This window comes from Myotis yumanensis, unplaced genomic scaffold (assembly GCF_028538775.1).
Source record: "Myotis yumanensis isolate MYYU_CA2020_CCGP unplaced genomic scaffold, mMyoYum1.0.hap1 SCAF_24, whole genome shotgun sequence".
In the NCBI taxonomy this organism is placed as follows: Eukaryota; Metazoa; Chordata; class Mammalia; order Chiroptera; family Vespertilionidae; genus Myotis; species Myotis yumanensis.
Window position 1 is genome coordinate 9,437,553 of NW_027223775.1, and position 144,179 is coordinate 9,581,731.

Below are 144,179 nucleotides of genomic sequence, written 5' to 3' on the forward strand. Positions count from 1 at the left end.
GTTCACCTCCTCTGTGTCTCGTAACGACTCAAGTTGGAAGTCTGCAGCACGAAGCATCGAACCGTGACCTCCCGGTTCGAAAGTCGACGCTCAGCCACTGAGCCAGGCCGGCGGGACATCACGCAGTCTGCTCTGGGGGTGTCCACGGAATTCCACGGAATTCCACAAAATTCCACGGGGATTCCGGAGGCCCCAGCGAGGGCTCCTCCCACGAAGCCACGGCACCTGTGTTCCCACCAACCAGAGGAGTCTCAGCTGGAGGAGACGCGAGGAATACGAATGAACGTGGACAAAATCGGAGGGCACTGGCCAGGGCCCTCACGCTCTGCATCTGACCTTTATCCTGAGATACCGCCACGGGCGTCCGTGGGAGGCTCGGTCGGCCGCAGGCACCTGAATTCTGCAACCAGATGGCGCTGCCACAGGGAATGTCATCTGGGACTGTGGCCTGGCCCGGGTTTCCGGGAACCTCCCGATGTGCAAAACAACGAAGCCGTAAAATTAGGGAAGGTGCTTTCAGGCTATCGGGTGAGTTTTGTGTCCGTGTATTGGGTTTGGGGAAAAGCTCAGGGCTGGGCATACGTTAACTGAATGCATTTGTTTTCCGCTGCTAAAAAAAGACATTTTAATTTCTCTCTCTCTCTCTCTCTCTCTCTCCTCTCCAGCATTCTCTTTGAGTCTTTCTTATTACCCATCTATTAAATTACATCATATATATCTATATATATCTATATCTATACTATCTATCTATCTATCTATCTATCTATATATAGATAGATAGATAGATATGAATGATGTCCCAAAATTCACGCAAGAAGTAATTTTGATGAAAAACACAGGTTTATAATTAAAAATTATAAATTTTTAATTGATTCATAAAGGACACAGTCTAGGGTTATGTATGGAATAGAACATGGGGTCAATGGCCTCCCCGGCTTTGCTGGCACAGACGCAAAGCTGTGGCCTTCATGGGTCTTCCTTGTCCCTGCTCCTGGGCCGTCATTGGTACTTGGTGATGCTTATCCAATCGAAGGGATTGACATCCAAGGGCAACAGATATTAGAATCTGATTCAATCATCCAAGTCAAATTAGGCTTTTATTTTTTGTTGTTGTTGTTGTTAATGCTCACGCCAAATTCAAATCTTGCGTGAATTTTGGGACACCCTTTATACACACACACACACACACACACACACACACACTAGCAGGCTTGATGCATGAAATTCGTGCAAGGGGCTTGGCCCTCGCAGCCCTAGCAGCCAGGAGGGCGGGCCTTCACAGTCCCTCGCAGCCTCAGCCGGCCCTCGCAACCCTGGCTGCGTCCGGAGGGTCGTCCGGAAGGACACCCGGAAGGTCGTCCGGCTGTCCGGTCTAATCAGCACATTAGCTCTTGATGAAATAGGATTTTTATTGATGTCAGAGAGGGAGGAAGACGGAGAGAGATAGAAGCATCTGTGATGAGAGAGAATCATCTATCGGCTGCCTCCCGCACGCCCCCTACTGGGGATCGAGCCCGCAACCCGGGCGTGTGCCCTGACCGGGAATCGAAGGAACCGTGACCTCCTGGTTCATGGGTTCACGCTCAACCACGGAGCCACGCCGGCCGGGCTCAATTACACTTTTTTTAAAACTCAAACTCCTGGTTTCTCCTATTACACATACATTCTCCCCCTCCCCCCAACCCCTTAGCAGAAATCCAATTGTAGCAGCAGAAATTGCATTTTGTTTATGGGAACGAGGGCATTGCGAGAGGGGCGGCTGATGGATTCCTGCCGGCACGTGGACTGTTTCAATCATGCAGCCCTAATCACCGTCCCCGCGACGCGGCCCCACCGCTTTCCCGGCCGTTAATTCCCCCGGCTCGAGGCTGGCACCACCGATGGGGCCAGAAACCTTTCGCCCTCATCAACGCTCCGCATCCGACGCCTCAACAGCGCCTTGCGCTGACCTTGAAGCCCGGGAATGCGGGAAGGAAGTCACGTGGAAACAAAGGTTCAAAAAACAAAAAGATTTTTTTTTGGGGGGGAGGGGTCCAGTTTGTATGTCAACCTCTGGATCGAAAAGATGCTGAGAGCTTCCCCATGGGGCGGACATCGAGGGTCAAGATTTAGGGTCAGCCCTAACCGGTTTGGCTCAGTGGATAGAGCATCGGCCTGCGGCCTCAAGGGTCCCGGGTTCGAATCTGGTCAAGGGCATGTACCTTGGTTGCGGGCACATCCCCAGTGGGGGGTGTGCAGGAGGCAGCTGATCGATGTTTCTCCCTCATTGATGTTTCTAGCTCTCTATCCTTCTCCCTTCCTCTCTGTAAAAAAAAATCAATAAAATATATTTAAAAAAAAAAAAGATTTAGGGTCAGTGGATAGAGCATCAGCCTGCGGACTGAAGGGTCCCGGGTTCGATTCCGGTCAAGGGCACACGCCCGGGTTGCAGGCTCGATCCCCAGTAGAGGGCAGTGCAGGAGGCAGCCGGTCCATGATTCTCTCTCATCATGGATGTTTCTCTCTCTCTTTCCCTCTCCCTTCCTCTCTGAAATCAATAAAATATATCTATTATAATGAAAGCCTAATATGGCCAAACCAGTGTGGCTCAGTGGATAGAGCGTCGGCCTGCGGACTGAAGGGTCCCAGGTTCGATTCCGGTCAGGGGCATGTACCTAGGTTGCAGGCACATCCCCAGTAGGGAATATGCAGGAGGCAGCTGATTGATGCTTCTCTCTCATCGATGTTTCCCTCTCCCTTCCTCTCTGTAAAAAAAACCAATAAAGTATATATATATTTTTTAAAAAGTCTAATATGCAAATTGACTGAATGGCGGAATGACCGGTCACTATGACGCGCACTGACCACCAGGGGGCGGACTCTCAGTTCAGGAGCTGCCCCCATCCCACAGACCCCAGGCTAGCCAAGGCGGGTGCCACTGGGGGCCCCCCGATCGGCCCTGATCGCCGGCAAGGCCTGGGGACTCGACCTGTGCATGAATTTGGTGCACTGGGGCTCTCGCATCTATATCAGTGGTTCTCAACCTTCCTAACGCCGCAACCCTTTCATACAGTTCCTCATGCTGTGGGGACCCCCAATTTCATTGTTACAAATGGAACATCATGAAAGCATAGTGATTCATCCCCAAAACAATATGTAATTATATATGTTTTTCGATGGTCTTAGGGGTCCCCAAAGGGGTCGAGACCCACAGGTTGAGAACCGCTGATCTATATAATAGAAGAATATGCAAATTAGCCAGGACCCTGTCATGTCACAACCAAACAGCAGGGACCTCAGGCCGCGCTCCTCGCCCGGCGGGGCTTGTCGGGAAACCGACCGGGGATGGAGCCCGCACCCGGGGCCTGTGCCCAGACCGGGAATCGAACCAGGACCTCCTGGTTCATAGCTCGATGCTTAACCACTGAGCCACACCCGCTGGGCACCAGGATGGCCTTTGAAAGCGATGGCCTCCCTCCCTGTGTGTCCACTAGGCGTCTCCCCACACGATACACAGATATGTCGACAACCCCGTGCAGACTCCCATGACGCCCAGAAATAATCGTCGTGAACGACCTTCCGATCTGGTGATCAATGCACAGATGATATCTCTGGAATCAATGACACCAGGGCTGCCTGAGGCAAGACTGCTGGTGAGAACCAGCGATACAGACCATGGCAATCTCACCCTTCGGTTCGTTTCAGACGCAGTGACACGGCGTCCGTGGGATAATTGCTACACGGAACAGCTGCGTGCCGCCAATCGCCGGGGAGGAATGGGCTGCTCTCTGTCTTGGCTACTGTTTTGATTGATTTTTTAAAATCTTTTTTGTTCAGATTATCACAGACGTCCCTCCTTTTTCCCCCCATGGCTCCCCTCCACCCGGTTCCCACCCCACCCCAGGCCCTCGCCGCCCCGCTGTCCGCGTCCACGGGTACCGCACACGTGGAGGTACGATCTTTGTCCCATCTCTTCCCGCACCCCCACACCCCCTTCCCCCCGAGAACTGTCAGTCCGCTCCATTTCCACGCCCGTTTCTATTCCGTTCACCAGTTTATCCTGTTCATCCGATGTTTTATTCATTTGATTTTTATTTATTTTTTATTTTTTTTAAAAAGTATATATTTTATTGATTTTTTACAGAGAGGAATCGAGAGTTAGAAACATCGATAAGAGAGAAACATCGATCAGCTGCCTCCCGCACGCCCCGCACTGGGGAATGTGCCCGCAACCAAGGTACATGCCCTTGACCGGATTCAAACCCGGGACCCTTCAGTCCGCAGGCTGACGCTCTATCCACTGAGCCACACCGGTCAGGGCTCATCTGACTTTTAGATTCACGTGTTGATAGATACGTATTGGCTGGCTACTATTTTTTGGACGTGATTCAGCAAACCAGCGCTTCCCCTGTCGGCGGGCCGGCCCCAACCTCACCTTCCTTTCCCCACCTGTGAGCCCTGTCAGGACCCGGGATAGAAAACCATCTTGTCATTGAAAGGCACGTTGAAGGGCGAATGTATAAGAAGAAGGAAAAAAACCACACACACACACAGCCGGGCTCATTAGCACGAAAGAACGCTCCATCGTTCCATTACAATTAGGCGGCCGCGCTGAACGACTTGACACATATTTATGCCAATTAATTTCAATCAGGGGAAGCGGGTGGCGACGCCCAGCTACCAGGCCGCTTGTCGGAGGCCGTTAGCGGCGATGTCCACGCAGAACTGGTGGCCGGTGGGTTGTCCTCGTCCACTGTCGGTTCTGCTGGGCGGGCCTCTCGCTGAGACGGCCCTTAAAGATCTGCCGAGGACTCTAAGGAGCCGTGACACCCGTACGATTTCTGTTGTTGTTGTTGTTGAGAAAAAATAACCTGTGAGAATTCGGGAGCCCGAGGGGAGCCGTCTTCATTCCCTCTCTTTCATCTCCTCGCGGGGAGGGCGTGTGCAATGTCAAGGCCAGAAGAAGCCCAATACTTTCAGGTTTTTAAAAATGTCTTTTTATTGATTTCAGAGAGGAAGGGAGAGGCAGGGAGCGAGGGAAACATCGATGACGGCGAGAGAGAATCACGGGTCGGCTGCCGCCTGCACGCCCCCTACTGGAGACCGAGCCTGCAACCCGGGCCTGTGCCCTTGACGGGGAATCGAACCCGGGACCCTTCAGGCCACAGGCTGACGCTCTATCCGCTGAGCCAAACCAGCCAGGGCTTATAACTTTTTTGTTGTTGTTCTTGTAACTCCCATTGGACCCAGTGACCCCACTTCTAGGAATATATCCCAAGAAACTAGAAACACCAATGAGAAAGGACGTATGCACCCCTATGTTCATAGCAGCACCATTGACAATCGCTAAGATCTGGAAACAGCCCAAGGGCCCATCAGCAGACGAGAGGATTAGAAAACTGTGGTGCATCTACACAATGGAATACTATGCAGCCCTGAAAAAGGAAGAACTCATACCATTTGCAACAGCATGGAGGGACCTGGAGAGCATGATGCTGAGTGAGATAAGCCAGTCGGAGAAAGATAAATATCCCATGATCTCACTCATATGTGGAATCTAATAAACAACATAAACGGATGAACAAAAATAGAGCCAGAGAAAAAAAAACCATCTTAGAATATAATAATAGAAGTACTCCTGTTATTTGCAGATTTTTAGTATTTCCTACCACTTTTGTGATATTATACTATGTTAGTACAGTTTGGGTAATATTATTATATTTAAAATATTTTTTTTCTTGAAATATTAATGTTTATTGCAAGCAATACTTTTATATTTAAAATCGTTTTTCTTGTAATATTCATGTTTATTACATGTAATATTATATATAAAATAACTTTTCTTGAACTGTTTATTGCATGTAATACATTTAAAATAATTTTCTTGAAATATTAATGTTTAAGCATGTAATATTATACTTAAAATCGCTTTTCTTGAAATATTAATGTTTATTGCATGTCATATTATATTTAAAATCATTTTTCTTGAAATATTAATGTTTATTGCATGTAATATTTATATTTAAAATTGTTTTTCTTGAGATATTAATGTTTATTGCATGTAATATTATTATACTTAAAATCGCTTTTCTTGAAATATTAATGTTTATTGCACATATTATTATATTTAAAATCATTTTTCTTGAAATATTAATGTTTATTGCATGTAATATTATATTTAAAATCATTGTACTTGAAATATTAATGTTTATTGCATGTAATATTATATTTAAAATCATTGTACTTGAAATATTAATGTTTATTGCATGTCATATTATATTTAAAATCATTTTTCTTGAAATATTAATGTTTATTGCATGTCATATTATGTTTAAAATCATTTTTCTTGAAATATTAATGTTTATTGCATGTAATATTATTATATTTTAAATCGTTTTTCTTGAAATATTATTGTTTATTGCATGTAATATTATTATACTTAAAATCGCTTTTCTTGAAATATTAATGTTTATTGCATGTCATATTATGTTTAAAATCATTTTTCTTGAAATATTAATGTTTACTGCATATATTATACTTCAAATCGTTTTTCTTGAAATATTAACGTTGATTGCATGTAAATGGCTAATTATGTTGTATCTGGTAATAGATTTATCTTATATGTGGTAAAAAATAACTAAGTAAATAAAATAAAATAGTGAAAGAAAAGAAAGAAGCTGTAGGAGGGACGGCCTATCTGCGATATTCGCTGAGTCAGAGATGGCGAGCCCCCACGTGGACCGAGAGGCACCTGGAATCGATAAAAGTGCCCGCGTTCAAGAGACAGCTCCAAAGTGGACGCAACAGGACTCAATAAAAATCAAATGGAGAGCCGAGAGAGAGAGAGAGAGAGAGAGAGAGAGGGTGACTCCGCTGTTTGGAGGCCAAACGAATTAAAAGATGGAGATGCAATCAGCCCAGAGAAAGAGCAGGCAGGGCTGCGTGTATTCCCCCCCCCGAACACACCCTCGCGGAAAGGGAGGTGAATTGATTCTGTTCGCGCCGGGCCGAGTTTAAGCGTCCAGCGTGGGATTTACAACACGGACGGCAGCTTCAGGCAGAAGGGAGGCGGTGGCGAGAGGAGGCTGGCGTCGTTTCTAAGAGGAAGTAGTTCCAGGCGGGACAGAGGATAAAACGAGAAAAGAGGCCCTGGCCGGTGTGGCTCAGTGGATAGCGCGTCGGCCTGGGGACCCAAGGGTCCCGGGTTCGATTCCCGTCAAGGGCACGAGCCTCGGTTGCAGGCTCCTCCCCGGCCCGGGCCCTGGTCGGAGCGTGTGCAGGAGGCAAACCACTGATGTGCTTCTCTCACATCGATGTTTCTCTCTGCCTCTCCCTCTCTCTCCCTAAAAATCAATGGGTTATAAAAACAGAGAGAGAGAGAGAGAGAGAGAAGGAGAGAGAGAGAAGGAGAGAGAGAGAAGAGATCATCATACATTTACAAAGTGTCCCCCCTGGTATTTTCAGACAAAACTAGAGGCCCGGTGCACGAATTCGTGCACCAGTGGGGTCCCTCGGCCTGGCCTGCAGGGATCGGGGTGAAACCGGCTCTCCGACATCCCCCGAGGGGTCCCGGATTGCAAGAGGGCGCAGGCCAGGCCGAGGGACCCCACTGGTTCACGATCGGGGCCGGGGAGGGACGCGGGAGGTTGGCCAGCTGGGGAGGGACCGCGGGAGGGATCCAGGGTGTGTCCAGCCCGTCTGGCTCAGTCCTGATCGGCCGGACACCAGCAGCAAGCTAACCTACCAGTCGGAGCGTCTGCCCCCTGGTGGTCAGTGGACATCATAGCAGCTGGTTGACCCGTTGACTGTCTGCCCCCTGGTGGTCAGTGCACGTCATAGCGAGCGGTTGAGCGGCCTTAGCATATCATTAGCATATTATGCTTTGATTGGTTGAACGGATGACCGGACGACCAGACAACCGGACGCCTAGCATATTAGGCGTTTATTCTATAGGATAGCCGACTGATATATGACCATTTCCAACCCAAAGCCTGGGCCAGAGCTGATACACTTCTCTGAAGGCCTCCAACTATGGGTCTTTGCTTCATGGAATTAAACAAAACAAGGCAGCCCTAACTGGTGTGGCTCAGTGGATAGAGCGCCGGCCTGCGGACTCAAGGGTCCCAGGTTCGATTCCGGTCAAGGGCATGTGCCTTGGTTGCGGGCACATCCCCAGTAGGGGGCGTGCAGGAGGCAGCTGATCGATGTTTCTCTCTCATCGATGTTTCTAACTCTCTATCCCTCTCCCTTCCTCTCTATAAAAAATCAATAAAATATATTTTTTTAAAAATAAACAAAACAAGGCACAAGCATCGAAGGGTTGAAGGCCAAAGATTGCCAACAATCTGCCTCAAAACCAAGGGAGTGACTGGAAATTTCCAGCCCACCCCCAACCCCCCACACCCCAGGCCCTCACGCACCCCCCATGGTCTGCGTCCATGAGCCATGCACACATGCATACAAGGTCCTCAGTAGGTGACTTCTCCCCCCCCACCACCCTCCCCCGCCTTCCCTCTGAGATTCCACACCCTGCTCCATTGCCGGAAGCCGGTCCATCCTTGCTGCTTGACACAGTCGCTGCAGGAAAGAAACATCTGCACAGCATATTTTTCAAGGGACCTGGCGTATATGGCATCCTGTTCTTAATATGTTTGCTCCCCTTCTTAGCGCTATGTGTTTCAACCAAGGTCACCTCTCTGAGAAAGGCTGTTTCCTCAGGTGGGGATTTTTCCCTGGGGTTAGGGAGGGGATACAACCCCTTAACTAAGTGCAGGGCGGGTAGTTAATCACTTTAACTAGGAACAATCACGCTTAAGCTACATAATCTTTACTCCCTGGAACGGAGATAAGAAATGCCCTAACCTTTGCAATAGAAATTGACAGGATTAACATCGGCTGGTATAAATACAGATGTAACACAAGACAATAAACATCAGATCCTGATGAGATCCTAACCAGAACTTGGCTGGAGTTCCTGGCTGGAGATCCTGGCTAGGCCGCTCATCAACTGAACCCTGCTGTCTCCGTGTCATTCCTTCTTCGCCGGCTCCGTCCACACCTTTGGGGACCCCTGGACCTGCTGCGGCTGGACCCCAACACTGAGGAGCACGCTGCGGTTCAACCTCAAGCAGGGCCCCATGGCTTCGGCACTGAGGTACGTCTCCAAGTTCAAGTCCTTTGCGATCTTGTTCTTCACCCCGATACTGCTGCTGCCACTCCTCATTCTGGTGCCCACCACGTTTGCCAGGTGTGCCTACGCCATCATCCTCATGGCCACTTACTGGTGCACAGAAGTCATCCCTCTGCCCGTCACCGCCCTGTTGCCTGCCTTGCTTTTCCCACTCCTCAAGGTTCTGGATTCCAGTCAGGTGTGTGCCCAGTACATGAAGGACACCAACATGCTGATCCTGGGAGGCCTCCTCGTGGCCGTGGCCGTGGACCGCTGGAACCTGCACAAGAGGATCGCCCTGCGCGCACTCCTCTGGGTGGGGACCCAGCCTCACAGCTGATGCTGGGCTTCATGGGTGCCACCGCCTTCCTCTCCATGTGGATCAGCAACGTGGCCGCCATGGCCATGATGGTGCCCATCCTGGAGGCCGTGCTGCAGCAGATTCGGGCCACGAGCACAGCCGGCGAGGAAGACCTGGGCGAACTGGAGCTGGCGGACGTTGACAAGACCGGGGAGCTGCCAGGGAGCCAGGTGATTTTCGTAGGCCCTGCTAGGAGACCACAGAAGAACTGTGACAGGAAGAACATCTGCAAGGCCATGGCACTGTGCGTGCGCTACGGGGCCAGCATCGGAGGGACTGCCACCCTGACCGGGTCGGGACCCAACGTGGTGCTCTTGGGCCAGATGCACGAGCTGTTTCCTGAGAGCAAAGACACCGTGAACTTCCTGTCCTGGTTTGCATTTGCCTTCCCCAACATGCTGACCATGCGGCTGCTCTCCTGGTTCTGGCTCCAGTGTGTTTTTATGGGATTCAATTTTAAAAAGGTTTGGGGCTGCGGCCTGGAGAAAAAGAGCAGCGAGGACGCTGCCCAGGAGGTGTTGCAGGAGGAATACAGGAAGCTGGGACCCTTAAAACACATAGCGCTAAGAGGGGGAACAAACATATTAAGAACAGTCCTGCTCTGTTTCCTCCTGCTGGTCACCCTGTGGTTCTCCCAGGACCCAGGCTTCATGCCTGGCTGGACGGAGGGCGAGACAAAGTGTGTCACCGACGCCACCGTGGCCATCTTCGTGGCCGTCTTACTATTCATTGTGCCTTCGCAGAAGCCCAAGTTCAACTTCTGCAGCCAGACCGAGGAAGAAAGAAAGGCTCTGTTTTATCGGCCTGCACTGCTGGGTTGGAAGGTGGCCCAGGAGAAAGTTCCCTGGGGCATCGTGCTGCTGCTGGGGGGCGGGTTCGCTCTGGCTAAAGGATGCGAGGCCTCGGGGCTGTCTGAATGGATGGGGAAGCAGATAGAGCCCTTGCACGTTCTGCCCCCAGCAGCCATCTCCTTGGTCGTGTCCTTGCTCATTGCTGTCCTCACTGAGTCTACAAGCAACGTGGCCACCACCACCCCTGCCCATCTTCGCCTCCATGTCACGTCCCATTGGCCTCAACCCGCTGTACGTCATGCTCCCCTGCACCCCGAGTGCGTCCTTTGCCTTCATGATGCCTGTGGCCACCCCGCCTAACGCCATCGTGTTTGCCGGCGGACACCTCAAGGTTTCTGACATGGTGAAAACAGGAACAGTGGCGAAGGTCATTGGCATCTTATGTCTGTTTCTGGCGATCGACATCTGGGGACGGGTCATGTTTGACCTGGACAGTTTTCCGGACTGGGCTAATGTGACTCATATTGAGACTTAGGAAGAGCCTCAAGAGCATGACACAGCCCCGCCTTCCTGAGGACTCCCGAAGCTTAAGCGTGATTGTTGGTAGTTAAAGTGATTAACTACCCGCCTGGCACTTAGTTAAGGGGTTGTATCCCCTCCCTAACCTCAGGGGAAAATCCCTACCTGGGGAAACAACCTTTCTCAGAGAGGTGACCTCGGTTAAAACACATAGCGCTAAGAGGGGAGCAAACATATTAAGAACAGTATGCCATATACGCCAGGTCCCTTGAAACATATGCTGTGCAGATGTTTCTTTCCTGCAGCGACTGTGTCAAGCAGCAAGGATGGACCGGCTTCCGGCACCTCCATGTCCCTGGATCCGCTCCCTTCATCAGTTTATTTGGTTCATTAGCTTTCCACGCGTGAGTGAGATCATGGGATACGTGTCTTTCTCCGACCGGCTGATTCCGCTCAGCGTCACGCTCTGCACGTCCCTCCGCGCTGTCTGGAAGGGCAAGAGTTCGTCCTTTTTCAGGGCTGCGTAGTATTCCACGGTGTACACGCGCCACAGCTGTCTCACCCGCTCGGCTACAGGTGGGCTCTCGGGCTTGTTTACAGATCGTAGCTCTTGTAGGTTGTGTTGCATGTAGAACTTCTTCGTTCTCTCGGCGAAAGGGCTGCTCGCTCGCGGCAAACTCCAAGCCAGGTCCAATGCAGACGGATAAACCATCCCCTAGGAAGGAGGAATGAATCGGGCTCCAGGCCCAATCTGTTCCGTCAGCTGCTGCCCCTGGCTTTGGTTTTTTTCCAGGCCTCCAATGAGTTGGGGAATGAGGGATTGCACTCGCGAGTCACAAATCCGACCAAGCGCATTGCTCTGCCCGCGATGCCACTGTCGCCCTCAAATAAATGCTCCCTGGCTCGCTCACAGCCTGTGGTGAATGTGCAGACACCCAGAAAAGTCATTTCTCAACCCGTTTGCGAGCTGTAGAACTGATTCTTTACGGGGAAGAGAAAACATTTTGCAGGTCCTCACTTGGACCACGTTCAGAGCTGCTGGCTTCATTTCTTTTTACTTTTATTATTTTTATAAAAAGTATATTTTTATGGATTTCAGAGAGGAAGGGAGCGGGGGAGAGAAAGAGAAACATCCATGATGGGCGAGAATCATGGATCGGCTGCCTCCTGCACGCCCCCTACTGGGGACCGAGCCCACAACCCAGGCATGTGCCCTTGACCGGGAATCGAACCCGGGACCCTTCACTCCGCAGGCCGACGCTCTACCCACTGAGCCACACCAACTAGGGCTCCTTTCGCTTTTATTGATAAAACCTGTGTGAAATAGACTAGTGGCCCGGTGCACGGATTCGTGCGCATTGAAAGGAAATCAATTAGAAGAAATATCTGAATATCGCTATCCGCCCTTTCTCTATAATAGAACTGTCAACCAAATTCACCATCGACAATGACAGATCGAAACACACGCGTGCGGCTGGCGCCAGCGAGAGCTTTATATGTATCGCGCATGCGCGAGTCAACGTTTATATTTAATTTTTTATTTTTTTCCAATCTTTAATTTCTTTATTGATTAAGGTATTACATATGTGTCCTCCTCCCCCCGTTAACCCCAAAACCCCCCTCCAAGTTTATTTTTAAGTTGCCAGTGCACGTCATATGTACTGGCTGGACGGACCGTCGGTCGGATGGTCGGACGGTCGGTCGGACGGACGGTCGGACAGTCGGTTGGACGGACCGTCTGTCACTTAGCCTTTTATATATATATAGAGATTGTAACACTGACCACTGGTTCTGATATTGTTGTAATTTAGCTAGTGATGATTAACAGGAAAGGAACAAAGAAGGAGGGGGTGGGCAGACACTGTAGAGTTGCTATTCCGGCAGCTTCACCAGGAAGCAGCAATATTGCGCTGCCCAGGGGACACCCCACCCCCCACCCCAGTCCATTCCCAGCAAAACAGTGGAGGGAGGGGTCCAACAAAGGGAAGACAGATGCCTGCCAGCGATTGGCGCCAGCAAGAGCTTTGTATGTATCACGCATGCACGAGTCAACGTTTATTTTTATTTTTTTCCAATCTTTAATTTCTTTATTGGTAAGGTATTACATATGTGTCCTCATCCCCCCATTAACCTCCAACCCCCCCCCCCCCCCAACATTTATTTTTAAATTGCCAGTGCACATCATATGTACTGGCCAGACGGCCGGTCAGTCGGATGGTCGGTCGGACAGACGGTCGGACAGTCGGTCGGTCGGACGGACGGTCGGTCACTTAGCCTTTTATATATATACAGAGATTGTAACACTGACCACTGGTTCTGATATTGTTGTAATTCAGCGAGTGATGATTAACAGGAAAGGAACAAAGAAGGTGGGGTGGGCAGACATTGTAGACTTGCTATTCCGGCAGCTTCACCAGGAAGCAGCAATATTGCGCTGCCCAGGGGACACCCCACCCCCCACCCCAGTCCATTCCCAGCAAAACAGCGGAGGGAGGGGTCCGATGAAGGGGAGACGGACGCCTTCCCAGTAAAGTTGGGGGTGCCACAGGGAAGGTAATTGGCCGTCAGTCACCCCGGGGGGGACAGGAACCATTGGCCAGAAGGGGCGTGGCCACGGCCGGCGTGCAGACATGTGGGGAGACCTCGCAGACAAACAGCCAGGGACACCCCCAGCAGAGAGGACGGCCGAATTCCACGCTGTCGCCAAGAGCTTCAAACACGGGCGGGCGGTGCTCACCGCCTTTGGCCTTCGCGGCGTCCGCGTTGGCGTGGCTGCCCGGCCGCCAGCTGAACAGTCGGCCAGGGACGTGGAGACAGGGCCAGCGCGAGGCCATCGAGCCATCTGTCATCTCGCCGGGGACGAACCTCTGCATCTTCAGAAGCGACGTCTTCCGTTTCTAGAGAACGCGTGCGGGGAGCAGGGGCCGCGTCATTCTGCAGAGAAATGTGTGTTTTCAGAGCCTGGTGGGCGATGAGCTGACGTGGGATCCTGGCTCGCTGCGGAGACACACGCGGCTGAGGGGTGAAGGTCGGGAGTCCTGGCTCGTCTCTCTAAGTCGACGCCGCGGCCACCGTGGCCCGTCAGGGGCGTCCGCACGCAGCATCTGAGATCAGGGAAGATGGGCCTACGCGTCCTGGGCCGTTGCCGAACCGTGAGTGACGGCCAATGGGATCCCCAACCTCTAGTGTATCGTCTTTTATCTAAAAATATATTTGTATGGTCCTGGCCGGTGTGGCTCAGTGGGTGGAGCGCCGGCCTGCGGACTGAAGGGTCCCGGGTTCGATTCCAGTCGAGGGCGTGGGCCTGGGTTGCGGTATTGATCCCCAGTAGGGGGCATGCAGGAGGCGGCTGGTGCATGATTCTCTCTCATCATGGATGTTTCTATCTCTCTCTCTCCCTCTCCCTTCCTTTCTGAAATCAATAAAACAAAATATATATTTAAATTTAAAAAATTATTCCTAGCTATTTTGGCTCAGTGGATAGGACATCAGCCTGTGGACTGAAGGGTCCCGGATTCGATTCCCGGTCAAGGGCACATGCCTGGGTTGTGGGCTCGATCCCCAGTTGGGGGCGTGCAGGAGGCGGCCGGTCCATGATTCTCTCTCATCCTTGATGTCTCTCTCTCTCTCTCTCCCTCTTCCTCTCTGACATCAATAAAAATCTATATATTTTTCAAAATCTATGCATTTACCATTTTTTTTTTTAAATCGAGTGATTAATGCTTAAATCTGAGCCCACAGCCGCCGGCTTGCGTCCTGTTTCCCGTATCCATTTCCGCTTCTGAAACAGGACGGACCCCTCTCCCCGTGACGGCGACACAGACGCACCCCCTAACTCCCTCGGCCTCAGCCGCACGGGGATGAATAAGTGTCAGCGACGCTCACCCGACGTGGATCCCAGCCCCTCCCATCAGCACGGCCCCGGGGGCACCCCGCCTCACCTCCAGGCTGCAGACACCTCAGCTGCTCTCCAGACGGTACCGGGAGGGCAGGGCCCCTGATTCCGCCGCTAATGGGGGGCTGGCCCGAGACCTCGTTCCCGCGGCAGTCTCTGACCCCGAGCATCTCCCGCGTCTCATCGAAACGCCAGGCACGCCCGTCCCTGACTGTCAGAAACTGCTCAGGGGGTCCCCCCGGGTTTAACTGGCAGATCAGGGCTTGGCGTTCACGGACTGTTTGCAACCCCGACTTTTAAAAGCACAAGAAGCAAGCAGCTCCCACATCAGCGGTTCTCAACCTTCCTGAGGCCACGACCCTTGAATACAGCTCCTCGTGTTGTGGGGACCCCCAAACATAAAATTATTTCCGTGGCTACATCATCACTGTAATTTTGCTACTATTATGAATCGTCATGGAAATATCTGATATGCAGGATGGATTTTCATTGTTACAAATTGAACATAATTAAAGCACAGTGATTAATCACAAAAACAATATGTAATTATAGATATGTTTTCTGATGGTCTCAGGCGACCCCTGTGAAAGGGTCGTTCGAACCCAAAGGGGTCGCGACCCACAGGTTGAGAACCGCTGTCCTACATTAACCGGGACCGTTCAACACGACGGCCGTGGTACCTTTTTTTATTTTATTTTTATTTTTAAAATATATTTTTTATTGATGTCAGAGAGGAAGAGAGAAGGAGAGAGAGAGAAACATCGACAATGAGAGAGAATCATGGACCGGCTGCCTCCTGCACGCCCCCTACTGGGGATCGAGCCTGCAACCCGGGCATGTGCCCTGACCGGGAATCGAACCCTGACCTCCTGGTTCCTAGGTCGATGCAAAACCACTGAGCCACACCGGCCGAGCAGAACAATGATTTTATAACTAATTTTAAACTCTTCTAACTTCCCGGCTCCAATTTCCTGGGGAGCAAAGCAGTGGTTTCACCTGAGTCCAGGTCCAATTAAAATGTTTACAGAATCATGAACATAAAAGACATATAGCTATGCTTTAGGGGTCCTCAAACTTTTTAAACAGGGGGCCAGTTCACTGTCCCTCAGACCGTTGGAGGGCCGGACTATAGTTTAAAAAACAACTATGAACAAATTCCTATGCACACTGCACATATCTTATTTTGAAGTAAGAAAACAAAACGGGAACAAATACAATATTTGTATTTGCATGTGGCCCGCGGGCCGTAGTTTGAGGACCCCTGCTTTAAGCTAAAGGCATCCTATGTAATAAAAGCTTAATATGCTAAGGGTCCGGTCATCCAGTCATCCGTTCTACCAATCAAAGTGTAATATGCTAATGATACGCTAAGGCTGCTCAACCGCTCGCTATGACGTACACTGACCACCAGGGGGCGGACAGTCAACCAGTCGCTATGACATGCACTGACCACCAGGGGGCAGACAGTCGACCAGTCGCTATGACGTGCACTGACCACCAGGGGGCGGACAGTCGACCAGTCGCTATGACGTGCACTGACCACCAGGGGGCGGACAGTCGACCAGTCGCTATGACGTGCACTGACCACCAGGGGGCGGACAGTCGACCAGTCGCTATGACGTGCACTGACCACCAGGGGGCGGACAGTCGACCAGTCGCTATGACGTGCACTGACCACCAGGGGGCAGATGCTCCGACCGGTAGGTGAGCTTGCTGCTGGGGTCCGGCCAATCGGGACTGAGTGAGATGGGCCGGACACGCCCTGGAGCCCTCCCGCGGTCCCTCCCCGGCTGGCCAACCTCCCGCATCCCTCCCCGGCCCCGATCGTGCACCGGTGGGGTCCCTCGGCCTGGCCTGAGCCCTCTCGCCATCCGGGCTGAGGGACCACAACCCCCTCCCCCCACACGTGCATGAATTTCGTGCACCGGGCCTCTAGTGTTGCATATAAACGTAAAACATTGGTCCTAGCCGGGTTGCTCAGTGGATAGAGCACTGGCCTGTGGACTAAAGGATCCCAGGTTCGATTCCCAGTCAAGGCCACATACCTGGGTTGCAGGTTTGATCCCCAGTAGGGGGCGTGCGGGAGGCAGCCAATCAGTGATTCTCTCTCATCATTGATGTTTCTCTCTCTCTCTCCCTCTCCCTTCCTCTCTGGGGAAAAAAAAAGTAAAACACTGAAACTCTACTTCATCACCGTGTTGGCACCCATGTGGGCGTCACCTTCACCCCCAAATGTTCATGTCTTTTACCTCTGATTTTAAAACACATGAAGGCACTTTATGAGGCCACTGATAGATGAGTGGATAGAGGAGATGGGGTACATACACACGATGGAATACTACTCAGCCGTGAAAAAGAATGGAATCGTGCCATTTGCAACAACATGGATGGAGCTAGAGGGTAGTATGCTAAGTACTAGAGGCCCGGTGCACGAAATTCGTGCAAAGGGGTTCGGCCCTCACAGCCCCAGCTGCCTCAGCCCTCACAGCCCTGGCTTCGTCTGGAAGGTCATCTGGACGGTCGTCCGGACGGTCGTTCTGATGCTCAGTCTAATTAGCATAGTAGCTCTTTATTATATAGTCCTGGAGACCCAGTGCATGAAATTTGTGCACAGGGGTGGGGGGTGTCCCTCAGCCTGGCCTACACCCTCTCCAATCTGGAACCCCTCGGGGATGTTGCCCCACCCCTGTGTGACTGGGCCTAAACCGGCAGTCGGACATCCTTCTCACCATCTGGGACTGTCGGTTCCTAACCACTCACCTGCCTGATCACCCCTCACCGCCTTCTGCCTGCTGGCCTGCTTGTCCCCTAACTGCTCCCCCCTGCTGGCCTGATCGCCCCCTAACTGCTCTCCCCTGCTGGCCTGATCGCCCCTAAATGCCTCTGCCTCAACCCCGACACCTTGGCTTTGTTCAGAAAGAAATTAGGTATCTGGAAGATGTCCAGTCGATCTGGTCTATTTGCATATCACCCTTTTATTAGTATAGATAATAAGGCCGACAGATGAAGACCAGTGTCGTATCTTTCACTTACACGTGGGACCTAAAAGCAGCAAATATGGTGGCTGGAGCATCAGCCCACGCACCGAGGGACTGCAGGTTCGATTTCCCCATAGAGACGCATACGTGGGTTGTGGGTTCGAACCCCCAGCCCCGGCTGGGGTACGCGCAGACGCACCGTCTCTCCCCACTGATACCGGCAGCGAATGTTCTAGCAGCCGAGGGCCGCGTCCTTCGTCCCGGACTGACCTGCTTGGTGTGCCCAACGGGAAATCTCTCGCTTTCGGAGAACGAGAAAAACGGGTTTATCTGCGCGACGCGGATTCATTGACGCCGTTATTCGGTGTCTGGTAAGTTCATGTTCAAGAAAAAAACACTGATTTTTATTAAAATGTTCTATTGTTTTATGTTCTCGACGCTCCTTTATCTCAGCCCTTTGCACTCAGCACGTCTCTATCGCAACAAACCCACGTTTCTGTGAAAACGGAAGCTTTTGGTTTGTTTGCGGCCACGGACACGCAAACCTTGTGTATGTGGCCCGTGTGCGCCTGTGCGTGTGACACGCCTGCCCTCGGGACTCCGCAAGCGTCCCTTGAGCTGGAACTTGCGTGCGGCGCACACGCCACACGCGTGATGAAGCATGTCATATGGAGAAAGGACAGCACAGACCACAGCATCCTTCGTGGCCAAGGGGGACTTTATTTGAACGCCCAGCGAGTTACCATGACAACAGGGCTGGGCGGACCCTCACCGGGATGCACGTGTGTTACACGGAACTCTCTTCCGACGCCAGCGAGACGCGGTCCCCGTGTCTGTTCCCCCCTCCTGCCTGGACCCTGCCATCAGGCGGCCCCCAGTCCGCTTCCCGGCTGGCTCCTCCATCGCCCCGGCTTTGGTCTTCCCGTCGTACTGACCTCGTCGACGAATGAATCCCTGTGCGTGTGTCACCGTCGAAATGCTGGGAATAAAAGGGGTAAAAACAGCCCGGCCGGCGTGGCTCCGTGGTTGAACGTCAACCTCTGATGGAACCAGGAGGTCCCGGGTTCGATTCCCGGTCAAGGGCACAGGACCGGGTTGCAGGCTCAATCCCCAGTAGGGGGCGTGCAGGAGGCAGCCGGTCCGTGATCTCCTGTCCTCATTGATGTTTCTCTCTCTCTCTCTTTCTCTCTCTCTCTCCCTCCATCTCCCTCGTAGGAAATCAACACACCACATACTATACAGGTGACGGATTATCAATCAATTCTACCCCCGAAACCTGCACAATTTTATTGCCCCACGCCCCCCCAATACATTCGGTAATTTTTTCTTTAGAAAAGAAAGCAAGGTGAGGTCTCTCTTGAGCCAAATAATTCCATTTTCCTGTGGGATGTTCCCAGCAAAAACCTACAGACGGCGAAAGGCCGGGCAAACCCAGCCGAGTTCCGAGTAACCTGGGACGCGCTGGCGAGCTATGCGGTTCTGAGGCTGCGCTCTCTGAACGCCAACGGTGAACGGAACACGTATCCTTCATTTTCTCCCGACGGCGCACAGATCGAACGGGTCCTCCCTCACGTCAGTACCACGTACGTTCGCATCATGTAACTACATGCTTCGCGTTACGTCGCCCTCCGGCACACGGTTCCACATCACGTGTCCCAGCGTCCACCGCCGTCGAGGATCGGGAACGTGGACGGGACACGATCACCTTGAAGACGGATTCTCACCAGGGCGTGGTGGGTGCCCGGCGATGTCCCGATCGAGGGCTGCGCCTTCGAGGCGAGAATCTGCCGACGTCCGTGACGCTGGGGTCGCCACAGGGCTCCGGGCCTTACACGCCTCCTCCTCCTCGTGCCGCCACGAACCCACGCGTGCTGAAGCCTGCGTGGCGTGTGCTCGATAATACTGATCATCGCTGCCTCCCCCGCAGGACACGGCCGCTCACCAGCGGCCACTCTCGGTCGAGCGGACGGGCAGGCCTTCCTTCGTGGTCGGGTCGTGTGGCCAGAGCCTGGCTGGACGCCTTTCGAATGGCCTTCTCCAGGCCACGGCGCCTGATCAGACGGTGGGAGAAGTGACGCCGGTGCTGCGGCCACACACACCCTCTGCAGGTGGATGGGTCCCCTTTGCACCGTCCCGGCGTCCGTGTGCACACGGCAGGGGGACACGCTCCTGGTCCCCCCTCGTGCGTGGACACGAGCGCCACGGCTACCATATGTCCTGTGATGCACGGGCAGCCGTGACGTCCCCCCCACGGCATCACCAGGGGGCCCTCGATGGTGCGTTTGGGGGGTCAGCTAGAGCGTGCACCCCGGTCTGCCTGTCACAGTGAGGGGTGTGGCAGGGTGCCTCCCGGGCTCCCCCCCACGGCTCCGGGCCGCGTCCTCAGTCCTGCTCCCCCCGGGGACACTGGCAGGACAGGCCGGGGGACGAGGAGCAGCACATCTGCAGCCACGGCTTCCACAGGATGCGGCCCACGGACAGCTGGTTGGGGACGGGGACCACGGTGCGGGCGTGGCGCTCCGCCGCCTCCTGCATGGCCTCCAGGATCTCCCAGAAGCGCGGCTCGGCCCCGGGCGTCACCGGGCGCCTCTCCCTGGGGTCCCGGGACAGGTCGAAGAGCAGCGGCGGGTGGTGGCGGGTGACGAAATGGCCGTGGCAGAAGCACACGTGGGTGGGGAAGCAGCCGTTGGCGCCCTCAGGCGCGAAGTTGGGCGTGAAGAGGAAGGCCTTCCAGACGGAGGAGCCTGGGTGGACAAGGGCAGAAGGTGCGGTCACCAGGGAGGGCCGGGAGGGTCAGCACCAAGCAGGACACACAGAACCCCGCGGCCCTGAGCATAGGCAGGGGAGCGCTCGGCATTCGGGCGCGGGCGAAGCGTGCGGCGAAAAGAGGAAGCAGCATGGCTCAGAAAGAGAGAACCAGTCCCAGGTCCCGGGTTCGAGTCCCGGTCAAGGGCACATGTCCGGGTTGTACCCTCGATCCCCAGTAGGGGGCGTGCAGGAGGCGGCCGATCCATGATGCTCTCTCATCATGGATGTTTCTCTCTTTCTCCCTCTCTCCCTCCCCCTGTCTAAAATCAGTAAAAAAATATTTTTTTAAAAAAGGAAACTGAAACCTGTCTTTTTTCTAAGTTGACAACTTTTGTCATTTTCTTCTATTTAAAATATTTTATTTATGTATTTACTTTTGCCTAATCCTCCCCGGAGGATATTTTTTCTATTGCTAGAGAGAGTGGGAGGACTGGAGCCGGACGGGAGGGGGGGGAGGAGGAGACAGAGAGAGAGAGAGAGAGAGAGAGAGAGACATCGATGGGTTGCCTCCCACACGAGCCCCGACCAGGGCCCAGGCCAGGGAGGAACCTGCAACCGAGGTGCGTGCCCTTGATTGGATTCGAACCCGGGACCCTTCAGTCCACAGGCCGATGCACTATCCACTGAGCAACACCAGTGAGAGCACTGTCACTCCAGCCCCATACACGTTCCAGCCGGGACGTGACCAGCGGGCACGCGGCACATTCATGGTGACGGGTGACGAACGGATTAAAAGCTCGTGGTTCCGCCCCCTCCTGCCCTCCGGGGTTTTAAACACACAGCCTGGGTTCCTGCTGAAATGAGACGGGAGGAACAGCGAGGCTCCCAGCTGGCACGGACCACTGCAGGCACACACACACATGCACACACACATGCACACACACATGCACACACACATGTACACACATGCACACATACACACATACTTGAATGCACAGGTGCACACACATGCACACACGCACATGTGTACACACACCTCACACACGCACATGTGAATATGCATGCACATGCGTACGCACGTGTACACACCTGCACAAGTGTACACACAGCACAGGGATGCATGTGTACACACATATGTACATACAAACACACACTGTTGAATATGCAGGTGCACACACATGCACACGGCTTGCACATGCACATGCAAATATGTGCACACACACATATGCACATGCATGTGCCCACAGTTGAATACACAGGTGTGTGCACACATGCACATGTGTGTACATAGCTTGTACGTGCACATGTGAACACAGCACGAGATGCACACAGCTGCACACATGTCTGCATGCACAGAAATGCACACATGTACCCAGATGCACACCTGTTTACATGCATGTACACATGTGCACAAGGATGCACATACACGCATGTGCAACCACACACACGCACACGTAGCCATCGAGAACAATCTCACACACACAGCACCTCACTCAGCATCTCCTCAGCCTTGAGGGCGCCCCAACGTGTCCGATCCACACATGCAGGAGTGCAGCGAACAGAAGTGATCTTTGGGGTGAAGGAGACACCCTGACACAGCGGTTCTCAACCTTCTGGCCCTTTCAATACAGTTCCTCACGTGGTGACCCAACCATAACATTATTTTCGTGGCTACTTCATCACTGTCATGTTGCTACCGTTATGAATCGTCATGTAAATATCGGATCTGCAGGATGGTCTTAGGCGACCCCTGTGAAAGGGTCGTTCGACCGCCAAAGGGGTCGCGACCCACAGGTTGAGAACCGGTGCTGGGAGACTGTGGCCAGACCTGCAGCAGGCCACCCATTCAGTGAACATCGCCGAGCGGGAACGGCCCGGTCTGGCTGTCTCAGCTGCACGAAGGCCCCGCACACCCCAGTCGGGGGCACGCACGGAGCCCGGAGCAGGGCGGTCACAGTGTGCTGTCCATATGAGCTCTGGGTGCCAGGCAATCCCCACACACGGACATTATAGACGGAGATGCCTCGACGGTGAAGGGGTTAATTTCCTGTGTCCCCCACCACCTCCTGACGCTCTGGGGAGCTGACTGCTCCTCCGACAGCCCCTGACAGAGTTCTCACACGTGCTTTTGGGTCTGAAAACTAGCAGATAAACACACACAAAAAATAAATTAAAACCACCACCACCACCACAGAGAACGAATGTGCGTGGGCCGACGGCCGCTCAGGGCAGACGCTGATGTCCTAGCTCACGTTCTCCTTACTGATTTTTTAAAAAATTGGTTTCAGCCCTGACTGGTGTGGCTCAGTGGATAGAGCGTCGGTCTGCGGACTGAAGGGTCCCGGGTTCGATTCCGGTCAAGGGCATGTACTTTGGTTGTGGGCACATCCCCAGTAGGGGGCGTGCAGGAGGCAGCCGGTCAGTGATTCTCTCTCCTCATGGATGTTTCTCTCTCTATCTCCCTCTCCCTTCCTCTCTGAAGTCAATAACGATACGTGTTTTACAAAAAGGAAGTGGGTAGCATTAGGATTCTTATCAGCTCCTCTCTCTCCCCCTTTCCTGCGACCCTGCAGACACTTAGATGCATCCTGGGCCGCGGTGGGTCGGGGTCAGCCAGGCCACGGCGGTAACGGGCGGAACGGCAGGACGGGCCGCCCTTGAGCTCTGGCTCACACACCGCACACCACCAGGGCGCTCCGTGCTTGGCATGCGAGCCCAGCCTTCGCCGCTTCAAAGGCGGAGAGAGTGCAGGCGCCCGGAACAAATTCACTTTCAGGGCCCGCATTTCCCAGTTGCCTGTGACAGCCGCGTGCACGGACGCCGCTATTACCGACTTAGGGCCGCGCTGCCCGGACGGACGTGACGAGGAAGGGAGATTGACGGCCAGGCCAGTGGGAGTCTCGGGCTCCCTCGCCGCCCGGGAGGGGCGGGCGCTGGCCACGTCGGACGCGCGTGGAATGGAAATCACTGTTTCCGAAGCACCGTCTGGGAGCTAGATACAGGTGTTTGCCTTTTTCGCCTTCTAGTTTGGATTATTTTTAATTTCACTTAATTTAATTATTTTTAAAAATTGATTTCAGAGAGAAAGGAAGAGGGAGAGACAGAGCTAGAAACATCCATGATGAGAGAGAATCATGGACCGGCTGCCTCCTGCTTGCCCCCCAATGGGGATCGAGCCCGCAATCCGGGCATGTGCCCTTGACCGGGAATCGAACCCGGGACCCTTCAGTCTGCAGGCCGATGCTCTATCCACTGAGCAACACTGGCCAGGGCTCTAGTTTGGATTTTTAAAAACCTTTGTAAAAAGAGGCAGATTGCCACCAAAAACCTTGTGTGTGTAGATGCATCACCCATGCACAGAGACAACAGAGGGATTAGGGCCTGGGGTGGGGGCAGGGAACGGGCTGGAGGGGGTAGATGGGGCGGGAAAGGGGACACAGGTAATACTTTCAATAATAAAGATTAATAATGAATGAATGAATGAAGTATTTTTTAAAAGGCAGACTGGGCCCTAACCGGTGTGGCTCAGTGGATAGAGCATCGAACTGAGGGGTCCCGGGTTAGATTCCGGTCAAGAGCATGGACCTTGGTTGCAGGCACATCCCCAGTTGGGGGGGTGTGCAGGAGGCAACTGATCGATGTTTCTCTCTCATCGATGTGTCTAACTCTCTATCCCTCTCCCTTCCTCTCTGTAAAAAATCAATAAAATATATTTAAAAAAAAATAAAAAGGCGGACTGTTCATTCTCTGTTCTGGGTCTCCGGGCCCCTGGGCTCGCTATGATGTGCACTGACCACCAGGGGGCAGATGCTCCGACTGGTAGGTGAGCTTGCTGCTGGGGTCCAGCTGATACGGACTGAGCGAGACGGGCTGGACACGCCCTGGAGGCCTCCCTCCCGCAGCCCCTCCCCGGCCCCAATCAAGCACCTGCACCCTCTCGCAATCCGGGACCCCTTGGGGGATGTCGGAGAGCCGGTTTCAGCCCGATCCCCGAGGCCAGGCCGAGGGACCCCCCCCCGGTGCACGAATTCGTGCACTGGGCCTCTGGTATGAACCATGAAATGGCAATCCACACATTATCCATCAACAATTGAATCTAAACACCAAAATAAACAAAACAAGAAATCTTATGAACAAGATAAACAGCTGAATAAAATAGAACCAGCAACAAAACATAAAAGCCTAATTTTACTGGGTTGATTGAATCAGATTCTAATATCAGTTGCCTTTGGATGTCAATCCCTTAGATTGGATCAGCATCACCAAGTACCAATGACGGCCCAGGAGCAGGGACAAGGAAGCCCAATGAAGACCATGGCTTTGCGTCTGTGCCAGCAAAGCCCTGGAGGCCATTGACCCGCTGTGCTATTCCATACATAACCCTAGACTGTGTCCTTTATGAATCAATAAAAAATTTACAATTTTTAATGATAAACCTGTTTTTTCTATCAAAATTACTTCTTGCGTGAATTTTGGGACGCCCTTTAGAAGGGAAGAGAGAGAACCAACATCATATCCTACCCGGGTGGCCCAGTTGATTGGCAGGTTGCCCCTCGTACAGCAAAAGGTTGGGGGTTCGAGTCTAGGCCGGGTACATGCCTGGGTTTGATCCTGGGTGTGGGTGGGTGCGAGAGGCAACCAATCGATGTTTCTCTCTCTCTCTCTCTCTCTCTCTCTCCCTCTCCCTCTCCCTTCCTCTCTGCAAACATATCCTCAGGGGAGGATTCAAAACGAAATAAATAAAAAGGAAACAAAACAAAATTTTAAAAAAACACCCCACTCCGTTGGTTTTCATGTGGTTTATTTTCAGTAGCAAACGCGCTCTGTCAAGGACAAGGAACCAAAGATAAACTGTCTTTGTTTTTTTGTGTGTGTGTTTTTCCCCCTTGAGAGCTGAATGCTTTTATAAAAAAAAAAACAAAAACGAAATGAAAAACACCTAGGTTTCCGTCGGCCCTTAAACCTGTTCCCCGCACCGAGGATCCTTAGAGATTACGGTAACTCGGTGTGAATGGCTTGGCCACATCCGCTCCTCGTGGGTCACTGGGATTTACACGCCCCTGGATACGTGGGTTCCGCTGCTCGACTTAACCAGGGAGATTTACTGGGGATGCTGGAGGGCTGCGTGATGTACACACAGAGATCACACCAGCTGGACCCGACAAAGTATTTTATTCTTTTTAAAGGGTTTAAATATATATATTTTGATTGATTTCAGAGAGCAAGGGAGAGGGAGAGAGAGAAACATCCGTGATGAGAGAGAAACATCGATCAGCTGCCTCCTGCACGCCCCCCACTGGGGATGTGCCCGCAACCCAGGTACATGCCCTTGACCGGAATCGAACCCGGGACCCTTCAGTCCACAGGCCGATGCTCCATCCACTGAGCCACACCAGCCAGGGCTGAATAACCATTTTGTAGAATAAATTCTGTGAGGTACATAGTGCTTTTTCTCTAGTGTTTTTTTAAGTGATTTTTTTTTTTTTTTAAATCACAAGAAAAACAGTTTCTAACCGATTTGAATTGGAAAAGAGGCAGGATCTCGGAGGCCCCGTGGGCTCAGCATCAGAACGGCCGCATCCCCTGGGAGTTCTGTCCGACCAGATGGTTCGTGGGCCCACATGGGAATGTGAGCGAGCATCTCCTGGCAACATTCACCTGCTTAAAATCCTGCAACCGTTTCTGGACCCAAGAATCTACTTACCTTTCCAGGTAAACTTTATCTGTAAAATCATGTTGACATCCCTCTCGCAATCCGGGAGCACTGGCTCCCAACCGCTCACCTGCCTGCCTGATCGCCCCTAACCACTCTGCCTGCCAGCCTGATCGCTCCCTAACTGCTCTCCCCTACCGGCCTGATCCCCCTAACTGCCCTCCCCTGCCGGCCTGATCGCCCCTAACTGCTCTCTCCTGCTGGCCTGATCGCCCCTAACTGCTCTCCCCTGCCGGCCTGATCGCCCCTAACTGCTCTCCCCTACTGGCCTGATCCCCCTAACTGCCCTCCCCTGCCAGCCTGATCGCCCCTAACTGCTCTCTCCTGCTGGCCTGATCGCCCCTAACTGCTCTCTCCTGCTGGCCTGATCGCCCCTAACTGCTCTCCCCTGCCGGCCTGATCGCTCCCTAACTGCTCTCCCCTGCCGGCCTGATCGCCCCTAACTGCTCTCCCCTGCCGGCCTGATGGTCCCTCACTGCTCTCCCCTGCCGGCCTGATCGCCCCTCACTGCTCTCCCCTGCTAGCCTGATCCCCCTAACTGCCTCCTGCATGCCTCCTACTGGGGATCAAGCCCACACGCGAGCATGTGCCCTGAGTGGGAATCCAACCGTGACCTCCTGGTTCATAGGTCGACATGCAACCACTAAGGCACACTGGCCAGGCTCTAAGGAAGGATTTTGAGCTCAAGCAGCATCTCCCTCACCCCTAAGAATTTTGGAAAGCGTTCCGGCATGCAGTCCGGGGATAACTGACCGCCTCCTCGCAAAGTGGCCCTGAGATGTCAGCCGCCTCGCCCAACGACCGCGTCTTCTCTGCGTCCTCTAGCGGACAGGTAACGCTGGGCAAACAAGACTCGCCTGTTCCGTAGGCACCTCTGCACTCTCAGCTCCTCCCACGGCTCACGGCACAACACGGGCTACGGCGTGAGCAGCCTGCAAACCCAGCAGCTCTCGTACCCGCTGCTGCACCGGCCCCAGGGAGGTGTGCAGGTCGGACTTCCAGTTCCCTCTTCAGAAGCTAAGAAAACCGCCCGTGTGGTTCGCCAACACGTGCCCACCCGGGCACAGGGGGATGGGAAGGAGCAGCCGCTCAGTCAACGCCGGTGGAACGCATAAATGCGGGCGACGCTCCATCACCAACCACAGAGCCATAGGTGACGCCAGGACAGCAGCCACGGCTCCTGAGTGTCAGAGACACCCCGACACCTAATGAGAGGCAATTCAGAACATCAAGGGCGGCTGCCACCCTTTAGCTCGATACACGACTCCAGCCTTGAGCCACCGTGACTTTGTGAATCCTCACCGAGGATACGTTTTCATTGATGTTTAGAGAGAGAGTGGAAGGGAGAGGGAGAGACAGAGACAGAGAGAGAGAGAGAGAGAGAGAGAGAGAGAGAGAAGCATCGATGTGAGAGAGACACATCCATTGGTTGCCTCCCACGTGTGCCCCAACCAGGGCCGGGGATCGAGCCTGCAACCGAGGGACGTGCCCTTGAATGGAATCGAACCCGGGACCCTTCAGTCTGCAGGCCGACGCTCTATCCACTGAGCCACACTGGCCAGGGCAGACGTACTGTGATTCCTACTCTTTGGTCGCTGGTTTGAGGCACGAGATCCTCAGAAATTGCCCAAATGCCTGTTCAAGGAGCAGACTTTATCTCGGGAGCAGCTGCCGATCAGAATCTGGGTCTTGTTTGTCACACTTGGTCCTATTTTTTCCCTCTTCCTGCCTGTTTCCTCGTTCCTCCCCCACGTCAGCTGCCTCGCCAGCCCCTGACCACGTATGTTCCTTCCAGCTTCTTGAAACGCCAGAGCGGCACGGAAACTCAGTTCTCTACAACTCTCACAGAACTGGGTGCCATGCAAGGACAGCCTTCCTTCAGTAGATGGCTCGGCCCTAAATGTTCCCTTTCCTCTAAAATAAGACACAGGCCCGGCCGGCCTGGCTCAGGGGCTGAGCATCGACCTAATAACCAGGAGGTCACAGTTCGATTCCTGGTCAGGGCACATACCCGGGTTGCAGGCTCCATCCCCAGTAGGGGGCGTGCAGGAGGCAGCTGATCCATGACTCTCTCTCATCATTGACTAGAGGCCCGGTGCATGAAATTCGTGCTTGGGGTGGGGTGGGGGGTATCCCTCAGCCCAGCCTGCACCCTCTCCAATCCGGGATCCCTCCGGGGATGTCCGACAGCTAGTTTAGGCCCAATCCCTCTCACAATCCGGGACAGCTAGCTCCTACCCGCTCACCTGCCTGCCTGCCCTAACCACTCTGCTGCCTGCCTGATCCCCCTAACTGTTCAACCCTGCCGGCCTGATCACCCCTAACTGCCCTTTCCCTGACGGCCTGATCGCTCCCTAACTGCTCTCCCCTGCCAGCCTGATCGCCCCTAACTGCCCTCCTCTGCTGGCCTGATCCCCCCTAACTGCCCTCCCCTGCCGGCCTGATCACTCCTAACTGCTCTCCCCTGCAGACCTGATGGCCCCTAACCACCTCTGCCTCAGCCCTGCCACCGTGGTTTTGTCCGGAAGGACGTCCGAAAGACGTCCGGTCTAATTAGCATATTACCCTTTTGTTAGGATAGATGCTTCTATCTCTTTCTCTCCTTCTCCCTTCCTCTCTGAAATCAAAAATATTTATATATATATTTTAATCCTTTAAGAAAATAAAAAATTAAGTATTCTGTAGGGTCAAGCCGGTGTGATTTCTGTGGGATAACAGAATGGTTGCCATTTTCCACTTTCAACATAATGAAGAGGGAGCCCTTTCAATGAATCTTTGCCCAACAGACCAGATGCGTAGGGATGGTACAGGCGTGCGTTGAAAGCCAGTATGAGTCTCGCTCTGAGTCTGAGAAGGAGCTATCGCTTGGGAGGTGAGCAGATGTCCTGGGAGAGGGGAGCCTCTAGGAGCCGAACCCCCAAACACAACAGAGAAAACAGGAGGTTGATTCGACCTCTGAAGCGGGACCTCAAACCCCAACCTGCACACACCGGCCTCTAGAACACGCCCCGGTCGCATTCACAGCGGCTGGGTTTCCAGATTCTGGGGCATCTCAGCCACAGGGACATCACTGTGGTTCTCCGTTGAACGGTACGAAAAAAACACACACAAAAGCCACCTGAGACCTACCACCTGGTTCCACTCGTACCTTCAGGCTGGTAACGAGGACACGACTCTAAGACGGGTGTCGGAAAACCCAAATGCGACGGCACAACCTGAGGAACACGCAGTAGGACAAACACCACAACATCTACTCCTCGGAACACGGTGCTCAAGATCTGAGTCTACATGATCCTCGACGAGATACAGACGGAAGAGCCATGACCCGCCCCCTCTGAGACCCAGGAGAGGAAGCAGCGCCAGCATCCCAACGCGACGGCTGACGGAGGAGCCACCATTGGCGTAGCCGTGGGCGAACGCCTAGGTCAGTGGTCGGCAAATGCATTAGTCAACAGAGCCAAATATCAACAGTACGATGGAAATTTCTTTTGAGAGCCAAATTTTTTAAACTTGAACTATATAGGTAGGTACATTTTTATTAACTTAATTAGGGTGCTCCTAAGCTGGCCTTTGCTAAAAACATCCTCAATCTGATGGAGGTACGTTCACTGAGGTCGACCCCTCCAGCTCTTCCACCTGCACGCGTCTTGTAGACTTGTTTCGTCTGTCTCCTTTCATTCATCCTCTCTCTATGTCCAAACCATCTCAGCATACCTTTCTCCATCCTCGACACTACATCTTCTCTCACTCCACAGTGTTCCCTAAAATTAACTTCATCAACTTTACTTACAGTTTTAAGGCAACTCCACACTGTACGTGTGCGCCTGCATGTGGTATTTTGTGGAAGAGCCACACTCAAGGGGCCAAAGAGCCACATGTGGCTCGAGAGCCGCGGTTTGCCGACCACTGGCCTAGGTCAACGACCTCCCCCGGGGACAACCCTGGGACCAGAAGGAGTAAGAGCAGAGAGGAGCTAGGGTTCTACGCCAAGCCAAGCGCCCCACACCCGAGCCATCCATCGACCGACCATAGCAGAGCAGAGCCCCCTGGGAGCAGCAACCACTCCCACGGCTGGAGCCCCGGACGCCCGGGGAGCTGCGACTCACTGTTGGGCGGGTGCCAGCGCACGGCGTTCAGGTAGAAGTTGCAGTAGTGGAAGAGGAACTCGTGCTCGGAGCGTTGGGTTTCGCCTCGCAAGAGGGGCATCAGGTCGCGCCCGTCGATGATCCTGTGAGTTCAACCAGGTGGCTGTGAGGGAGTGAGGCGAACCAGGACAGCTAGCTGCTAACTGCTCACCTGCATGCCTGCCCTAACCACTCTGCCTGCCTGCCTGATAGCCCCTAACTGCTCTCTCCTGCTGGCCTGATCGCCCCTAACTGCTCTCCCCTGCCGGCCTGATCGCCCCTAACTGCTCTCCCCTGCCGGCCTGATCGCCCCTAACTGCTCTCCCCTGCCGGCCTGATCGCCCCTAACTGCTCTCCCCTGCCAGCCTGATCGCCCCTAACCACCCTCCCCTGCCAGCCTGATCACCCCTAACTGCTCTCCCCTGCCGGCCTGATCGCCCCTAACCACCCTCCCCTGCCAGCCTGATCGCCCCTAACAACTCTCCCCTGCCGGCCTGATTGCCCCTAACTGCCCTCCCCTGCCGGCCTGATCGCCCCTAACTGCTCTCCCCTGCCGGCCTGATCGCCCCTAACTGCCCTCCACTGCAGGCCTGATCGCCCCTAACTGCTCTCCCCTGCCGGCCTGATCGCCCCTAACTGCTCTCCCCTGCCGGCCTGATTGCCCCAACAGCTCTCCCCTGCCGGCCTGATCGCCTCTAACTGCTCTCCCCTGCTGGCCTGATCGCCCCTAACTGCCCTCCCCTGCCGGCCTGATCGCCCCTAACTGCTCTCCCCTGCCGGCCTGATCTCCCCTAACTGCTCTCCCCTGCCGGCCTGATCGCCCCTAACTGCTCTCCCCTGCCGGCCTGATCGCCCCTAACTGCTCTCCCCTGCTGGCCTGATCCCAACTGCTCTCCCCTGCTGCCCCGCCCCCCCCATATCCTCTCGACAACGGAGAGCATGAGGGAGCAGCATCGTCGTAATTAAGTCATCGGCGGTAAATACCCTCCCGGACTCTGTTGGGTCCCATATGCAATGCAGGGACGTCAGCATTTTTTTTTTTAATTCTTCCAACAGCATCATGAGTGGAGGCTCTTATTCCATAACAATTAGATAAAGACATAGCGGCCTTGCCCGGCCAGCCTGGCTCACTGGTTGAGCGTCGACCTATGAACCAGGAGGTCACGGTTCGATTCCTGGTCAGGGCACACGCCCGGGTGGCGGGCTCCATCCCCAGTAGGGGGCGTGCAGGAGGCAGCCGATCCATGATTCTCTCTCCTCATGGATGTTTCTCTCTCTCTCTCCCTCTCTCCTTTCCACTCTGAAATCAATAGAAATATTTAAAAAACAAAATAAAAATTGCTACTATTCTTTTAAAAAAAAACCACAGGACTGAAATACAATAGTGGGCCATCATTTTCTCTCCACAAGGGACTTGGGAATAGATTTCTGTTTTCTTATCTCCTCTCTCTCTTTTTCTCTTTCTTTCTCTCTCTCTTTCTCTCTCTCTCTCTCACAATAGTAACATTTTATACATCAACAAGCCTCATGAGATCTGTAAGGACCGTCCGTTTACAGAGCGGGTTCCACCGTCGCCGTTCGGCTCAGTGGATAGAGCGTCGTCCCACGGACAGAAGCGTCCCGGGTTCGATTCCGGTCAAGGGCACGTACCTGCGTTGCAGGCTCCTCCCTGGCCAAGGGCCTTCGTCAGGGTGCGTACAGGAGGCAACCAATCCGTGTGTCTTTCTTTCTCACATCGATGTTTCTCTCTCTCTGTCTCTCCCCCTCCTTCCCACTCTCTCTCTCTCTCTCTCTCTCTAAAAATAAATAAATAAAATCAATGGAAGAATATCCTCAGGTGAGGATTCACAAAACAAAATGAAAGCAAAGGGTCCAGGTGATTTCAGTGATTGGGAGCCACCAGAGACGCGTGCAACTCAGGGACTTGCCCTGTGGGAGTCATTGAAGAATGCCTATTGAGATTTATTCCAAGGGTAAGAACGAGGGCCAACCAGGAGACAAAATCGGGAGAGAAGGCTTTTTATGAGTAATGGCTGCCAATTTTCCTGCCTGTCATCACGGGAAGATGGACAACCTCAGGGCTGAGAGAATCGAGTCCCGGAGGCACCCTGCTCCTTGCAACCTCAGGCCCTACTGCCTGTCAGCTGGCCCCAGAGGCACCCACAGTCTGCAAGCCCCCCACCCCCAGCTCGCGTGACCTGTAATGAGTATCCCGTGTCCACTTCCCCGGGTCTGTAACGCCTACTACCCCACAGAACCCTTGTCCTTCTACCCAGATAAGCAGCCGGCTTCTGGGGGGTGCAGAGCAGATGTTTGTGGGTGACCTGCTACTCTCCCATCCCGCCAGCAGGATGGGAACAAACCCTCTTATAGGATTCGCCCCCGTCTCTGCTGAATTGGCTCAGGTAGCGACAGGCGGCCCGGCCCGGACCCCTCGGCTGTCGGGTGACATGACCGGAGGCGGAGATCGCGTCCCGCTGGAGTTCACACGCAACACGCCGGGAGCCGGAGCCCACCCACCCGGGACGTGGACGCGACGCCACGCCACGCGACTCGAGTCACGTACCTGTCCTCGGGCAGCGGGGCCCCGGCCAGCTTGGCCACGGTGGGGAAGATGTCCATGTTGCTGGTGGGCTCGGCGATCTCCAGCCCGGCCCGGAGCACGCCCGGCCACCGCAGCAGGCCCGGCACGCGGATGCCTCCTTCCCAGTTGTTGCCTTTGCCGCCTGGAACGCCAACGGGAGGCCACAGGTGAGTCTCCTGAGGCTGGCCCACCGGGCGGGGGGGCCGGGGGCCACAGCCGATCCCACTCTCACCTTTAAAGATCCCGTTACTTCCCCCGTGACGTTCTCCCTTGGGGGTCACCTCCTCCACGTGGGCGCCCTGGTCCGACGTGAAGTAGACAAGGGTGTTGTTGGTCAGCTGCAGCTCCTCTAGGACATCCAGGAGCTGCCCTGAAGGGGAGACCACAGCCGAGTGTGAAACTAGGTATCTATGTATATAAAAGCCTAACATGCAGCGTGTCCCCTTGGGAGTTTGACCGACCGGGAGTTCCATCGCTCGCTATGACATGTGCTGACCACCAGGGGGCAGCATGGAACAAAGGGAGGCCCGAGCCAGAAGCTGGGGAAGGGAGGCCCCACCGGCGGCCGGCAGCTGATAGGGACCCTACCTGTGCACGAATTTCATGCACTGGGCCTCTAGTTGAAATATAGCTATACTTTTTTTTTTTTCTTACTGATTTCAGAGAAGAAGGGAGAGGGAGAGAGAGAGAGAAACATGCATGAGGAGAGAGAATCATGGACCGGCTGCCTCCTGCACGCCCCCTACTGGGGTTCGAGCCTGCAACCCAGGCATGTGCCCTTGACTGGGAATCGAACCCTGACCTCCTGGTTCCTAGGCCGACGCTCAACCACTGAGCCACGCCGGCCGGGCACTAACTTTGTCTTTTCCATCCAAAGCGTCCCATACTGCTTGGCTGGGATTAACATGACAGAATCTAGTAGAGGCCATCGGACAAAAACGGTGAAGTATTTCGTTGAATTTGTGGAGAAATGGTCAGATTTCTGATTTCCTTCTATTTTCTCTTCCCCCGAAAGACACGCTCCAACATACTCCGAGTCCCATTCTGTTTAGGTCTTAAGCCAGAGTCTTGTGAGTCAAACCCCGAGCCCATTAACCATTTAATTTTTCCCAAGACTGACCCAAAAGTAGGCTTACAGCTGTCCCAATGGAAAATAATACAGTGATCCCATATAATAAAAGCCCAATATGCTAAGTGTCCGGTCGACCAGTCGGCCGTTCAACCAATCAAAGTGTAATATGCTAATGATATGCTAAGGCTGCTCAACTGCTCGCTATGACGTGCACTGACCACCAGGGGGCAGACAGTCGACCGGTCGACCAGTCGCTCTGACATGCATTGACCACCAGGGGACACACAGTCAACCCAGTCGACCAGTTGCTATGACGTGCACTGACCACCAGGGGGCAGACAGTCGACCTAGTCAACCAGTCGCTATGACATGCACTGACCACCAGGGGGCAGACGCTCCAACTGGTAGGTTATCTTGCTGCTGAGGTCCAGCCGATAGGGACTGAGCGAGACGGGCAGGACATACCCTGGAGCCCTCCTGTGGTCCCTCCCCGGCTGGCCAACCTCCCGTGTCCCTCCCCAGCCCCGATCGTGCACCGGTGGGGTCCCTCGGCCTGGCCTGTGCCCTCTCGCCATCCGCAACCCCTCAGGGGATGTCAGAGAGCTGGTTTCGGCCCGATCCCGCAGGCCAGGCCGAGGGACCCCACTGGTGCATGCATTCGTGCACCGGGCCTCTAGTTAAAAAATAATGAAACAAGAATAAGCTATTTCACGTACTGACCACAGTACACCTACTCTCCCCGCCCAGTATGCAGATCTAACTTATTTCTCTCCCACACACTGTGCACAGAACGCCCCCCGGGAACGCACGCCCCCAGATTATCCTCGGCTTTCGGAACAACACGCGGCTCGTCCCGCATCCGCAAATATTATTTCCCAGGAAGGTTCCCCGGGGAGAAGGACACCGTTTCATAGCGGCTGATGGTTCTGAATTACCGGCGTGCGTGCTGCGGGGCCGCTGATAAACGAAGCGTTTTCCTTTCAAAACCTCTCATCTTGTTCCCCGAGTGAAACAGACGCGGCGGGAAAAACGCCGTCTGGAGAGCAATTTGTCACTGAGCGGCAGACAAACACCACCAGTCGGCTCATCCAACAGAGGAGAGCGTCCCGGCCACCCTGCACTGACCCTGCCCGGGGAACACGTGGGGGTGGGACACCCTGCCTCCTAGCTGGGGATGGGGGTTGTAGGGGAAGATTAAATCCCGGCGAGAGCCCTGGCCGGTGTGGCTCAGTGGATAGAGCGTCGGGCTGCGGACCAAAGGGTCCCGGGTTCGATTCCGGTCAAGGGCACGAACCTGGGTTGCCGTCCTCAGACATGCAAGCAAAGTTCTAAAAGCCCGGCCCAGCCCAGCCCGGCTGGGAATCCAACCATGACCTCCAGGTGCATACGTTGACGCTCAATCACTGAGCCACACCGGCCAGGCCAGCAGAATAGCATTGGAACACTGGAAGCCTGGTGCACGAATTCGTGCACGGGTGGGGTCTGGCCGGCCCGCCACAATCAGGGCCGATTGGGCCAAGACGGCCAGAGGGAGGGGCTGCAGGCAGTTGGCAAGCCAGTTCCACCCCTGATTAGGGTGGGGGGGCGATCAGGGGCGGGGCCAGATGGAGGGAGGGGCCGCAGAGCATTGGTCGGTCTGCCCTGCCCCCTGGTCGAACTCCCGGTCAAGGGGACAATTTGCATATTGGCCTTTTATTCTATAGGATACCTTTTTAACCCAGTCTCCCAAGTTCTAATATATCCTTTCTTCCAATGCCGTGAAATATTTAACTGGCTACTGAATGCATACTTAACCTCTCAAACTTCACTTTCCCATTTTTATAGAGATGGACATAAAAAAAATATCTCCTGGCAGCCCCAGCAAGTGCGGCTCAGTTGGTTGAGCATCGTCCCATGCACCAGGAGGTCAGGGTTCGATTCCCGGTCAAGGGCACATGCCCGGGTTGTGGGCTTGATCCCCAGTAGGGGGCGTGCAGGAGGCGGCCGATCCATGATTCTCTCTCTCTTTCCTCCCCAAAAAATCAATAAAAGATATTTTAAAAAACATATAGCATAGTCAAATAATCATCCACGTAAAAATCTATATATATAAAAGCCTAAGCAACTGGTTGACCGGTCGCTATGACGTGCACTGACCACCAGGGGGCAGATGCTCAATGCAGAAGCTGCCCCCTGGTGGTCAGTGCGCTCCACAGCCAACCTCCCCCAGCCCCTCCCCTTGGCCAGCAGGCCCCAATCGCCAGCCAGGCCGAGGGACCCCACCTGTGCACGAATCCGTGCACCAGGCCTCTAGTGTTTCAATAAGTGGCCAGGACACACGGAAGGCTTTCATGGTTGAGCTACTGTTGGTCACTTCTTATGTAATTATTACGGTGGTGGTGGCTGCTCCTAGGGCCGTGGTTGGCAAACTGCGGCTCGCGAGCCACATGCGGCTCTTTGGCCCCTTGCGTGTGGCTCTTGTTAGCCTTAGGAGGACCCTAATTAAGTTAATAACAATGTACCTACCTATATAGTTTAAGTTTAAAAAATTTGGCTCTCCAAAGAAATTTCAATCGTTGTACTGTTGATATTTGGCTCTGTTGACTAATGAGTTTGCCGACCACTGGCCTAGGGGGTTGTGGCTACTATTCCAGTCATTGAAATTCAACCCCGGCTTCTCTTATTCTTCCTGTTCGAATGAATGGGGCCACGGATTCCTTGATAATTCACGACGTTGCCGTCTTTATGGGAACCACTCATAAAACAGCGTCAAAAGCTCTTCCCTTTACTGTGAGTTGTAAAATTCGAGGTAAAATCATGCCTGTCCCGGGCCCCCGCGGGCAGGGCTTTGTGAAAAATGGTCACATTACCAGAGAAATGTGCGAAACCCGGAGGGGGCAGGATTTACAAGCTAAATTAAAAGTTAGAGAACCGCCACGGAGAGTCCACACAATGAATTTCCAAATTATTCACATTACAGCCCGAAGCCTACATTGCCTGGCCTGCCTTGACCCTGCCCTTGACCCTGCCCAACCCTTTCTCTCTCTTACTGGGTACTGTTTACTCTTCCAGGCTCAGGTTGCAAAAAAACAACATCTTTCTCCAGAAAATGTACTGTTTGTTCCCAAACACAGAATTACCGGAAAGTCACATAAAAAAAAAAAAAAAAAAAAAACGGAGAGAAAGAAAAACATCCGCAATGCACGTTTCCTTCATCGCTGCTGCCCTGCTATTGAATTTTCTGATACCCTGGGTGAGGTTACAGTTTACAGATGTGTACGCCTGGGAGAAAGATATAAAATCAACAACAGGCTCAGGGAGGAAAAGTAAATACATTTCTGAAGATCAGGATTAATCCGCAAGAAGAAGGCATTTAGAATTAGTGCAGTTGAGCCCGGCCGGCATGGCTCCGTGGTTGAACGTGAACTGACAAACCAGGAGGTCCCGGGTTCGATTCCCAGTCAAAGGCACATGCCTGGGTTGCGGGCTCGATCCCCAGTAGGGGGTGTGCAGGAGGCGGCCGGCCCATGATTCGCTCTCATCATGGGCGTTTCTATCTCTCTCTCCTTTTCCCTTCCTCTCTGAAATCAATAAAAATATATTTTTTTAAAAAAGAAGCAATCGGTGCTTAAGGACAAAGGCAAGTGATGGCAACAGGGACACAAAGATAGAACCTGGTTTAACAGTCCCTCTTCTCGTGTGGGAGTCAGTCCCACCGTCCCTACCATCATCACCATCACCATCATCATAATCTTTATCACCATCACTACCATCATCATCACCATCACCATAATCTTTATCACCATCACTACCATCATCACCATCACTATCATTATCACATAACCATCACCATCACCATCACCATCTTCATCACCATCACTACCATCATTATCACCATCATCATCAACACAGTCATCATCTTCATCACCATCATCACCATCATCACCATCACTATCATTATCACCATAACCATCACCATCATCATCACCATCATTATCACCATCACCATCATCACCATCACTATCATTATCACCATCATCATCACCATCATTATCACCATAACCATCACCATCATCATCACCATCTTTATCACCATAACTACCATCATCACCATCATTATCACCATAACCATCACCATCATCATCACCATCTTTATCACCATCACTACCATCATCACCATCACTATCATTATCACCATCATCATCACCATCACTATCACCATAACCATCACCATCATCATCACCATCTTTATCACCATCACTACCATCATCATCATCACCATCTTCATCATCATCACCATTTTCATCATCACCATCACTATCATCATCACCATCATCACCATCATCTCCATCTTTATCAACAGCAGCACTACCATCACCACCACCACCACCATCATCACCACCACCACCACCAACATCATCATCACCATCATCATCATCACAATCATCACCATCATCACCATCACCACCACCACCACCATCATCACCATCACCTCCACCTTCATCAACAGCAGCACTATCTTCATCATCATCACCATTTTCATCATCACCATCACCATCACCATCATCACCATCACCATCTTTATCACCATCACTACCATCATCACCATCATCACCGTCACTATCATTATCACCATAACCATCACCATCATCATCACCATCTTCATCATCATCACCATTTTCATCATCACCATCACTATCATCACCACCATCATCACCATCATCATCATCATCATCATCAAATCTCCTACGTGCATGCAAAACACGAGCACAGAGCCAGGCACCAGTGAGGTCACTATAATATCCCCCCGAAAGTTTAATCATGATTCATGTGCCACCTATTCTTCAAGCCGTGTGCTTTCCGATGCCCCTTTACATTCACAGGCGAGTCTTGCGTTTAAGAGAAGGTCCCATTTATCAACCATAAAAGCGTCTAAAAAATTCAAGACGGGAAACGGACGCGCAGAACCCCACGGGAAATACACAGCCTTAGGGCCGAGATTACATCCTGCAACGAACACAAGAATCACAGAGCGAACGCTGGCATTGCTGCCGCGCGTCCTGCAATGTTAGTATTCCAGAGACAGCAACAAGGAGGCTGAGTTGTAAGCCCTTGTCCTGGATGCAAAGGAAGATAAATGTTGAGGCACATCTGTCTCGACTGCTTTTAACATCCTTGCAAAGCAACCTGACCCAATCCCACGGCTGGGCCTTTATCCACAAATATCAGAGGCGGCCACGCTGGCCTAGAAATTCCAGGAAAATCTTGGGTAGGGCCTTGCCAACATCAGGCGCCTGCTCTCTAAACGGAACTAACAAGCAAAATAGACCGACTTGCCCGGTGGGTGTGGCTCAGTGGTTGAGCGTGGACCTAGGAACCAGGAGGTCACGGTTCGATTCCCGGTCAGGGGCACATGCCCGGGTTGTGGGCTCCATCCCCAGTAGGGGGCGTGCAGGAGGCAGCCGGTCCATGATTCTCCCTCATCATTGATGTTTCTACCTCTCTGAGGTCAATAAAAATATATTTTTTTTAAAAGGAGAGATGAACTATTCCATCCATTCCCACGACAAAATATTCTCCTGATCGTATCACTAAGGAGCAGGAACTATACCCTGATTGACATGCAACATGTTAAAAGAAATGAGAGGAGGTGGGCTTATATCTGTAGACGCAAAGGCCCTACGCATAATGAGCTCTTCTTATAAGTCTCATTAGGGGGACGGCTCTGGTGTTGTTTTTCCCGGAATCCATCATCTGCACTTATTTCTGTTGTTTTATAGAATCGCAGAGAGGTACAGAGAAAAACAAACAAAACAAAAAACAAAAACCCAACAGCTTAGAACTTGCCTCATCTGAATTCGTCACGGAAAGATGATGGACGGAGGCCGAGAGATTTAAGGCATGGCCCAAGGTCACAGAGAGAGTTAAAGAAAGAGGCAGAAGCCGGGACAGAAGCCCAGTCTGGCCGGGAACAAGAGGCCGGCCAGCGTGGCTCAGTGGTTGAGCGTCAACCTAGGAACCAGGAGGTCACAGTTCGATTCCTGGTCAAGGGCACATGCCCAGGTGGTGAGCTCCATCCCCAGTAGGGGGCGTGCAGGCGGCAGCCAATCGATGATTCTCTCTCATTATGGGTGTTTCTCTCTCTCTCTCTCCCTCACCCTTTCTCCCTGAAATCAATAATCCTATATAATAAAACGCTAACATGCAAATCAACCGAACGGTGGAACAACCGGTCGCTATGACGCGCACTGACCACCAGGGGGCAGACACTCAATGCAGGAGCTGTCCCCCTGGTGGTCAGTGCGCGCCCACAGGGGGAGCGCCACTCAGCCAGAAGCCTGGCGAGCGTAGCAGTGGTAGCGGGAATCTCTCCCACCTCCATGGCACGTGGAAATCCGCCAAGGGGTCCCGGACCACCAGAGGGTGCAGGCTGGGCTGAGGGACCTCCCGCACCCTCTCAGTGCACAAATGTTGTGCACCGGGCCTCTAGAATATCCTATATAATAAAAGGGCAATATGCAAATTGACCCTAAGAGCAGAACCACTGGGAATGACTCGTCGCTATGACACACACTGACCACCAGGGGGCAGACGCTCAATGCAGGAGCTGCCCACTGGTGGTCAGTGCGCTCCCACTGGGGGAGCTCTGCTCAGCCACAAGCCAGGCTGCCGGCTGCCAGTACAGTGTTGGTGGTGGGAGCCTCTCCCGCCTCCTCAGCAGCACTAAGGCTGTCTGACTGCAGCTTAGGCCTGCTCCCCGCTGGCAAGTGGGCATCCCCTGAGGGTTCCCGGGCTGCCAGAGGGATGTCTGACTGCCAGCTTAGGCCCAATCCCCAGGGGAGCGGGCCTAAGCCAGCAGGTGGACATCCCCCGAGGGCTCCCAGACTGCCAGAGGGATGTTTGACTGCCAGCTTAGGCCCAATCCCCCAGGGAGCGGGCCTAAGCCAGCAGGTGGACATCCCCCGAGGGGTTCCAGACTGCGAGAGGGCACAGGCCGGGCTGAGGGACCCCCCCCCCCCAAGTGCACAATTTTTGTGCACTGGGCCTCGTGTGTGTGTGTGTGTGTGTGTGTGTATATACATATATATTTTTTTTTCTTAAAGCACATTTACAGCCTATAATGATATCGGGAACTGGGTGGAAACGCACAGAATTCAGCCGGAGGGAGGACAAGACGCAGCCACATCCTAAGGTCACCCTGGGGACAAGGACTCACGTACCGACACCCCAGTCCATCTCCTCGGCCGCGTCCCCATAGGCACCATGCTTGCTCTTCCCGGCAAAGTCCTTGGATGCGTACAGGGCCGTGTGGACCTGGATACAGGAGAAGACGAGCAGGAAGGGCCTCTCCGCATTCCTGCAAGAAAATACAAATAAAAAAATCCCGCCCTGACCGGTGTGGCTCAGTGGATAGAGCATCGGCCTGCGGACTCAAGGGTCCCAGGTTTGATTCCAGTCAAGGGCATGTACCTTGGTTGTGGGCACATCCCCAGTAGGGGGTGTGCAGGAGGCAGCTGATCGATGTTTCTCTCTCATCGATGTTTCTAACTCTATCTCTCTCCCTTCCTCTCTGTAAAAAATCAATAAAATATATTTTTTTAAAAAATCCCAAGAGCAACGTTAGCACCTTTGCCCATTCTGATTAGGATAAAACCAGGATGGCACGACGCCATCCAACAGCTGGAAAAACACCACAAATCCCTGATGATCTACAAGTAAGAACACCCACCAAGCCCTGGCTGGTTCGGCTCAGTGGATAGAGTGTCAGCCTGTGGACTGAAGGGTCCCGGGTTCGATTCCGGACAAAGGGCACATGCCCAGGTTGCAGGCTAGATCCCCACTAGGGGGCGTGCAGGAGACAGTCTATCGGATGTTTCTCATTCATGTTTCTATCCCTCTCTCTTCCTCTCTCTAAAACAAACAAATCTATACTAATAAAAGGGTTATATGCTCATTAGACTGGATGTCTTATGGACATCCTTCCGGACGTTCTTCCAGACAAAGCCACAGTGGCGGGGGCTGAAGCAGAGGCGGTTAGGGGTGACCAGGCCAGCATGGTGGCAGTTAGGGGGTGATCAGGCCAGCAAGCAGAGGCGGTTAGGGGTGATCAGGCAGGCAGGCAGGCAGGCGAGCGGTTAGGAGCCAGTGGTCTGCAGGGATCGGGCCTAAACCGGCAGTCGGACATCCCCCGAGGGGTCCCAGATTGGAGAGCCTGCAGGCTGGGCTGAGGAATACCTCCCTCCTGTGCACAAATTTCGTGCACCGGGCCTCGAGTAAGTAAATAAATAAATATTTTAAAAATATAATATCGACCCAGGCATTCCGTTGGTAATTTCTCTGATGAGCGTGGAGGAGCTGAGAGTAAGCCATGGTATCTCATGGACCTTTGCCTCACAGGGTGGACCATGAGGCCTCCACACTACTTATTCTGGGGGAAGTTTATTCACCCCGGGAAACACTGTCGTACTTTCTTTTCAAAACGCAGATTACGGACCTAAAACAAAACCAAAACCCCAGCTCAGACTCCCCCAAATGAACATGCAATGACATATGTACTCGACCCCAAACAGACAGCTGCATTATGCTTGACGCGTGGGTACAATCGCACGCTCATCTCCTCTCCCGTTTATTTTTAGATTCGAAGTTAAGGCGGAAAAAAAAAAAAAAGATAAAAGCAGCCGAAAAAGTCCATCTTCCAAGCACATATACCGTCACGGCAGGAAGTACAAGATGAGGCTGATAGACGTGCTGAGAAGGCAGAGCTAGGGCCGTGCCGACCACCTGCGGGGGGGGGGGGGGGGGGGGAACCAAAGAGATGCAGAAAGAGGAAGCAAGCGGCATGATTGGCGGGATCACATGACCCAGGCGAGCATCAAAGAAATAAATGAAAAGGTGGGTGCAATGAGCAAACCACAGAGCCCAAGTCAGTGCCGGGCGCGGTGAGCAGAGCAAGAGCCAGGGAGTGGAGTCGAAGACGCCCCACTGAGTTCAGTCAGGGCCACGGAATGTGACTTTGTCTGGGAATGTCGGGAAAATCCCCGCCGGAGGAACGAGGCCATTCTCAACGCCATCATTGTAAAAACGCCCCCACGTATGGGATTCTTTTTCTCTCATCTCCACGGCATCACAGACGCCAGCTAAGGCCCTGGGTGTCAACGCAGAGTGAACAGGTTTTCTCTTTTGTCACTTTATTTATTTATTTATTTGATTGCTTATTTTTATTTATTGATTTGATTGTTTATTTATTTTGTAATCCTCCCCCAGAGGATATTTTCCCATTGGTTTTTAGAGAGAGTGGAAGAGAGAGGGAGAGACAGAGAGAAACATCGATGTGAGAGAAACACATCAATGTGAGAGAAACACATCGATGGGTTTGCCTCCTGCACGCGCCCCGACCAGGGCCCGGGGCCGGGGAGGAGCCTGCTACCGAGGTCCGTGCCCTTGACTGGAATCGAACCCGGGACCCGCGTCCGCAGGCCGACGCTCTATCCACTGAGCCGAACCGGCCAGGGCAGAGTGAATAGGTTTTATATACAAAGACAAAACTTGAGCCCGGCCGGCGTGGCTCAGTGGTTGAGCGTCGACCTGTGAACCAGGAGGTCACGGGTTCGATTCCCGGTCAGGGCACAGGCCCGGGTTGCAGGCTCCATCCCCAGTAGGGGGCGTGCAGGAGGCAGCCGACCCATGATTCTCTCTCATCATGGATGTTTCTCTCTCTCTGTCCCTGTCCCTTCCTCTCTGAAATCAATAGTAATAACAGTAAATAAAACAGCCTGACCCAGTTTGGCTCAGTGGATGGAGCCTCGGCCAGTGGACTAAAGGTCCCTGGGTTCGATTCCGGTCAAGGGCAGGTACCTCGGTCACAGGCTTGATTCCTGGCCCTGGCTGGGGCACATGGGAGGAGGCAACCAATCAATGTCATTGACGTTCCCCTCTCTCGGTCTCTCCCCCTTCCTTCCGCTCTCTCTAAAAATCAATGGATATAAGCATAACCAATGGATTGGGGGGGGCGTGGGGGGGCAATGGGGGTAACCACACATTTGTAATACCTTAATCAATAAAAAAAAAATCAATGGGAAAATATCCTTGGGTGAGGATTGACCCCCGCCCCCCAACCCCTCCCCCCAAAAAATCACACCAATAAATAAACAGAAAACAACTTGAAAATGTAGAAAAAAAAGTGCCCAGTGATTAAAACCACGGAACCATCCGGCGACCGACATCGGGCTCTGGGGAGAAGGAATCCTGGCTTAGTGACCTGCTGTCGAGAGGGTAGGAGGGGCCATTGCTCGCTCCACCAGACTCCCACGGGGCCGGGTCTCCTCTCTCTCTCTCTTCTCCACGACCTTGAAAACCCAAGGTCACGCAGCCAGCTGGTGGGTGGCAGATGTGACAATCACAGCTTCACTCCTTTTTTTTTTTTTTATGAGCTGGAACACTCCAGTCAACAGCTCTTTTGAAAATTGGTTGCCTCTGTCTTGCACGCCCGTGAGGAAAGAACTTTCAGCTGTTACGTGCGTTCCCGCTATTTGTTAAAAACAAAACAAATAAAAAAAAACACCCCAAAACACAGAAGGAAGCTCCGAGCGGTCCAGCTACCTGCCACCATTGCAATATTGGAAGAGAAAATATTTACATCCGCCCTGGCCGGTGTGGCTCAGTGGATAGAGCGTCCGCCTGCGGACTCAAGGGTCCCGGGTTCGATTCCGCTCAAGGGCATGGACCTTGGTTGCGGGCACATCCCCAGTGGGGGGCGTGCAGGAGGCGGCTGATCGATGTTTCTCTCTCATCGATGTTTCTAACTCTCTATCCCTCTCCCTTCCTCTCTGTAAAAAATCAATAAAGTATATTTTAAAAAAAGAAAAGATTTACATCCTAGAAACGTGGGCGCCAACATCGAGGCCCGGAGACACAAAGGTCTTAAACATCCTATTCCACATCTGAGGGTGTGACCTTCACTATCCAATCAGTGTCCCCTACGTGAGTCAGCGCGGAAAACAATTGCAACGCGATAGAAGCGTAAGGCTGATTCTTTCTGAGCGCTCCCTGGTGACTGGCGATTGCATACGGCATCGTCCGACCGGCACGGCTCAGGGGTTGAGCATCGACCTATGAACCTGGAGGTCACGGGTTCGATTCCCCCGTCAGGGCACACGCCTAGGTTGTACCCTCGATCACCAGTAGGGGGCGAGCAGGAGGCAGCCGATCCATGATTCTCTCTCCTCCTTGATATTTCTCTCTCTCCCTCTCTCTCTTTAAAAATCAATAACATATTTTTTTAAAAACACTCACACAAAAACCCAAAAACATGGATCGCCCTGGAAATCCGGTCTCGTTTCTAAGGCCTGTCAGTCCGTCACGGGCGTTTATTCTTAACCTGCCTCTCACTCTGGCGGGCGGCTGGCGGACGCAGACGGATGTGCCCATGTGTCACAAACCCATGTGCCCAGCAGCTGACGGCCGGGCCGGCTTCCGCCGACAGGTCTGCAATCCTCGGGGCCCCATTCCGCCCTTGCAAGGCCGTGTCTTGCTTATAAAATAGTCAGGGGATCTGACGAGGTAAGAGGTTTGTCAACGGGCAGACACCGGGACCTCCGCTGGGGTCAGGGCATTCACTTAGTGTCACAGCTAGAATCCTATACAGTAAAAGTCTAATATGCTAAGTGTCCGGTCGTCCGTTAACCAATCAAAGCGTGATATGCTAATGATATGCTAAGGAGCTCAACCACTCGCTATGACGTGCACTGACCACCAGGGGGCAGACGCTCTCTAAAATCAATAGACACAATAGACACAGGGGGTAGGACCATGGGACTGGGGGGTGTCATGGGACTGGGGGTGTCATGGGGTTGGGGAGCCATAGGGCTGGGGTGTCATGGGGTTGGGGAGGGCCATGGGGCTGGGGAGCCATGGGACTGGCAGGCCATGAGGCTGGGGAGCCATAGGGCAGTGGGGGGTGGTCATGGGGCTGGGAGGCCATGGGATTGGGCGGTGTCATGGGACTGGGGGGCCAAAGAACTGGAAGGGCCATGGGCCTGGGGAGGGTCATGGGGCTGGGGGGCCATGGGGCTGGGAGGCCATGGGACTGGGCGGTGTCATGGGACTGGGGGGCCAAAGAACTGGAAGGGCCATGGGCCTGGGGAGGGTCATGGGGCTGGGGGGCCATGGGGCTGGGAGGCCATGGGACTGGGGAGCCATGGGCCTGGGGGGCCAAAGAACTGGAAGGGCCATGGGCCTGGGGAGGGTCATGGGGCTGGGGGGCCATGGGGCTGGGAGGCCATGGGACTGGGCGGTGTCATGGGACTGGGGGGCCAAAGAACTGGAAGGGCCATGGGATTGGGGACCATGGGGCTGGGGAGCCATGGGGCTGGTGGGTCATAGGGCTGGGGAGCCATGGGCCTGGGGAGGGCCATGGGGCTGGGAGGCTATGGGCCGGGGGGTGTCATGGGACTGGGGTGGGGGGTCATGGGGCTGGGGGGCCATAGGGCTGGGAGTGCCATGGGACTGGGGGGCCATGGGGCTGGGGGGCCATAGAACGGGAAGGGTCATGGGGCTGGGGGGCCATGGGACTGGGGGGCCATGGGGCTGGGATGGGGGGCCATGGGACTGGGGGGCCATGGGCCGGGGGGTGTCATGGGACTGGGATGGGGGGTCATGGGGCTGGGGGGCCATAGGGCTGGGAGTGCCATGGGACTGGGGGGCCATGGGGCTGGGGGGGGCCATAGAACGGGAAGGGTCATGGGGCTGGGGGGCCATGGGACTGGGGGGCCATGGGGCTGGGATGGGGGTTCATGGGGTTGGGGTACCATGGGCCCGGGGACCATCGGGCTGGGGGACCTGCCGGGTCTGCCCCCCTCCGTGGAGAAACCCGAGCCCGAGTTCCCGGGCCCCCCGGGGTTGGGGTCGGCCGGACGGGACGCGGGACGCGGCACCCACCGTCGGATGAAGCGGGCGGCGTCGGCGGTGAGCCGCTGGGTGAGGTTGTCGTAGGACAGGGGCTGCTGGCTGACGGCCCGGCCGCGCATGAGGAAGCAGTTGAGGGGCCGGAAGAAGTGCAGGAAGCAGAGCAGGAGGCCGAGCAGGGCGGCGGCCAGCAGCAGCAGGGCCAGGAAGACGGGGCCGGGCACCGGCAGCAGCCCCAGCCAGCGCAGCGCGCCCAGCGTGACCAGCGCCAGGGCCAGCGCCTGCAGGGGCGCCAGCACCAGCACGCGGACGGCCTGGGTGAAGACGCTGCCCGCGCCCGGCTTGCAGTCCCGCAGGTTGGTCACGGGCAGCCCGTGGAAGTAGTCGAAGCCGTGGCTGGACGGGTGGTGGCAGAAGTCGGAGTTGTTGTGGCAGTGGGTGCCCAGGTGCCACTTCCCTGAGGACACGAACGGGGGGGGGGGGGGGGGAGGGGGGTGCGATTAGGCCCCCGCAGACACCAGGCTCTGCTTCCCACACACGGAAGAGGAGGATCTGTCTGCCTGTTTTCTATTTGTTCATTTTTTAAAATATATTTGTGTTGATTTCAGAGAGGAAGGGAGAGGGAGAGAGAAACATCAATGAGGAGAGAGAATCACGGATCAGCTGCCTCCTGCACGCCCCCTAGTGGGGATGGAGCCTGAAACCCGGGCACGTGCTGGGACCGGGAATCGAACCTGGACCTCCTGGTTCACAGGTCGGCGCTCAACCACGGAGCCACGCCGGCCGGCGCTTTCTGCCTGTTGATTAGTCAACGTCCTATTTCCTGGGACCCTACAGGATTTTTGTTTTGTTTTTTTTTTCCTTTTCCACAAATACTAGGGTAGTAACTCGCTCTACCAGAAAACAGGAAATAATATTTACTAGTATTTACTGACTGGGGGGAGGGAGGGGGAGAAGAACTAAAATAAAACAAAGAACTAAAACAAAACAAAAGGCAAAAACCTAACATATTTAGCCCAAGCTGGTGGATAGAGCATCGGCCTGCGGACTGAAGGGTCCCGGGTTCGATTCCCGGTCAAGGGCACATGCCCGGGTTGCGGGCTCGATCCCCAGTAGGGGGCGTGCAGGAGGCAGCCGATCCAGGATTCTATCTCATCATGGATGTTTCTCTCTCTCTCTCCCTCTCCCTTCCTCTCTGAAATCAATAAAAATATATTTTTAAAAACACACACACAAAAAACTAACATATTTCATGTGCTTGAGATGTAACTAAATAGGAAAAAACATGTATTTTTTTGAAATGGATGTTTTGTTTTGTTTTGAAACAGGCTTCCTTGAAATTAAAGTCTTGATTTTGTTCCCTCAATGTTAACAGTGGAAATGAATCCTTTCTAAAAAAAAAAAAAAAAACCGCCCCAAGGCAATATGAAATCATACTCATAACTCAGCCATTATTTTAAGTACCGATGAATATTTCTTATAAAATGTTAATTATGGCACTAAATTAGCGAGGGCCTCACACACACACACACACACACACACACACACAAAGATGATGGTTTTACGACAACGCGTGTCAGGAATGACAACGCTCATTCTTCCCTATGATTTTTTTCTAGGATTCGCCTGACGACCGTCCTCTGGACACAAGCGTGTCACGTGAAAGGGGAGAAGGCACCGTTCGCCTCCGTGGGATAAAATCCATATGGGAGTATCGACGGGGGCCAATAAGGGTGCAGTTTTAGTATTAAAAAGTGAAAATGAAAATGCTGAGCAATGGCTCGGTGTGTGTTTGTGGCCGTGTATGCTCCGTGCGTGTAACTGTATCTGTTATCGACCATCTGTTCCATCTGTCCATCTCATTCACCCACCTAGCCATCATCCATTCCATCTCCTGTTCAACTCTTGTCTGTCTCTATTACTGATCCCATGTGTCTTTCCATCGGTCCGTCCATCTGTCCGTCCATCCATCCATCCATCCATCCATGCATCCATCTATGCATCCATTCACCCATCCATTTCATCAATTGATCTATCTATTCTTGTCATCTATCTTTCCATCCATCCATCCATCCATTTCATCTATTGATCTATTCTTGTCCGTTTCTATTACTTATCTCATGTGTCTTTCCTTCTGTCCATCCATCCATCCACCCATCCATGCATCCATTTCATCTATTGATCTACCTATTTTTGTCTGTCTCTATTATTTATCTCATGTATTTTTCCATCTACACATCTGTCTATCTGTCTATCCATCCACCCACCCATCCATCCATCCATCATACATTCCACCTACTGGTCTACCTACTCTTGTCCGTCTCTATTACCTCATGTATGTTTCCATCTACACATCTGTCCGTCCATCCATCCATCCATCCATCCACCCATCCATTCATTCATCATCCATTCCATCTCCTGTTTTATCTATTCTTGTCTGTCTCTTATCTCATGTATTTTTCCATCTACACATCTGCCCATCTGTCCATCCACCCATCCATCCATCCACCCACTGGTCTACCTACTCTTGTCCGTCTCTATTACTTACCTCATGTATGTTTCCATCTACACATCTGTCTGTCCGTCCATCCATCCATCCATCCATGTATTCATCATCCATTTCATCTTTTGATCTATATATCCTTGTCTCCATCACCTATCTCATCAATCTGTCCATCCATCCATTCATCATCCGTTCCATCTCCTGTTTTATCTATTCTTGTCTGTCTCTGACGTATCTCATGTATGTTTCTATCTGTCCATCCATCCATGAATGCATCCATCCATCATCCATTCCATCTACTGGTCTACCTATTCTTTTCTGTCTCTATTACTTATTTCATCTATCTTTCCATCTACCTGTCTGTCCATCCATCCATCCTTCCATCCATCTGTCCATCCGTCATCCATTTCATCTACTGATTTATATATCCTTATCTCTGTTTCATCTATCTTCCCATCTACCCACCCATCCATCTGTCCATCCAACTTTCTGAATGCCTATCGTTATCTATCTATATCTATCCATCCGTCCATCCATCCATCCATCATCCATTTCATCTACTGATTTATATATCCTTGTCTCTGTTTCATCTATCTTCCCATCTACCCACCCATCCATCTGTCCATCCAACTTTCTGAATGCCTATCGTTATCTATCTATCTATATCTATCCATCCGTCCATCCATCCATCCATCATCCATTTCATCTACTGATTTATATATCCTTGTCTCTGCTTCATCTATCTTCCCATCTACCCACCCATCCATGTGTCCATCCATCTTTCTGAATGCCTATCGTTATCTATCTATCTATATCTATCCATCTGTCCATCCATCCATCCATCATCCATTTCATCTACTGATTTATATATCCTTGTCTCTGTTTCATCTATCTTTCCATCTACGCATACATCCATCTATCCATCCATCTTTCTGAGTGCCTATCGTTATCTATCTATCAATCTATCTATCTATCCATCCATCTCCATCCATCTATCCACCCACCCACCTATCCGTTCATCTACCTCCCATCTATCCATCTATCCATCCATGCATCCACATAACCACACACATCTACACATTCACATATTAGAACCGAAATCGTGTCTCCCCTACTTGAGCTGTGCCCACTGTATCAGCAACATCAACCCAAAGAAGGCTGCTCTCCTACCCCACCCCACCCCCGACTCTTCCACTCAACCCGCCCAGCTCCTGGCCTCCCGTCCACCGCAGCCCACACCTATCAGAGCTGTGGCGTAGCCTTGGTCCTTCAGAAGTTTGGCGAACGTGACCTCAGTGTTGGGCAGTCCCCCTGAGGAGGCCGAGAAGAGGAAAACGCCGATTCTCGTCTGAGAGGCCATTCCTGGGGCAGGAGAAACCAGCCGTTAGGATGGGGGGGGGGGGGGGGTGACCCGGACGACAGAGGCTGGGAGGGTGCGGAGAGGAGAGGAGAGGAGAGGGAGAGGACGGCCCAGGGACCCAGCCAGGGGGTTACCTGATCGGACGGGGGTACCGGCCGGTCATGAAGGCTGCCCGGCTCGGGGTGCACAGGGGCGAGGCCGCCAGGTGCTGCGTGAGTTTCACTCCCCCTTCGGCCAACCTGTCGATGTTGGGAGTCCTGGGACACAAGAGCCACGTTACTATCCACGATGCCTTTGGAAACGCCGCTCGCTCTCCCCGCGGCTAGTCATGAGGCGTCACCTCCCACCCACCCAGCGTGGCTCAGCGGTCGAGCATCGACCTACGGCCGGAAGGGTCCCGGGTTCGATTCCCCATCAAGGGCACGTGCCCGGGTTGCAGGCTCCATCCCCAGCAGGGGGCGTGCAGGAGGCAGCCGATCCGTGATTCTCTCTCATCGTGGACGTTTCCCTCTCTCTCTCTCGCCCTCTCCCTTCCTCTCTGGAATCAAAGAAAAGAACAGAACCAGGTGTGGGCCCAACGGATCCAGGTCTGGCTTGTTCAGGGGCCACACAGGCCCAAGAAGCTGATGTGTGGGTTCGCGTTGGGTTTCACGGGGACCCCGCAGTCACCTAGACACAAATGCGTCTGACTTGACAACCCTTTAGAGTAGACAGAGGCACGGATGGTCCTGGTTTATTTACTCGTTTATTTGTTTATTTTCACCCCACCCAAGGATATTTCCCCATCGATTTTCAGAGAGAGTGGAAGGGAGAGGGAAAGACAGAGAGAGAATATTCATCTGAGAGAGACACATTGATGGGTTACTTCCTGTACGTGCCCCCAGACCAGGCCCCGGGCCGGGGAGGAGCCCGCAACCCGGGCACATGCCCTTGACCGGAATCGAACCCGGGACCCTTCGGTCCGCAGCCCGACGCTCTATCCACTGAGCCACACCAGCCAGGGTGTCAGCCCTGGTTTACAACACAGGAGCGAGTCTGGAAAATGAGCTACTGGCCCGGCCGGCGTGGTTTGGTGGTTGAGCGAGGGTTGACCTATGAATCAAGAGGTCACGGCTCGATTCCGGTTGTGGGCTCGATCCCCAGTGTGGGGCGTGCAGGAGGCAGCCGAGCCACGATTCTCTCTCATCATTGGTGTTTCTCTCTCTCCCTCTGCCTTCTTCTCTGAAATGACTACAAAATTTATTTTTTAAAAAAGAAAGGAAATGAGCCGCTGTGAGGAGGGGGAGGGAGATGCTCAAGGCCTTGCTCCTCCCCCAGCCCCGGGCCCCCCCGTTACCTCCGTGCCCCCAAACAAGAAAACTCTGGAGACGCTTCACGCTGCTCTTCCAACCAGAGCAGAGAGGACGCCCCAAACCAGTCCTCCCAGCCTCTGTGTGTCCCACGCACCACACCGCCACGCCTGCTTCCTAACGCCTGTATCTGCATGGATCCACGTGCAGCCACACGGGATCCACGCGCAGTCGCACGGGGATCCACGCGCAGCCACACTGGATCCACATGAGGTCACGCAGGATACACGCGCAGCCACACGGGATCCACACACAGTCACATGAGGGATCCACACACAGTCACATGGGGGATCCACGCGCAGCCACACTGGATCCACGCTCAGTCACACAGGGATCCACGCGTGGTCACATGGGGGATCCACGCACAGCCACACTGGATCCACGTGCAGTCACACGGGATCCACACACAGTCACACGGGATCCACACACAGTCACATGGGGGATCCACGCGCAGCCACACTGGATCCACGCTCAGTCACACAGGGATCCACGCACGGTCACACGGGATCCACACGCAGTCGCACGGGATCCACACACGGTCACACGGGATCCACGCTCAGTCACACAGGGATCCACGCGTGGTCACATGGGGGATCCACGCACAGCCACACTGGATCCACGTGCAGTCACACGGGATCCACACACAGTCACACGGGATCCACACACAGTCACATGGGGGATCCACGCGCAGCCACACTGGATCCACGCTCAGTCACACAGGGATCCACGCACGGTCACACGGGATCCACGCGCAGCCACACGGGATCCACGCGCAGCCGCACGGGATCCACGCACGGTCACACGGGATCCAGGCGCAGCCACACGGGATCCACGCGCGGTCACACGGCGTGCCATGGGTGGGCTTTAAGCATTTGAACGCGGTCTGTGCTCCCCTAACGTGTGTCCACCGTCACTGCGACGACAGCCTAGGACGGGCGCCCCACCTGAGGGTCTTGTTTCCGTAGCAGCCGGTGTCTCCGATGCCCAGGTCGTCCGCCACGATCAGGACAAAGTTGGGCTTGGCGGGCGCACGGCTCTGGGCCTCCCACAGGACCAGCAGCAGGAGCAGCAGGCGCCTCATCGTCCTGCAACGTGAAGGAGAGGAGCCGTGAGGCACGCGGCCGGGGCGGGGCCCTCCTCCCCGCCCCACCCAGGTTTCGGAGAGGACACCGTCAAAACCTCTCCCCCTCCTCGTACAGTGGTGTCGCCGAGGGTACACCCGGCACTAGACAGGGCCGCCTCCCGCCGTCTCGCTAGGGAAGGTGGGCCCAGCATTAGCTAAACGTTCTCCACGGGGACCCCGGGAGGACAAGTGTCTCATGGAGATCCCGTGGCCCGCCTGGCTGGTGTCGCTCAGTGGTGGAGGTCACGGCTCGGTCCCCGGTCAGGGCACTTGCTGGGGTTACGGGTTCGATCCCCAGTAGGGGGCGTGCAGGAGGCAGCCGATCCATGATTCTCTCTCATCATGGATGTTTCTCTCTCTCTCTCTCCCTTCCTCTCTAAGATCAATAATGACATATTTAAGCCCTGGCTGGATTGGCACAGTGGATAGAGCATCAGCCTGCAGACTGAAGGGTGCTGGGTTCGATTCCCGGTCAGCGCACTTGCTGGGGTTACGGGTTCAATACCCAGTGTGGGGCGTGCAGGAGGCAGCCGATCCCTGATTCTCTCTCATCATGGATGTTTCTATCTCTCTCTCTCCCTTCCTCTCTGAGATCAATAATGACATATTTAAGCCCTAGCTGGATTGGCTCAGTGGATAGAGCATCAGCCTGCAGACTGAAGGGTCCTGGGTTCGATTCCCGGTCAAGGGCACATGCCCGGTTGCAGGCTCGATCCCCAGTAGGGGCCATGCAGGAGGCAGCCGATCCATGATTCTCTCTCATCACTGATGTTTCTCTCTCTCTCTCCCTTTCTCTCTCTCTAAAAATCAATAAGAACATATATTTTTTTTTAAAAAAAAACACAAATTCCTCACCCTGTCCAGCTGGTGTGGCTCAGTGGTTGAGCATCGACCAAGGAACCAGGGGGTCAGGGTTCGATTCCCGGTCAAGGGCACATGCCCGGGTTTCGGGCTCCATCCCCAATAGGGGGCGTGCAGGAGGCAGCCGGTCCGTGATTCTCTCTCATCACGGATGCTTCTCTCTCCCTCTCCCTTCCTCTCTGAAATCAATAAAAATGACGTCTACCGCTTAAGGCGTCGGGTCCTCTCCACGCCACATCCTCACCATCAGTGGGGTCCCCTCGTGCCTGTGGGGGACCCTGGGAAAACACCTCCCAAGCGCCCGTGCTTCCTGGAGAGAGGCTGGGACCAGCGGCAGAATACTGACGCCGAAACGACGCCCAGGAGGCCGAAGGCCCGTGAATCATGATGGATGGCTCTATTAGCTTCCCAGTCGCCGCGGCAACGGCCGAGCATTCATTGTCCCCCAGCCGGGCCTGGCCTTGGCGTGTGGAGGCCTGGGGTCGGGGGTACCCTCGAGCCCAATTACGAACAGCGCTCGAACGTGAACGGTTTTTTTTTCCACGCCGCCCGGAATCCCACCGCATGTGAATTAAATCGCCGTCTCAGGCGGCCAGACCTCACCTGCTCCCCCAGGCGTGGCTTCCCGCGAGGTGTTCAGAGAGAGGTGTTTCAAACGGCGGGGACAGAGTTCCTTTATAAAGGGCGTCCCGAAATTCACGCAAGAAGTAACTTTGATAAAAAACACAGGTTTATAATAAAAAATTGTAAATTTTTTACTGATTCATAAAGGACACAGTCTAGGGTTCTGTATGGAACAGCACATCGGGTCAATGGCCTCCACGGCTTTGCTGGCACAGACGCCAAGCCGCGGTCTCCATGGGTCTTCCCTGTCCCTGCTCCTGGGCCGTCATTGGTACTTGGTGATGCTGATCCAATCGAAGGGATTGACATCCAAGGGCAACAGATATTAGAATCTGATTCAATAAACCCAGTAAAATTAGGCTTTTATTTTTGTTGCTGTTGTTAATGCTCACGCAGAATTCAAATCTTGCGTGAATTTCGGGACGCCCTTGACGAGCACCTGCCCACCCCACGAAACGCGCTCCCAGCCGCCCAACCCACCGCCCGATAACCTCGGATAAACAATACCCCTCCCCCTCCCCTTCCCCCTTAAAAAAATAAATTATTTTTCAGAACGAGGCCCATCAGGCCCAAAGGCAAGAGGAGACGCTATTCTGAGAACGCCGCCGCTCCCGAAATAGACGTGCGGTGAAGGAGGGAGCGCGAGGCAGAAGGGCATTCTCATCACCGGAGACGTAATTACAGGAGAACGTGTTTATCACAGGACAATTCCCACCGCGCTGCCGGATCGGAGATTTCACCACGGCCGCCGGGACCATGCTGCGGGTCTAATGCAGCGGTTCTCAACCTGGGGGTCGCGACCCCTTTGGCGGTCGAACGACCCTCTCACAGGGGTCGCCTGAGACCACGCTGCAGATCAGAAATTTCCATGACGATTCATAACGGTAGCAACATTGCAGTGATGACGTAGCAACGAAAATAATGTTATGGTTGGGGGTCCCCACATGAGGAACTGTATTGAAAGGGCCAGAAGGTTGAGAACCTCTGGTCTATGGGGGTGCTGGCAGAAAAGGCTCATTGAGAACACGGCGAAACCCGCCCTGCAAACCACATTTCTGTTTAGGGAGAAAAAAAAAAAAATGCAGCTTTTGTTCAATTCAAGCGACGGAGGGTACATGAAATCCCCATACACGCCCTGCTTTAAACTCATTAAGAAAAAAACAGTCCGCCCGGCCAGTGTGGCTCAGTGGTTGGGCTCCGACCTAGGAACCAGGAGGTCAGGGTTCGATGCCCGGTCAAGGGCACATGCCCGGGTTGTGGGCTCGATCCCCAGTAGGGGGCGTGCAGGAGGCAGCCGATCCAGGATTCTCTCTCATCATCATGGATGTTTCTATCTCCCTCCCCCTCTCTCTTTCTCTCTGAAATCAATAAAAGCATCCGATATAATAAAATAACAGCCTGATATGCTAAGTGTCTGGTCGATCAGTCGGCTGTTCAACCAATAGAAGCGTAATATGCTAATTATATGCTAAGGCCACTCAACCGCTCGCTATGACATGCACTGACCACCAGGGGGCAGACAGTCAACTGGTTGACCAGTTGCTATGACATGCACTGACCACCAGGGGGCAGAGAGTCGACCGGTTGACCAGTTGCTATGACATGCACTGACCACCAGGGGGCAGACGCTCCATCTGGTAGGTTAGCTTGCTGCTGGGTCCAGCACTGGTGGGGTCCCTCGGCCTGGCCTGCGCCCTCTTGCAATCCGGGACCCCTTGGGGGATGTCGGAGAGCCGGTTTCGGCCCGATCCCTGCTGGCCAGGCCGGGGGACCCCACCGGTGCATGAATCCGTGCACGGGGCCTCTAGTACCAACTATAATTGAATCAGTGACATTAATTTAGGAATATTAATAAAGAAAACTTATTTTTTAAATCCTCATCCAAGGATATGTTTTTTCAATTTTTAAAATATATTTTTATTGATTTCAGAGAGGAAGGGAGAGGGAGAGAGAGACAGGAACACCAATGATGAGAGAGAATCACGGACTGGCTGCCTCCCGCACGCCCCCTACTGGGGATGGAGCCCGCAACCCGGGCATGTGCCCTGGACCGGGAATCGAACCCTGACCTCCTGGCTCCTAGGTCATCGCTCAACCACTGAGCCACGCCGGCCGGGCCAGACACTGACATTTAGACAAAACCTGACATACGCCCCCAAACCACGTATTAATGTCTACACCGATCGTTTATACGTTTATAACACAAAGTATAACCCCACTCGGTAAAGAGCGTCCGCAGGGAACATGACATTAGAGGAAAATGTCGTATAGATTTTTGTAAACATAGACCTCGCTTTATTGACGTGACGCTCCCAGCGACCGTGTCCTAGGTCATCTGTGTCCCACTAATGCTGTCCCTCCCCCGCGAGCCGGCATTTGAAACTGCAATCCATCCTCCCGTGTGGCTGTTCCTGTTCGATTCCCGTCGGAAGGGAGCGGAGCCTTCCTCCCTCCCGCCGTCTGGAGGACACACCAGCCGGGCAGGCTCCCCTCTGCTGTGCCTGCGCCCCAACCTCGCTCGGCAAGACTCCGGCCCCATGGCCGTGGGTGTGAGCCATCAGCCGACTGCCCTTGTGAGGTGGGAATGAGCGGAATCGTTTTCCTTTCTGTCGCCCACACCTTTTATTTACAGAATACAGGCTCTGCGTTTATTCAAGAAGTTTGCCCGGCCGGCGTGGCTCAGGGGTTGAGCATCATCCTAAGAACCAGGAGGTCACGGTTCGATTCCCGGTCAAGGGCACATGCCCGGGTTGCGGGCTCGATCCCCAGTAGGGGGCGTGCGGGAGGCAGCCGATCCGTGATTCTCTCTCATCATGGATGTTTCTTTCTCTTTCTCCGTCTCTGAAATCAATAAAAAATCTATCTATCTATCTATCTATCTATCTATATATATATATATGCCTAAGTGACCGTTCAACCGGTAGCTAAGACGTGCACTGACCACCAGGGGGCAGACGCTCAACGCACAGGCATGGAAACAAGGAACAGACTGATGAATCTCAGAGGGAAGAGGGGAGGGGGGAGGGTGGGAAGAGATTAACCAAAGATCTTATATGCCAGCGGTTCTCAGCCTGTGGGTCGCGACCCCTTTGGTGGTCGAACGACCCTTTCACAGGGGTCGCCTGAGACCATCCTGCGTATCAGATATTTCCATGACGATTCATAACAGTAGCAACATTACAGTGATGAAGTAGCCACGAAAATAATTTTATGGTTGAGTCACAACATGAGGAACTGTATTGCAAGGGCCTGAAGGTTGAGAACCACTGTTATATGCACACTAGTGGCCCGGTGCACGGATTCGTGCACCAGTGGGGTCCCTCGGCCTGGCCTGCGGGATCAGGCGGAAACCGGCTCTCCAACATCCCCCGAGGGGTCCCGGATTGTGAGAGGGTGCAGGCCAGTCCGAGGGACCCCAGCAGTACACGAATCCGTGCACTGGGCTTCTAGAATCCTATATAATAAAAGCCGAATATGCTAAGTGTCTAGCTGTCCGTTCAACCAATCAAAGCGTAATATGCTAATGATATACTAAGTCCGCTCAACTGCTCGCAGTGACATGCACTGACCACCAGGGGGCAGACACTCCGACCAGTAGGTTAGCTTGCTGCTGGGGTCCAGCCGATCGGGACTGAGCGAGACGGGCCGGACACACCCTGGAGGCCTCCCGCGTCCCTCCCAGGCCCCCATCATGCACCAGTGGGGTCCCTCGGCCTGGCCTGCATCCTCTCGCAATCCAGGCTGAGGAATTCCCTCTGAGTGCACGAATTTCGTGCACCCGGCCTCTAGTATTTTATAAAAAGAAGGAAAAAGAAAGGAAATAGACTTTAAGAAATCAGCTTCGAAGCCCTTTGTCGGACGCTTGCTGTTTTGTGCTGACTCCCCCCGGGTGAGCCAGAAAGCAGAGAAACCGCATCTTAAAGGGATTCAGTGACCATGCCTGTCACACAGGGACGCCACCTGCAGGAGGAAACGGACACAGAGGGACCCCCTAAAGGCTCATTCATGCTCAAAAGACGTTTTTCAAAATAACATGAGGGAGGTTCTCAGACCGGGGTGTCTTGGAACCCCCGGGGGTCATTTCCATTGGGGGGGTGGGGATTGCTGGGGTCCGGCCTGCAACCGGAGTACATGCCTTTGCCGAGAATCGAACCTACGACCGTTCAGTCCACGGAGTGATGTTCTGTCCACTGGGCCAAATTGGCTAGGTGGTTTTTTTTTAAATTACGTTTTTATTACTTTTTAGAGAAAGAAAAAGGAGAAGGATAGCTCTCCCCTGCCAGCCTGATCGTCCATAACTGCTCTCCCCTGCCGGCCTGATGCCCCTAACTGTTCTCCCCTGCTGGTCTGATCGCCCTAACTGCTCCCCTGCCGGCCTGATCGCCCCTAACCGCTCTCCCCCTGCCAGCCTGATGGCCCCCAACGGCCCTCCCCTGCCGGCCTGATCACCCCTAACTGCTCTCCCCTGCCGGCCTGATCACCCCTAACTGCTCCCCTACCAGCCTGATCGCCCCCTAACTGCTCTCCCTTGCCAGCCTGATGGCCCCCAACGGCCCTCCCCTGCCGGCCTGATCGCCCCTAACCACCTCTGCCTCGGCCCCCACCACCATGGCTTTGTCCAGAAGGACGACCGGAAGACGGCCGGTCTATCCAGTCTAATTAGCACATTACCCTTTTATGAGTATAGATACCCTTGAAATGTCAGGGTAACTTGTAACTTCCCTTTTTCTGGACCCTTCAGGGCACAACGCACCAGGGCAGAGACCACAATCCACCATCACTGAGCTAACTGTTGACTGTTAACCGCCCTGCACCCACCTGCGTAAAGGAATTACACGTCTATCATTTTACTTTCTATCCCATCCCAGAGCCCCCCCCCCTTACCCCCACCTCACCGCCCTAACCCATCCCCAGTGGATTTCATGTAACCCACTCACATCCCCTCTGACTGCAACACAGAAAACACGGTGAAAAAGCGCCATTCTCCGGAGCACGGTCCCAATCGGGGAGATTCTGCTTCCCGGCCGTCGTCCACAGTTTGGCTCAAATCAGCTCCCGACGATTATGGACAGGTCTGCGTGTTTTGTTTTCTTTGACGTTAATATTTACGGGGGCCCCTGGCGGCTGGCTGAGGATGGGTGAGCTAGCCCTGATCTCATGTAGGCTCAGGGCGTAATTATAATTTTCAGAGGGCCCGTTGGTGACCTGACATTTCAGATGGAGAGCTACGGAAATGAGAGTGATTATCCTCATTCACACGCTGCATAATGCGAATGGCTCATTTGCAAAAGTGCGGTTACCTTCCTCATGAGCCCTACTGTGCGCCAACCGCCCAGACTCTGGACCCGTGCCCATAGGGGGGCGGGGGGCGGGCGCGGGTGTTTGCAGGGTCTGGTTCTTGCTAAGGCCATGACCTTGGGGTGTGTCCGTTCACACCCCACAGAACTCGACCTTCACGGATGGTTCCCTAAAGCAACTCTCATATTCCTCACCCTTCACCTCTCTGTGCGCGGCCTCCCCTTACGAACCCCAGTTTTCAGGATGACAAGTCCAACAAGCGGGGTTTGATGTCACCCTGGGGCCTGGTGGTTGGCAGATGGGTTTTCACAGCCTTCATTCACACACACACACACACACACACACACACACACACACACACTAGAGGCCCGGTGCACGAAATTCGTGCATGGAAGATGGGACCCTCAGTACAGCCTGCACCCTCTCTAAATCCAGGACTCCTCAGGGGATGTCCGATTGCCAGCTTAGGCCTGATTCCACACATCCTCTTGCAATCCGGGACCACTGGCTCCTAACCACTCGCCTGCCTGCCTGCCTGATCGCCCCTAACCACTCACCTGCCTGCCTGATCGCCCCAAACCACTCACCTGCCTGCCTGATCGCCCCAAACCACTCACCTGCCTGCCTGATCACCCCAAACCACTCACCTGCCTGCCTGATCGCCCCTAACCACTCGCCTGCCTGCCTGATCACCCCAAACCACTCACCTGCCTGCCTGATCACCCCTAAGCACTCGCCTGACTGCCTGATCGCCCCTAACGACTCACCTGCCTGCCTGATCGCCCCTAACTGCCTCTGCCTCAGCCCCTGCCATCGTGGCTTCATCCGGAAGGATGTCCGGAATGACATCCGGAAGGTCATTCAGCTGCCCGGTCTAATTAGCATTTTACGCTTTTGTTATTATAGATTTTTATTGATTTCAGAGAGGAAGAGGAAGAGAAAGAGATAGAAACATCAAGGATGAGAGAGAATCATTCATCAGCCGCCTCCTGCACACCCCCTACTGGGGATCGAGCCCACAACCCAGGCACATGCCCTTGACCAGGATTGAACCCGGGACCCTTGAGTCCGCAGGCTGACCCTCCATCCGCCGAGCCAAACCGGCTCGGGCCGGCCTTCACACCTTAACATTTTACGCTCAAAAATGGCCATGCATTGAGTTTTTAAAATGTGCGTAGAACCTTAAAAGCGTCATTCATTGGCTAAACACCACTTTAGTTTGGCGGAACCAAATCTCACAGTCTTTGCTTGGCAGACAAGCTGGCCTGGGCCACAAACACAGGAAAGGTTTTGACCAGCCGGTGTGGCTCAGCGGATAGAGCATCGGCCTGCAGACTGAAGGGTCCCGGGTTCGATTCCCGGTCAAGGACACAGGCCCGGGTTGCAGGCTCCATCCCCAGTGTGGGGCATGCAGGAGACAGCCGATCCATGATTCTCTCTCATCATGGATGTTTCTATCTCTCTCTCTCTCTCCCTTATTCTCAGAAATCAATAAAAATATATATTTTTAAATAAATTAAAAAGTAATAAACCAGGCAGGGTATTTGCGGCAGGGCACGGGGAAGCAGGCCATGGGGGGACCCCCCGCCCCCCGCTTTCAGCCTTTCTTGTCTGTCATGGCCCCATAAGTGGCACCTGACTGATGAGGGTGGCTTGTCAACTTTCCAGCGTGGGATTTAAAGGATGATTTACGGGCAGATTCGTAATTCGTGGCTTTCCGTGGAAAGTATTCAATCCTGGTAGCCGGGGGGGATTTACGGCGGCGAGCGGGGGCTCTCCCGGGCGAACACTTTTACAAATGAACTAACGCTTGATAAACTGCCCCAGCACCCAGCACCCAGCCCCCAGCGCCGTCTCATTGATCAAAGCAACACCTTTCACAGCCACAGCAAAACCCAGGACCTCGGTCTCAGATGTTAGCCTGGGAGCTGGGGACGCTGTGAGTGTGTGGCCCAAACCACAAGGCTCAGTCCCACTGGGGGTCGAGCCCGCAAGCCGGGCCTGTGACCTGACCGGGATTCGAACCCGGGACCTCCTGGTTCATAGGTCGATGCTCAACCACAGAGCTGTGCTGGACAGAGACAGGGAGGAAAGAAGAGGGAGAGAAAAACATCAGTGAGGAGAGAGAATCATGGATCGGCTGCCTCCTGCACACCCCCTACTGGGGATCGAGCCCGCAACCTGGGCATGTGCCCTGACCGGGAATCGAACCCGGGACCTCCTGCTTCATAGGTTGACGCTCATCCACTGAGCCATGCCTGCCAGGTGAGATGTCTTTTAAATGGGTGCGAGACCCACTAAAGGACCCAGAAATTTGGCCCAGTGGATAGAGCGTCGGCCTGCGGACCGAAGGGTCCCGGGTTCGATTCCGGTCAAGGGCACGGACCTCGGTTGCAGGCTCCTCCCAGGCCGGGGCCCTGGTTGGGGCTGTGTGTGCAGGAGGCAACCCATAGATGTGTTGCTCTCACATCGATGTTTCTCTCTGCTTTTTTTTCTTTTCATTTTTTAAAATATATTTTTTATTGATTTCAGAGAGGAAGGGAGAGGGAGGGAGAGAGAGAAACATCCATGATAAGAGAGAATCATGGATCGGCTGCCTCTTGCACGCCCCCTACTGGGGATTTGCCCCCAACCTGGGCATGTGCCCTTGACCAGGATTCGAACCCGGGACTCTTTAGTCTGCAGGCCGGTGCTCTACCCACTGAGCCACACCAGCCAGGGCCAAAATCCACATTTTAAAAAGTATATTAAAAAAGAAAAAAAGAGCCCTAGCCGGTGTGGCGCAGTGGATAGAGCGTCGGCCTGCGGACTGAAGGGTCCCGGGTTCGATCCCCGGTCAAGGGCACACGCCCAGGGTGCAGGCTCGATCCCCAGTGGGGGGCGTGCAGGAGGCAGCCGATGCGTGATTCTCTCTCATCGTGGATGTCTATCTCTCTCCCTCCCTCTCCCTTCCTCTCTGAAGTCAATACAAATATAATTAAAAAAAAAAATTTTTTGTGACTCATCGGCCCAGATGGTACGTGTTACGGGTGAAAAAAATGGGACTCGGGAGAGAACGGGAACTCGGCACCGTCAACCCACAGATAACGGCGCCCGAAACGGGCGGCGCCCCAAGTGCCCACGTGACAGGCCCCTGGCTCCATCCCCCGGACGGAGGGACGGACGGACGGACAGAGAGCCAACGCCCCGGGACGCGGGGGTCACGCTGCAGGCTGAGCTGAGCGAGGCAGAGAGAGGCCAGCAGGTCAAGGCCGATCCAAACGGGAGGCGGGGGAGGGGGGGCCCCCCACACCCTGTCTGCTCCCCGCCCCCCGCCCTGTGCAAAGGAGAGAAAGATGCTCAACTCACCTCCAGCTGAGAGCCTCCTGCAAGCAACGCCCGCTGCCCGGGGCCCCCCCAAACGTCCGGGCCTCGGCCAACAGCCAGACGCCCGGCTCCTGCCTGGGCAGCCGTGGGCGTGAGGGTCCATGGGGACCCGGGAGGCCCCTCGGCCAGTCTGTCACCTGGGAGCCATGTGACCCTGCCTGTTAGCTGACCTGCCTTCCTGGGACTCCCCCTCCTTCCATGACACCTGAGACGCCCGTTCCTCCCCCCCCCCCCACCATCCCGTGCAGATGCGGGAGCTCCCGTGTGCCCGGGGCACGCATTCCTCCTGCACAGGCTGGGACAGGACAGATTCTGGCGCTGCCTCCCGGGCAGGAGACAGGCCTCCACGCCCAGTTACTCAGAAACGAGGAGGGAGCCCGGCCGGCGTGGCTCAGGGCTTGAGCGTCCTCGACCTACGAACCAGGAGGTCAGGGTTCGGTTCCCGGTCAAGGGCACAGTCCCGGGTTGCAGGCTCGGCCCCTGGTAGGGGGCGTGCAGGAGGCAGCCAGTCCATGATTCTCTCTCATCGTTAATATTTCTCCTCTCTCTCTCCCTTCCTCTCTGAAACGTCTTGCTTTTTAAAAATCTATACTAATAAAGGGTAATATGCTAATTAGACCGCAGATCTTCCAGACATCCTTCCGGACAAAGCCATGGTGGCAGGGACCTAGGCAGAGGCAGTTAGGGTAAGATCAGGCCAGCAGGGGAGAGCAGTTAGGGGTGATCAGGCCAGCAGGGGAGGGCAGTTAGGGGCGATCAGGCCAGCAGGGGAGGGCAGTTAGGGGACGATCAGGCCAGCAGGGGAGGGCAGTTAGGGGTGATCAGGCCAGCAGGGGAGGGCAGTTAGGGGCGATCAGGCAAGCAGGGGAGGGCAGTTAGGGGGCGATCAGGCCAGCAGGGGAGGGCAGTTAGGGGCGATCAGGCCAGCAGGGGAGGGCAGTTAGGGGCGATCAGGCCGGCAGGGGAGGGCAGTTAGGGGCAATCAGGCCGGCAGGGGGGGCAGTTAGGGGTGATCAGGCCGGCAGGGGGGGCAGTTAGGGGTGATCAGGCCGGCAGGGAGAGCAGTTAGGGACGATCAGGCCGGCAGGGGGGGCAGTTAGGGGTGATTAGGCTGGCAGGGGAGAGCAGTTAGGGGGCGATCAGGCCAGCAGGGGGGTGCACTCAGGGGGATCAGGCTGGCAGGGGAGAGCTGTTAGGGTGATCAGGCTGGCAGGGGAGGGCAGTTAGGGGCAATCAGGCCAACAGGGGAGGGCACTTAGGGGCGACATCCCCTGAGGGGTCCTGGATTGGAGAGGGTGCAGGCCGGGCTGAGGGACCCTCCCACCCCCAGCCATGCACAAATTTCATGCACCGGCCTCTAGTACATATATATTTTTCAAAAGGCGGAAACAAGGCAAACATCCACCAGCAGAAAAATGGACAAGCACACGGGGGTCCGTGCCCACCGTGGAATAGTACGCAGCAAGGAAAAAGGTACCGCTGGGACACACGGGGCAATGTGGCTGGTCCCTGAGCCTACGTTGGTGAGTGGAGGCAGCCAGACACAAAAAGCCACATCCTGTCTGATTCCACTTACTATTTATTTATTTTAAAACATTTTTTTCAAGTTGATTTCAGAGAGGAAGGGGGAGAGAGAGAGAGAGAGAGAGAGAGAGAGAAGAGAGAGGAACATCCACGATGAGAGAGAATCACAGATCGGCTGCCTCCTGCACGCCCCCGACTGGGGATCGAGCCCGCAACCCGGGCGTGTGCCCTTGACCGGGAACCGAACCCGGGACCCTTCCGTCCGCAGGCCAGCGCTCTATCCACTGAGCCACACCGGCCGGGGCGGGCACGACTTTCTAATTCTTTTTCAGGGGGGGATGAAAACGTTTTAGAACTAGAGAGACAGCAGTTGGACAGGTGGTTGTATGTAGAAAATGCCTCCGCGTTGTACAGCCTACAATTTATTTTGGGGGGATCCCTCACGGGAGGATATTCTCCAGGCTGTTTTCAGAGAGACGGGGAGAGGCCAAAGGTACGTACGCACGTGCCAACACTGTAGAATCGGAGCAGCAGGCACACTGGCCCGTGTCCAGGCACGGAGCCTCCCCCCGCCAGCACACAGAGGCTGCAGCCACCGGGCACGCCCGCCAGACTCACAGAACACGTTCGCCCTGTTTGCGAGGCCACGAGGCCACGGCTCCCGGGGCCCGGGCACCCGGACACCCCTGTGTGCGCCCCGGCGAGGAGGGACGCAGCTCCGTTCTCTCCCTGCCACCCCCAGCCTGTGACTCACGCACCCCCCGGGCCCCCGCCGGCCCCGGGGACACCAGGCCACCCCGCGGGTGAGCGAGTCCCTCCCCGGGACGATCCCGCGATGACACGTGCCTCAAACCCATTCGCCTCCCGGCCCACGGGCAGTGAGTCCGGCTCCTGACATCTCAGCCATCTCCCGTGGCCCGGAACGCCCGCGGAGGCGGCCCACACCCCTCGGCACCCGTCACCGGCCCCACATGACACGGCGGCGGGCGGGAAAGGTTTCGTTTTTTTCATTAATCCTCACCCGGGGATATTTTTCCGTGGATTTCAGGGAGAGTGGAAGGGAGAGGGAGAGACAGAGAGAAACAGGGATGTGAGAGAGACACATCGATGGGTTGCCTCCTGCACGCGCCCCGACCACGGCCCGGGCCGGGGAGGAGCCTGCCACCGAGGTCCGTGCCCTTGACCAGGAATCGAACCCGGGACCCTTCGGTCCGCATGCTGGTGCTCTATCCACTGAGCAACACTGGCCGGGGCCAGAAAAGTTCTTAACAGCGGCAGTCTCCAAATTAGAGACGCTTGCCTAGTGGATGGAGGGTCCCGGGTTCGATTCCCGGTCAAGGGCACAGGCCCGGGTTGCGGGGTCCAACCCCAGCCAGGGGCGTGCGGGAGGCAGCTGATCTGTGATTCTCTCTCATCATGGATGTTTCTCTCTCTCTCTTTCTCTCCCTCTCCCTTCCTCTCTGAAATCAATAATTAAAAAAAAAAACAGATATGATAGGCTTGGCCCAGCCAGGGTGGCTCAGTGGTTGAACATCAACTATGAACCAGGAGGTCAGGGTTCGATTCCCGGTCAGGGCACATGCCACTGGGGTGGGGGTGGGGGGGCGTGCAGGAGGCGGCCGATCCCATGATTCTCTCTCATCATGGATGTTTCTCTCTCGCGCTCTCCCTCTCCCTTCCTCTCTGAAATCAATCCTAATATACAAAAAGCCAGCGGCCGTCATGACCGAAACAAGGACGACAATCGAACAGCAGGCTGCGTGGGACGACCAGGCCAGCGGGGGGGGAGAGGCAGTGAGGGACGATCAGGCCAGCGGGGAGGGGCGGGGGGGGGGGGGGCAGTGAGGGACGATCAGGCCAGCGGGGGGGGGCGGGGGGGACAGTGAGGGACGATCAGGCCAGCGGGGGGGGGCGGGGGGGGGCAGTGAGGGACGATCAGGCCAGCGGGGGGGGGCGGGGGGGGGCAGTAAGGGGCGATCAGGCTGGTGGGGGGCAGTGAGGGGCGATCAGGCCAGCAGGGGTGGGGGGGGGCAGTGAGGGGCCATCAGGCCGGCAGGGGGGGGCAGTGAGGGGCGATCAGGCCGGCAGGGGGGGGCAGTGAGGGGCGATCAGGCCGGCAGGGCAGGCAGTGAGGGGCGATCAGGCCGGCAGGGGGGTAGTGAGGGGCGATCAGGCCAGCAGGGAGGGCAGTGAGGGGCGATCAGGCCGGCAGGGAGGGCAGTGAGGGGCGATCAGGCCAGCAAGGGGGCAGTGAGGGGCGATCAGGCCAGCAAGGGGGCAGTGAGGGGCCATCAGGCCGGCAGGGGGGGCAGTGAGGGGCGATCAGGCCGGCAGGGGGGGCAGTGAGGGGCGATCAGGCCGGCAGGGCAGGCAGTGAGGGGCGATCAGGCCGGCAGGGGGGTAGTGAGGGGCGATCAGGCCGGCAGGGAGGGCAGTTAGGGGCGATCAGGCCGGCAGGGAGGGCAGTGAGGGGCGATCAGGCCAGCAAGGGGGCAGTGAGGGGTGATCAGGCCGGCAGGGGTGCGGAGGGCAGTGAGGGGCCATCAGGCCAGCAGGGGGGCAGTGAGGGGCGATCAGGCCGGCAGGGGTCGGGGGGGGCAGTGACGGGCCATCAGGCCGGCAGGGCAGGCAGTGAGGGGCGATCAGGCCGGCAGGGAGGGCAGTGAGGGGCCATCAGGCCGGCAGGGCAGGCAGTGAGGGGCCATCAGGCCGGAAGGGGAGGGCAGTGAGGGGCCATCAGGCCGGAAGGGGAGGGCAGTGAGGGGCCATCAGGCCGGCAGGGCAGGCAGTGAGGGGCGATCAGGCCGGCAGGGAGGGCAGTGAGGGGCGATCAGGTCGGCAGGGAGGGCAGTGAGGGGCGATCAGGCCGGCAGGGAGGGCAGTGAGGGGCCATCAGGCCGGCAGGGCAGGCAGTGAGGGGCCATCAGGCCGGCAGGGGAGGGCAGTGAGGGGCGATCAGGCCGGAAGGGGAGGGCAGTGAGGGGCCATCAGGCCGGAAGGGGAGGGCAGTGAGGGGCGATCAGGCCGGCAGGGAGGGCAGTGAGGGGCCATCAGGCCGGCAGGGGAGGGCAGTTAGGGGCGATCAGGCCGGCAGGGGAGGGCAGTGAGGGGCCATCAGGCCAGCAAGGGGGCAGTGAGGGGCGATCAGGCCGGCAGGGGTGGGGAGGGCAGTGAGGGGCCATCAGGCCAGCAGGGGGGCAGTGAGGGGCGATCAGGCCGGCAGGGGAGGGCAGTTAGGGTGATCAGACCAGCAGGGAGGGCAGTAAGGGGCGATCAGGCTGGCGGGGGGCAGTTAGGGGTAATCAGGCCAGCAGGGGGGGTCAGTGAGGGGCGATCAGGCCAGCAAGGGGGCAGTGAGGGGCCATCAGGCCAGCAGGGGGGCAGTGAGGGGCGATCAGGCCAGCAGGGGAGGGCAGTTAGGGGCGATCAGGCCGGCGGGGGGGGCAGTGAGGGGCCATCAGGCCAGCCGGCAGGTGAGTGGTTAGGAGCCAGCGGTCCAGGATTGTGAGAGGAATATCCAACGAGGGGTCCTGGATGGAAGAGGGTGCCGGCTGGGCTGAGGGGACCCCGCCCCTCGCCCCCGTGCACGAATTTCGTGCACCGGGCCCCACACATCCCCAGCGCCGAACGGGGAGTCCCCTCTACCTCCAGCTCCGTCTCACTCATTTTTAAAAAATATATTTTTATTGCTCTAAGAGAGAAAGGGAGAAGGGGAGAGAGAGAGAGAAACATCCATGACGAGAGAGAATCACGGACCGGCCGCCTCCTGCACGCCCCCCATTGGGGGATGGAGCCGACAACCCGGGCGTGTGCCCTTGACCGGGATGGGACTGTGACCTCCCGGCTCCTAGGCCGATGCTCATCCTCGGAGCCACGCCGGCCGGGCCGTGTTACTCATGTTTGAATGCTTGTCCAGAGCCGTGGTTGTCACCCGGGGTGACTCTGGGGCCCAGGAGACATCCGGACAATGCCAGCAGTCACGTCTGAGGTCACCGTCGGGCGGGGGCCCCGGGCACATCCCACAGCGCGCTGGAGGATGCAGCTACACATCCTACTGTGCGCAAGGCCCATCCCACCTCGAGGGATTCCCCAGCTCCAAGTAGCAACTGTGTGCACCCTGGCGATCATGACCTTGCGGACACCAGGCTCACCTCACTGTGTTCTGCGCCGAAATGGACCGGGGGTGGGCGGAGGGGAGGGCTTTTCTTTGAGCGTCAGAACCGGATGTAAGGGGGGTGACAGTGGTTAATGAAGTTACATAGGTCTCAGGAGGACAAATCCATAATCCATCACCTGCCAATTGTATCTGCGTTCACCTCCCCAAGTCAAGACCCCTCCTATCACCACTGATCCCCCCTTTACCCCCCTCCGCCCACCCCCACCCCCTCTCCCTGTGGTTATCGTCAGCCTGTTGTCTGTGTCTCTGAGTCTCTTCTGTGTGTGTTTTTCTCTCCTCACCTGTTGCATTTTCCTAAAATATATATTTTTATTGATTTTCAGAGAGAGGGAGAGAGAGAGAGAAACATCCACGACGAGAGAGAAGCACGGACCGGCCGCCTCCTGCAGGCCCCCAGCTGGGGATCGAGCCCCCAACCCGGGCAAGTGCCCCGACCGGGACTCGAACCCACAACCTCGGTGCAACACCTTGGAGTATTGGGAGGACGGTCGAACCAACTGAGCTACAAATAACTACTAGGAGCCCCTGGGTTGTGACCTCGAACTCACACCAGTTCGGGCCGCATGTCGCTGCCAAGCAAGTGACCCCCCAAACCGAGCTCCCCACTTTTCTCGTTTCTGCTCGGCTCTGGACAAAGGGCTGTCTGTCCATCGAAGACGTCAGGCCCTGGCAAGCCCATCGTCGCCGACGGGGACGCTGGCCGAGTCACCTGACCTTAGATAACCCCAGCGTTTCGCCACACGGGACGGCCTCCCCCCCCCCCCCCCCAAGCTGGCCCCAGGGAACCCTCACCCAGCGACCCGGGTCCCTCAAGCCGGGCCCCTAAGTCCCTGATTCTAAACGGGAGGGGGGTTGGGTGTGGGGGGGAGTGGTTTTCCCTCCAGGAAACATCTGGAGATTATTTTGAAAAAAAAAAAAAGTGTTTCTTTGTTAATATTATTTCTTTGATATTATTTTTTTCCCGTTGATTTCTAGGGAGAGTGGAAGGGAGGGAGGGAGGGGCGGGGATAGAGACACGGATGCGAGAGAGACACATCCATTGGCTGCCTCCTGCACGTGCCCCGACCGGGGGCCTGGGCCGGGGATGGGACCCGCAACCCAGGGGGGTGCCCTCGACTGGAAATCGAACCCGGGACCCTGCAGTCCGTGGGCCGAGTGAGCTCTACCCACTGAGCCACACCAGCCAGGGCTGCAGACGGATTTTTTATTTTGATTTTTTGTTACTCCTCACCGGAGGATATTTTCCCACTGATTTTTAGAGAGAGCGGAGAGAGAGGGAGAGACAGAGAGAAACATCGATGTGAGAGAGACACACTGATAGGGTTGCCTCCTGCACACGGGCCTGGGAGGAGCCTGCCACCAAGGTCCATGACCTTGACCGGGAATCGAACCCAGGACCCTTCAGTCCGCAGGCCGATGCTCTATCCACTGAGCCACACCGGCCAGGGCTGGACGGGGGTGGGGCGGGCTATGGCTTCCAGTGGGGAGATTGATAGTAAACATCCTCCATGAACATGCCAGGCCCCCAAAGAGCCATCCCACCCAGCCAGCACGGCTCTCAGATTGAGCGTCGACCTATGAACCAGGAGGTCAGGGTTCGAATCCCGGTCTAGGGCACAGGCCCGGGTTGCGGGCTCGAGGAGGCGGCCGATCCACGATCCTCTCTCATCATGGATGCTTCTCTCTCCCTCTCCCTTCCTCTCTCTAAAAAAAACAAAAATAAAAATAAATGGAAAAAAATATCGTCAGGTGAGGATTTAAAATATTTAAAAAGATAAAAAAAGGAGAGAGAACGAGGGGACCCTGGCCCCAGCTCACCCGCCGGCAGCCAAGGGCCCCGCACCGAGCACCGAGCGGGGAGCCCCGCGCTGAGCCGCTGAGTCAGCCGGACGAGTCAGCGGATTCCCCGTCCCCAGAGGCATCTGCTCATCACCCCACAGGCTCCCACAGCACCTCCCAGCGCCGCCCGCGGGGCCTGCTCCTTCCTGCAGGGCGCGCCGGCCGGCTGCACGTCCCTTTGGTCATCGCTGACCTGCGGCCACAGGTGAGGGCCGCTGACTCAGGCACCGCGCTGACAGGTCCCTGTCCCCAGGGGGCAGGGATGGACATGAGGGGCCGGACGCACACCCCCGAGGGGAGGCGGGGGCAGGTCTGCGAAGGCGCCTTGGGGTGCTCCCCCTCCGCGGTCTCTGTTCTTTATTGACTAGAGGCCCGGTGCACGAAATTCGTGCACAGCGGGGGGGTGGGGGGGGCCCTCAGCCCGGCCGGCACCCTCTCCAATCGGGGACCCCTTGGGGGACGTCCGACTGCCGGTGTAGGCCCGGTCCCAGGCAGCTGGACATCCCTCTCGCAGTCCTGGACCGTTGGCTCCTAAAACGCTCACCTGCCTGCCTGCCGCATCGCCCCCAACTGCCCCCTCCCTGCTGGCCTGGTCGCCCCTAACTGCCCCCCCCGCCGGCCTGGTCAACCCAAACTGCCCCCCCTGCCGGCCTGGTCACCCCTTACTGGCCCCCCCCTGCCGGCCTGGTCACCCCTTACTGGCCCCCCCCCTGCCGGCCTGGTCACCCCTTACTGCCCCCCCCCGCCGGCCTGGTCACCCCTTACTGCCCCCCCTGCCGGCCTCGTCACCCCTTACTGCCCCCCCTGCCGGCCTGGTCACCCCTTACTGCCCCCCCCCGCCGGCCTGGTCACCCCTTACTGCCCCCCCCCTGCCGGCCTGGTCACCCCTTACTGCCCCCCCCCGCCGGCCTGGTCGCCCACGCAGCCTGCTTGTTTAGTCGTTTGGTCGTCCCTCACTAACCCCGCTGCAGGCCTGGTGGTAGGCAGCCATCTTGTGAGGGCGTGAGGGTTAATTTGCATATTACCTCTTTATTCTATAGGATTTTATCAATCAGGCAAACTGAGCAGGGCCTTAGGGGCCGGAACAGCAAAACTGTCTGTCAAAAGCTGAGCTGGGCGGGGCTAAATGCTCACGGAAAGATGATTGGACGGTGGGTGGCGGACGCAGATCACGTACCACAGAAATGTGTCCTTGAAACCTATGGGATCTTATTAACCAGTCACCCCCATAAACTTAATTTAAATAAATTTTAATAAAAATTAAGCAGATTCTTATGGGAGCTTAAATGGTGGTCCAAATCTAATAGATTTGTTATTAGATTTGGCATCTGGCATGTTTTCGGTCTGTCTCGCAGCAACCTCAGGTGGAATGCTAAGAGAGTCCTTTGACCTGCGGACGGAAGGGTCCGGGTTCGAGTCCAGTCATAGGCACATGCCCGAGGTTGCAAGCTCGATCCGCAGTTGGGGTGTGCAGGAGGCAGCCGATCCATGATTGTCTCTCATCGTTGATGCTTCTCTCTCTCTCTCTCTCTCAAGTCAATAAAAATATATTTTACAAGAAGAAAGGCCTTGATTTTGCACTAATAAATCTAACTGATTTGCACTAATAAATCTAACTAATTCATTAAGCATCCCCTTCCCTGTTACACACACACACACACACACACACACTTTTGTTTAAAGTTGAAGGCTGATGAGATATCTAGGATCAAGGACCTAATAACATCATGATGCATTTATTTGAAAAACGGTGCCCTAGCCCGGCCAGTGTGGCTCAGTGGTTGGGCATCGACCTACGAACCAGAAGTCACAGTTCGATTCCTGGTCAAGGGCACATGCCCAGGTTGCAGGCTCGATCCCCAGTAGGGGGCGTGCAGGAGGCAACCGATCCGTGATTCTCATGTTTCTCTCCCTCTGAAATCAAGAAAAAAGAATCCTATATAATAAAAGGCTAATATGCAAATCGACCAAACGGCGGAACGACCAGCTGCTATGATGTGCACTGACCACCAGGGGGCAGACGCTCAATGCAGGAGCTGCCCCCTGGTGGTCTGTGCGCTCCCACAGGGGGAGCACCACTCAGCCACAAGCCCTGAGCCAGGCTCTGCGGCAGGCCAGGGGGAGCGGGCCTAAGCCGTCAGCCGGACATCCCCCAAGGGTTGCTGGACTGCGAGAGGGTGCAGGCTGGGCTGAGGGAACCCCCCCAGGGGCACGAATTTTGTGCATTGGGCCTCTAGTTTTTTTATAAAAAGGGGCCCCGGGTGACACCTGAGATTTTTGAAATCACAAAAAGCAGGCAGACTTCGCTACCGTTTACTAACCAGACTAGCGAAAAGGAAATCGAAACGCAACACTGGTAGGATTCAAGAAACATACAGGGAAACCAACCTAAAAAAATAAAAAATTTAAAATTAAAAAAAAATGAACTGTGGTCCAGAAATACATTTCGCCTGATTTCAGTCCCAGGCCACCAAGACGCGAGAAATCCGTGTGCTGGCTGGAGGTCTAATTTATTTTTATTTTTATTTTTCTAATGCATGTGAGCTTTCTCGCTCATCTTGAAAAAAAAAGACACAAATTTGTATGGAACGAAACCTAGAGGTGGGGGAACTGGAGGGGGAAGGCGGGGGACAGGCCGGGAGAGGACAAGGTGGAGGGAGAGAGGGGGCCTAGGCCATGCTTTCAATAACAAAGAATTGAAAAAAATAAAAAATAAATACATGCATACAATGTATCATTTCTTTAAAAAAAACACCAAGAAAAACGAGCACCGTCTATTACATAGTCATTTACGTTCATCCTAGGATATTTCCCCCCGTAGATTTTTATTACTTTTATTTTACTTTTTGTAATATTTAAAAATATATTTCTTTATTGATTTCAGAGAGGACGGGAGAGAGAGAGAAACATCGATGATGAGAGAGAATCATGGACCGGCTGCCTCCTGCACGCCCCCTACTGGGGATCCAGCCCGCAACCCGGGCATGTGCCCTTGGCCAGGAATCGAACCCGGGACCCTTCAGTCCGCAGGCCGGCGCTCTATCCACTGAGCCACACCGGTCAGGGCTCCCCCACTGATTTTTTAGAGAGAGTGGGAGGGAGGGAGGAGGGAGGAGGGGGTGGAGAGAAACATGGATGTGAGCGAGACGCATCCACGGTTTGCCTCCGGTCCCCACCCCCAACCACGGCCGGGGCAGGGGACCGAGCCAGGAATCGAACCCGGGACCCTTCCATCCGCAGGCCGACGCTCTATCCGCTGAGCCACACCGGTCAGGGCGAGATCTTCCTCATGTTAGTGGCCTCGTCTCTAAGGACAGTTCTTCAATCCCACCCGGGGGGTCGGCCCACAGAGCCGAACAAACGCGATGGAGACGTGAAAACGCCGCTCGCCGACGGGGAGAGACGTGGACGGGGTGACACGTGACGGGGAAATGCACGTCGTACTGAGTGAGCATCGCTCACGGGTGACACGGTGAAGGGTGTACCGCCGAAGAATCATCACATGCACACCCCGGCCGGTGTGGCTCGGTGGGTAGCGCGCCGGCCTGCGGACGGGAGGGTCCCGGGTTCGATTCCCGGTCAAGGGCACGGACCTCGGTTGCGGGCTCGATCCCAGGCCCCGACCTGGATATCCCACCCATGGATATCCCACCCATGGATGTGTCTCTCTCACATCAATGATTCTCTCTCTCTAACATCAATGATTCTCTCTCTCTCTCTCACATCAATGATTCTTTCTCTAAAAAGAAAAAAATCAATGGAAACACATCCTCGGGCGAGGAGGAACACACATAAAAATAAATAAAATATTTTTTTAACAATAAATAAATACACCAAAACCAACGCGGCCTGGGTACATGCGTCCGGGCCCGTGGTCCTCTCACTGCTTTTCAGAGAGAGAGGGGAAGGGAGCGGGGAGAACGAGAGAACGAGAGAGAGAGAGAGAGGGAGAGAGAGAGAGAGAGAGAAACATCCATGTGAGAGAGACACAGGGACTGGTTGCCTCCCGCACGCACAGCCCTGGGGGCGGAGAGCGAATCCGCACCCCAGACCGGGATTCGAACCCGCTACCCTGCGATCGACGGGCCGATGACGCTCTAACCATTGAGCAAAACAGGCCAGGGTGGGCAAAAAAAAAACGAAATTTTCAAAAGGCGTGAAATGGCTACGAATTCCTTCTCCCATTTACTTTTCAGAAAAGCAACCAAGATCAAGCTTCAAAGGACAGCAGTCGTTCACGGACACAAACACATCTGATTTACAGTCACTGCGTCCAGCGTAGAAGCAGCAGGTGTAACACTGTGACGCCCGCGTTTAACGGCTTCCATTTCTCTCCAGAATACACGACGGCTCGAGCAAAATGCTCTGTTTGTTGGGATTTTTTTTTTTTTTTTTTGCATCTGGCTTTGACGTTTTTTGGGGGGCTTCTCAAACTCGAGATTTCAAACTAACCCTTTAATCCAGACGCAAAGAAGACCATCGGACTCCTGCTCTCTCTGCCCCCCAAAAACTTTTTATTCTGGGCCGATGGGCAAATGAAAACATGGTAAGCAAACTGTGGCGAGAGGTCTTAAACATTAAAAAAAAAACCAACAAAAATTCAACGCTACAGGGAAGGATGGACAAACTTGAATTCTTTCCACGGAAGACGATTTATAAGGAACTCCCCGAGCTAAGAATTAGCTCCTTAATTTGTTTAAAAAAATATATTTTCGTGGATTTCAGAGAGGAAGGGAGAGGGAGAGAGAGAGAGAAACATCAACGATGAGAGAGAACCATCGATCGGCGGCCTCCTGCACGCCCCCCCACTGGGGATCAAGCCCGCAACCCGGGCGTGTGCCCTTGACTGGAATCGAACCCGGGACCCTTCAGTCCGCAGGCCAACGCTCTATCCACTGAGCCAAACCAGCCAGGGCTAATTTTTCGAAAACATATTTTCTTTTCTTAATTTTTTAGGATTTTATTTTCTTAGTTTTTAGGATTTTATTTTCTTAGTTTTTAAAAAAATTATTATTATTTTGTTTATATTATTATTGATTTCAGAGAGGAAGGGAGACAGAGAGAGAGAGACAGAAACATGGACGATGAGAGAGAATCACGGATCGGCCGCCTCCTGCACGCCCCCACACTGGGGACAGGAGCCCGCAACCCGGGCATGTGCCCTTGAGCGGGAATCGAACCCGGGACCCTTCAGTCCGCAGGCCGACGCTCTATCCACTGAGCCACACCGGCCGGGGCCTAATCTTTTATTTTAATGAACCTCAGGGCGCCCACGCTTTAGTCCAGAAAGACACGCGAACACAAGCCTGAAGACTCCTCTCCCAGCCCTAACGTCGAAACTTATCTCCACATCTGAGCAGCCAGCCGGGGAAGAAAAAATAAATCCATCCCACTCACCGCGTCTGACGAGCGAGGCGTTCGGACGGGGCTGCTCCCTGGAACCCGGACGGACAGACAGACAGACGCTGTGCCTCCCTCGGGGGGGGGCACTTCACGCAGCTTCCCACACCCGGCGCCCAGCCTGCCCTCCCGGGGAGTCGATAACCATTGAGCAGCCCGGCCGGTTATATGGGGCCAGCCGTGCCCCGGGCCTGCTGTCATCCCCGGGCAACCGGAGAATGAATCTCTCATAAAAAAGCTATTCGGCTGCCCGTCTCCCTCACCCGGCCTGCCCTCCGCCCCACGCGTCTCAGACATCACTCAGCCGGCAGCCACTTCCTGGACCGAGAGAGCCGTGAGCGCATCGGGCGTCTGAACCCATCGGTGCGAGCTTTCTGTACCTGCTGGCACCTTGGGGCAAAAAAAAAAAATAATCAAAAACACAGCACGTTTACGGGGAGCAATTTTGGTGCCCAGGGCAGAGAAACGGAACAGGTGTCTGCAGACGCCCAGGGGGCACCCCGACACGCGGGGACCTGCCTGTGTCGGTCAGAACGGCTCACCCGCACCCTCGGCCCGATGCAGGGAGCCCGGCCAGCCCTGCTATGCCCGGGACGCCCACGGGAAGGGCACGCAGCGCCCCGAGGAATGCATTCCCGGCTGATAGACAGCCAGGTCAGGCGGTGAGCCAACCCCCGTCAGCCTCGGGGGTGGAGGCCAAACCCTATCTTATCGACGATGACTGAGGTCGGCTGGGGAGCGTGTGCGTTCACGTCCTGGGGCGATCGGACCCCAGGACCCCAGGACAACCAGCTTCCTCCAGACCATCACTATATCTATATCATCTATATCTATATCTGTATCTATATCATCTATATCTTTATCATCTATATCTATATCTATATGATCTATATCTGTATCTATACCTATATCTATATCTATATCATCTATATCTATATCATCTATATCTATATCTATATCATCTATATCTATATCTGTATCTATATCATCTATATCTTTATCATCTATATCTATATCTATATCATCTATATCTGTATCTATACCTATATCTATATCTATATCATCTATATCTATATCTATATTATATCACCTATATCTATATCTATATCATCTATATCTATATCTATATCATCTATATCTATATCATCTATATCTATATCTATATCATCTATATCTATACCTATATCTATATCATCTATATCTGTATCATCTATATCTATATCATCTATATCTATATCCATATCTATATCTATATATCTATCTATATCAGTGGTTCTCAACCTTCCTAACGCCGCGACCCTTGAATACAGCTCCTCATGCTGTGGGGACCCCCAACCATAACATTATTCTCGTTGCTACGTCATCACTGTCATGTGGCTGCTGTTATGAATCGTCATGGAAACATCTGATCTGCAGGATGCATTTTCATGGTGACACATTGAACATCATGAAAGCACAGTGATCAATCACAAAAGCAATATGTGATTATAGATGTGTTTTCCGACGGTCTCAGGCGACCCCTGGGAAAGGTTCGTTCGACCCCCAAAGGGGTCGCGGCCCACAGGTTGAGAACCGCTGTTCTAGTAGCTACTTTCCTATTTTCCCTCCGATGCCATTCACTGGGCTTTGTTTAGGGAGGAAAAAAAAAAAAAGCCTAATTCTGCAGGTTTGTTCCCACGAATAAAAGGCGGCAGCTTATCGAATGGTTTTCCGTGTGCCTCCGGCCCTGGGCAGACACGCCACTCATTAACACATGACATAGTTTGCATTATTTTTTTTTTTTTTTGCCTGACGATATTTTATCCCATTGATTTTTTTTTTTTTAAGAGAGAGTGGAAGGGAAGAGGAGAAACAGAGAGAGAGAAACATCAACACAAGAGAGACGCATCGGTGGGCTGCCTCCCACACGGGCCCCGAGCGGGCTGGGGGGGAATCGAGCCTGCAACCCGGGCACGTGGCCTTGACCGGAATCGAACCCGGGACCCGTCAGTCCGCTGGCCGAGGCTCTATCCGCTGAGACGAGGTTTGGTCTCCCAGGGTCTGCAGCAAGCATCTGCATTGCAAGGATGCTTTAAGGAATTTATTTCCTTAGCTTTTTCTTAAATTATTATTATTTTGTTTATATTATTGTTGGTTTCCGAGAGGAAGGGAGAGGGAGAGACAGACAGAAACATCCAGGATGAGAGAGAATCACGGATCGGCTGCCTCCTGCACGCCACCCTAATGGGGACCCTGGAATGTGCCCTTAACCAGAATCGAACCCAGAATCGACCCTTCAGTCCGCAGGCCGACGCTCTATCCACTGAGCCAAACCGGCCAGGGCAGAAGATTTTTTTTAATTGATTTCAGAGAGAGGAAGGGGGAGGGAGGAGAGCACCGCCCTTCCCGGCTGATGTCACCGGGGGAGGAAGAGGCGGCGGCCGCCGGCTGCTTGCTCAATGCAGTCAGGGGTGCCGGTTCCTGCCACCCTGACACCCTGGCATGATTTACATCCAACCTGCAGCGGGGAGAAGCGATTTCTCGCCCGGCCGGCGTGGCTCAGGGGTTGAGCGTCCACCTAGGAAGCAGGAGGTCAGGGTTCGATTCCCGGTCAAAGGCACAGGCCCGGGTTGCAGGCTCGATCCCCAGTGGGGGGCGTGCAGGAGGCAGCCGGTCCATGATTCTCTCTCATCACGGATGTCTGTCTCTCTCTCTCTCCCTTCCTCTCTGACATCAATAAAAATATATTTTCATTTTAATATGTATTTTTTATTTCAGAGACACAAAAGAGAGGCAGAGAGAGAGAGAGAGAGAGAGAGAGAGATCAGTGATGAGAAAGGATCATGGACCGGCTGCCTCCTGCACGCCCCCTACTTGGGGGCTCTCCCCACTGAAAAACACCAGCCAGGACCATACAAATATATATTTTAAAAACCGTTTCTCCTTGTTCATTTTTTCAGATCTTTCTTCCTTCCTTTATTCTCACTTTATATATAAACTAGAGGCCCGGTGCATGAAATTCATGCACGGGGAAGGGGGGCAGGAGTGGGGCAATCCGGGGCCCTCGGGGGATGTCCGGCTGCCTGTGGGATCAGGCTGGAACTGGTAGTCGGACATCCCTCTCACAATCCGGGACCGCTGGCTCCTAACTGCTTGCCTGCCTGCCTGCCTGATAGCCCCTAACCACTCACCTGCCTGCCTGCCTGATCGCCCCTAACCGCTCACCTGCCTGCCTGCCTGATTGCCCCTAACTGCTCACCTGCCTGCCTGCCTGATTGCCCCTAACCACTCACCTGCCTGCCTGCCCCTAACCACTCACCTGCCTGCCTGCCTGATCACCCCTAACCACTCACCTGCCTGCCTGCCTGATCACCCCTAACTGCTCACCTGCCTGCCTGCCTGATTGCCCCTAACCACTCACCTGCCTGCCTGCCTGATCACCCCTAACTGCTCACCTGCCTGCCTGCCTGATCGCCCCTGATCACCCCTAACTGCTCACCTGCCTGCCTGCCTGATTGCCCCTAACCACTCACCTGCCTACCTGCCTGATCACCCCTAACCGCTCACCTGCCTGCCTGCCTGATCACCCCTAACTGCTCACCTGCCTGCCTGCCTGCCTGATCGCCCCTGATCACCCCTAACTGCTCACCTGCCTGCCTGCCTGATCACCCCTAACCACTCACCTGCCTGCCTGCCTGATCACCCCTAACTGCTCACCTGCCTGCCTGCCTGCCTGCCTGATCGCCCCTGATCACCCCTAACTGCTCACCTGCCTGCCTGCCTGATTGCCCCTAACCACTCACCTGCCTGCCTGCCTGATCACCCCTAACCACTCACCTGCCTGCCTGCCTGATCACCCCTAACTGCTCACCTGCCTGCCTGCCTGCCTGCCTGATCGCCCCTGATCACCCCTAACTGCTCACCTGCCTGCCTGCCTGATTGCCCCTAACCACTCACCTGCCTGCCTGCCTGATCACCCCAAACTGCTCACCTGCCTGCCTGCCTGATCGCCCCTAACTGCTCTCCTGGCTGCTTCATCGCCCCTCACCGCCTCTGCCTCGGCCCCTGCCACCAGGGCTTTGTCCGGAATGACATCCAGAAGGTCGTTCGGCTGTCCGGTCTAATTAGCATATTACGATTTTATTATTATAGATATATACATACACATATATACACACATGTAAATGTGTATACGTGTAAACAATTTTTGGATATATATATCACATATAAATTTTATGTGCATATATATATATATATATATATATATACATATATATCCTTTTGACACAACCATGAAGGCATTTAATGTTCACATTTGTTCTCTCTCAGGGTTTTCGCTTCGATCACTTACCCACAATGTAAGACGCTCGGAAACGCAGAGAGAAACGTTAAGAATGGGGAGCTGTGACGGTCAGGTCTGAGAGCGGAGGCCGGGCCTGGGCACGGCTGCCCCGCCTGCTCCCTCTCAGGTGCAGGGCCCGAGGCCTCGCCCCGCACGTCTCCCAGCTCCGTCGGGAGCCTCGCGGGCACCTGGCCAGGCCCCGGGGAGAGTGACATAAGGGACCGTCTGTTAGGAACGAGCGTGCCCAGGTTACCCCAGGGCTGGTGGCTTCTCGGCAGCTGCCACGGGACAAAGGGCCAATTGAACCACGGACGACTCATCGCTCTTTAAACCGGACACCTGGCCCGGCCGGTGGGGCTCCGTGGTGAGCGTCGACCTATGAACCAGGAGGTCCTGGGTTCGATTCCCGGTCAGGGGCACATGCCCGGGTTGCAGGCTCCATCCCCAGTAGGGGGCGTGCAGGAGGCAGCCGATCCATGATTCTCTCTCATCATGGATGTTTCTCTCTCTCTCCCTCTCCCTTCCTCTCTGAAATCAATAGAAATATATATATTTTATATAATTTTTTTTCTTTATTGATTAAGGTATTACATATGTGTCCTTATCCCCCCATTGCCTCCCACCCCCCCCACACTAATGCCCTCACCCCCTGGTGTCTGCGTCCATGGGTTAGGCCTATAGGCATGCATATAAGTCCTTTGGTTGACCTCTCCCCCTTACCCCCACCCTCCCCTACCTTCTCATTTATGGAATATGATGAACAAATACAAATATACATATTTTTTCGTTTTTTTATTGATTTCAGAGAGGAAGGGAGACAGAGAGATAGAAACATCAATGGTGAGAATCTTTGATTTGCTGCCTCCTGCACACCCCCAACTGGGATCCGAGCCCGAAACCTGGGCATGTGCCCTTGACCGGGAATCGCACCCTGACCTCCTGGTTCATAGGTCGGCTCTCAACCACCGAGCCACACCGGGTGGGCGAGAGTCTTTATTTCAGTATCAAGTGACCACGGGGATGTGAGGGTGGGTGGCAATCCATGAATCCCGCTGTCCTTGCCCCCAACGAATAAATTTTGCACAAAAATAGACAGAGAGAGAGAAGACAGCAGGAAGAGGCAGCGGGTAAGAAGGCTGTGTACACACGGAGGCGAGAGGCCTCCAAAGAAATGAAGATCCCCTAGACCCGTGGTCGGCAAACCGCGGCTCTCGAGCCACAGGCGGCTCTCTGGCCCCTGGAGTGTGGCTCTTCCTAAGCCTTAGGAGTACCCTCATTAAGTTAATAACAATGTACCTATCTACATAGTTTAAGCTTAAAAAATTTGGCTCTCAAAAGAAATTTAAATCGCTGTCCTGTTGATATTTGGCTCTGTTGACTGATGAGTTTGCCGACCACTGCCCTAACTGATTGATGCAGTTCCTTCTCCAAGTCCTCCGGGGAGATTCAAGGTGGGATTAAATGGGTGGTGGGGGGGGTGGGGGGTCTCTTACGGCAACAGCTCTAGAAAGACCGAAATCAATTGAAAATGCACTAGTTGTAGTACCGAGCTGCACCTGCCTCATGCCATGTGACAGCCCATTTTACAGGTGAGGAAAACTGAGGCACGGAGGTTTCACTGCCCCTTGGATGGGTAAGCTTGTCGAATGGGAGCGTCCCGCGTGCACCAGAAATACAGCCTTTGCGTTTTATTTATTTACTTTATTTTAAATCTATTTTTGCTGATTTCAGAGAGGAAGGGAGAGAGAGAGAGAGAGAGAGAGAGACATCGACGATGAGAATGAGAATAAGAATCATGGATCAGCTGCCTCCTGCACGCCCCACCCCGGGGATGGAGCCTGCAACTTGGGAACCGAACCCTGAACTCCCGGTCCGTAGGCTGATGGTCAACCCCAGGGCCATGCCTGCTGGCTGCCGGGCCAACCCCCACATTTTAAAATCTCTGGGGCTGCCCTGACTGGTGTGGCTCAGTGGATAGAGCTCCGGCCTGTGGACTCAAGGGTCCCGGGTTCGATTCCGGTCAAGGGCACGTACCTTGGTTGCGGACACATCCCCAATAGGGGGTGTGCAGGAGGCAGCCGATCGATGTTTCTCTCTCATCGATGTTTCTAACTCTCTATCCCTCTCCCTTCCTCTCTGTAAAAAAAATCAATAAAAAATATTTTTATGCATTTTTTAATATATATTTTATTGATTTTTTACAGAGAGGAAGGGAGAAAGATAGAAACATCGATGAGAGAGAAACATAGATCAGCTGCCTCCTGCACACCCCCCACTGGGGATGTGCCTGCAACCAAGGTACATGCCCTTGACCAGAATCGAACCCGGGACCCTTGAGTCCGCAGGCCGACGCTCTATCCACTGAGCCACACCAGTCAGGGCAATAAAATATACTTTTAAAAAATAATAAATAAAATAGAATCGCTGGGGCTTTCTCGTTCCTGCTTCTGGAAAGGTTGCATCCCGACGATCAAACGTGCGTGTGCAACCTCAAGGAGCAGCCACAGAACCAGGGACAAAAAGGCACTTCTGAGCGTGGGGTGCACATGCAATGCAGAAGGGCTGCAAAAGGACCAAAACTCGGAGGCATTAAAAAAAAAAGTCTTCTTGTCACACATATTTCCTATCAGACTCCGGCCTCGGGGCTCTGCCCGAGGACAGTGCACCAGGCCGGGATGCTAGGCGATGCCAAGATGCAGGAGGTGCCAAGGGCTGCAGACCTTAGCGCCTCTGCGCATGCGCCTGGGCTCACAGCAGGTCCTGGGACTGAGGCCCCGGTCTTGCACCTCGACCTGGAGGCTCGCGGGGGCGCCAACGGGAGCACCTCTGCACCCTTCCCCCCAAGGACCCTCTAGCTTTGCCCTCCGTCCGCACTTGGTCCAAATTCCAGCCATGCATTTGCCTCCAATCGGCGACATGGGTCCCTAGACTTTGGCATCACCCCTGCCTGCCCCGCAATCCCTCGGCTACAGACCGAGAAAGCCTGGGTGCGCGTGCGCAGGACAGGCCCGCGCGGTCCAGAGCGAGCGCGCGTGCCCCAGGACGCGGCCGAGGGCGCGTGCGCGCGCCGCCCCGGGGCCCGCGGGTGGAGGCGGCCCTGGGTGCGCATGCGCAGACTGGCTTTGGGGGGGGAGGGGAAGGCGACGTGCGCGGCGTCGCCCCGGAGCGCGCGTGCGCGGGGCCGCGGGGCGGGCGGGCGGGCGCGCGCGCACCTCCTCCCTCCCCGCCCCCACCCGGCGGACCCGGCAGCACAAATGGCGGCGCCCATGGCCTCCCCGCGGCCCGTCACCCACCTGCTCTTCGACATGGACGGCCTCCTTCTGGGTGAGTAGCCGCCGGCCGCGTCCCGCGAGGGCGGCCCGGGGTCGCAAGGAGGCGGCCATGCCCGGGACCCCCGAGGGGGGCGCGCGGGCCGGCCGAGGCCCCGTCAGGCCGGCGGCGCGCATGCGCACGTAGCATTGGCGCCGGCGCCGCTCGGGGCACCCACTTCCGGTGACCGCGCCGTGCAAGGGGTCTCGGCGCGGAAGGGCGCACCGTCTCGGCAGGACCCCCCGCCCGCTGCCCCCCGCTCGGCCGGGAGGTGCGCGCGCAGCACGGGCCTCGGTTTCCCTGTCTGCACCCGGGGCTGCACCCACCAGGCCGGTCGCATCTTGCAGAGCATCCGCCCTCCTCCACCCGCCGGTGTGCGGACACCTGACCATGTCCGGAGGCATTTGCAGTGGCCTCGCTGGAGGGAGGGGTGGGGTGCTGTCGGCCGGCCAGGGGGTGGAGGCCAGGGCTGCTGCTGCTGCTGCACCTCCCGCCATGCACGGGGCCACCCAGCCCCCCCCCCATGCCCGTGGGGCGCGGGCGCCAGGACCCTCACGAGCGTCCCGGCCGCTCAGCAGCCCACACCGGCCAGCTCAGAATCTGCAATTTTTACCCCAAAAGCCTGCAAGTTGGAGAAGCGCACGGAGCGATGCATTTGAGAGACTTGCTCTCTGTGCACCCCACAGCCCCAGAGACACCCTGACTCTGCCAGCCTCGGCGCATTCCAAATAGAAATCAAAGCAGAAAATGCTCAGTGCATAGCCCCAGGGACAGGCTGCCTGAGCGCAACCCCATAACCCGACCCCATATCCACCCCTCCCACCCCCCCAAAAAAAGCTTCCTAGGACTTAAAAAAAGAAAAAGTCCGCTTACTTTGTGTTTACCCCGCTGGGCGTGCACGTCTGTTTATTCCGTCCTCGCCTAAAATCCTGGAGGAAACAGTTGCAGCTCGAGGCTAATGCAAAACAGAAACCGGAGGACAGTTTGCACGGGGCTAATGCAAAACAGAAACCCTGCAGCCCAGACAGGGAAGCGGACTCGCCCCAGGTCGCCCAGCTCATCGGGGGTCAGAGCTGCGAAAGGACTGCAGATCGATCGGACTGCAGATCTAAATATAACGCGTGGACTCAGCTCACATGGGGTGCTTGACCTTGACCCCCTCGCCGCAGGTCACTTTGCCAGGTCGTTCAGTACTCATGAGACTTGATTATTTATTTACTTTTTTTGGAAAAAGCCCACAAATAAAAGTCTCTCTTTTTTTAAAATTTATTTTATTGATTTTTTTTTACAGAGAGGAAGAGAGATAGTTAGAAACATCAATGAGAGAGAAAACATTAATCAGCTGCCTCCTGCACACCTCCCACTGGAGATGTGCCCGCAACCAAGGTACATGGCCTTGACCGGAATCGAACCCGGGACCCTTCAGTCCACAGGCTGACGCTGTATCCACTGAGCCAACCCAGCCAGGGCCAAAAGTCTATTTATGGATCCAGAGAGATTAACTGGACAAATTCCTCCGGAAAAAAAGAAAAATCCCCACAGAGGTCGGTAATGGGTGAGAACATGAGCGTATGCAGCTCCTAATTCCGACACGACCCCGTTTCACAAAGTTTTGGGGGTTCCTAACTAGAGTTTGTGGACGTACGTGAATTTTCCTGCTCAGGCGGCTAAAGCCGTGACAGTATCCACTTCCTGAGCCTCCAAGCAAAGATCCAGGGAACCTGGGGCGGGAGGCTCATGAATTTTAATGCAAACGGAGCTGCCTCGTTAAAATTAAATTTATTAACTTCTCAATGGGCTGGCGGGATGCTTACCGCGGCCTCTGGAATCCTTAGCTGTTCCCTGAAGCGATGAGAGGTGACTTTCGTGGCGGGGCTTGCAGATCGCTCTCCGCCCGGCCGGCCGCCGGGGTCTCCTCTTTGCTGGTTTAAGGCTGTCACTCCTGGTACTGGTACCCAATCCCCTGAAAACCGAGATTCCGTGGCCCTCGGGGAAGATAAGACCTAAGCTCTTTCCCTGTCCCTTTTTCTCCTTCCCGGTCCTGGCTGTTCTTTGAGGTGGTACCGCCTTGCACAGATTTCTCAGAAATTCATATCTCTCTGTCTCTCTCTCTCTTTTCAAAATTTCCTCGTTCATCTAGAACTGCAATTAATTGCACGGGAATGGACCCTTCTCCTCGCAAAAGAGGAAGTCTATGGTCTAGAGCAGTGATGGCGAACCTATGACACGCATGTCAGAGGTGACAGGCGAACTCATTTTTCCGGTAGATTTTTCTTTGTTCAATGGCATTTAAATATATAAAATAAACATCAAAAATATACATCTTTGTTTTACTATGGTTGCAAATATCAAAAAATTTCTATAGGTGACACGGCACCAGAGTTAAGTTAGGGTTTTTCAAAATGCTGACACGCTGAGCTCAAAAGGTTCGCCACCACTGCTCTAGAGCAATGGTCGGCAAACTGCGGCTCGAGAGCCACATGTGGCTCTTTGGCCCCTTGAGTGTGGCTCTTCCACAAAATACCGACGTCTGGGCATGGGCCATGGGCCACAAAGTTTCAATTGCACTGTACAGGCGCGCCCGCACGTGGTATTTTGTGGAAGAGCCACACTCAAGGGGCCAAAGAGCCCCATGTGGCTCGCGAGCCGCAGTTTGCCGACCACTCGTCTAGAGCAGCGCTCCTAGAAATAGCTTCTCCTTTGCATGGAATGTTCTACGAGCAACATTAAAGCAAGTACGAAACCCGGCATTTCCACCCAGGCTACTTTATCTCAGTTAAGCTGCCCAGTTACGCCTGCTCTCAATCGTAAGCACCTGGCCTAGCTTCTGTTGTATCTGTTATTGGCCTGACCAGGTATCTATAATAATAAAAGCGTAATATGCTAATTAGACCAGAAAGCTGAACGACCTTCCGGACGTCATTCCGGACGAAGCCACAGTGGCAGGGGCCGAGGCAGAGGTGGTTAGGGGCGATCAGGCAGGCAGGTGAGCGGTTAGGGGCGATCAGGCAGGCAGGTGAGCGGTTAGGGCCGTGGTCGGCAAACCGCAGCTCGAGAGCCACATGCAGCTCTTTGGCCCCTTGAGTGTGGGTCTTCCACAAAATACTGCCACACTCAAGGGGTCAAAGAGCCGCATGTGGCTCGCAAGCTGCGGTTTGCCGAGCTGCAAGTTTGCCGACCACGGGGTTAGGAGTGATCAGGCAGGTAGGCAGAGGGGTTAGGGGCGATCAGGAAGGCAGGCAGAGCGGTTAGGGGCGATCAGGCAGGCAGGCAGAGCGGTTAGGGGCGATCAGGAAGGCAGGCAGAGCGGTTAGGGGTGATCAGGCAGGCAGGAAGAGTGGTTAGGGGCGATCAGGAAGGCAGAGCGGTTAGGGGCGATCAGGCAGGCAGGCAGAGCGGTTAGGGGCGATCAGGCAGGCAGGCAGAGCGGTTAGGGGTGATCAGGCAGGCAGAGCGGTTAGGGGCAATCAGGCAGGCAGGCAGAGGGGTTAGGGGTGATCAGGCAGGCAGGCAGAGGGGTTAGGGGCGATCAGGCAGGCAGGGGAGCAGTTAGGGGCGATCAGGCAGGCATATGAGCAGTTAGGGGCGATCAGGCAGGCAGATGAGCAGTTAGGGGCGATCAGGCAGGCAGGCAGAGCGGTTAGGGGCGATCAGGCAGGCAGGCAGAGCGGTTAGGGGCGATCAGGCAGGCAGGCAGAGCGGTTAGGGGCAATCAGGCAGGCAGGGGAGCAGTTAGGGGCGATCAGGCAGGCATATGAGCAGTTAGGGGCGATCAGGCAGGCAGATGAGCAGTTAGGGGCGATCAGGCAGGCAGGCAGAGTGATTATGGGTGATCAGGCAGGCAGAGAGGTTAGGGGCAATCAGGCAGGCAGGTGAGCGGTTAGGAGCCAGCGGTTCTGGATTGCGAGAGGGAAGTCCCCCGAGGGGTCCTGGATTGCCTGAGGGTACAAGCTGGGCTGAGGGGACCCCATCCCCCTCCACTGCACAAATTTCGTGCACCGGGCCTCTGGTCTGTAATAATAATCTATACTGTAATAATGAAAGGGTAATATGCTAATTAGACAGGATATCTCCCAGACGTCATTCCGGATGTCCTTCCTGAGGAAGCCAGGGCCCCAGGGAGGCCAGCCCGGATCCTGGGTGCCCTCGGGCCGCGAGGAGGGAAGCAGCCCGGTCCCGGGTGCTGGAGGGAAGCCGGTGCCAGCAGCCTGGGGAAGGAAGGCGTACTCCTGCACGAGTTTTCATGCACTGGGCCTCTAGTCCGTTTATAATGAGGTCTTTTGCAGGAGGTCTGCTTTTCTTTTAGGAATTTTAAATGCATCCCCTCCCCCACCACCTCCCCTAGAAGTTCTCCTTGTCACTGTAGTGCCCATACTTGGTTTTCAAGGAAGTGGCGTTGAATACAGGCTCCTGGGGGAGTTCTTACTGCAGCTGCTGGCTTCATCCCAGGGGAATGAGGAAGCAAATAGAGATTTTATTTCTTTTCTTTTCTTTTTTTTTTTTTTTCCTGAAATGTTGACGGGGAAGCCAGGCGGCTTTGTGGTGCACTGTGACACTGTTGTCCCTCCACACAGAAAGGATTCAGTTTTCGTTGACATAAGGCTGAGGTCACGCAGTCACCCTGGGCGAGGATCCAGGGACGCCATCCAGGTAATGGTCTCGGCGTTCCGTGTGTTTAGGGCGAGAGAGAAGGGGACCGAGGTGGCCGTGAACCAGGACTAGATTGTGCAAGAATGACAAAGATGACAAGTATTTCCCAGTATCTCAGCTCCCGGGCGAGGAGGGTCAGTATCTAGTTCATAAACAGCCGGAATTAGGAGCGAACGCACGTAGGCACGCACCCACGGGTGGGCCCTTCTTTGCAAAAGACGAGGAAGTTGCGGTCGAGAGCAGCACAAACACAAATAAGCGAACACGCCTTCCATTTTCTCCTCTTGACATTGAAACCAGCTGAAGGAGGCAGATGCAACCTGAATGGAATTTTTTTTTTTTTTAAATTCTATCCTGTTATCCAAAAGGTTGCCGTTCAACACATATTCAGAATTTAAAAAAAAAAAAAAAAATCATGCAGGCGTTTTGCGTGCATTGTTGACGCCCGGTCTTTGAAATCTGTGCATTTTACACTCAGCACGTCGGCTCTCGGCTGCAAGGAGCCGCATTTCAAATGCTCACATTTTGGGGGATCGGGGTGGGGTGAGGGTGGCTGCCTTATTGGGCAGGGCAGACCCAGGGCTGTAGGAAGCACCCCATGACGTCTGCTGTTGACAACGGGGCCAGGCAGACGGTGGACATTAAGAATATTCACGCCCCGGGCAGTGTTGCTCAATGGTTAGAGCATCTTACCTGCCGACTGAAGGGTCCCCGGTTCGATTCCGGTCAAGGGCACATGCCCCCGTTGTGGGCTCGATCCCCAGTGTGGAGGTTGCAGGAGGCAGCCGATCAGTGATTCTCTCTCATCACGGATGTTTCTATGTCTCTCCCTTCTCCCTTCTCCCTTCCTCTCTGAAATCGGTAAAAATAAAGGGTGCCCCAAAATTCACGCAAGATTTGAATTCGGCGTGAGCATTAACAACAACAACAACAACAAAATAAAAGCCTAATTTGACTTGGTTTATGGAATCAGATTCTAATATCTGTTGCCCTTGGATGTCAATCCCTTCGATTGGATAAGCATCACCAAGTACCAATGACGGCCCAGGAGCAGGGACAAGGAAGACCCATGAAGACCGCGGCTTTGCGTCTGTGCCAGCAAAGCCATGGAGGCCATTGACCCGATGTGCTATTCCATACATAACCCTAGACTGTGTCCTTTATGAATCAATACAAAATTTACAATTTTTAGTTATAAACCTGTGTTTTCTATCAAAATTACTTCTTGCGTGAATTTTGGGACACCCTGTATATTTAAAAAGAAAGGATATTCAGGATTAGGGATGTGGGTCTACGTCAAATGCGGTGGAACGTGAAATGTGTTTTCCCGGGGATCTGACACACTCATTCTTGAGAATCTTAAAAAAAAAAAATCGGCCAAGAAAAATACGCTGTATTTTCAAATTCATTTTTAAAAACCAGCGGGACACATGGTGTGGCCGGAGTCCCCTCTCCCACATCCCTGCCCACCTCAGCTCCGTGCCGCCCCTTTCCTGACGCCCTGCGGCCCCTTGGAGCACTTGACGGAAATAGAAGAGGCTCTCACATCATTAGCCGGCGTCCTAGATTCACTCTCAGAGGCACGAACACGCAGCGAGGGGCCGGAGGGGGCGGGTGACGACGCCAAACACAGGGCTTCTCGTGTTGTCGTTATTAACTAGAGGCCCAGTGCACGGATCCGCGCACATTGAAAGGAAATTAATTGGAAGAAATATTTTAGAGGCCGGGGAGGGATGCGGGAGGTGGGCCGGCCTGCGAGAGACCTCGGGCTCCAGGGAGTGTCCGGGCTGTCCCGCCCAGTCCCGATCAGCCGGACCCCAGCAGCAAGCTAACCTATCGGTCGGAGCGTCTGCCCCCTGGTGGTCAGTGCACGTCATAGCGACTGGTTGACCGGTCAAACCAACGGTTGGACACTTAGCACCCTAGGCTTTTATTATATAGGATTATTTTAATTTTGTTTGTTGTTTTGTGGATGCTCACCAGAGCCTATCTTCCATTGATTTTTTTTTTTTATATATTTTATTTTTAAACATGTTTTCATTGATTTCAGAGAGGAAGGGAGAGGGAGAGAGAGAGAGAGAGAAACACCCATGATGAGAGAGAATCACGGACCGGCTGCCTCCTGCACGCCCCCCACTGGGGATCGAGCCCGCAACCCGGGCACATGCCCTTGACCGGGAATCGAACCCTGACCTCCTGGTTCATAGGTGGGCGCTCAGCCATGGAGCCACGCCGGCCGGGCCACACATGGCTTTCCATTCTGAGCAGCCAGAATGTGAGCAGAAGCTGGAGGAGATGGAGGGATGCGGCCGGGCGTGCCTGTGGTCTGGGCGGCGTTAGCTGCTGCTAATGACACCTGGCTCCTCTCCCGGGCGCCGGCTCTCTCATTACCTCTAAGCAGAGGTGCCAGGGGTGCCCCAGGACAAGGACTCTGCCCCGCGCCCTGCTGAGGCCCCGTTCCCCCTGCGGTTCCACCTGCGGGAGCCCCGAGTTCAGCTCCTCCAGACGCGTCACCCCGATAGGCAGGGGAGAGGTGGCGGCCGGGCTTGGAACGTGTCATCTACTGCAGACCGGCCCCCCGACACCCTGGGCCCCGCCCCCCCCCATGGGAACGCCGTGCACAGCCAGCGTCATTCATTTGCACCCACACCCGCTGTCAGCGAAGGGCCTGAATGTGCAGGTGCAGGTGCGAGCCGCTCCCATAGTTTGCTCACGCTTCCCCGGGGGACGTGGTGCCCATAGAAGCGGGGTCCCCAGACCCCGGCTCATGAACCCCCCCAGCAGCCGACACTCCGTCCTCTTTCCAGCGGGCCTCGCCCTCCCACTGATGACAGTCCCCCTCGTCTGGGTGCCACCTGGAGCGCCAGCATCGCTCCGCCCCGGGCAGCGGACTGTCCCCGCCCCCGAGCCCCTTAGGATTCACATCTCCTAACCCGGACACGGCCGTCCACCCCCAGCCCAGCCACCTCCGACCCCGCCAAGAATTCCGCCTGCCCTCTCGCACATCCCAGCTTCCTCCCACCCCGGCCAGGGCCTTGCCAGTGGTGTCTGGTGAATGCTGGGCGTCTTTCCCGTGCTGTGCCCAACAGCAGCACCTGATAGGGCCACACGCCCACCCCGGACGGGAACGGACCGCGGAGCCAGCCTTGAACTCACAGAGGAGGCCCCGGCCCCAGCTCTCACCTCCCAGCCCCCAGGGGTGCTGGGTTAAACCATTGCTGTTTGAGAGCAGGAGTGGGTGTTTTTTTAAAAATATATATTTGTGCCCTAACCAGTGTAGCTCAGTGGATAGAGCGTCAGCCTGCGGACTGAAGGGTCCCGGGTTCGATTCTGGTCAAGGGCATGTACCTTGGTTGTGGGCACATTCCCAGTAGGGAATATGCAGGAGGCAGCTGATCGATGTTTTTCTCTCATCGATGTTTCTAACTCTCTGTCCCTCTCCCTTCCTTTCTGTAAAAAATCAATAAAATATATAAAAAAAATAAAAAATAAATAAAATTTAAAAAATATATGTATATATATATATTTGCATTGATTTTTAGGGAGGAAAGGAGAGGGAGAGAGAGAGAAACATCAATGATGATGAGACAGAATCATGGATCGGCTGCCTCCTGCACGCCCCCAACTGGGGATCGAGCCTGCAACCCCGGCGTGTGCCCTGACGGGGATTCGAACCGTGACCTCCTGGATTTTATCTGTTTGAAAGTCATTGTACGGTTAGAAAAAAAAGAAAAACAGACGGTTGGGAACGTTTCTCATTGTGTTTTCGATCGCTGAGGTCCCCGTGGACAGGGGCTCACGGCAAAGCAGATCAGGTGGCGCTCCTGGCGGTCGGCAATCCCAGGTCCGCCTCAGAGGCCAGCGCCGTTAGGGCTGGAGTCCTGGTGTCCCGGGGGCAGAACCTGCTCCCTTCTCCTTCCCAGCTTCTGGGCGCTGACTGCACCCCTTGCTCACAGCCCCCCGCCCCCCCACATCTCCAGATCCATGCACATCTCTCCGACCATTCCTTTATACACAGGTTTTTATTGATTTTAGAGAGAGGCGGGGAGGAGGAAGGGAGAGAGAGAAACGTCCATCCGTCGCCTCCCTCGTGCACCACAGCCCGGGAAGGGAGATGTACCCCCCGGGTACGCGCCCTTGAGCAGAATCGAACTCGGGACCCTTCCGTTGGCGGGCCAGCGCGCTAACCACTGAGCACACTTGCCAGGGCTGACACAGGCATTTAGAGAGAGGCGGGTATGCACGCGCGTACGGCACGGAGCCCTGTCGTCCTCTGCCCACCCAGCCGCCCCCAGCTCCTGCCTCTTGGTTCTGCCTACAGCCCCTCCTTGCACACGAAGGTAGTTACCCTGTCTGCATCCCATTTAACCTCAGTATCACTGGGTGTCCGGCTCCCTCTCCTCTGCCCAGCTTCACCTGCAGGCCCTGTAGCTGCCTCCAGCTCACACATCCAGACCCACCCTCTGCCTCCTCCCACAGCACAGGGGGCTCGTCCCCCAGCAGCCCCGGAGGGGGACGGCCCCAGTAGCTGTCGCCAGCCTGGAGCCCCACAGGCCTACCTTCCCCGGCCGCCCACCCGGATCCCCACGGACCAACCTTCCCCGGCCGCCCACCTGGATCCCCACCGGCCAAACTTCCCCGGCCGCCCACCTGGATCCCCACGGACCAACCTTCCCCGGCCGCCCACCTGGATCCCCACGGACCAAGCTTCCCCGGCCGCCCACCTGGATCCCCACGGACCAACCTTCCCCGGCCGCCCACCTGGATCCCCACGGACCAACCTTCCCCGGCCGCCCACCTGGATCCCCACCGGCCAAACTTCCCCGGCCGCCCACCTGGATCCCCACGGACCAAGCTTCCCCGGCCGCCCACCTGGATCCCCACAGTCCAACCTTCCCCGGCCGCCCACCTGGATCCCCACAGACCAAGCTTCCCCGGCCGCCCACCTGGATCCCCACGGACCAACCTTCCCCGGCCGCCCACCTGGATCCCCACGGACCAACCTTCCCCGGCCGCCCACCTGGATCCCCACGGACCAACCTTCCCCGGCCGCCCACCTGGATCCCCACGGACCAAGCTTCCCCGGCCGCCCACCTGGATCCCCACGGACCAAGCTTCCCCAGCCGCCCACCTACCTGAGGGTCCTTCGGTGCCCGGAGCTGCACCCTGTCCTGACGGGGCCGGCCGTCACCCAGAGCCCGGGCAGTGCTCCTCTTAAATTACCCCTTGGGGCCCACCTCCCCCGTAATTACAAGTGCGAGGAGCGGGGAGCCTGCTTGCAGCCCCGATGCCGTGGGCGTGGAGGGAGGACTCACACGCCCTGGGGGACGTGGCACCGTCCGGGGGTGGCGTTCCGATGGGGAGATACCCTCCCGGCTCGGGGGCCCGTCTGTTCTGGGCGGCCTTGCGAATATTTGTATTTAAAAATACATTTTTATTATTTCAGAGAGGAAGGGGAAGAGGAGAGAGAGAAGCATCCACGAGGAGAGAGAATCACCGATCGGCTGCCTCCTGCACGCCCCCCACTGGGGATCGAGCCCGCAACCCGGGCCTGTGTCCTGACCGGGGATGGAACCGTGACCTCCAGGTTCCTAGGTCGACACTCAGCCACGGAGCCACGCCGGGCGGGCAAGTTATAATTTTGGTGGCGCCGGCCGACTTCCCCAGTGGCCCTGCCCTCCCTCCCCCGTACCCCGAGGGAACCCCACGCTGCATCTCACCTGCAGGGGTGTGGGCACTTCTTAGCCTTGTATGTGGAGTCGGACAGCGTGTACCCCCCTTTCATCTTCCTCTCACGGAGCACGCGTGTGTTTTTGAAACCTGTGTTATCGCGTCCGCCAGCAGTTTTACTTCTTCTCCCTGGTTATTGCGTGTGGTTCTAGACCCGAGGCCTCTACTTAATTTTTTAGAGAAGCTGCCACACTGTGTGACTAAGTGGTTTTCAGGGCGGGTTGTGTGTGCGTGTCTGGCGGCTGCTGTTACGACTGATCCCGAACCTGATGCTGTAGAAGGACACACATTTATTGTCTTACAGTTCTGGAGGCCAGGCGCCCGAAGGCAGTCTGATGGGCTGAGTAAGGCGTGCGGCCCTAGCCAGTTTGGCTCAGTGGATAGAGCATCGGCCTATGGACCGAAAGGTCCCGGGTTCGATTCCGGTCAAGGGCATGTACCTCGGTACCAGGATGCTCCCTGGCCCGGTCCCTGGTCGGGGCGCATGCAGGAGGCAACCCATTGATGTTTCTCTCTGTCTCTCCCTCTCTCTCCCACTCTCTCTAAAAATCAGTGGAAAAATATCCTTGGGTGAGGATTAACAACAACAAAAAAATAATCTACACTAATAAAAGGGTAATATGCTCATTAGACCGGACATCTTCTGGACATCCATCCGGATGTTCTTCCGGACAAAGCCACAGTGGCAGGGGCCGAGGCAGAGGTGGTTAGGGGTGACCAGGCTGGCAGGGGAGAGCAGTTAGGGACAACCAGGTCGTCAGGGGAGGACAGTTAGGGGCAATCAGGCAGGCAGGCAGAGGTGGTTAGGGGTGATCAGGCAGGCAGAGGGGCTATGGGTGATCAGGTAGGCAGAGGTTAGTGGTGATCAGGCAGGCAGAGGGGCTATGGGTGATCAGGTAGGCAGAGGTTAGTGGTGATCAGGCAGGCAGGCTAGTGGTTAGGGGCGATCAGGCAGACAGGCGAGTGGTTAGGGGCAATCAGGCAGCCAGGCGAGTGGTTAGGGGCAATCAGGCAGACAGGCGAGTGGTTAGGGGTGATCAGGCCGGCAGGCAGGCCAGCGGTTAGGAGCCAGCAGTCCTGGATTGCAAGAGGCTGCAGGCTGGGCTGAGGGACCCCTGCCCGCCCCCCTCCCCCCCATGCACCAGGCCTCTAGGAAACATATATTTTTAAATGATTTTTAAAACACACACATTCTCTACTCTCACTTGAGCTCATGCCCACCTATGACTGCAGAGCTGGGGGAGGCCCATGAACTTGACCCCCCTGACACTGCTGGCAGCGGGGAGGGGAGGACACGCTGTGAGCACCAGGGAGGCAAGGAAACCCAGTGCAGAATGTCTTAGTGATCAAAACCAGGGAATTAAAAAAAAAAAAATTCAACAGAAGCCAGTGACCTGCGTCCTATCAACACAGCCGAGAAAAAGGACCGCGGCACTTTTATCAAAACGCACAGTGGGCTGAGTTATGTTAGTTATTATTAAAGCCGTTCCACGTTGAAAATAAGCCGTTTTCACTGCTATGTTTCTGGGTGGTGGGGGAGGCGGGGAGGGAGCTTGCAGCCGGCTGGTCTTATCTGCCCGAATGTGACGATCGGATGTTTTTAGCTCAATCCGGGAACTTCCGGATGGAAATGGATGGATTGGGTTTCATCTTTAAGGCACCGACCCATCAGTAACAGAAAACAGCGGGTTTAGGTGGTCCCTCACCCCGCCCCCTCGTGTAATTGGAAATTAGAAAAGTAAGACTGTTTTCAAGGCACATGACGTGTTGAGAAAAAGCATTAAATTGCTTTGCTCAAGGCGTGCGAGATTAGCGAGGTGTGAGCCGTAATCACAGCGTGGGGTCAGCATTCCTTTTCCAAAACCCCTGGATTCCGTTCTATTTATATCCTTTAATTATTATTTTATTAACTTTATTGGAGCGACATTGGTTAATCCTATACAATGAAAGCCTAATATGCTAAGTTTCCGGTCGACCAGTCGGCCGTTCAAACAAAGTGTAATATGCTAATGATGTGCTAAGGCCACTCAACCGCTTGCTATGACGTGCACTGACCACCAGGGGGCACACAGTCAACCGGTGGACCAGTCGCTGTGACGTGCACTGACCACCAGGGCGCAGATGCTCCGACCAGTAGGTTAGCTTGCTGCTGGGGTCTGGCCGATTGGGACTGAGCGAGACGGGCCGGACACGCCTTGGAGCCAACCACTGAGCAACACTGGCTGGGCTCAGGTGTAGATTTCCACGTGACAAGATCTGGATATGGCACCCTGTGCCCAACCCCCCAAGTCAAATCTTTGCCAGCCACCATATATTAAGACCCCTTCTCCCCCCACCTCCTCACCCCCTTCCCCCTGGCAACCCCACAGTTTCCGTGTCCCCGAGCCTCAGTCTGATGTCCCCCATATGAGTGCGGTCATAGGGTTCTTAGCTTTCTCTCCCTGACGTTTCTCCCTCAGCCTGAGCATGGTGTCCTCCAGGCCCGTCCGTGCTGTTGAAAATGGCCCTGTTCCATCCTTTTTCATGGCCGAGTAATATTCCCTCGTGTGCCACATCTTCCTCATCCAGCCCTCCATCGCGGGACACATTGGCTGTTTCCACGTCTCAGCCCCCGTGAGCGATGCGGCAATGCACACAGGGGTGCCTGTATCTCTGTGGATACGTATTGGAATTTTGGGGGTGTATCCCCAGGAGAGGGGTTGCTGGGTCTCCTGGCAGCTCTGGTCTTAGTTTCTTGGGGAATCGCCCGATTGCTTCCCACAGCGGCTGCTCCGTCTGCACTCCCACCAGCCGCGAAGGAGGGTCCCCTTTCCCCACAGCCTCGCCCACACGTGCTGTGGCTTCTCTTGTCGATCACACCCCCCTCTGATCGGCGTGGGAGGCGGTATCTCATGGTCGTGCGATCGGCATCTCCCTGAAGGCCAGTGACGCAGAACATCTTCGCGTGTATCTGTCGGCCGTATGCGTTAGAACAGATACGTTCCGTGGCGGATGCAATTGGGGGGTCCCTGGGGCAGCCCCCTAATCAAACCCGTCGGTATTTCTGTAGGGACCTGGGGGAGGACTCACGCCAAGTGCAATAACCTTGAAGCATTAAAACCACCTCCTGGCCGCCCTGATGTTGCCTCTGAGTGGAACCTCTTCCGTCTCCGGACGCCCGTGGGGCGATCTGTGGACTTGGGGACCCGGTTTTGGGTTTGGGGCTCCCGCGCCAGGCCGGGCAGGTGGCTGCCGAGTGCTTACGGAGCTTGTCTGTGTGTCAGGACGTGCGATGCTTTTGTGAGTGACCCCCAGGCTGTACTCATTTGCGATCAGCTTAGGAGGGAAACCACCTTTTGGGGGACTCTGGGAGGGGGTGCTTCTGGGTAGGGGCAGGTCCCCAGAAAGATGGGGCCCTGATCAGGAACTTGGCATGTTCAACTCCAGCCGCCCCCACTGTCCAGAGAGCGGCTGGAGGAGATGGACAGAGGCTCACCGGGTGACAGAGCCCCATGAACACCCCCATCGCATGAGCTCCTACCCGTGCCCCCACCCCCTCGCACCTTGTCCCTCACGTCTCGTCTGAGCGGATGCTCAGGATCTAACAAACATGGAAATACTAGTAGTTGGCTGGTTTCCTAAGTTCCCTGAGCCACTCTCGCAAATGAATCAAACCTGAGATGGGGGAGGGGGGTCGTAGGAGCCCCTGATTCTCAGCCAATCAGCAGCCCAGGCGGCACCTGGAATCGGGGTCAGCATCTGACAGGTGGGCAGCGGGTCTGCGGGACAGAGCCCTGCCCCCGGGGATGGGATGGATGCTCAGGGTCAGAACCGGGTTCAAGGGCGGGCACGGGCTGGTGTCCCTGACTTGCTGGGTAGGGAACCCCCACAGCCGGTGTCAGATATGCCGTGCGTTGTCGTCGTGTGAGAGGAAGGAACAAGGCAGGTGTGTCTGCCCCGCCCCCGCCTGCGCACAGGCTGTGTCCTCACGTCTCTCGCAGCAGCACGCACAGCGGGCGCTCCTGCTGGGAGCACTTGCCTGGGGCGCTGGCTACCCACTAGCTACCAACACACTAGCTACCCCGTGTGCTGCGGGCTGAGGGCACGCTCGGGAATACCAGGGCACGGCCTCATGGGACATGGGATGGAAGCCCCGATGCCCATGCATTTTTACATCCACGTCTGTGCACCTTTAAATAAAAGACAGTGTGGCCCTGGCCAGTGTTGCTCAGTGGATAGAGCCTCGGCCTGCAGACCGAAGGGTCCCGGGTTCGATTCCATTCAAGGGCGTGTACCTCTGTCGCAGGCTCCTCCCCGGCCTGGGCCCTGGTCGGAGCGCGTGTGCGGGAGGCAACCAGTCAATGTGTCTCTGTCACATCGATGTCTCTCTCTGTCTCTCCCTCTCTCTTCCACTCTCTCTAAAAATCAATGGGAAAATATCCTCCGGTGAGGATTAACCAAAAAAAAAACAACAAAAAACCAATTTGGCCATAGTGTGGGTTTCATTTCTCTCCACTTTTAACTTTGCACATCACAGCTCCAAAGACTCTCCAGCAAACAGAGCAGGGTGCCCCGGTGTAGTTTCGGGTGGATGACCTGCAAATGTTCCCATGTTGCCCTAGTTCCTTCCCTGACTGTGACCTACCCTGTACACTTATATATATAAAAGCCTAATATACAAAATGTCCCCGCGGGAGTTCGACCGGAAGACTGACCGCTCGCTATGACATGCGCTGACCACCAGGGGGTGGCATGGAACAAAGGAAGGCCCCTGCCGGCAACTGGAAGGCCCCAATCGGCCCTGATTGCCAGCCAGGCCCAGGGACCCTACCCGTGCCCGAATTTTGTGCACCGGCCCTCTAGTATATACTAGTATACCTATATGCTTATCTGCTCCAGACTTTTAAAAAAATCTATATTATAAAAGGCCAGTGACCGTAACGCCCTAACGACCAAACGACTGGTCACCAGGAGGTGCATTGATGGGTCTTGCCAGCGCGGTGGGTCTGGGGTCCCGCTGACGCAGCGAGTCTGGGTCTCATGCGATTTCGAGTGCTGGGCCTGTAGTTTTTTAATATATTTTTATTGATTTCAGAAAGTAACGGGGAGAGAGAGAGAGAAACATCAATGATGAGAGAGAATCATGGATCGGCTGCCCCCTGCATGCCACCTACTGGGGATAGAACCCACAACCCAGGCATATGCTCTTGACCGGAATCGAACCCGGGACCCCTCAGTCTGCAGGCCGACGCAGTATCCACTGAGCCACACCAGCCAGGGCACGCCCCAGACTCGATGTGAACGTGGCCCGCACCCCAATCATCTCCCATCTCCGTCTCGCCTTTGTCCCCGCAGACACGGAACGGGTGTACTCGGTGGTGTTTGGAGAAATCTGCGGTCGCTACGGGAAGAAGTACAGCTGGGACGTCAAGTCCCTGGTGATGGGCAAAAAAGCGTTGGAGGCCGCGCAGATCATCATAGACGTGCTGCAGCTGCCCACGACCAAGGAGGAGCTGGTGGACGAGAGCCAGGCCAAGCTGAAGGAGCTGTTCCCCACCGCGGCCCTCATGCCAGGTGCGCCCGCCCCCGCCGACGCCCTAAGAGGCTCTGTGTTCAGAAGCCTGGTTCCCGGACACAGGTTCTTGTATGTGACTAGAGGCCCGGTGCATGGATTCGTGCACCGGTGGGGTCCCTCGGCCTGGCCTGCGGACATCCCCTGAAGGGTCTCGAATTGCAAAAGAACACAGGCCAGGCCGAGGGACCCCACCAGTGCACGATCGGGACCGGGGAGGGCCCACAGGAAGGCTCCAGGGCATGTCCAGCCCCTCTTGCCCAGTCCCGATCGGCCGGACCCCAGCAGCAAGCTAGCCTACCGGTCTGAGCGTCTGCCCCCTGGTGGTCAGTGCGCGTCATAGCAACTGGTCGAACGGACGGTCGGACACTTAGCATATTAGGCTTTTATTACATAGGATGGTTCAATCTTGTTTGAAGGATGTCTTAAAGTACTGTACAGTGCTGCCCGGCCTGGGTGGCTCAGTGGTTGAGCATTGACCTATGACTCTGGAGGTCACCGTTCGATTCCCAGTCAAGGGTACACGCCCGGGTTGCAGGCTCCATCCCCAGTAGGGGGCGTGCAGGAGGCGGCCGGTCCATGATTCTCTCTCCTCATTGAAGTTTCTCTCTCTCTCCATCTCCCTTCCTCTCTGAAATCAATAAAAATATATTTGTTAAAAAAGTAATATACATTTCTTTCACAGAGTCCTGAGGCCCAAAAAACATTTCAGTTGTGTTTGTGTTCTGTTATTTAAGGAGGACATTCAGGGTGGAATTGCTTCAAATTGTGACTTTAAATACGTCACAAGAAAAGGATTTGGCTTTTTCTTTCCCAAATCAAACTTGGTGGAATTATGAATGTTTCAGCAATAATTCAAACTGGAGCAAAATTTCTTTTTTAAAAAAAAAATACGTTTTTATTGATTTCAGAGAGGAAGGTGGAGGGTGAGAGAGATAGAGACATCAATGATGAAAGAGAATCATGGATCGGCTGCCTCCTGCACGGCCCCCGACTGGGGACCCCGCTTGCCACCGAATCAGACCGTGACCTCCCGGTTCATAGGTCGCCGCTCAGCCACTGGGCCGTGCCGGCCGGGCTGAGCGAATTGATGATCAACCAGCAGCTGGGTCTCCCCAGAGAATCTTAATTATTAAAGGTTTACAGGAAGCTTAATTATTTAAAAGGGAGAGGCGGATGCCTGTGTGCCGTGCGGGCTGTGTGCCCTCACCCCTCTCCCTCCTTGTTTTCCCCGGATAACAAGTCCCCTGGGGCTTGTTAGCTGATGATCGATCAGAGCTGCTCCCTGTTTCTTGCTAAAAGCGAGAGGGTCAGGAACGTTCTAGATTACAAGGCCAGGAGAAGCTTGGCAGTGGAATGCTAATGAAGATTCTTGCAGGAGATAAGGTGCCTGCTCCTTCTCTGAAATTGCTCGGGGAGCGGGGAGGAAAAATGTGCCATCAGAGCAGCCATCGTGGATTGCATATTGCATGGCTCTGTGTCGCAGTCACTGTTGGATCATGTGTTGTCATACATGTGTGTGTATCTATACTAATAAAACGGTAATATGCTAATTAGACCGGGAGACCTTCTGGACGTCCTTCCGGGCAAGGCCATGGTGGCGGGGCCGAGGCAGAGGCCGTTAGGGGTGATCAGGCCAGGAGGGGAGGGCAGTTGGGTGTGATCAGGCCGGCAGGAGGGGCCAGTTGGGGGCAAGCAGGCCAGCAGGGAAGGGACAGTTGGGGGTGAGCAGGCCAGCAGTGGGGGGCAGTTGGGGGCAAGCAGGCTGGCAGGGGGGCAGTTGGGAGCGATCAGGCCGGCAGGCAGAGTGGTTAGGGGCGATCAGGCAGGCAAGCAGGTGAGCGGTTAGGAGCCAGTGATCACAGATTGCGAGAGGGATGTCCGACTGCTGGTTTAAGGCTGATCCCACAGGGGATCCCCCGAGGGGTCCCAGATTGGAGAGGGTGCAGGCCTGGCTGAGGTACACCACCTCCTCTGCCGGCCGAATCGCCCCTAACTGCCCTTCCCTGCCAGCTTCATCGCCCCTAACCGCCTCTGCCTCGGCCCCCGCCACCATGGCTTTGTCCGGAAGGACGTCTGGAAGACGTCCGGTCTAATTAGCATAGTACCCTTTTATCATATAGGATGTCATGTCCCACTGCCGTTGCACGAATGAGGAGGCCTCATCCCGCCAGGCGGTGGTTGGGTGGAATGCTCGCAAGTCTCCAGTATGGAACCGACCTGGTGTCCCAGCCCATGCAGTGCCCTCACTGGGTGTCAGCTGAGAAAGCGGCCAATCACAGGCAATCCCAGAAGCTGATCTGACAGAGGGTGTCGCCCTGCAACTCACCTGGATGACCAGCTCACTCCCCTGTGTTCTCGAGCCCTCCCACGCCAGGAGCTCGAAGGGGCCACGTAAATCCCTTGATGGGACGCATCTTGCTCCTCTCCACCGTAACTCTGTGGGTGGACGTACCTGAACTCGCAGGAGCCTCACAGATGAGCGGGCACTTTTCAGTGGCTCCAAAGTCTGTCTTGGAAAGCGTGAGGTCACTTCCCAGCCCCACACACGTAACCGAGAGGGGAGCGAAACAGGAGGCGACGCCGAGGGCATGAAGAAGAGGCCTGGATGCCACCGAGAAGGTTGCCTCCGCCCGGCCCAGGTCCAGGTGTTCATTTTGCCTCCAGGCTTTGTCCCCGGCGTTGAGCTGGAGGGCGGGGGGTGCATCACCCTTGACCTTCACTTCCTGCCTTTCTGAAGGCACCTTCTGGCCGGGATCCCGGTGGTGGAGGTCACCGTGACCTCATTGGCGAGGGAGGCAGTCATTGGTGGAGGTCACCGTGACCTCATTGGCGAGGGAGGCTGTCATTGGTGGAGGTCACCGTGACCTCATTGCTAAGGGAGGCTGTCATTGGTGGAGGTCATCTTGACCTCATTGGCGAGGGAGGCTGTCATTGGTGGAGGTCACCTTGACCTCATTGGCGAGGGAGGCTGTCATTGGTGGAGGTCACCTTGACCTCATTGGCGAGGGAGGCTGTCATTGGTGGAGGTCACCTTGACCTCATTGGCGAGGGAGGCTGTCATTGGTGGAGGTCACCTTGACCTCATTGGCATGGAGGCTGCCAGCAGAGGGTGTTATTAACTCCACGCCGTTCCTCTTTCTGTGCTTGGAAGGCGAGGGCGGTGGCCCATGCAGGCCTTTAGGAGACTGAGGAGGAGGCATGGGTGGCCCACTGCCAGGGGAATGGTGCCAGGTTACGGGGCGGGGGGGGGGGGGGGGGGGGAGGCGTGTCCCTCCTGAGCCAGAGGCCAAGGCTGTGTCTGCCTGGGCCAGTCGCCAAGGGTGTGTCTCCAATCACCAGGGAAATGGCCTCTGATTGTCATGCAGGGCGTGTCCCTCCTGAGCCAATCGCCAGGGAAACGGCCTCTGATTGTCATGCAGGGCGTGTCCCTCCTGAGCCAATCACCAGGGAAACGGCCCCTGATTGTCATGCAGGGTGTGTCCCTCCTGGGCCAATCACCAGGGAAATGGCCCCTGATTGTCATGCAGGGTGTGTCCCTCCTGAGCCAATCGCCAGGGAAACGGCCTCTGATTGTCATGCAGGCGTGTCCCTCCTGAGCCAATCACCAGGGAAATGGCCTCTGATTGTCATGCAGGGCGTGTCCCTCCTGGGCCAATCACCAGGGAAACGGCCCCCGATTGTCATGCAGGGCGTGTCCCTCCTGGGCCAATCACCAGGGAAACAGCCCCTGATTGTCATGCAGGGCGTGTCCCTCCTGAGCCAATCACCAGGGAAACGGCCCCTGATTGTCATGCAGGGCGTGTCCCTCCTGAGCCAATCACCAGGGAAATGGCCTCTGATTGTCATGCAGGGCGTGTCCCTCCTGAGCCAATCACCAGGGAAACAGCCCCTGATTGTCATGCAGGGCGTGTCCCTCCTGAGCCAATCACCAGGGAAATGGCCCCTGATTGTCGTGCAGGGCATGTCCCTCCTGGGCCAATCACCAGGGAAACGGCCTCTGTCATGCAGGGCGTGTCCCTCCTGAGCCAATCACCAGGGAAACGGCCCCCGATTGTCATGCAGGGCGTGTCCCTCCTGGGCCAATCACCAGGGAAACGGCCCCCGATTGTCATGCAGGGCGTGTCCCTCCTGGGCCAATCACCAGGGAAACGGCCTCTGATTGTCATGCAGGGCGTGTCCCTCCTGAGCCAATCACCAGGGAAACGGCCCCCGATTGTCATGCAGGGCGTGTCCCTCCTGGGCCAATCACCAGGGAAACGGCCCCCGATTGTCATGCAGGGCGTGTCCCTCCTGGGCCAATCACCAGGGAAACGGCCTCTGATTGTCATGCAGGGCGTGTCCCTCCTGAGCCAATCACCAGGGAAACGGCCCCCGATTGTCATGCAGGGCGTGTCCCTCCTGGGCCAATCACCAGGGAAATGGCCCCTGATTGTCATGCAGGGCGTGTCCCTCCTGAGCCAATCACCAGGGAAATGGCCTCTGATTGTCATGCAGGGCGTGTCCCTCCTGAGCCAATCACCAGGGAAATGGCCCCTGATTGTCATGCAGGGCGTGTCCCTCCTGAGCCAATCACCAGGGAAATGGCCCCCGATTGTCATGCAGGGCGTGTCCCTCCTGAGCCAATCACCAGGGAAACGGCCCCTGATTGTCATGCAGGGCGTGTCCCTCCTGAGCCAATCACCAGGGAAACGGCCTCTGATTGTCATGCAGGGCATGTCCCTCCTGAGCCAATCACCAGGGAAATGGCCCCCGATTGTCATGCAGGGCGTGTCCCTCCTGGGCCAATCACCAGGGAAATGGCCCCCGATTGTCATGCAGGGCGTGTCCCTCCTGGGCCAATCACCAGGGAAACGGCCTCTGATTGTCATGCAGGGCGTGTCCCTCCTGAGCCAATCACCAGGGAAACGGCCCCCGATTGTCATGCAGGGCGTGTCCCTCCTGGGCCAATCACCAGGGAAACGGCCCCCGATTGTCATGCAGGGCGTGTCCCTCCTGGGCCAATCACCAGGGAAATGGCCCCCGATTGTCATGCAGGGCGTGTCCCTCCTGGGCCAATCACCAGGGAAACGGCCTCTGATTGTCATGCAGGGCGTGTCCCTCCTGAGCCAATCACCAGGGAAACGGCCCCCGATTGTCATGCAGGGCGTGTCCCTCCTGGGCCAATCACCAGGGAAACGGCCCCCGATTGTCATGCAGGCGTGTCCCTCCTGAGCCAATCACCAGGGAAATGGCCCCTGATTGTCATGCAGGCGTGTCCCTCCTGAGCCAATCACCAGGGAAACGGCCTCTGATTGTCATGCAGGGCGTGTCCCTCCTGGGCCAATCACCAGGGAAACAGCCCCTGATTATGATGCAATCCCCGAGGGACCCAGTATAGAGACTGCTCTGGTGGGTCCTCCTCTCACAGGGCACTAATCTCCTGGTAGGGCCCCACCCTGGTGACCTCGTCCAACGCTCATCCTTCCCGAAAGGTCCCACCTCCCTTGGTGGCTCCGTCTTCTCCCCCCTCCCCCACGCCTGACACCCAGTGTGCTGTTTAAAGTCCGCTTCTCTGTGAATTTCCAAGCACCTCTCCGTTATGGGTGTCCGTTTCAGTTCCGCTGTGACGAGGATACACATGCTGCATGATTTCGATTCTTTTAAAACACGGTAGAATCCCTTCCTGCCTGAAGGATTCAGGGTTGTGTCTCGCTGAAGGTCCCACGAGTGAGTGAGGCTGATTTGTATTCTGCTGTTGGGTTCGTCCTCGTACAGATGTCGACTCAGATCAGTGGCCTGAGGTGTTTTGAAGTCGGCTCTGTCCTTACGTGTGTTCTGTTTCCTTGTTCTAATCACGACCGACAGAGGCAGCTGAGGTCCGTGCCTGTGTGTCTCTCCATCCTTTGCTAGGTTTTGCCACGTGTGTTGTGACGCTCTGTTGTGTGATGCACGCGTGTGTACACCGCTGTGCCTTGTTGCATTGGCCACCGTCATTATGAGATGTTCTCCCTGATAATGTCATTCACTATCCTGAGGCTCACTCGTCTCTCTTTAATAGGCTACCCTGGCCCTGGCTGGTGTGGCTCAGTGGATAGAGCGTCGGCCTACGGACGGAAGGGTCCGGGTTCGATTCCCACCCAGGGCACATGCCCGGGTTGCGGGCTCGATCCCCAGTAGAGGGCATGCAGGAGGCAGCCGGTCAATGATTCTTTCTCATCATTGATGTTTCAATTTCTCCCTCTCCCTTCCTCTCTAAAATCAATAAAATATATTTAAAAAATATATATAGGATACCATGACTGTCCTTTGAGTAGCAGGACACATAGAATTCTCAACCCTTTATTTATTTTTTAAATATATTTCTACTCATATCAGAAAGGAAGGGAGAGAGAAAGAGAGAGAGAGAGAAACATCAATGATGAGAGAGAATCATGGATTGGCTGCCTTCTGCATATATTTTTATTCATATCAGAGAGGAAGGGAGAGGGAGAGACAGAGAGAAACATCAATGATGAGAGAGAATCACCGATTGGCTGCCTTCTGCACGCCCCCTACTGGGCACGTGCCCGTAGCCGGAATCGAACCCAGGACCCTTCAGTCTGCAGGCTGATGCTCTATCCACTGAGCCACACCAGCTAGGGCTCAGCCCTCTTATTTTTCAACCTGAGTATTTATATTTAAGGTGGGTTTCTTGCAGACGTAGGCAACTGATCTGAGTCGACATCTGTACGGCGACGTTCCCAACAGCAGCAGAATACAAACCACCCTTACGCACTCGTGGGACCTTCAGCGAGACGCAACCCTGAATCCTTCAGGCAGGAAGGGATTCTAACGCGTTTTAAAAGAATCGAAATCATGCAGCCTGTGTACCCTCGTCACAGCGGAATTGAAACGGACGCCCATACCGGAGAGGTACTTGGAAATTCACAAATAATCAGACTTTAAACAGCACACTTGGGTGGAAGGTTGGGAAAAAGACGAAGCCACCAAAGGAGGTGGGACAGTTCGGGAGGGATGAGAGTTGGAAGAGGTCTAGAGGGTGGGGCCCGAAGAAGGGGTCCCCTTAGGACCGAGGGGTACCCACCAGCGCGCTCTCCACCCTGCCCCCCTGGGGACTGGCCAGGAGGGCCACGCCCTGCACCACCGTCGGGGCCGTCTCCCCGGCGACTGACCCAGGAGGGCCACGCCCTGCATCCTGTCTGGGGGCTCCTTGGTGGCTGTGTCGTGTCTGCAATTCCGCGCGGCCGCGTCTCTCCTGGCATCTGGGTGTGTGTGTCTGCCCCTCTGCGGGCTTCGGGAGTCCTGGACGCACAGTGGACGCTCCGGACTTTGCGCCCAGCAGAGACCCGGTGCCACGTTCTCTCTAAGGCCTGTCGCGCTGTCCAGGCTGGAGTTGAGGTCCGCCCGTCCTCTGGACCGGGGGTGGGGAACCTTCTCCTGCCCAGGGCCGTGGGGATGTGTATAACTCATTCGCGGGCCACACAGAATCACCCGCTTAGACGTTCGCCTGCTCTGTAGGGTCAGGTGTTTAATGAACTCACCCCTCAGGCCTCGGCGGGGCCAGACCCACGGTTTCCTGGTCCTGCTACCCCCGTGGGCCAGACGCTCCCCACCCCTGCCCCAGCGGCTCACAGGAGGGCTCCTCCCAGCCCCAGCCCTCCCAGCAGCGGTGGCCGCATCGCAGGCGCTGGTGTGCGGAATAATGACCGCAGGCTGTGCTGTGGCCACGGAGGCAGCAGGGCCTCACCTGCCGCAGCCATAAAGCAGGAGTGGTTATGGGATCAGCACCTTCTTTCGGGGGGAGCCCTGGCCCCTAGGGAGGATCTAGACACCATGCTGTCCTAGGCGACCTTGTAGAGGCTAGGGGCCTCCCTGAGCCTGTCCCTCCTACCCCTGGTCCTCCCTGAGCCTGTCCCTCCTCCCCCTGGTCCTCCCTGAGCCTGTCCCTCCTCCTCCTGGTCCTCATGGAGCCTGTCCCTCCTCCCCCTGGTCCTCCCTGAGCCTGTCCCTCCTCCCCCTGGTCCTCCCTGAGCCTGTCCCTCCTCCCCCCCGGTCCTCCCTGAGCCTGTCCCTCCTCCTCCCTGGTCCCTCCCTGAGCCTGTCCCTCCTCCCCCTGGTCCTCATGGAGCCTGTCCCTCCTCCTCCTGGTCCTCCCTGAGCCTGTTCCTCCTCCCTGGTCCTCCCTGAGCCTGTCCCTCCTCCCTGGTCCTCCCTGAGCCTGTCCCTCCTCCCTGAGCCTGTCCCTCCTACCCCTGGTCCTCCCTGAGCCTGTCCCTCCTCCCCCCTGGTCCTCCCTGAGCCTGTCCCTCCTCCCCCCTGGTCCTCCCTGAGCCTGTCCCTCCTCCCCCCTGGTCCTCCCTGAGCCTGTCCCTCCTCCCCCCTGGTCCTCCCTGAGCCTGTCCCTCCTCCTCCCTGGTCCCTCCCTGAGCCTGTCCCTCCTCCCCCTGGTCCTCATGGAGCCTGTCCCTCCTCCTCCTGGCTCCCCTGAGACTGTCCCTCCTCCCTGGTCCCTCCCCCTGATCCTCACGGAGCCCGTCCCTCATCCCTGAGCCTGTCCCTCCTCCCTGGTCCCTCCTCCCTGATCCTCCCTGAGCCTGTCCCTCCTCCCTGATCCTCCCTGAGCCTGTCCCTCCTCCCTGGTCCCTCCCCCCTGGTCCTCACGGAGCCCGTCCCTCATCCCTGAGCCTGTCCCTCCTCCTCCTTCCTCCTCCCTGGTCCTCCCTGAGCCTGTCCCTCCTCCCTGGTCCTCCCTGAGCCTGTCCCTCCTCCCTGGTCCTTCCCCCTGGTCCTCACGGAGCCCGTTCCTCCTCCCTGAGCCTGTCCCTCCTCCCTGGTCCCTCCCCCTGGTCCTCACGGAGCCCGTCCCTCCCCAGGGGTGGAGCGGCTGGTCCGCCACCTGCGCCAGCACCGGGTGCCCATGGCCGTGGCCACCAGCTCGGGGTCCGTGTCCTTCGAGATGAAGACCCGGGGCCACCGCGACTTCTTCGGCCTCTTCGACCACATCGTGCTGGGCGACGACCCCGCCGTGCGGAGGGGCAAGCCGGACCCCGACATCTTCCTCGCCTGCGCCGGCCGGTTCTCGCCCCCCGCGCCCCCGGACCAGGTGCGCACGGGGGACTGGGGGGGGGGGGGGGGGACCAGGTGCGCACGGGGGATGGGGGGGGCAGGTGCGCATGGGGGATTGGGGGGGCGGGTGGAGGGCACGGCCACCTGGCTCTCCGACGAGCCCTGCCCGCTCCATCCCCGAGGAGTCGCCCTGCACCCCTGGGGTGCACCCCGAACCCTGCCCCTCCACTCCCTGGAAAGGTCCTCTTCCAGAATAAAGCCCTCCAGCTCCAGCTAATGGTGCTCATCTGTCCTGGAGGCGGATTCAGACGGCCTTCCCTCAGCTGGGGAGCATTGAGGCCTGGGGGTGGACTCAGATGGCCTTAGGCTTAGCTGGGGGGGGGGGCATTGAGGCCTGGGGGTGGACTCAGACGGCCTTAGGCTTAGCTGGGGGGGCATTGAGGCCTGGGGGTGGACTCAGATGGCCTTACCCTCAGCTGGGGGGGGCATTGAGGCCTGGGGGTGGACTCAGATGGCCTTAGGCTTAGCTGGGGGGGCATTGAGGCCTGGGGGTGGACTCAGATGGCCTTACCCTCAGCTGGGGGGGGCATTGAGGCCTGGGGGTGGACTCAGATGGCCTTACCCTCAGCTGGGGGGGCATTGAGGCCTGTGGACCCAAGGGTCCCGGGTTTGATTCTGGTCAAGGGTATGCACCTCAGTTGCAGTCTCCCCCCCAGTCCAGGCCCTGGTCGAGGCGCGTGCAGGAGGCAACCCATCTCTCTGTCTCCCTCTCTCTTCCACTCTCCCTAAAAGTCAATGGGAAAACATCCTCGGGTGAGGATTAACGGTGTGTGTGTGTGCGTGTGTGTGTGTGTATGTATGTGTATGTATATATTTGAAGTAAATAATAAAATAAAACACGACCAGCTCCCAAGTTACTTAAAAGCATGTTTCCCCCCACAATTACCTCTCCTGCCCTAGATATTATTGATTGAACAGAGTTTTAAGATTCCAGTCAGATAGAGTCTGGCCCTGGCTGGTGTGGCTCAGTGGGTAGAGCGTTGGTCTGCAGACTGAAGGGTCCTGGGTTCGATTCCTGTCAAGGGCACGTGCCCGGGTTGTGGGCTGATCCCCAGTTGGGGGCGTGCAAGAGGCAGCCGATCCATGCTTCTCTCTCATCATGGATGTTTCTCTCTCTCTCTCTCCCTCTCCCTTCCTCTCTCTGCTCTGCATGTTCAGTGACTGATTGAGCAGAGTTTTAGGATTTGGATGAAATAGTTTTAAACCCAGGACCCCGCCCCGCCCCTGATTGGGATCGTGGGCGTCTGTCCCCTAAGGGGTCGGCCGTGTGGGAGCAGCGTGCTCTCCCCTCCACCGTCCCTGAGCCACAGCCTCTCCCTCTCTGTCCCCGCCTGCTCGCCTCCCAGCGACGGAGACGAGGAAGGAGGCCTGGGCTGCACGTCTGTCCTCCGGGCACACCCGTCTCAACCCCCTCTCTCCCACCTGCAGTGCCTGGTCTTCGAAGATGCCCCCAACGGGGTGGAGGCGGCCCTGGCGGCCGGGATGCAGGTGGTGATGGTCCCGGACGGAAACCTGCGCCGAGAGCTGACCACGAAGGCCACGGTGGTGCTGGCCTCCCTGCAGGACTTCCAGCCCCAGCTCTTCGGGCTGCCCCCCTTCGCGTGACGCTGCCCCGCCCGGCCCCCACGGTGCGAGACCCCCGCCAGCATCGGCAGGGGCGTCCCCCACACGCCCGGGGTCACCCCTCCAGCCTCAGGCCTCCCGCCCCTTCCCTAAATGCTGGCCAGCCAGCCCGGCCCGTGTGGCTCAGTGGTTGAGCATCGACCTAGGAACCAGGAGGCCAGGGTTCGATTCCCGGTCAAGATCGCAGGCCCAGGTTGCAGGCTCCATCCCCAGTGTGGGGTGTGCAGGAGGCAGCCGATCCATGATTCTCTCTCTTCATGGATGTTTCTCTCTCTCCCTCTCCCTTCCTCTCTGAAATCAATAAAAATACATTTTAAAAGTATATAAAATAAAAAAATGTTAGCCAACCGCAACTTGTCCATGGACAGATTCAAAACAGGCAGCCCAGAGCAGAACCGACCCACACCGTCACGTGAATGACCTGGGAAGGCTCGCATCTGAACAGTCGTGTACTTATCATGTACACGGAATGTACACGCTTGTACATCCATGTACATGCTTGTGTGGGAATACACGTGTGTACTCACGTGTGTGTCTGTATACATTCCTGTGCATGTACAATCCATCCCCAAGGCAAAGTTATACTTGAGTTTATTTCTTCCTGCCCCCTACCCGGCACCCGTGAAATGCGGGCACCTACACGTATGTGCCTTGCTGTGCACCTACGCGTGTCCGTATTTATGTCCATTCCGTGCTCCGTCACTCACTGGTGTTGCCCTGGCAACCAGTGGCCGCCGACAGCAGCGCGGTGGCCCTTCTGTGGGTTTGGCGAGCCGCGCGGGAAGCCGTGTTACGGCCGAGCCGTAGGAATTCCACCTGCTCGTTAGCACACGCTGCCATGCTGACTACGGAACATAGCATGTCTGCATAGCGTGTCCAACAGGGCATGCATGCTCTCTACCTCCAGCAGTTGTTTTTTTGTATTTTTTTGGTGTGATCTTTTGTTGTTTTTTTACGGAGCTACTAAACCCAAGACGGCCAGCGTTCACATAGAGATATTTTGTTATAGAAAAAAAAAACGGGGAAGATGCGATCAGAGGGGGTCTCCACCGCCTGCCCCCTTCCCTGTGGTCCCCGTCGCTGTCATGGAGCCAACTCTGTACGCTGTCCGTCGCGGGAAAACCGTAGCCGTGCCCGGAGGGGCCGGTGGGATGACGTCTGGCCAGCATGGCCTCGGGTTAGCATTTTCATGTCTGTTCTTCGCATTCTCTTTCGACTGGCGGCCGCTTGTAACATCGTACGGGTTCCCTCGCCGGTGAATTTACTTGAATAAAACTTTTCACACCTGCTGGCGTGATGTTTGTATGAAAGGATGATTCTACCTTTTCTTTTAAAACTACAAACAAATAAAATTGTCCTCTAAGAAATGTAAGACGTAAGTGTGGCTAATTGACAGTTTTTCTTAACTCAATCACACTAATTGTACAATGTGTTGTGTGTGTGTGTATATATATATATATATATATATATACACACATATATATATAAACACACACACATATACGTATATACACACACACACATATATACGTATATACACACACACACATATACGTATATACACACACACACATATATACACACACATATATACGTATATACACACATGTACACACACAAACATATATACTAGATGCCCGGTGCACAAATTCATGCAAGGGGCTCGGCCCTTGCAGCCCCGGCTTCGTCCAGAAGGTCGTCTGGAAGGACGTCCGGAAGGTCGTTCGGCTGTCCGGTCTAATTAGCATATTATGCTTTTATTATATAGGATATACAACTAGTTGCCTTAGTTTCATAGCTCATTGACCGTGGGCCTACAGCAGTGATGGCGAACCTATGACACGCGTGTCAGAGGTGACACGCGAACTCATTTTTTTGGTTGATTTTTCTTTGTTCAATGGCATTTAAATATATAAAATAAATATCAAAAATATAAGTCTTTGTTTTACTATGGTTGCAGATATCAAAACATTTCTATAGGTGACACGGCACCAGAGTTAAGTTAGGGTTTTTCAAAATGCTGACACGCCGAGCTCAAAAGGTTCACCATCACTGGCCTACAGCCTGCTGACCACAGACCGCCTGGCTCACCCAGGGGCGCGCACCCAGCAAAGAATATTGGGGGGGGGGGGGACTAGAAAGGAGGGTCACACAGGCCTGTGTTATATGCACAGAGCATATCTATGCAGTTATAACACCCATGCCCTATCTCTCTATATATATTTCATATCTCTAGTCTCATCTACATCCACCGCTATCTCCTTCGAACGTTGCTGTCTAAACAGCTCAGGGAAAATCGAATGTGGCTCTCCCATCTGTGCCATCCGATGGTTTTGGATTAAAGGGAAAATTACCATGGCTACACGCCATCTCTCTCGTGGGAAGCGTTACAAATCTGCAGCAGGCATGAGCCCAGTTCTCCAGCCTCACGCCTGGTGCGTTTGCATAGCGTGTCCCCACATAACACGGAATGTGGCCTCGGATGCTCATACAGTGGTCGGCACCCTATGCTGTGCCTGTGTGTGTGTGTGTGTACGCGTGTGTTAGACATCCTCTCTCTCTCTCCCTCTCTCTCTCTCTCTCTCTTTCTCTCTCGCAAACACACACACACACACACACACTTCTACCTTCACAAATGCTCTTTCCCCAGAGTGGTTAACACTTTTTAAAAATATATATATATTTTTACTAGAGGCCCGGTGCACAAATTCCTGCACCAGTAGGGTCTCTTGGCCTGGCCTGCAGGACCGGGCCGAAACCAGCTCTCTGACATCCCCCGAGGGGTCCCGGATTACGAGGGCGTAGGCCAGGCCGAGGGACCCCACCGGTGCACGATCAGGGCCGGGGAGGGACGCGGGAGGTTGGCCAGCCTGGGAGGGACCGTGGGGTGGGCTCCAGGGTATGTCCAGCCCGTCTCGCACAGTCCTGATCGGCCAGACCCCAGCTAACCTACCGGGTGGAGCGTCTACCCCCTGGTGGTCAGTGCACGTCATAGCGACTGGTCAACCGGTGGACTGTCTGCCCCCTGGTGGTCAGTGCACGTCATAGCGACTGGTCAACCGGTGGACTGTCTGCCCCCTAGTGGTCAGGGCATGTCATAGCGAGTGGTTGAGCGGCCTTAGCATATCACTAGCATATTACGCTTTGATGGTTGAATGGCCGACCGGCCAATCGGATACTTAGCATATTCGGCTTTTATTATATAGGATTGACTGCAGAGAGGACAGGAGAGGGAAAGAGAGATAGAAAAATCCATGATGAGAGAGAATCATGGATCGGCCGCCTCCTGCACGCCCCCTACTGGGGATCGAGCTCACAACCCGGGCACGTGCCCTGGACCTGGAATCCAACCGTGACCTCCTGATTCGTAGGCCGACGCTCAACCACTGAGCCACGCCGGCCGGGCTGGGTAACAACACTCTTAAGAGAAAAGAATGGGTTCAAGATCAGGAGCAGGCATTTCGTTTAGGATGGATTAGGACCTGAGCCCCTTCTATGGGCTGATGTCTCCATCCAGAGAAAAAACCCTCTCCTCCCCACGGGCCCGTGCAGCCTGGCCGCCATGCAAAGGGCAAGATCACCTCCCTTCCTAACCCGTCCCCACCCCCTGGGCCCTCTCGCTGGGCCAGCTCCGGGCCTCCCCCACTGCCCCCGATGGGCCTCGCAGACACCACAACACCCAGGCCTCCCTCTGATTCCCATGCAGCTCCAAGCAGAGCTCTGTGCCGTGTTCCAGAGGGAAGTGGATCGCGTGGACACAGAGAGCCAGGGAGCATGTGTGTCCAGAGGCGGGAGATAGCGGGCGGAGAAGAGAAGGACTTGTCAGCGTCTGAGATAAGATCGGGGTGGGGGGGGCGGGCGGGGAGCCCGCTCATAGCATTGATGGAGCGCCTGCCTGCCAGGGGCTGCGGGCTTTCTCTCCCCTAATCACAGAAGCTGGCGTCAAACCATTACTCAGACCTGGCCGGAGGGTGGGTGTGGGAGAGAGAGGAGTGAGACGGGGGGGACATCCATTATCCCTCGGTCCAGCAAAGGAGAGGCGATAAGAGTTACTCTAAGTGGTTTCACCCACAGGGACAGAGAGGAATGGGCCGCGGCGAGAGAGGAGAAACGCTTGACATGAATAAAAGCATCTGTGGCCCCGGCCATTGTGGCTCAGTGGCTAGAGCGTCGGCCTGGGGACCGAAGGGTCCCGGGTTCAATTCCCGGCCAAGGACACGTACCTGGGTTGCAGGCTCCTCCCCGGCCCGGGGCCCTGGTTGGGGCGCGTGCAGGAGGCAACCCATGGATGTGTCTCTCTCACATTGATGTTTCTCTCTGTGCCTCCCCCTCCCTTCCTCTCTCTCTGAAAATCAATGCAAAAATATTCTCGGGTGGGGATTAACTGAATGAATGAATGCATGAATGAATGAATGCATGTATGAATGCATGAATGAATGAATGCATGAATAAATGAATGCATGTATGAATGCATGAATGAATGAATGCATGTATGAATGCATGAATGAATGAATGCATGCATGAATGCATGAATAAATGAATGCATGTATGAATGCATGAATGAATGAATGCATGATGAATGAATGAATGCATGAATGAATGTATGAATGAATGAATGAATGCATGAATGAATGAATGCATCTGTGAGGCCACGTTGCTAACCTGACCAGCTCAGGGAAGGCCTTGCAAACTCAGAGACCTGAAGTCAGCACAGAGGATTGGCTGACATGAAAACGATTTAATTAAAAAGCAGGCCTGGCCGGTTTGGTGCCCGTTTGGTTCACTGGATGGAGCGTCAGCCTGGGGACTGAAGGGTTCCGGGTTCGATTCCAGTCAAGGGCATGGACCTTGGTCGCAGGCACATCCCCAGTAGGGGGCAGGCAGGAGGCAGCTGATCGATGCTTCTCTCTCATCGATGTTTCTAACTCTCTATCTCTCTCCCTTCCTCTCTGTAAAAACTCAATAAAATATATATATTTTTTAAAAATCAAAAGCAGTTTACACTATAGTAGTGGGTGGTCACATCCTAGGCCGGTATATTCCCTAACAAACACCATCTTGGATCTTCCCTGAGCCTTTTTTTTTTGCATCTGAGATGACAGAACCTGTAGATCAAATGTCGGGGTCACCTGTCACCTCCCTTTCTCCAGACCCCTCGAGGCACGGCCCATGTGTCAGGGCGGACACCCCCAAATCCCCTCATTGCTATTTTCATCGTGTTCATTGCTGACTGTCGACTGTCCGACACCCACCTGTGTAAATGAATCACGTGTCCATCATTTCACTTTTCATCCAATCCCGTGGTCTCTGCTTGGCTTTCTCCCGCCTCCTGATCCATCCCCGATGGATCCATCCCCTAGGAACCCACGTACGTCCGTGTCTTTGATTGTCATGTATAAAATAAGATTAAAAAAAAAAATCGCCAATCTCCAACCCTTGAGGTTCTGCTTCCCGGCCGTTGTCGACGGTTTGGCGCCAATAAACTCGCAGAAATTCTTACAGGTTTGAATGTGTCTTACGTCCACCCTCCCACGTGTGTATTTGTCCGCGTGAGTTATACGCACCCGCTCTCTCTCTCCTGTTCCCCAGTATTTGAAAGTGAAATATCGATGGTGCGATATTTCACTTCCCAAACACACAGGTCCCGCATGAAAACGCTTGTGTGGCCCGGCCGGCGGGGCTCAGTGGTTGAGCTTCGACCTACGAACCAGGGGGTCCCGGGTTCGATTACCGGTCCAGGGCACCTGCCCGGATTGCAGGCTTGATCCCCAGTAGCGGGCGTGCAGGAGGCAGCCCATCCGTGATTCTCTCTCATCATGGATGTTTCTCTCTCTCTCTCTCCTTTCCTCTCTGGAAATCAATCTATATATATAAAAAGCCAGCAGCCGGAACACCCCAGTGGCTATGAGGCCCATTGCTGCTAGCAAACTGGCCCGATCTGGGGGTGAGGCCGGGGGCCAATCTCCCTGGGCCCCTCCCCCTGGCTGGCCCAGCCCCTAATCGCTCCCCTCCCCAATAGGGAGTGGACTGGCCAATCTCCTGTAACCCCTCCCCCCAGCCATCGCCACCCCCAATGGGCCCCTGACTCTGGTCAGGGGCAGGGCCTACTGGCCAACCACCCATGGCCCCTCCTCCAGGCCACTGGCCCCCAATCGCCCCCCCCCCCCCATTGGGAGCGGGGCCCACTGGCCAATCGCCCGCAGCCCCTCCCCCCAGTGACCCCGGCCCTGATTGGACTGATAGGCCCAATCGGGGTGGCTGGATGGCCCACCTCCCCCCATCTCCTCCTCCCGACAGGCCTGGCCCTGATCTGCCGATTGGGGCTGGACCGGCCAGAGCCCACCTGTGCACGAATTCGTGCACCGGGCCTCTAGTACAAATATATTAAAGAAAAAGAAAATAGACACAATGAACTCTGAAAAAAACAATAATAAAAAAAAAAATAAAGAAAAAGAAAAAAGAGACAGTGGCCTTTGGCTGGCCCAGGGCTTTCCAGGAATAAGATGGGCGTGAATGAGGGATGGGGACGCCACAATCCCTTTACGCCGGGCGGTTCCGTGACCTTCGTGTAATCCAGGACGGGGATTACAGGGCTGATCCCTCGTCCCTCTGCCAAGTCGCCGCCACGCTGGCACCGGGGACTTGGCACGCCGACGCTTGTCTCCCGGCCAAGGAAATCCGCCTTCAAGGGCGCGAGGAGGCGCCGGGCGTGGGAACCAGGCCAGCACTCAACCTGCTCCTGGGGCTGGGGGTGGGAGGGGTGGGAGCTTGTCAAGGCCACGGCGACCTTCACAGCCCAGGGTGTGGACCCCGGCTCATCCCGTGTGTCTAACAGCGGCGACCGGCTCAGTCACACGTGTCCTGCACTCTCGTCCTTTACACAAATTCCGTCGCCTCGCCCTCAGGGTAACACGCTGGGGAAACCGAGGCACGCTGAGGTGACAGCGCTGGGATTTTTTAAAAAATATATATGGTTTTTATTGATTTTTTATAGAGAGGAGGGGAGAGGGATAGAGAGTGAGAAACATCGATGAGAGAGAAACATCCATCAGCTGCCTCCTGCACACCCCCCACTGGGGATGTGCCTGCAACCAAGGTCCATGCCCTTGACCGGGAATTGAACCCGGGACCCTTCAGTCCGCAGGCCGACGCGCTATCCACTGAGCCACACTGGATAGGGCAGCGCTGGGATTTTTTTTTAAATATGTTTTTATTGATTTTAGAGAGAGGAGAAGGGAAAGGAGAGAGAGAGAGAGAGAGAGAGAGAGAGAGAGAGAGAGAAACATCTGTGATTAGAGAGAATCACAGACCGGCTGCCTCCTGCACGCCCCCTACTGGGGATGGAGCCCGCAACCCAGGCATGTGCCCTTGACCGGGAATCGAACCGTGACCTCCTGGTTTATGGGTCGACCCTCAACCACTGAGCCACACCGGCCGGCCCTTCCAGCCAGTTGCTGACGGACGGATGGACAGACGGATGGATGGACGGACGGATGGACAGAGGGGGCCCTGCGCTTGATGTTAGCAGTGAGGGCAGCCAGGGGATGGCTCTCTCTAATGTTGCCATGGACACGCTTGTGCTGTGTGATGTCACAGGAAGGAGTCCGAGCCAGGAGCAGGGTTCCAGCCGGGAGACCGGGGAGCATCCTGGGAGATTCCCAGCACAGGGACCGCGTAACCAGGCCCAGAACCCGTGCTCTCTCCACGGCGTGGCCCCCGGACAGGCCAGCGCTGCTCGGATTGCTGGAAAGGGCACATTCAGTTCGAGGGGGAATCCTTGTGGGCGCAGCAATCAGGGAGGACTTCCTGGAGGAGGTGACCTTCAGCGAGGCTGGGAGAATAAGTGGTATTGGGGGGGGGCGGCGCTTGGAGAATGAGGGCTGCGGAGCGAATGCGGGAGGCACTGATGTTTAGGGGGACGCTTCTGCTGCAGGCTCATTCTTCCCTTTTCTTTCAATGTGTTTTTATTGAATTTTAAAGAGAGAAGCGGAGCCCCAACCGGTGTGGCTCAGTGGATAGAGCATCAGTCTGCAGACTCAAGGGTCCCGGGTTCGATTCCGGTCAAGGGCATGTACCTTGGTTGCGGGCACATCCCCAGTGGGGGGGTGTGCTAAAGGCAGCTGATCGATGTTTCTAACTCTCTATCCTTCTCCCTTCCTCTTTGTAAAAAAAATCAATATATTTTTTAAAAAGAGAGAGAAGCAGAGAGAGAGAGAGAGAAACATCCATGATGAGAGAGGAGCATTATTCCTCGGCCGCCTCCTGCACGCCCCCGACTGCGGGATCAAGCTCACAACCCGGGCACGTGCCCTGCCCGGGAATCGAACCCTGACCTCCTGGTTCATGGGTGGACGCTCAACCACTGAGCCACACGGGCCGGGCCAGGGCCCAGTTCTCTCCCAGGGGGCGAGAGGGTGGCAGGACTCACACTAGAAACGTTTGTGGGTGATCACGGGCCTCCGGCCGAAGAATTGGGGTTCCTTCGTTTGAAGAAATCGGCCCGTTAACATTTAATTTAGAATGCTCCCCTGAGACGCAATTAGGAAGCGTCTATGAAATATTGATTACGTTTCCCCGCATTCCTCGGGGACAGGCAGGCACCGTCTGGCTTCCCTCCCTCGCAGGCCAGCCAGGCACAGCCTCGGGGTTGAAGCAGGAGACTTGGACGAGGAAGGGATGTCGAAGAAAAAAAAATAATTTTTTTTTTTTCTGGGAGAAAACAGCAAACCTGAAATGAAATGAGATGTAAATCGAAAGCGGGGGAAAAAGAAACCCAATAAAAATAAGAAATGAGCACTAATACACCTGAGGCATTTTGAGAACCGAGACTTATTTTTATTTTCATGCTTTTTAAATATATTTATTTAAAAAATATGTATTTATTGATCTCAGACAGAGGTAGGGAGAGGGAGAGAGAGAGAGGGAGAGAAACATTCAAATGATTGCCTGGCCGGCGTGGCTCAGTGGTCAAGTGTCAACCTAGGAACCAGGAGGTCAGGGTTTGATTCCTGGTCTGTGTGCCAATAAAACTTTATTGACGGAACCAAACAGAGGGCCGGGTTTGCTCAAGGGCTGCAGCTTGCAGAGCTGTGCGCTAACTCTTTCCTCGAGTCATGTCGGGGATGCAGCTCCGAGGACCTTTTGTTATGCAGGGCAGGAGAGGGTCAAGGTCAGGGCTCCCAGATTCCAGCCTGTACCCTCACACGGGCCCCAGCCTGGCTTTTATTTTCCGACTAGAGGCCTGGTGCACAAAATCCGTGCGGGGGGGGGGGGGGGGCGTTTGTCCCTCAGCCCAGCCTACACCCTCTAGCAATCCAGAACTCCTCGGGGAATGTCCGATTGCCAGTTTAGGCCAGCAGGGGATGGGCCTAAACCTGCAGTCAGACATCCCTCTCTCAATCTGGGACTGCTGGCCCCTAACCACTCGCCTGCCTGCCTCATCGGCCACTAACAGCTCCCTGGCCTGCCCGATTGCCCCTAACCACTCTGCCAGCCTGATTGCCCCTAACTGCTCATCTGCCTGCCTGATCGCCCCTAACTGCTCATCTGCCTGCCCAATCGCCCCTAACCACTCTGCCTGCCTGATCGCCCCTAACCACTCGCCTGCCTGCCTGATCGCCCCTAACCACTCGCCTGCCTGCCTGACCGCCCCTAACCACTCGCCTGCCTGATCGCCCCTAACCACTCTGCCTGCCTGCCTGATCGCCTCTAACCACTCTGCCTGCCTGCCTGATCGCCCCTAACCACTCACCTGCCTGCCTGATCGCCTCTAACCACTCTGCCTGCCTGATCGCCCCTAACCACTCGCCTGCCTGCCTGACCGCCCCTAACTGCTCCCCTGCCTGCCCGATCGCCCCTAACCACTCTGCCTGCCTGATTGCCCCTAACCACTCTGCCTGCCTGATCGCCCCTAACCACTCTGCCTGCCTGATTGCCCCTAACGCCCTCTGCCTCGACCCCCCGCCGCAGCAGCTTTGTCTGGAAGGATGTCCAGAATGACATCCGGAAGGTCGCTTGGCTGTCCGGTCTAATTAGCATATTACGCTTTTATTATTATAGATTCCTGGGCACTCACCGTGCAGGAAGCAGCGAGTGTCCAAGATTTCAGGTTAGACGTGACCGTACGCAAATCTCCCGTCTATTTTTGAAATCACGCAGACGGGATTCCAGGTCCCTTCTATGGCGTGTCCCCTCCACAGAGCACGGACAGATGTCCTGAAGGACTGAGAAATTCGCATTAAAATGTACGGCTGTGTCCTCTCCACCTGCGGCTCTTCTCACACCTGGAAGGAAACCGCTCACAGGGATTTGCACAATTCCCCACCCCACCCCCCAACCCCCCAAACGTTGCCTTGATGTTGGACAAGGATAGAAATCTCTCGTCCTCACGGAATTGGGTTTCCTCCACCTCCCGAAACGTTAAAAACATTTCCCCCCGGCATCTTAAAACGAGGGACGGAACCCGGTTATAAAATGGGCCGCTCGTTTGCGTAAATCAGAACCCGCAAGTTGAGCCGGAGTTTGCAAGAAGATAACTTCCCACCGTCCTTATAATTGGTTGGCTTTATTTCATTTTATCTTTTTCGCTACGAGCCGGTTTCTGGGACAGAATGCATTTCTTGGGGATTTGAAAGTCAAATGTGACATTTGCATAAAGGTTTCCCGCTCACCTCTCGGCACCTCTGCGCTTTGGTGGGGTTGGGCCTGAAAAAAAAAAATTTTTTTTAAGTTCCTTGCTTCTCAACCTTGGCTGCACCTTAGAATCACCTGGGAATCTTTTTAAAATCCTGATTTCTGGGCCTCGTCCTCCCGAAATTCTGTTTCTTCATTATGGGATGGGTGGGGCTACAACATGAGGAACCAAGAAACAATTTCCAGAGGACGAGGCCCAGAAATCAGGATTTTAAAAAAGATTCCCAGGTGATTCTAAGGTGCAGCCAAGGTTGAGAAACACTGGCTAATGTTTCCAGCGGAACAAATGGAGATAGAAGATTGTGGGTAAGAAGCACAGTGGCCTGGCCCGCGTGGCTCCGTGGCTGAGCGTCAACCTATGAACCAGCAGGTCCCAGTTCGAGCCCCGGTTCGATTCCCGCCCTGGGCACAGGCCTGGGTTGCAGGCTCCATCCCCAGTAGGGGGCGTGCAGGAGGCAGCCGATCCCTGATTCTCTCTCATCATGGATGTTTCTCTCCCTCTCCCTCTCTCTTCCTTTCTGAAATCAATCCTATATAATAAAAGCCTAAAATGCAAATCAAACAAATGGCGGAACAACCAGTCGCTATGATGTGCACTGACCACCAGGGGGCAGACAGTTGACCGATGAACCAGTGGCTATGACATGCACTGACCACCAGGGGGCAGACAGTTGACCGATGAACCAGTGGCTATGACATGCACTGACCACCAGGGGGCAGACAGTTGACTGATGAACCAGTTGCTATGACGTGCACTGACCACCAGGGGGCAGACAGTTGACCGATGAACCAGTGGCTATGACATGCACTGACCACCAGGGGGCAGACAGTTGACCGATGAACCAGTGGCTATGACATGCACTGACCACCAGGGGGCAGACAGTTGACTGATGAACCAGTGGCTATGACGTGCACTGACCACCAGGGGGCAGACAGTTGACTGATGAACCAGTTGCTATGACGTGCACTGACCACCAGGGGACAGACAGTTGACTGATGAGCCCGTTGCTATGACGCGCACTGACCACCAGGGGGCAGACGCTCCGACCAGTAGGTTAGCTTGCTGCTGGGGTCTGGTTGATCGGGACTGGGCGAGATGGGCCAGGCACACCCTGGAGCCCTCCCGCGGCCCCTCCCTGGCCCCCAGGTCCTGCACCCGTGGGGTCCCTCGGCCTGGCCTGCGCCCTCTCGCATCCAGGCTGAGGGGACCCACCCCCCCAAGTGCACGAATTTCGTGCACCGGGCCTCTAGTATTTTAATAACAACCACTGAGATCTGCTGTGGCAGACACTGACCCCATGAACCTCCCCTCCTGCCTTAAAACTGTTCTTAGTAGAACTTGGTCGACTGTCTACTCTCCCAGTAGACACTTTTGACCTGCTCCCTCCTCATGCATTGTCACAGGTTGTGATTTCAAAGATAATGCCCTGTATTGTGTGTGTTCCTGAGCAGAGACGGGACTCTTATGAGGGTGGGAACAGGGAGCATGTATTCTTCGAGCATGGAGCTCAGGGACTGGCTAAAGAAGACCCTCAGCTGTTCAGTGACATCGTCTCTGCATGACCTCATGCTTGAACCCCATGACATGGCTGATTTTGTAGGTGAATGGTTGCCTAGCGTCAGGGCCCTGGGGTGCAGCCTGATGTCAGTGATAGCTGTGACCTTGCACAGTGACCCCTGGCCCTTAAATCCTATATAATAAAAGCCTAATATGCTAAGTGTTCAGTTGGCCGGTCGGCTGTTCAACCAATCAAAGCGTAATATGCTAATGATATGCTAAGCTACTCAACTGCTCGCTATGACATGCACTGACCACCAGGGGGCAGACGCTCTGACCGGTAGGTTAGCTTGCTGCTGGGGTCTGGCTGATGGGGACTGAGCGAGAGGGGTCGGACACGCCCTGGAGCCCTCCCTCGGTCCCTCCCCTGCCCCGATCATGCGCTGGTGGGGTCCCTCGGCCTGGCCTGTGCCCTCTTGCAATCGGGGGCCCAGGGAGGGATGCTGGAGGTTGGCCAGCCGGGGAGGGACCGTGGGAGGGCTCCAGGGCGTGTCCGGACAGTCTCACTCAGTCCTGATCAGCTGGACCCCAGCAGCGGGCTCACCTACTGGTCGGAGCATTTGCCTCCTGGGGGTCAGTGCATGTCACGGCGACTGGTTGACCAGTCGACTTTCTGCCCCCTGGTGGTCAGTGCACATCATAGCGAGCGGTTGAGCGGCCTTAGCATATCATTAGCATATTACACTTTGATTGGTTGAACGGACGACCGGACACTTAGCATATTAGGCTTTTATTCCATAGGATGGTATGACAGATGTGTTATAAACCGTCCTCCGTAGTGAGGCATGAGGACTGGACGAAGCCCACTGTGACCTGCTTACCACGCGCCTATCCCTGGTTCCCGGTGAGCGGAGGGAGCCTGGCCATGCTTGGCCCACTCCATCTTAAAAGCTGGCCTGACAGAAAATCGCATTTGATGTCTTATCTTATACAGCGTTGGTAACAGGAAATGGAGTTTGCTCACGTAAGCTCTAAACAGCCCCCTGAGCCTGGGATCACTGACCACAGAGCTCGACATACCACAGTGGCCTCTCCAACGACCGAGAGAATCCGGGCATCTGGACGAGGTTGGCAGCGTGGACCGGGGCCCACTGCAGGCAAAGCGTGGTTCTGGCAGATTGAAACCCAAACGCAGGTGGACTCTCAGTCTCCACCCAGAGGTGTGGCTTCTTTGTTTATTTATTTGCTTTCCTCTGCTCGGATGGGAGGCTCACGAGAGAGGAGATGGCCGTTGTGTGCAAAACCACTTGGCAATGCCCAGCGCCCGGTCGTTAATTTATGTCTGTTAAATGGATGGATGGATGGATGGATGGGTGGGTGGGTAGGTGGGTGGATGAATGAGTGGGTAGATGGGTGGGTGGGTGGGTGGACAGATGGGTGGATTAATGGATGGAAGGATGGAATGATGGGTAGATGGATGGATGGATGAATAAATGGATGGATGAGTAGATGGATGGATGAGTAGATGGATGGATGGATGGATGGATGGATGGATGGATGGATGGATGGATGGATGGATAGATGGGTGGGTAGATGGGTGGATGGATGGATGGATGGATGGATGGATGGATAGATGGGTGGGTAGATGGGTGGATGGATGGATGGATGGATGGATGGATGGATGGATGGATGGAATGATGGGTAGATGGATGACTGGATGAATAAATAGATGGGTGAGTAGATGGATGGATGGATGGATGGATACATAGATGGGTGGATGGGTGAATGGATGGATGAATAAATGGATGGATAGATGAATAGAGGGTGTGTAGATGGGTAAATGGATGGATGGATGGATGGATGGATGGATGGATGGATGGATAGATGGGTGGGTGGGTGGGTGGATGAATGGATAGATGGATGGATGGATGGATGGATGGATGGATGGATGGATGGATAGATGGATGGGTGGATGGATGGGTAGATGGGTGGGTGGATAGGTGGATGGATGAGTAGATGGATGGGTGGAGGGACGGATGGGTGGATGGATGAATGAATTAATGGATCGATGGGTGGATGAATGAATGAATGAATGAATCATACAGTAAATGGCAAAGCCAGGACTGCAGTGCTAGTCAAACCCTGTGTTGGTTTCCAGTTCTCTCTAAGTACTTCTGATGTCGAATAGGCTTCTCTTTTAAAGCTGCTGTGTAAAAGTCGCTGAGCGTGCAAGGCCACCACGCAGGCCTTCCCTGAGCGTGTCAGGTCAGCACGTGGCCCCTTCTCGTCCACACCATGTTCCACTGACAACGCACAAGCCACTTAACACTTCAGCTTCCCTGCTAACTGGATTACGTGTTGTCAAAACCTGTCATAGAACGAGACCCCCCTCCCAAACGAGGCTGCCAGAGGTGGTGAGACTCGACTCTCTCTGACCAGTGCTTTGCTTAATGCAACACGAGTGCCCATTGTTCAGTTTCCGACACAGGCAGCCGCGGAGATGAATGGGCGCCTCCATCCTTCCGAGTGGCACCGGGGGCTGTCCTGGCGGGAGGGAGCCCGTCATCGCCTGTCGCCCGAGGGGGTTGACAGAGTCCCGGACGGGTGCGTGTGATGGGGGGGTCGCGTGTCCTGCTCCCGGGACACGTCTCACGCACACACGGGCTGTGACACTCTGTGATGGCCCTTTCGTTACTGGATCGTGGGCTGGCTTTCTTAAGATGATCTATATCGAATCTATATCCAATCTGTGCTTTGTAGAACAGGCCATCCGACCTGTGCCCTCAGGCTTCGCCAATGACAGGCCTGTCGTCAACAGCAGGGGACGGCTCATGGTTTGATGATGGACGCAGGGGGTTAGGCCTGCTCCGTGCCAGGGATGGTTGGATCTGGGGCCACTATTGAGTTGGGGACTTAACTTTCCTTGGGGGGAATCCATATCCATATCCAGATCCAGATCCAGATCCAGATCCAGATCCATATCCTTATCCATAACCATATCCATACCCATATCCATATCCATATCCATATCCATAACCATATCCATATCCATAACCATATCCATATCCATATCCATATTCTTATCCATATCTACCTATCTATATCCATATCTATATCTAACCTATATCTAATCGATATCTATATCTATAACTCTATCTCTATCTATAGATACCTATAGCTACCTTTATTATATCTATATCTATATTCATATCCATATCCATATCCTTATCCATATCCATAACCATATCCATATCCACATCCATATCCTTATCCATAGTCTTATCCATATCTACCTACCTATATCCATATCTATATCTAACCTATATCTAATCGATATCTATATCTACAACTCTATCTCTATCTCTATCTACAGATACCTATAGCTACCTTTATTGTATCTGTATCTATATCCATATCAATAACCATATGCATATCTACTCATATCTATCTATATCTATCTATATTTATATCATCTATATATATACACCTTTCAATATCTAACCTATAGCTAATCGATATCTATATCTATATCTCTATGTCTATCTACATATACCTATAGCTACCCCTATTATATATATATCTATCTATCTCTATATCTATATCCATATCCATATCCATTTCTACTAGTATATCTATCTATATCTATCTATATCTATATCATCTATATATATATGAATCTATATCTAATCTGTATCTAATCAATATCTATATCTATGCCTCTATATTTCTATCTACAGATACCTATATCTACCCCTATTATATCTATCTCTATCTCTATATCTATATGTATCTATATGTATATCTATATATCTATATCTAATCTGTATCTATATATAATGTATATCTATATATAATCGATACCTAATCTATATCCATACCTCTATCTATATCTATATCTGTATACACCTATATCTATATCTAATCTATACCTAATCTATCTATACCTAATATATATCTATATCTAATTTATATCTCTATATCTCTATATTTATATCTATAAATACACACGCACACACACATACAGGGTTTCCCCCCCAAAAATGTACACACACCTTAACAGCTGATAACTCAACTGATGTTCCTTTCCTTTTCCGATTTAACCCACTGGAATGAACAAATCACTCAAAGTGGGGCCCGGCCGGTGTGGCCCAGTGGTTAGACCTCGGCCTGTGAACCAGGAGGTCCCGGTTCGATTCCCGGTCAGGGGCACATGCCCCGGTTTTGGGCTCGATCCCCAGTGGGGAAGGGGAGAGGGGGCGCGGGGGAGGGCGCGCAGGAGGCGGCCGGTCCGTTATGCTGCCGTGTCCTCTTGTGGCCACACCGCGGGAGTCCGCACCGGACAGCCGCCCAGGGCCCCTGACCTCCAGCCGGCCGGCTGGCTGACGGAGGCTCCGGCGCGCTCCTGACCCTGAAAGGACATTTCCAAGGAGGGTGGTGGATGGAGCTCATTCCCTGTGCTCAGCGGCATCCCCCTCTCTCCATCCCCCTCCCCCTCCCCCTCCCCCTCCCCCCTCCCCCTCCCCCTCCCCCCTCCCCCTCCCCCTCTCTCCCCCCCTTCTGTCCTTGCTGTGTCCCCCCAATGATGACAGACTGTCACCTGCCAGGCGAGCCCGTCCGATGATGCTGGGAATGAAGGATGAGCCTCCTTGCCCGCCCCCCCCCCCCCGCCCCCCAGGCCCTGGGAGACGCGTGAGCATCTGGCATCCTGTCACCTTGTGTCAACGCGGGCACAGCCCCCCTCCCCGGCTCCTCCACCCCCTCCCTCTTCGGAGACGCCTCCTCAGGGTTCAAGGGACGGAATGAGCATCTTTTCCTGTCACTGTGATATTTCATTTGGGGGTAGATTCTGGGGGGGGGGGGGCTTTCCCGAAAGATGGGCCAATTTCCAGGGGAAGCGACTTAAAAAATAGATTTTTTTTATTGATTTCAGAGAAGAAGGGAGAGGGAGAGAGAGAAAGAGAGAGAGAAACATCCATGATGAGAGAGAATCACGGACCGGCCGCCTCCTGCACGCCCCACACTGGGGATCGAACCCGCAACCCGGGCCTGTGCCCTTGACCGGAATCGAACCCGTGACCTCCTGGTTCACAGGTCGATGCTCAACCACTGAGCCACGCCGGCCGGGCCCCCTGGATACTTTAAACGTCACCAATTTTGATTCTTCAAAAGAAATATTGTCCTGGCCGGTGTGGCTCAGTGGATAGAGCGTCACCCTGCGGCCTGAAGGGTCCCGGGTTCGATTCTGGCCAAGGGCACATGCGGACTCGATCCCCAGTAGGGGGCGTGCAGGAGGCGGCCGGTCCATGATTCTCTCTCATCATGGATGTTTCTATCTCTCTCTCCTTCTCTCTTTCTCTCTAAAAATCAATAAAATATGTTTTAAAAAGTATTTTTATGCATCACGGACATAACGAGCCTGCACCGGCGTGCGAGCCACTGTGCCCATGAGAGTCCCTCCTTCTAGCGCAGCGGTTCTCAACCTTCCTAAGGCCGCGACCCTTGAATACAGTTCCTCATGCTGTGGGGACCCCCAACCATAAAATTATTTTCGTTGCTGCTTCATCACTATATCTATATCATCTATATCTATAACATCTATATCTATATCTATATCTATATCTATATCTGTATCTCTATCTATATCCATATCCATATCTATATCATGTATATCTATATCTATATCATCTATATCTATATCTATATCTATATCTGTATCTCTATCTATATCCATATCCATATCTATATCATGTATATCTATATCTATATCATGTATATCTATATCTATATCTATATCATCTATATCTGTATCTGTATCTGTATCTGTATCTATATCTATATATCTATATCATCTATATCTATATCCTCCATATCTATATATATATATCTATATCTATATCTATATATCTATCTATATCAGTGGTTCTCAACCTTCCTAAGGCCGCGACCCTTGAATACAGCTCCTCATGCTGTGGGGACCCCCAACCATAAAATTATTTTCGTTGCTGCTTCATCACTATACCTATATCATCTATATCTATAACATCTATATCTATATCTATATCTATATCTATATCTATATCTATATCTATATTTGTATCTCTATCTATATCCATATCTATATCTATATCCATATCTATATCTATATCATGTATATCTATATCTATATCTATATCATCTATATCTGTATCTGTATCTGTATCTATATCTATATATCTATATCATCTATATCTATATCCTCTATATCTATATATCTATATATCTATATATCTATATATCTATATCTATATATCTATATCATCTATATCTATATCCTCTATATCTATATATCTATATATCTATATATCTATATCTATATCTATATCTATATCTATATCTATATCTATATATCTATCTATATCAGTGGTCTTCAACCTTCCTAACGCCGCGACCCTTGAATACAGCTCCTCATGCTGTGGGGACCCCCAACCATAACATTATTTCTGTGGCTACGTCATCACTGTCATGTGGCTGCTGTTATGAATCGTCATGGAAATATCTGATCTGCAGGATGGATTTCCATGGTGACACATTGAACATCATTAAAGCATAGTGATCAATCACAAAAACAATATGTGATTATAGATGTGTTTTCCGACGGTCTTAGGCGACCCCTGTGAAAGGGTCGTCCGACCCCCAGAAGGGTCGCGACCCCCAGGTTGAGAACCGCTGCTCTAGCGATTTTTGGAGGGAAGAGAGGGGGAAGGGGCAGGCAGCGGTGACCGCCAAAGGGCGCCCCCTGCCCCCTGCACAGACCTGGACGTCGGGGCCTCAGTGCCAGGCGGCCTCGGGCAGAGAAGGGCCGTGTCCCCGGGGACACTCGGCCCAGCAGAGAACAAAACCCGCATCCCGGCGGCTCCACTTTGGCATTGATGAGTCTTCTGGCAGCTTTTCCAATAAAGGCTGTGCCTTCGGGGTCACAGAGCTGTTGTGTGTTTTATAGCCCATGGCTGGGTCCCCGGCCGGCGTGGCTCAGTGGTTGAGCATCGACCTAGGAACCAGGAGGTCACGGGTTCGATTCCCGGTCAGGGGCACCTGCCTGGGTTGCAGGCTCCATCCCCAGTAGGGGGCGTGCAGGAGGCAGCCGATCCATGATTCTCTCTCATCATGGATGTTTCCCTCTCTCTCTCTCTCTCTCTCTCTCTCCCTTATTCTCTGAAATCAATAAAAAATATATTTAAAAAAATATTGCTCAGCTAGCCCGGGCTGGTGTGGCTCAATGGTTAGACAGTTGGCCAGTGCACGGAAGGGTCTTGGGTTCGATCCTGATCCCCAAGGGGGCACATGCAGGAGGCAACCAATTGATGTGTCTTTCATCTTTCTCTCTCTCTCTCTTTCTTCCTCCCTTCCACTCTCTCTCTAAAAGCAATCAATGAGCCCAGCCAGTGTGGCTCAGTGGTTGAGCCTCGACCTAGGAACCAGGAAATCAGGGTTCAATTCCACTCAAGGGCACCTGCCTGGGTTGCAGGCTCCATCCCCAGTAGGGGGCGTGCAGGAGGCAGCCGATCCATGATTCTCTCTCATCATGGATGTTCCTCTCTCTCTCTCTCTCTCTCTCGCTCTCTCTCCCTTATTCTCTGAAATCAATAGAAAATATATTAAAAAAAATATTGCTCAGCTAGCCCGGGCTGGTGTGCCTCAATGGTTAGAGAGTTTGCCAGTGCACAGAAGGGTCTTGGGTTCGATCCCCGATCCCCCTGGGGGCACATGAGGGAGGCAACCAATTGTTGTGTCTTTCATCTTTCTCTCTCTCTCTCTCTCTCTCTCTCTCTCTCCCTCCGTTTCTCCCTTCCACTCTCTCTCTAAAAAATATCAATGAGCCCAGCCAGTGTGGCTCAGTGGTTGAGCACCGACCCATGAACCAGGAGGTCAGGGTTCGATTCCCAGTCAAGGACACATGCCTGGGTTGCAGGCTCGATCCCCAGTAGGGGGCGTGCAGGAGGCAGCCGGTCCATGATTCTCTCTCATCATGGATGTTTCTCTCTCTCTCCCTCTCCCTTCCTCTCTGAAATCAACAAAAAATATATTTTTAAAAAATCCTTAGGAGAAGATTAACAAATATATATATATATATTTTTATTGATCTCAGAGAGGAAGGGAGGAGATAAATAGAAACATCCATGATGAGAGAGAATCATGGACCGGCTGCCGCCTGCACGCCCCCTACTGGGGATGGCGCCTGCAACCCGGGCATGTGCCCTTGACCGGGAATCGAACCCGGGACCCTTCAGCCTGCAGGCCGACGCTCTACCCACTGACCCACACGGGCCGGGGCCAACACCACACCTCTGCTGGCCGTGTGGGCAGGCTGACGTCCCCATGTGCTGGCGCCCAGGCCCCGGGCAGGAGCCACATTTGGGGGGGATGGCTGGCTGGCTGGGAGTTTGGGGGGATGTGGGGAAGAGAATGTGTTCAGAGTCAGCAGGATGGAGCGGAGGCAGGGAGAGATGCTCTCAGTATGCAGCCCGCGGTCTGGGTGGGCGCGGGGCCAGGCAGCCGGGATGTGAGGTGAGTACAGATCACGGGGGGCAGGGGGGGCCCTGCTTCTCAGGGAGACGCCCGAGTAATGGACGGTCGGAGCCGCGTGAGCTGCATCGACCAGGACCAGCGGCCTCCCCCTCCCTCCTCCCACTGAAGGGCTCATCGACACAGGCCCGGCCTGTGGAATTAGATAAAGTCAAGGGCTCATGAAATTAATGGGAGGCTGTCAGCCCAGAGTGGGAGAGCGAGGTGCAGTGGGAGGAGGCCGGGGGGGCCTCCCGCGAGGGGGGACGTGTCAGGGCAGGAGAGAACACGTGTGCGTGCGTGCGTGTGTGTGTGTGTGTGTGTGTGTGTGTGCAGGGACGAGCCTAAAGAACAAATAGGCTGCATTTGTATGCACCACTGAGAACTAATTTTTATTTTTATATCTATGGGAGGCCCGGTGCACGAATTCAGGCCACGACCGGCCGAAACCGGCTCTCCGACATCCCCCGAGGGGTCCTGGATGGAGAGAGGGTGCAGGCCAGGCTGAGGGACTCCCACCGGTGCACGACTGGGGCCGGGGAGGGACCGCGGGAGGGAGGGCTCCAGGGCGTGTCCGGCCTGTCTCGCTCAGTCCCGATCGGCCAGACCTCAGCAGCAACCTAACCTACCAGTCGGAGCGTCTGCCCCCTGGTGGTCAGTGCACATCATAGCAACTGGTCGACCAGTCAACTGACTACCCCCTGGTGGTCAGTGCACATCATAGCGATTGGTCGACCGGTAGACTGTCTGCCCCCTGGTGGTCAGTGCACGTCATAGCGACTGGTCGACCAGTCGACTGTCTGCCCCCTGGTGGTCAGTGCACGTCATAGCGACTGGTCGACCAGTCGACTGTCTGCCCCCTGGTGGTCAGTGCACGTCATAGCGATTGGTCAACTGGTAGACTGTCTGCCCTCTGGTGGTCAGTGCACGTCATAGCGAGCGTTTGAGCATCCTTAGCATATCATTAGCATATTAAGCTTTGATTGGTTGAACGGCTGACTGGTCGACCTGCCACTTAGCATATTAGGCTTTTATTATATAGGATCTATGTATCTATTTATTTTTTGTTAATCCTCACTAGAGGATTCTTCCATTGATTTTTGGAGAGAGTGGAAGGGGAGGGGAGGGAGAGAGAGAAACATCGATGAGAGAGAGAGACACATCCATTGGTGGCCTCCCACACGCGCCGCGACCGGGACCCGGAATCGAACCTGCAACCCAGATACCTGCCCTGGACTGGAATTCGAACCTGAGACCCTTCCGTCCAAGGACCACAGTCTAACCACTGAGCCACACCGGCTAGGGCATGTATACATTTTTGGGGGAGAAATCCTATATATTACACTCACACTGCCAACGGGTTGATTTGAAAAAAATATATGTTTTAATTGACTTCAGACAGGAATGGAGAGGGAGAGAGAGAGAGAAACATCCATGATGAGAGAGAATCATGGATCAGCTGCCTCCTGCACGCCCCCTACTGGGGATCGAGCTGAAAAAAACCGGGAATCGAACCGTGACCTCCTGGTTCCTAGGTCGACGCTCAACCACTGAGCCACACCAGCTGGGCTGGGTTCCTGATTCTTATCCCATTAAAGGAGCAGGTTGTTTAACTTTAGGATAAATGTATATTTCCGTCAGGGCATGAAGATCCTGCCTTGCTGACTAAACGCTATAGACTTCAGGTGTTCACTTGGAGGGGGCATCCCTCAGCCACTTTCCCCCACATTTTATTATTAATTATAATTATAATTATTATTACTAGAGGCCCGATGCACGAAGATTCATGCAAGAATGGGCCTTCCTTCCCTTGGCTGCCGGCACCGCCTTCGCTCCGGCTGGACTTGCCTCTCCGCCTTCCCACACTTCCCAGAGGCCTGGAGTGGCTGAGGTAGTGCGGAACGCCCCCGCCTGCTCGGTGCCTGCATATGCAAATCAACCCACCATCTTTGTTGAGTTAATTTGCATACGCACTCCTGATTGGCTGGAGGGCGTTGCGAAGGTACGGTCAATTTGCATCTTTCCCTTTTATTAGTGTAGATTATTATTGTTATCCAGGCTTGTCAATCACGCGAAAGAATAAAAGCTCCAAATCGCTTTGGATCAACACCAGAGCAGAGGCCGTATGAAACCCCCGTGTTTGGATTTTTAAACCCGAACAGCAACACGCTGCCTTATCTATGGCTTTTAATAAAAGCACTGCAAGCCGGCCGCATGCTATTTGCAGAGGGGAGCTGACCCCGGAGGCGGAACGAGAGCCCTCCAGCCGCCACGGGCATTTGCATGAGGGAAGATAACGCTCTTTGCCGACCCTTTAAGCACTGAGAGCCGATACAACAGCTCAGGTCAGACGCCGAGAAACTACGCTATTCCCACGGGCGATGGACGGGGAGGGGAGCCTTCGATCGTGTGTGTAAAATATCTCCGTGGCTCTTCACCCCACAGCCTTGGGGATGCAGCCCCCCTCCATCACAGGGCAACCCATCTGTGCAGTGCATTGTGGGAAGATCCCGCCAGGGGCAGGTGCCTGGATACAGGGATGCTCAGAACTTCAGCCAAAGCCGTCCTTGCATGAGTGGGTCATGGAGGGCAGGGGCCCAGATGGGGACCAATGAGAAGCAGACAACAGAGAACCCATCAGGAGGCAAAACTGGCCCAGCCGGTGTGGCTCAGTGGATAGCGCATCGACCCAGGAACCGGGAGGTCAGGGTTCGGTTCTCGGTCAAGGGCACATGCCTGGGTTGCAGGCTTGATCCCCAGTAGGGGGCGTGCAGGAGGCAGCCAGCCCATGATTCTCTCTCATCATGGATGTTTCTCTCTCTCTCTCTCTCTGTCTCTCTCTCTCTGTTTTCTCTGAAATCAATAAAAAAAAACATATATTTTTTTGTTAATCCTCTACCCAGGATATTTTTCAATTGATTTTTTTTTAGAGCGAGTAGAAGGGAGGGGGAGAGACAGAAGGAGAGAAACATCCATGTGAGAGAGACACATCTTCCCACATGAGCCCCGACCAGGCCTGGGGATGTGCCCGCAACCCAGGCACGTGCCCTTAACCGGAATCGAACCCGGGACCCTTCAGTCCGCAGGCTGACGCTCTATCCACTGAGCCACACCGTCCAGGGCAATAAAAAACATCTATACTAATAAAAGGGCAATATGATAATTAGACCGGACAACTTCCGGACGTCCTTCCTGACAAAGCCACGGTGGTGGGGGCCGAGGCAGACGCGGTTAGGGGTGACCAGGCTGGCAGGGGAGGGCAGATAGAGGCGATCAGGCAGAGTGGTTGGGGGTGATCAGGCAGGCAGAGTGGTTAGGGGTGATCAGGCAGGCAGGCAGGTGAGCGGTTAGGAGCCAGCGGCCCCGGATTGCGAGAGGGATGTCCGACGGCCGGTTTAGGCCTGATCCCGCCCCAGAGAGGTCCTGGAATGGAGAGGGTGCAGGCCGGGCTGTGGGACCCCCTGCCCTGTGCATGAATTTCATGCACCGGGCCTCTAGGGTTTTTTTTTTTTTTTTAAGGCAAAGCAGGAAGAATTGGAGGTGCCTTGGTTACTTGCTTCTAAGAGGAGCCAGTTGGATGCAAATTTCCCCGAGCCCCCTGGTTGTGTGTGTGTTGGGGGGCGGGGACGGGATTTCAGGGGCCTTTGGTGGAATAAATGGAGCCGACAGCACAGCCGTGGAGTGAAGAGGGGAGGTTGGGGGAGGGAAGAGGGGCGCACGGAGGAGAGGGGGGAGGGAGAAACCAGCAGCCAGAGAGGAGGAGGAACTGAGAGGGTGTGCGAGGCACAGCCCCCCCCCCCCCCCACTCCTCCCGCCCCGGCCCTAATTCTCATTTTCCAAACCTCCCGCGAGGCTGCCCACGCAGCCATCCGTCTTCATCGAGGGCTCTTCTAAGTGCCTCCTGCTGTAGCCACAGCTGCATAATTCATAGGCAGCGAGCTCACAGGCCTGGGAGGCCTGCCATGCCAGCAAGAAAACAGGCTCACCTCCCGGCCGGCCGGCGGGGCTCAGGGATTGAGCGCTGACCTAGGAACCAGGAGGTCAGGGTTCGATTCCCGGTCACGGGCACAGGCCCGGGTTGCTGGCTCCATCCCCAGTGTGGGGCATGCAGGAGGCAGCCGATCCATGATTCTCTCTCATCATGAATGTTTCTCTCTCTCTCTCTCTCCCTCTCCCTCTCCCTTCCTCGCTGAAATCAATAAAAATATATATATTTTTAAAAAAGATGCAGTGATTTAATCTAAGTTAACACCCAGCTGCAGAATTCCTAGTAGGTCATGACTCTTCAAGATGGGACTCAGTGAAGGTAATGGAGCCCATGCATGTCTGCAGCTTAATATTTTTTTTAAATATATATATATATATATTATAAAAGCCTAAAATGCTAATTAGATCGGACAGCCAAACGACCTTCCGGACATCCTTCCAGACAACCTTCCGGATGAAGCTGGGGCTGTAAGGGCTGAGCCCCTTACATGAATTTCATGCATGGGGCCTCTAATATATATATTTCAAAGAAGAAAAGAGAAATAGAAGCATCAATGATGAGAGAGAACCATGGATTGGTCGCCTCCTGCACGCCCCCTACTGGGGATGGAGCCTGCAACCCGGGCATGTGCCCTAACCAGGAATCGAACCCTGACCTCCTGGTTCACAGGTCGGCGCCCAACCACTGAGCCACACCAGTCTGGGTGCAGCCTTCTGTCGACGATGACCCCACCTGTCAAATAGAGAATTCCGAAATCCTAAAGGCCAGAACGGAGGAAAGGGTGCTGTCTTTCCCTCCCAGCTCCCCCCCCCTCCCAGTTTTCCGTGAAGTCAACCGAAGGACTCACCGTGACTTAGAATGATCCCCATGGCCCATCCACACACACATTTCTCTCTCGTCTTCTCCGCTGCGGGTCTTGCAAGACTTCCAGACGCACAGCTAAAAATAAGGGTGTGAGAAGATTCAATCACTCTGCTGTTCTTTTATTTAAAGCTCCGGACGGTTCCAGAGAAAAATCCCCGGGTGGAGGGGGGGTGGGTGGAGAGGAGAGATTAGAAACATTGAATAAAGAAAGTCATTATGCGCCATCCCTCATCCCGCGTGCCATGCCTCGCGATCCTGAATTTTAAGAAGGACTCCGGGGGACAGTGAGGGTTTGCACGGAGTGTATCGGCCGACCCCGCAAAACGGCTCCCACGGGGGGCGTTTGGATAAGCACCTCCGAGATCACACGGGTGTTTAAAACGTTCCTTTCTACCGGGGCCACCGTCTTCTCTGTTTCCAGAGGCGATTATGATTGTCTCGCCAGCATTCGCCAATGATCCATATGCTCATTGCTAATCGGGAGATTGTCCGAGATGATGACTGTAGTTCATTGGGCAAACCTATATATATATAAAAGGCTAATATGCTAATTAGACCGAACATCATCTGGACATCCTTCCGGACGTCCTTCTGGACAAAGCCACGGTGGTGGGGGCTGAGGCAGAGGTGGTTAGGAGCAATCAGGCCGGCAGGGGAGAGCAGTTAGGGGACGATCATGTGGGCAGGGGAGAGCAGTTAGGGGGCGATCAAGATGGCAAGGGAGAGCAGTTAGGGGCATCAGGCCAACAGGTAGAGGTGCTTAGGGGCGATCAGACAGGCAGGCAGGTGAGCGGTTAGGGGCCAGCAGTCCCAGATTGCGAGAGTAATTGGGCCTAAACCGCCAGTCAGACATCCCCCGAGGGGTCCCAGATTGGAGAGGGCACAGGCTGGGCTGAGGGACCTCCCCCCCCGTGCACGAATTTCATGCACTGGGCCTCTAGTCTATATATATAAAAGGCTAATATGCTAAGTGTCCATTTGACTGGCCGCTGTGACATGAACTGACCACCAGGGTGCACACAGTCAACCCAGGAGCTGCTGAGCTTGCAGTGACTTGGCAGTAGCGGTTCTCGGGTGATGCACCCCAAAACCAGAGGGGAGGGAGCTTGATTCTCCACGGGGCCACGCGATTCCACCTTCGGCCGTGGCTTATGTGGTGGCTGGGGCACTGTGGGCCCCGAATCTGGTTTACTGCACACTTGCGTTTGCGTTCCACACCCTGTACGATGGTAGCTTTGCAGAGCGCCCTCTCGCACTCCGGGACCCCTCGGGGGATGTCGGAGAGTCGGCCCGATCCCCGCAGGCCAGCCCGAGGGACCCCACCTGCGGGAGGGACCCTGTTCAATCCATAGACGCCATGGAGGGACCACGGGAGGTTGGCTCCAGGGGGCGTCCGGCCCATCTCACCCTGTCCCACCCCACCAGCCACCTTCTAATTAAGTTCCTTTCACTGTGCACGAATCTGTGCACCGGGTCACTAGTGGAATAATAACTATGCGTGTGCAATATGTATTTAAATATTTGGCAAATGGCCTGGTGGGTGTGGCTCAGGGGTTGAGCATCGACCTATGAACCAGAAGGTCACGGTTCGATTCCCGGTCAGGGGCACATGCCCGGGTTGCAGGCTCGATCCCCAGTAGGGGGCGTGCAGGAGGCAGCCGATCCATGATTCTCTCTCATCATGGATGTTTCTCTCTCTCTCTCTCCCTCTCCCTTCCTCGCTCTGAAATCCATAAAAACATATTTTTTTAAAGAAATCAATGAGATAGATGCACATTTATTATTGGGTGCACCATACCACCAAGAACTAGAAACTAAAATTCTACTGAGAGGATGGCCAGGTGTGAAATCCCAGCCCAAGTTCCATCTCTCCTGGAATATGGAGACGGAGTGGACATGTCATTGTACCTCGCCCTCGAAGAACTTGATTTCATTTTATTTTTGCTGATCCTAACCTGAGGATATGGTTTCCACTGGCTTCTAGAGCGAGAGAGAGAAGAAAGGAAAGAGGAGGAGGAGGAGAGAGAGAGAGAGAGAGAGAGAGAGGGAGAGAGAAACACCCATGATGAGAATCATGGGTTGGCTGCCCCCTGCACGCCCCCTACTGGGGATCCAGCATGCAACCCGGGCATGTGCCCTGAGCGGGAATCGAACCGTGACCTCCTGGTTCACAGGTTGAAGCTTAACCACTGAGCCACACTGGCCTGGCTGGGGCTGAGCCACCCTCGATCCTGGGAGGCCGTCCTGTGCACGGGGTGGGGACTTTGAGCCTCCTGCCTCACCCCTCCCCTTAGTTTGCGACGACCAAGAATGTCCCCAGATGTTCTAACCAGTGTGGCTCAGTGGATAGAGCGTCGGCCTGCGGACTGAAGTGTCCCGGGTTCGATTCCTGGTCAAGGGCATGTACCTTGGTTGTGGGCATGTCCCCAGTAGGGGGTGTGCAGGAGGCAGCTAATCGATGTTTCTCTCTCATCGATGTTCCTACCTCTTTATCCCTCTCCCTTCCTCTCTGTAAAAAAAAAAAAACACAATGAAATACATATTTTTTAAAAAAAGGATGTCCCCATAGCCGTTCAATCCCTCCCCATGAAATTGTGAATCTCAATAACATCCCTAAATGTAAACGGATTCAATGCTCCAATCGAAAGGCGTAGGGTAGCTGAACGGACACAGAAACATGACCCAACTGTACGCGGTCTGTACAAGAGACCCGCTTCAGAACCAAAGACACACACAGGACCAGAGTGAAGGGATGGGAAAAATTCCCCATGGAAATGGAAAAGAAATTTTTAAAAAACGCTGGAGTAGCCATACTCACATCCGACGAAATAGACTTTAAAAGCACCACGCTACGCGAAATAACTCAGTTGGAGAAAAGATAAATATCGTATGATCTCACTCGTGTGTGGAATCTAATGAACAACATAAACTGATGAACAAAAATAGAGCCAGAGGTGGGGGGAAAATATATGAGAATATAATAGAAGTCATCCTGTTATTTGCAGATTTTTAATATTTCCTACCACTTCTGTAAGATCATACCATGGCAGTACCGTTTTGGTAATATTATCACACTTAAGATCCTTCTATTCTTGAAATATTATGTTTATTACATGTCATCTATATATATAAAAGCCTAAGGGACCATTACGACCAGTCGACCAGTTGCTATGACGCGCACTGACCACCAGGGGGTAGATGCTCAACACAGGAGCTGCCCCCTGGTGGTCAGTGCACTCCCACAGCCAACCTCCCATGGTCCCTACCCCGGGCCAGCTGGCCCCGATCGGGACCAATCGCTGACCAGCCCGAGGAACCCCACCGGTGCACGAATTCGTGCTCTGGGCCTCTAGCATTATCATATGTAAGATCATTTCCCTTGAATAATTGGTGTTTATTGCCTGCAACATTACCATATTTAAGATCGTTTTTCTTGAGATATTAATCTTTATTGCATGCAACATCATTTCATTTAGGATCGCTTTTCTTGAAATATGAAGGTGTATTGCAGGTAACATTGTTACATTGAAAACGTTTTTCTTGAAATAAAAAATTGAAAAAGAAAAAGGAGAAAAGAAATTATGAATCTCCCTGAGCTGGTGTCATGTTGGCTTCCTGAAGGACACACCGTGACCTTGAGCGGGAGGTGCCCCCACCCCCCAAGGGGCAGGATTTCGGAGGCGACCAGGCCCTTGGGCGGCCACACACCTGATCTAAACCTTAAAGAAACAAGACGATGGTGCTTGAACCCAACCCCTGGGGTGTCGATGGGCCTCCATCCGATAATTAGCTCCTCTCACAACCAGGCAGGAAGAGGAACTTGCAAATGCCTGTTCTCCAGGCTCTCGAACCCGGTAATTGTCTCCTCAGGAGCCCAGGTGGGCCGCCCCTCTGCGCTCTCTTCCCCACTTCACTCCCCTCCCGCGACTTGTACTTTGGCAATTAGCATCCGACAGAGAGAGAGAGAGAGAGAGAGAGAGAGAGAGAATGGTTTACAACTCTGGCTCTTTGCAGAGAAGTGTGAGGGTCTCCGTTTGTCGGGCGGCTGGGGGAAAATCTATTAGGGGATGGACACAACGTACCCTTGATTTTTAAAAAAAACATATTTTTTTATTGATTTCAAAGAGGAAGGGGGAGAGAGAGAGAGAAAGATAGAGACATCAGTGATGAGAATTGTGGATCGGCTGCTTCCTGCCCGCCCCACACTGGGGATGGAGCCTGCAACCCGGGCATGTGCCCTTGGTGGGAATCGAACCCAGGACCCTTCCATCCGCAGGCCGACGCTCTCTCCACTGAGCCACACCAGCTAGGCCCATATCCTTGATATTGAAAGGACTATTGTACCCCATAGCTTTATTTTATTTTATTTTTTATTTATTTCATTTCATTTTATTTTATTTTTCTGCCCATTTGTATATATAAAAAGCCAGAGACCGCAATGCTGTAAGGACCAGAACCACTGGTTACTATGACGCCCACTGCAGCCAGGAAACCGGCCTGATCGGGGTGCGGGGCTTGCCGACCAACCTCCCCTGGCTCCTCCCTCCAGCTGGCCCTGCCCCCGATCAGCCCCCACCACCCCGATTGGCCTGCAGCCCCTCCCCACAGCCAGCTCTGCCCCTGATCGCCACCCCCCAATTGGGGGCGGGCCAGCCAGCCAACCTCCGGCCATCTCCTCCTCCTGACAGGACCGGCCCTGATCCTCCCCGGACCCCACCGGTGCACCAATTCATGCACTGGGCCTCTGGGAGTTTCAGAACAGCCTTGCGGGCAAGGGGCTGGTGAGGCAAGTGATGATGGGAAAAATACCAACAACTATTCACTACATCCTATATAATAAAAGCCTAATATGCTAAGTGTCTGGTCGTCCAGTCATCCATTCAACCAATCAAAGCGTAATATGCTAATGATATGCTAAGGCCGCTCAACTGCTCACTATGACGTGCACTGACCACCAGGGGGCAGACAGTCGACTGGTTGACCAGTTGCTATGACGTGCACTGACCACCAGGGGGCAGACAGTCGACCGGTTCACCAGTCGCTATGACGTGCACTGACCACCAGGGGGCAGACAGTCGACTGGTTGACCAGTCTCTATGATGTGCACTGACCACCAGGGGGCAGACAGTAGACTGGTTGACCAGTTGCTATGACGTGCACTGACCACCAGGGGGCAGACAGTCGACTGGTTGACCACTCGCTATGACGTGCACTGACTACCAGGAGGCAGACAGTAGACTGGTTGACCAGTCGCTATGACGTGCACTGACCACCAGGGGGCAGACAGTAGACTGGTTAACCAATCGCTATGATGTGCACTGACCACCAGGGGGCAGACGCTCTGACTGGTAGGTTAACTTGCTGCTGGGGTCCGGCCGATTGGGACTGAGCGAGACGGGCCGGACACGCCCTGGAGCCCTCCCTCCCGCGGTCCCTCCCCGACTGGCCAACCTCCCTCGTCCCTTCCCTGGCCCCGATTGTGCACCAGTGGGGTTCCTCGGCCTGGCCTGCGCCCTCTAGCAATCCAGGCTGAGTGCCCCCCCCCCCCCGCCCCGAGTGCACAAATTTCATGCACCAGGCTTCTACTAAAATAATGTATGTGTGTACATGTAGATATTTTTATTGATCTCAGAGAGGAAGGGAGAGAAAGAGAGAGATAGAAACATCCATGACGAGAGAGAATCACGGATCGGCCGCCTCCTGCACGCCCCCTAGTGGGGATCGAGCCCGCAACCCGGGCCTGTGCCCTTGACCAGGATTCGAACCCGTGACCTCCCGATTCATAGGTTGACATGCAACCCCTGAGCCACACCGGTTGTGCAAATAGATATTTTCTCACCCAAAAGGGGTCCCTTTGGCTGATGGGAAGGAAAAGCTCACTTTGATACCGAATGTCTTCATTGCAGAAGGCGATGGAGATAACAGGGGCTGTGTTTATGGCCGGGTTTCTCAGGCACAAGCCTACCTCTGGGAAAAAAATAAAGTAAAATAAAATAAAATAAAAAGATCTCTGTAATGCGATTCTGACAGAAGCCCAATTTGCAAGCAGTAAATTCTCCCTCCAAAGTTCCCTGAATAAATTACCGGCGAAATGTATTCTTCAGCAAAGCAGGCGAATTAGCCGGTGGTCAGGGGTTATCAAAAACGAGCCCATTAAATTTTCCACGACATCTGCCAGAAATAATGACTTTGATTCGCCGGGACTCGCCAATCCATCATTTTTTTTTTTTTTTTTCCTGACAACTCTGAGATCACAGGAGCAATGATCAGCGAGGGCAACGCGTGATTTTTGGCAGCGAACCCGTGTCTTACACGCATAGAAAACGCACTGCTCGGCCGGCGTGGCTCCGTGGTTGAGTGTCGACCTATGACCCAGGAGGTCACGGCTCGGTTCCCGGTCAAGGGCACATGCCTGGGTTGCGGGCTGGATCCCTGACTTCCTGGTTCATAGCTCAAAGCTCACCCACTGGGCCAGGCCTCAGGGCACTGCTGCATTTTAACGCGGGTTCGTTGATGTGTGGATGGCAGCCACGCTGGCAGGTGTGAAGTGGCACCTCAAGGTCATTGACACCTGCATCTCCCTGATGCTGTGACCTTGAACACCCTTTCCTATGTCTCTTGGCACCTGTATGTCCTCTTTGGAGAAGTGTCTGTTTAGATCCTCTGTCCGTTTCTTTTTTTTAAAAAATTGAATTGTTTCTCTTCCTTTTGTTGAGTTGTGTGAGTTCTTTATATCTATCTATCTATCTATCTATCTATCTATCTATCTATATAGATAGATATATATAGGGTGTCCCAAAATTCACGCAAGAAGTGATTTTGATAGAAAACCCAGGTTTATAATGAAAAGTTGTAAATTTTTTATTGATTCATAAAGGACACAGTCTAGGGTTATGTATGGAATAGCACATCGGGTCAAAGGCCTCCATGGCTTTGCTGGCACAGACGCAAAGCCGCGGTCTCCATGGGTCTTCCCTGTCCCTGCTCCTGGGCCGTCATTGGTACTTGGTGATGCTGATCGAATCGAAGGGATTGACATCAAAGGGCAACAGATATTAGAATCTGATTCAATAAACCAAGTACAATCAGGCTTTTATTTTTGTTGTTGTTGTTAATTCTCACGCCAAATTCAAATCTTGCGTGAATTTTGGGACACCCTATATTTTGGAAATTAACCCCTTACCCAATGTATCTTTGGCAATATGTTCTTTCCCCCCCATCCCCATATAGTGGGTTCCCTTTTCATTTTGAGGACGGAGGTCAATGGAGAGATAAAAGGGAACATTTATAATACTTTCGACAATAAAGATAATTGTTTAAAAAAGAATACTAGAGGCCCAGCTCTCGAAATCACACGAGACCCCGACCGGGCGCACTGCCTCGTCCCGCACGCAGCCTCCTGGTGGCCAGTCTTTGGTCGTTACGGCGTGACGGCGTGATGGGCAAGGGGTTTTTATAATAGAGATTTTTATTGATTTCAGAGAGGAAGGAAGGGAGGGAGAGAGAGAGAGAGAGAGAGAGAGAGAGAGAGAGAGAGAAACATCAATGATGAGAGAGAATTGTGGATCGGCTCATCCATCTCCTAGGATTGTAGGAACACTGTGATTATAGGGGACTGTGGTTTACAGGCTAGGGCAGTGGTCGGCAAACTGCGGCTCGGGAGCCACATGTGGCTCTTTGGCCCCTTGACTGTGGCTCTTCCACAAAATACCGGCTCTTCCACAAAATACCGACTTCTGCGCATGGGCCACGAAGTTTCAATTGCACGGTACGTGCGCTCCTGCACGTGGTATTTTGTGGAAGAGCCACACTCAAGGGGCCAAAGAGCCACATGTGGCTCGCTAGCCGCGGTTTGCCGACCACTGCCCTAGCCTGCTGTTCAGTCCATTTAGGTTGTGACAGACCCTGGCTTTTTATATATTAGGATTTTTATTAACTTCAGAGAGGAAGGGAGAGAGAGAGAGAGAGAAACATCAATGATGAGAGAGAATCGTGGATCGGCTCATCCATCTCCCAGGATTGTAGGAACACCATGATTACAGGGGACTGCGATTTATGGGTACAG

At 54.6% G+C, this 144,179-nt stretch overlaps 2 protein-coding genes and 1 pseudogene across 2 annotated transcripts; 2 read left to right on the forward strand and 1 right to left on the reverse strand.

Moving 5' to 3' along the window:
• The first annotated feature begins 9,116 nt into the window (after positions 1 to 9,116).
• LOC139000589 (Na(+)/citrate cotransporter pseudogene) lies at positions 9,117 to 10,835 on the forward strand (annotated as a pseudogene).
• A 7,557-nt stretch (positions 10,836 to 18,392) lies between these two features.
• STS (steroid sulfatase) lies at positions 18,393 to 84,918 on the reverse strand. The gene is given in 11 exon segments (XM_070402721.1): positions 18,393 to 20,436; positions 30,260 to 30,381; positions 32,844 to 33,003; positions 33,094 to 33,231; positions 41,133 to 41,269; positions 46,849 to 47,272; positions 50,558 to 50,680; positions 50,813 to 50,825; positions 50,827 to 50,935; positions 52,972 to 53,112; positions 84,743 to 84,918. Coding segments are annotated over 10 exon segments (1,725 nt in total). The 5' UTR covers positions 53,109 to 53,112; positions 84,743 to 84,918; the 3' UTR covers positions 18,393 to 20,074.
• On the forward strand, positions 83,779 to 111,892 carry PUDP (pseudouridine 5'-phosphatase). Its single transcript, XM_070402725.1, has 4 exons — positions 83,779 to 83,884; positions 99,584 to 99,802; positions 108,656 to 108,885; positions 110,337 to 111,892. Exons 1-4 carry the CDS (start codon positions 83,815 to 83,817, stop codon positions 110,511 to 110,513), a joined length of 696 nt encoding a protein of 231 aa, XP_070258826.1. The 5' UTR covers positions 83,779 to 83,814; the 3' UTR covers positions 110,514 to 111,892.
• The last annotated feature ends 32,287 nt before the right edge of the window (positions 111,893 to 144,179 follow it).

What these genes read in the sequence shown, in the direction of transcription:
- PUDP (XM_070402725.1), top strand. Translation starts at nt 83,815, where the DNA reads ATGGCGGCGCCCATGGCCTCCCCGCGGCCCGTCACCCACCTGCTCTTC. An exon ending in CATGGACGGCCTCCTTCTGG is followed by an intron (nt 83,885 to 99,583) that starts GTGAGTAGCCGC and finishes TTGTCCCCGCAG; the next exon opens with ACACGGAACGGGTGTACTCG. An exon ending in CACCGCGGCCCTCATGCCAG is followed by an intron (nt 99,803 to 108,655) that starts GTGCGCCCGCCC and finishes GTCCCTCCCCAG; the next exon opens with GGGTGGAGCGGCTGGTCCGC.